Source organism: Hyaena hyaena, unplaced genomic scaffold (assembly GCF_003009895.1).
Source record: "Hyaena hyaena isolate Hyena2069 unplaced genomic scaffold, ASM300989v1 scaffold_216, whole genome shotgun sequence".
NCBI lineage: Eukaryota > Metazoa > Chordata > Mammalia > Carnivora > Hyaenidae > Hyaena > Hyaena hyaena.
Genome location: NW_024080848.1, coordinates 1,816,096 through 1,960,274, shown reverse-complemented (window position 1 = coordinate 1,960,274; position 144,179 = coordinate 1,816,096). Strand labels below are relative to the sequence as shown.

The window sequence follows — 144,179 nt, the reverse complement described above, 5'->3', positions numbered from 1 at the left end:
TACAAGAAAAGTCCCTGAGATGAAATTCTTCTATGTGTCTAAATTTAGAGGGAAGAGGCGGCGGGGGTGGGGGTGGGGGTGGGGAGGTAAATATGACTATCCTTGCAAGGTTATATGGGGTGAGGAACAATGGAAGACCTTTACACTTAAGCCATCTTTGACCCAACCCTGCTTTTAGAATAGAACTGAACGTAACAATCCATCAGCAGCCAAAGGATGACATAAAAGGATGCCCTTGATGTTCAACATTCCTAAATTCCTTCTCGTACTATGAAAGCAAAGAGATCTATAATCGTCTCTTCCTAGTTTGAAGATTTCCAGGGACTACTCATGTTGCAAGCCTGGAATTCCATCCAATCTAAGATGCCTCATTAATCACGAAGAATTTGAAAAGGTCCTGACAAGAGATCTCTTAACTTCAGAATTGTTAAGATCTTTTCAACTGCTGGATGCCAACTCTTGCCCAATTAGTTTCCCTAATAATTTCTGCATCTAGTGCCCTCAGAGTGGGGACACAGTGACATCTCTCACATCTTTAATTCTGGAAATATTCTGCCTTCTTCAAACTACTGACCCAATAAATGGTCTATGAGACATCCGTTGAAGACTCCATGATAGATGGACAATGAATTGAAGAATGTCACAATGAAATGGATTCACAATGAATTGAAGAACACCATTTCTAATACCATTTCAGGCATAATTATTCTGCCAGTAACCATCATTGTACTCTGTTGGAGCTCAGGGCCAAAACAGGCCAGGACAATTTCAGATCTTTTGCAGTGTTCATTAATCTATCAACAATCTGAGAATATTGTCAAGAACTGAGCAGGGACTCAGTTTCATAATCATGATAAAGGTTTTAGGCTTTTTGTATTATCTGAACCAGTCCTATAATCCTTTGCGTAGATCAAGTACAAAGGCATAATAGATGCAGTCCCAATCCTGGATTGCTTTAAACTAAACCAGTGTATGTGGCAGCCACTGTCCAATCCTATATAATACTAAATAAGCCCCTTCAAAAGATCAAATCGTTAGGCCACCTCTTAGGCATATTTAGTAGCTGATTCATCAGGGAGGACTCACTGGGATACTGTTCTACTTACAGTTAGCTATTGCACGGGACCAGGCCAGAGTCTTATTTTATTCAAGGTATTAAATTACTAATATTTCTCCTATTTTGCAAGAGGAGTAATTTTTTCCCCATCTCCCTGGGGGCCGAATTCAGTTATCTCAATCAAGTCACAAAGTGATGGGGAAGATTTCCAGTTCTTTACAAGCATCCCTTTAGCCACTGCTCATCAGGAGAGAGCTTGGGCCCCAGGAGGCAAGGTCCTATCCAGGAAAGGGGGCTGGGAGCCACCTCACATCCAGTAGCATAACCAGCTCTCACTTCAAGCAGCCCAGAATGAACAGAACGTTCAGTCGTTGCTACAATCCAGCAGTAGTCAATGGCTCACTGAAAACCCTTGATGTTTGTGAGCCAGAAAGAGGCCTTGCTAATCCTTCTCTATAGTTCCAACAATGCACTTGTGTCAGGACCAAGAAGAAAACAGAGAGAACATTTAACTTGGTCCTGAGAAGAAACATCAACATTGGGCTGTACCAGAGGTACACATTCATCCTTTCCCCAAGGTCAAGGTTGGGGCATTCCATGTTATCAGTCCTTGTAACAACTGAAAAAGCGTACTATGAGAATGTTGGCCATGGGGTTACCCAGTGTCTGTTTCCTAAGGACCCTGGCAATAAACTCGTCCTGAGTATCCAAATTCAGAGTAAGAAAAATAAGAAAAACACTGTGACATGGGCGTTTTCCCATTTTACCTTATCTGTCATAAAATGTGGTGAAATTCAGTACTTAATCACAGTGATTTTAATGAAATCACTTGTAATGTCTATTCATTTGCCTCCTTCTAAATGATATTTGCTCTATTTTATCCTTTAAGAATGTTGTATCCAATCTCATAAACTGCTTCAAACCATATACCAGAAATAAGACATATAAGGTGTCCCGTCCTTGGGTAAATTGTTGGTCTTTTCTGGGACAGTCTTACCTGCATATGAGTCTATTTTTCACCAAGGCTGTAAAGATCTCCTGAAATAGTTTATGTTGGGGGTGTTTACTGAAGTTTCTCTCATTCTTGTAGTTTATGCTGAAATGAAACAAACAGAAAAACATTTTGTAATAAAAATTATTTGGGCTGTCTCTAAGTTACCAATGCAGGCAAAGATCATCTATATTCATGCAAATATTGAAGGATTCTCAGGATTTAACACATTACTAAAGGCACATGTCCATTGTTAACAAAGGAACTAGAAATTCAGTTATAAAGTTAATAATCAAGATTACAATCAAGCATATATATTTCAGTTTACCATTTAACTAAATCATTCCCTATAAACACTTAATAGCTAAACTTGTTCAGAAGGAGGAAAAGGGTACGTGAAGAGAAAGAGTGGTTGGTGCACATTATCTAGACACTGCATGAAGCAGTAAACAATTCCCTCCCTTCATTTTTCACCCATAATCCCATTGGCTCCTAGAGCTATTAACATCAGTGTTGCTCACCATACATATTTCCAGGTAGGTAATACAGATTTATTAAGCCTAAACCCTTTTAATTGTGAAAGTTTCTGTGGTTTTTGTTTGCATATTGTGTGTGTGTGTGTGTGTGTGTGTGTGTGTGTGTGTTTAACAAAGTCTGGGGATATCTCCTTTTTGGCTTCTTTTTTCTGATATTACAACCCATTAAAAAGGTTATAAGTACCACAAAACATTCCACTTTAAAACTGGGAGAGGATAAGAGATAATGCACAAAATGGCGGCATTGCTACAAAATACATGTTATAATATTTTTGCGCATATTAAAATAGACCAATTTGAAAATCTAGGCCAATAAGCTGGAATGACACGAACACATCACTTCAAAGGCAAGTTCTATACCCTTCTATTGTTATTTGTACTGTTCTGCCTTTCAGTCTTTGATTGGTCATGGGACACCGTGTCCCTACCCTGGCCAGGTGAGGGTCATAATGCATTCTTAGTACATGCATACTGGTAGACTGAATACATAAGAATTTTTAAAGAATTTACTGTTCCTCACTAACTATAAAACACACAATGTCATGTGCCTTTTGTAGGCTATTAAATTCACTGCCGTAAAATGACAGGGAGACAAAATCTAGGTCAAATAAATAAATGATCATTCTAGAATATTCATGTTGATATTTCAGACCATTCATTATTTACACAGCACTTAGTGCCAAATGACCTCAGCGCATTGCACATTGTAAAGCCAAGAGACCCAGTTCCTGGAAGGGGAGTGGCCCACAAGAAAGTGCGACTTCTAGCAGGTCTAAAATGGTGACAGGACACGTGAATGTAGGTTGCCAGTTTCAGTGTTAAAGATGAGGTGTGATCCCTTCCACTGAAAACCTCAGTTGCTTTGACAACCACAGTGATCAGCCACCATAGCTGTTCAGAGCAAGGCTGCTTTTATGCCTCCGTATTGCGGACAAGGTACGGACATACCAAAAGCTGAAGACAAAGCCTGGAATCAGCCAAGCCAGGTCAACAACTTGGATCCATTTCCTCAGGGAACAAATGCCAGAGGCATCTCAGTGAGGTGGCCTGAAACTCCCAGGCCGGTCCCACCTGAAGCCGCTAAGCTGTTACTTACACACTATTTCTGGGAATGGTTTAAGCACTAATATTACTATGATTCCCCATGGTCAATACTGAAATGGTTTCCAATGTTAGCTCCCATGACAAACAAAGTTTGGGGCTAATTAGAATAGGTTGTTGAAGGTGAGGGAGATACTGGATTCTTACCTAAAATTTTCAAGTTCAACAGCTTCCGTGGACTCGTGCCACTGACCTCGGGTTCTATGTCCTCCCACCTTGATGGCAGGCTCAGACTTCGTCATGCTATTTGGGGCACTATCGAAGTTAATGGCTGGAAGCTACAGAAATAGAAGCACAGAGCCCACGAGGGTAACGATTCAGCACAGAATAAGGAAAATAACAAGACGGGGGAAGGGGTGGTGGGACGCTGGATAAAGGGACTGAGTTTTTCCCCAAACCAATAATTAACATGACAGCCAAGTCAAATGTAGGGGTTTTCCAAGATTTAAACATCTTTGACTTAAACATTTATTCTTTCTACCTTATGCTGTTTTATTTTTCTTCATAGCTTGTAACACCACCTGTCGTATCTTACAGTTATTTATCTATTTGCAGTCTCCCTTGATTATAACGGCAGCTCAACATGAGCAAAACTTGCTTGTCTCAGAGCACCTGGCGGTTCAGTCGGTTAAGCGTCCAACTCTTGGTTTAGGCTCAGGTCACGATCTCACAGTCAGGAGATCGAGCCCCGTGTCAGGCTCTGCACAGAGAGAGTGGAACCTGCTTGGGGTTCTTTCTCTCCCTCTCTCTCTCTCTGCCCCTCCCTTGCTTGCTCACATGCTTTCTCTCTCAGAATAAATAAACAACTTAAAAAAAAAAAGCAAGGACAACAACTAGGGGCACCTGGGTGGCTCAGTCAGTTGACTGTCCAACTTTGGCTCAGGTCATGATCTCACGGCTTGTGAGTTCGAGCTCTGAGTCAGGCTCGCTGCTGTCAGCTTAGAGCCTGGAGCCTGCTTTGGATTCTGTGTCTCCCTCTCTCCATGCTTTCTCTCTCAGAATAAATAAACAACTTAAAAAAAAAAAGCAAGGACAACAACTAGGGGCACCTGGGTGGCTCAGTCAGTTGACTGTCCAACTTTGGCTCAGGTCATGATCTCACGGCTTGTGAGTTCGAGCTCTGAGTCAGGCTCGCTGCTGTCAGCTTAGAGCCTGGAGCCTGCTTTGGATTCTGTGTCTCCCTCTCTCTCTCTCTGCCTCTGCCTCTCTCTCTCAGAAATAAACAAACATTAAAAAGAAACTTTTCAACATGTAGGGGGACTAGTTCTGAGGGTACCCCAGACTCCATGCTATGAGGAGGAGCTGCCCCGTGGAGAGGCCTCCCGCCCACAAACAGCACCCGTTGCAGCCATGTCAATGAGCCGCCTTGGAAGGGGACCCTCCAGCCCCAGTTGGTGCTGAGAGAATCACAGCTACTGGGCACCTGGTGGCAACCCCGTCGGAGACCTGAGCCAGAACCACCCAGGCAAACTGCTCCGAATTCATGACCCACAGAATAGGTAAGGGACAGTAAGCGATCGCTGTTGTTCTAAACCACTAAGTTTCGGAAGGATGTGCTATGCAGTCGTTGAGAATAAATCCACCACAGAATGAAATAAGAATCTACACGTCCATATGATGTAAAGAAATAAATGAGCAAAACATGCCAGAGAAATCTCAAACTGTGCCCCAAGTTCTGGCCGCATTAAACTGGTCACTTGCCCTGGAAACTGCCGTAGCGCTTGGCCACTCCAGGCCTGGGCGTGTGCCGCAGACCGAGTCCCGATCACATTTCAGGGCTCCGTTCAGACTGACCCCCGGCGAGCACCCGCCTGAGCCTTCCCGGCAGAGCTGTTCCCGGTCTCCCTGGCGGCGTGACCGCGCGGGCCTCCCTTACAGCACTTAGCACACCTGATACACACCAGCCTCTTGCCCCTGCCTAGGGCCACCGCGAGGGCAGCACCCCATCTCTCTGTTTGTGTTCTGAGCCCCTCTCAAGAGCTGGACACACAGGAGGTGCTCAAATGTGAGGCTGTAGAATGAACGCGCATGTTATCCCCCATCTCTTTGCTAAAGTGATTGATTGCTCACCACCTCTGGACTGAATCCATCCACTCCGCACTTTGGTTGCAGACACATCACTTAGCAGGGGTGTGATGACGCACGGGGCACAGAGGAGGCAGGCCAGGCCCGGCCTCTGCCTTCAAGGAGCTCAGAGGCCCATGGGGTAGGGGGGGTGGGGGGTAAACCAGCATGAGAACAGGCCACAAGATGAGTGAACAAGGGCTCGATGCGGTAGAAAGTGAAGGAGAGACAGTGTGGGCCGTGGAGCAGGATGCCAAGAGGGTTTCAGAGAATCCCAGACAGACGTCTACAGGCTGGAAGACAGAAGACGTCCTGAGCAGCTTGAATAGCATGAGTGGAAAGTAGAAAGACGACAGGATGAGGCAAAGAGCTTTCCAAACAATTTGACTGTGTCACTTCTGCTTGGAAATGGGAACATGCCCTATTGCCTATGGGCTCATACATTTGTAGATGGGCCTTCAGACTCTGCCCAACCTTCTCCAGCATTATGTATCACTGCTTCCAGTAGAAACATCCAGTCGCCATTTTACTTAAATGCGTGTTATTTTCCTTTCGTCAGATACCTTATGATGTTACTCAATTCACCAATACTACCGTTCCACCAATTCCACTGCTCATTTTTCAAGAGCCATCTCTTTCCCCTGTGATCTGAGCTAAAAGTGGCCTCCTTATGCTTGGCAAATTCCATACACCTGATGTCTGCACCGTTCACCCGGGATTCATGGCTTTCTTCGTCACGTCTATAAATGTCTTTCCTACACCTTAGCTCTCAGAACACAAACACAGCACCTTATACCTTTTCTTTCCACAGTATTTACCAAAACCTCTTTTATTTCAGGGCAGTTAACTGGTCTGTAATGAATTTGTTTGTTCTTTCTTCTATCTTTTGTTTTTTACATTTATTTATTTTTGAGAGCTAGAGTGAGAGGGACAGAAAGAGAAGACGTAGAATCTGAAGCAGGCCCCAGGCTCTGAGCAAGTGTTCAGCACAGACCCGACACAGGGCTCGAACCCACAAACTGTGAGATCATGACACTTAACAGACTGAGCCACCTAGGTGCCCCTCTTCTATCTTTTTTACTTACTGCAAACCAACTTCTTAGTGCCCTGTGGCCTCGGATATAGGGGGAAAAATCTGAATTCCAGTTCTTGGAAGATTACTTCGGTATTTGTGAGGTAAATATTTCACCTCTGGTGAAATCTCCAACCAACTCTCATTTCATTTTGCTTCAACAACCCTGGGGCAATTCCTTTCCTTGAATGATTTGTTCTACCAGGTGATGATTATTCTAACCTTGTTATGATGAAGGGGGCCCCTCTGCCTCCTCAGTGTGTTTCTGTCCCCAGTTCTGTCACACTGTGGGACTGTCCCACAAAACAGCAAACTCTAATGTGGTTAAGCAAGACACACAGAGATATACAGAGCCATCAAGACCAAGAACGAAAGTAGAACACTGGAACACAAGGAAACAACAGGCAAGTGGCTTGACTCATTAGAGATTCAGATAAAGGACATTCAGTTCTTTGCAATTCTTGGCCTAAACCGCAAAGTAAATTTCCTCTGCAACGGATTAATTGTCCATTTTGGTCTATTTGCAAATAACAGGCCAGGTCTTGTTAGAACAGAAATTCAGGTGAGCAAGCCTTAATCCCAATTTCCCTTTTCAAATGGACTGCTAAAAACCTCAGAGCCAAATGTGTGGTTCATTTCAATGGCCATTTCTGCCTCACTAACTCTGCTTTGTCCTTTCTTGGTCTTCTTTCTTCTTTGCCCCTGGCTTTCACTTATGATAAACTGCCAGACACTGTGTATATCTGTAAACCTCCTTACTTCTTTCTCTCACAAACAAGATATGAACAAATGCTTGATTCAGTCTCTCCAATCTTTTTCTTCTCCATTTTATTTTACTGAGATGAGGTGTTCACAAAAGCATATATCATTTCTAAATTAAGAACGCATTCAGATTTGATAAATAGAATTAGGAAAGAATTTTGCAAGCCTCAGGACCTCCATATCAGTGAGCACATTTTCATTTTTTCTTAGAACCACCAACTTTCTGAATAATTCAAGCATTACAAATATGCATTTTTGTACATGTGAAACAGTTAACAAAAAGCCAAGCCATGTGAACTTGTCATACAACAGACTGCAAATTCTGAAAGTGGTTAAAGAAGAAGAAACTATGAAATTCATGTTAGTTAAACCCCTCTGGGTGTCAACAAGGAAGTGGTGTTGAAAGGGGTTACAACAGACCCAGTGAGCATGAACTTTAAAGTTGGAAGATTAGAGGCAAAAAATATGTATATATATATATACACCACTGGGGTGTTTCTTTTACCCTGGCCACATGGTTATACATGCTCGTGATATAACTCAATTTCTAGCCACAATTCAGTTTAACAAAACCTGACCAAGAACTCACTGAACGGAGGATACAGTAAACCAAAAGCAAAGGCAAAGTTGCTGGCATTAGGAAATGTATAGTCTGGTCCAGAAATAAGACATGTAGACAAGTATTTCTAAAATGAGGAAGACTCTAAGGATACAACTGTGAAAAAGAAGGCATTTGGGGAAGAGAGAGATCACTTGGAGAAGGCAAGAGAAAAGAGAGCTTGTTTGCAGAAGTAGTGTCATTAGAGTTCGGGCTTAGATAAGATTTTTTAAGAAAGAAACTTGGAGAAGGACACGTTTGGGAGAAGAGACAGCAAAAGCAGTAAGTAGAAGTCTCTGACATCACGGTTACATCTTAGGATGGACAGTGAGAAAGAGTGGAAACTGAGTCACCTTGCTTACCTTCTAAAAAAGAATGGATATGAAATGGGGGCAACATGAAGGCTTGTGAGCAGCAAGCCAGGGAGGTTCTTTTAGCAGAGCAGAGAGAGACAAAGAGCAAGAGCGACTGCTGACACAGCTGGATGGGGAGGAAGGGGCTCCTGGGGGCCACGGCATGAAATAACTGAGAAGAAGGACTGATAGGTGAAAAGGTATTTTACAACCATGTTTACTCCAAATCAAGGATCAGCCAACTATCTTTTGAACTGGAATCTAATGTCCCAAGTCGCTTAAAAGACATCTGGGTGGGGAGAGGCATATATCCTGAAGATGTAGTGTTTGGGTTCAGACCTGTATTCCAGCCACCAGCTGGTTGTACCATCTTGAGAAAGCCACTTAATTCCCTGTGCTTCAGTTTCCTATTCTGTGAAAGCAGAAGTCGTGGTTACTAAACAGGGGGATGCAAATAAAGCACCAGACACATAGTAAACATCCCCTAACTAGGATCTATACTATTTGGCCTTTATACGCCATCAAAGGATTAGAAAGTCATCCTTGACTATAAATAAGTAGATAAAAATGTCATAGTTCTCTGTTAGTTCGATGGATGTAACAAAATCCATCAGGATTCCTACCACACAAGAGTTCTTAAACAAATTTACTTAGACTAGTATAACATAGGAGACTTCGGGGCCAGGTCACTGAGATTCAAGAAGCATCCCTACCATTGACAGTGCTAACTAAATATCTGCCATTATCATTATTATCAGCATTGTGTGCTGTTCTCCAAATCTTCACAGATGGCCTCTAATGTCATGAGTCTCCAAAGTCTTAACAGAAGTAAAACCAAAAAGAAAAGTTTAGAGATAAATTCAAGCAGAGGTACCACTCTTTCTTCATCTAATAAAAACATAAAAAAGCTGGGGCACCTGGGTGGCTCAGTCAGTTAACCGTCCAACTTTAGTTTAGGTCATGATTTCGCGGTTTGTGGGTTCAAGTCCCATGTCGGGCTCTGTGCTGACAGCTCAGAGCCTGGAGCCTGCTTCGGATTCTGTGTCTCCCTCTCTCTCTGCTCCTCCCCCACTCATGCTCTGTCTCTCTCCCTCTCAAAAATAAATAAACATTTAAAAAATTATAAAAGCTCACAGAAAAATAGCCAAATTCACTCTTTTCCCCTCTTTTTGGTGAGATACAATTTGCAGCAAACATCAAGAGTGGTACTATAAGAACTGGGCAACATGAGGTGGGCTAGGGGGGAGAAGAAAGGAAATTCAGTAACCTGTGTTTGGGAAAACATCAAATTCCCCCAAATCCAAAGAATCAAATGGTAGGCATTCAATAGAACAGTGTGCTGTTTCTAAACTGAAGAGCTTTGGTAATTAGGACACATGGCAATAAACAGAAAATAAAGCAGGTCCTAGGCATGAGAGAAGAATGAAAAGGCTGTGGATGCTGAACTCTGGCAGGACTGAACCAGAGAGGAGAGAAACAGCCAGATGAAGAAAAACAAAACATATAAAAGAACAAAGAAAAATAGGTACAATTGTTCATAAAAATGTGAAATCAATCCCTTTGGAAACATGTGAGTTTTCCTTTATCAAGGCATGCACATCCTTTGAACATACTACCTGTTGTTTGCTTGATTGAACGTTCAAAAGGCAACGAAGTCTTTTAAGATCTGAATAGTCCCTAGGAGAAAAAGTAACACAATGTCAACCAACCAAAGATTTCAGGTGAACTAGTCCCACCCACTGATGGTATGGCCCCTCGGAGGCCTGCCTGTATAGACTGAAATGTATCCATTTCCCTTTAGATCCTAAGAAATGGTTACACCTTTCAGTAACCACCATAACCCAGAGTAGCTGTTGTCAAATGTCTCCTCTATTTCCCATTAAAGAGGCATTAAATTTGGCTGCTGGCACTGTCTGAGTTAATAATTAGCAAAGACTCAGTAAGGGTTACCTGATGGTGACTCCTTGTTGCTTTTTATCAGTTGATTTTTCCGTGGTCTTCACCTTTTTGTCTTGATCAGGCATTGTAAAACATCAATGCCCCAGAATCAACATGGCATTCCTTTCAAAATAAACCAGAAAGGGAATACTTTAGTTGGGGTGTGTGCTCCAAAATATTCTCAGGCAAAATTCACTTTATAATACTTATTTAAATAGGTCAACACTAACATTTATTTCTAATACAACAATAAAAATGTTAATATGAATAGCATTCTTTATTTATCTTTCAAAGGTCTTCAGATACTTTTAGGGCATAGTTTATAGGTATCGTAGCCCATGAGCCCTTGTTTTCTGAGTCATTCTTGTTTTCAAATATTCTGACCCATTGTCCCAACACATACACATTTCTGCTTGTCAGGAAAAATGCCCCCATTAGGAGTTTCCAAAATATATATCTATAAGCAAATACCTGAAGCCCAACTAATGCTTTTATGCCATCTTACTTGTCTTTCTCGACAAGTATCCTTAAAAGTATGCTGCATATTCAAGGGGCTCCTCTACATCATGAGTGATCCTCCGAAGAGCCCCAAGAAAGCTCCAGCCATTTGCAAATAAATATTACAGTGTCAAAGGTAAGACACAAAATTTCACTGGATTTCCAGAATTCCTAAAGCTTTCAAACTGCCACCTAAGTCCCCAGGTGAGTCAAGTGCAGTCACGAGAATTCAGTGAGAATGGGGTCAGTCTTGCACAGCCTCTGCACTCACTCAAACATCCTGTCAAAAGCAAGCCAACAGGCCCAAAATGGAGTCACTTATGTGAAGCCCCAGATCACCAAACTTAATTACATTTTCAGCACTCCTAGATATGAAAACTTAAACTAGCCAATCAGGATCAGCGTTAATTAAATAATCTGCCTGATAAACCCATGCTATCCCTTTAAAGAAAAGTAACTTGCAACACCCAATCTACTTTTTGACTAGTGTAACTTCCTCGTTCTTTCTCCCTTCTGCCTATAAAGCTCCTCAGAGCTCCTTTCTATCTGCAAGAATAGATGTTATCCAATCCATGAATCGCTGAATAAAGTTAATAAGATCTTTTTTTCCAGCTGAGAGATGCATTTATTTGTTTGTTCGTTCATTTTTTGTTTGTTTCAGGAGTAGAATTTAGTGACTCATCACTTGCATATAATACCCAGTGCTCATCCCAACAAATGCCCTCCCAATGCCCATCACCCATTTAGCCCGTCCCTCCTGCTACCTCCCCTCTGGCAACTTTCAGTTTGTTCTCTGTCTTTAAGATTTACTCGTTTGAAGTTTGTTTTTAAACATTCCGGACGGTGAGACTGGCCAGCCTGGGAATACAACCCACTAGGCATTTCAATCTTCTGGAGAAGTTTGGTTGTCATCATGTTCACTCTTCCGAGGATAAATTTTAATACTGTTTCCCACTTCCTCTCAAAAGATAAGTAAGAGATAAGGCAGATTATTTAACCAATGAACAGAAGACAACTTATTTGTTTGCCCTTTTTCCTTAACCAATTTCTGATTCAATTGTTTTAATTTCCAGAATAGAAACAAAAAGTTGAAGATACCTGTACTTTCAATTACATAGCGAATACAAAAGTAAATATACTATCTGTTTAATTTGATTAGATGTAAAATTTTCCAACTGTGCTTTAACACCACAACTTGACTTCAGTGGTATTTTCAGGCATGAAAAAGCATGTGTTATTATAATTGCATGCCTCCGTGTATTGTGAAATGGATGGTCAAAATCCAAGTGTTTCAGAGATATTTAAAGGCTAAGTGGGATGTGCCAATGGGTGTTTCACTGCAGCAGAATGAAGCAAAATGTACAAAGACAGTTTGTCTAAGGATTTAAAAATTATTTTTCCAGTATAGTTGTACTATTTATGACAAAGTCAAGCGGGAATTAAGAGCTGGGGACCAAGGCTCTCTTCACAGATGCACACCAACAAAAGCACAATAATAATATTTTAGGATTGTGCTTAGGACATAATACCATGGACTTATACAATCAAGAAATATTTACTGAGGAAACTAATTTGACAATAAACTATTTGTAAAAAAAAAAAAAAAAAGAAATATTTACTGAACATTTTCTATGTCCAATCTCAGACTGAAAACTGCTAAAAGATAAAACAGGTTACCACAGACATACGATTCTACCCTAAGCAAATAAAAACCCACTTAATGACTTCACAATATGTTTTGTGATGTATTCAGATAGAGATCTGACTTCATGTTTCTCTAAATAAAAAGAAAGAAGGAAGGGAAGGAGAGAGGGAGGAGGAGAGACTGGAAGAAAGGAAGAATGGATGACAGATAATCTATAAATAATCTTTAAAAGCCCGAGGTCCAACTGCTTTTTATATAGAGATATTAAAATGCTCCCAACTGTGCTAAAATAAATGGAAATCCAGTCAAAATGAATAGAATCTGATTTTACTTTTCCCTCAAGGACACAGGGCTTGTCCCTGTCCACACTGAGCTGCTGGTTTCCAGTTCCTGTGCAAAACATAGCTATGGGCTATGTTAGAAGCAGGAAATGAAAGCCGCAAAGATTGGCACATGAAAACATGTGGGAAGGCTCTCTGGCTGCTTCTGCCAGAAAGAGAGTGTATCTACCCAGATCATACCCACTAAACACACTGTCGTATTCCCTTGCTTAATCTCCATAATTTGACCCGGTGTGTGAACAGGAAATAATCATCTAATAGCTTTATCAATTGAAGATTAAGGTCTAGTCTGTGAGCTGGAAGAGTGAGAATAGATAAATCTCTGGAAATGTTTCACTTAATTAAACAGTAAACAAATCCACTGGAATCCGTACAAACAGACAATTGCCTTAGGATAAAAAAAAAACCACAAAATCCTTTCCACTTGATGGCTGTTGAAATGGAAACTATTCTGAAGAAAACTTTGAGAAGTTGAGAGTGCTCTGAAATATTTAACCTAATCCCAGTTTAAATGAAGAAAAATGATCATGTTATATCAGTGGTTACAATGCAAATCTGGGGATGGCGGAAGGGCAGCTTAAATCAAGTCACGACAACTTATTGAGGAAGAATCCTCCAGAAGGACCAAACAAGGGTGCTACCCACAGCCAGAGCGCTCCAGGGGGCAGCCCAGTGTCAGTCCCAGGGGGCTCAGGACTAGAGCTCGTAGCTCAGAACTGTCTAAGCCTGAGGGAAGGGAGCAGGCTTTCATGTCCCCGGAGCCTTCCCTCATTAGTTAAGGGACCCTGAAGAAGGTCTTAACTGCCGCCCAGGAAAAGAGACTCCAGGAGCTTGGGGGGCATCCTCCAAAACAGAGAACTGGCTGGAAGAAGCAAAGGAATATTGAAGGCAACACCCAGACACACCAACAGTCTGAAGGGACGTGAGAGGCTCTGGGTGGGAAACTCACATCGTCCCTACGTTCCCACAAGGGAAGAGCTGTGGGTGATGACGGAACAAGAATCTTGCTGTAGATACATACTGAGCACAGCCTCCAATTTCCCTCCTTTGCTTGACTTCTCCATGACTTCCACTCCTCTGAGCCTTCCACCCTCTGCCTCTCATGGCATTTCAGCCCCCGAGTCTTCTCCCTGGCTTGTGAAGGTGGCAACCTCACTCCTGCCTGAAAGCCTTGGCACTTGCCACTTGCTGTTCCTCTCTCATTCTCTGGCTGGCTTCTTTGTGTCATTCGGGTCCCTGCTCAGACATCGCCTCCTTGGTGCGGGCTCCTGTACCACATATTCACCCCCACAGATGCATCCTTACTGCATCACCCTGTTTCATCTGCTTCTGCAGCTCATCAATGTTGGAAATCTTCTTGTCCATTTCCTGGCTTCCTTGCACTAGATTGTAAGCCCCATGCGAGCAGAGATTGTATCTGTCTTATCCACAAGTACATCCCACACACACCAAATAGAAAACGGCGTGATACAAGCACAATACTAAAGCTCAAAAAATTGTGTCACAATCTGCAAGGAGTGGCTAAGGAATCTTTACCAAAGTTCATGAATTATTTGCTTTTTAACAATCATTTTAGGATCTTTGGATTAGAACCTCCTTTAACCCCCCACGCCTGGTGCTCCTCCTCAGTGTCCTAGGGCAGCTTGGACTCCCCACATCACAAATCTGTGCACAAAATACTGCAGTTGCCTGGTTACCCCATAAAACAGGAATTGGATCTCCTTTTTTTTTTTTTTTTTTTACAAATAGTTTATTGTCAAATTAGTTTCCACATAACACCCAGTGCTCATCCCCACAAGTGCCCTCCTCCATGCCCATCCCTCCTCCCCCCCTGGATCTCCCTTTTTAAAAAAAATTTTCTAATGTTTATTCATTTTTGAGAGACAGAGACAGAGCACAAGCCGGGGTGGGGCAGAGAGAGAGAGAGGGAGACACAGAATTTGAAGCAGGTGCCAGGCTCCGAGCTGTCAGCACAGAGCCTGACACAAGGCTCGAACCCATGAACTGTGAGATCATGACCTGAGCAGAAGTGGAACACTTAACTGACTGAGCCACCCAGGCGTCCCTGGACCTCTCTTATTCATGACACACAAGGAAGGCAAACAACAAATATTTACTGTATAAAAAAATTAATGGGTCAATGGAAAATAAAACTATTTAAAAAACAAACCTGTGTCATTATCCTTTAATTCAAAAATCTTTCATCAAGCTTCCTCATAACTCAAATCAACTTAATGCTATATAAATCTTGAACACCCTGAGGAATGATCTCAATTATTCAGTCTTCAGCAGGGAAATTAGGGTTCTATAGAAGATAATATTCATGCTTTTCAAACAACCCATGAAGTGTTTTCAAAGTTATAATCTATCGTGGACCAATACTTTTGGTTCATATGCTGTTCCACAAGATAAGTCCACTGATCGATCATGTGCTTAGATATCTGAGCGATGTTGAATTGCTGCAAATATTTTTTTTTTAATTTTATGTTTTTTATTTATTTCTGAGAGAGAGAGAAAGAGAGACAGCGTGAGCAGGGGAGGGTCGGAGAGAGAGGGAGACACAGAATCTGAAACAGCCTCCAGGCTCTGAGCTAGCTGTCAGCACAGAGCCCAACGCGGGGCTTGAACCCACGAACCGTGAGATCATGACCTGAGCTGAAGGCGGACACTTAACCGACTGAGCCACCCAGGTGCCCCTGCACCTCCCAATTTCTAAACCCTCCCAATTTCATACGTGTCTCCCCATGGACCAGGAACACATCAGCCTGAAGAGCACCCGAACAGCCTAGAAAACGGAAGTCTCCTTTCACAGCAATCCTAGCTGATTGACTGAGAACCACACTGCCTCAAGGGCAGAGGGCCTGAGGGGGCTGAGTAGTTGTGGGTTCCAGAAGGGCCAGGAGAGGGCGAGAGTGAGCCTGGGGTGGGGTGGGGGGGGTGGGGCGCAGGGAAGGAGAAGCAAGGCCAAGAAGTTGCCAAGACCAAGAAGACTGAACATGGGCTCTCCACTTAAACTGGAGCAGTCCCCATCTCTGGGGCTCTCTTGTACAGTTTCATTTAAGAAAAGGGTTCCAACCCCCTCTACCCACCCCCCCAAAAAAAGAAATAAAAAGAAAAAAGAAAGCCACGCATTTTCTAGCATTTATTTTACAGATGAGATGAGGCCAAAGAGATGATAATACTTGCTACATAAACACTTGTGTTCAGGAGGATTTTCCTTTGATTCTCAGTGCGAAAGCTGAAATTTAGTATTTTTTTCTTAAAAAAAAAAAAGGGGGGGAGGCGGCACAGAAGTGAAAGGTTATCTATAAAATCCTAGTGCAGATTACTTTCAGGACAGAAACTTCCAGCGTCTTTCCTTTTGCACATTTCAGTCATGGGGCCCAAATACTATCTCAGAGGGAGGAAAAAAGAACTTTCCATGCCTCCCAGGACGGCCAGATGAGGTTGATGTTTACAGCCCTGGTCAAGTACAGACATAATCACAGTCCTGACTCACTGCTGAATTTTTTAATCCATTTTAAAGAGACTTTCAAAAGTAATTCCTATCTTCTATTGTCGTTTAAAATGTGGGTTAATGCTCAAAGGAGTCCCCAGAGACACACACCTCATTTGCTCGTGATCTCTTGGTAATTGTAGGGTAAACACATGTAACAGAGAATGAAATCCGTGCTAGGGTAAAATTACCCAACTGACTGTAATTAGTCTACACTGTACAGTATAAACCCACTAACTAAATAACATGGTATTTGTAATGTGGTTTTCAGATCCTCTACCCAGAAATTCTTTTTTATTTCACAGTTGCCTTAGCTGTTCGGAAGATCCTTAAATAGCCTCATCTTTACTAAAGATAAAACAGAAGGTCAATTGATTCATTATGGAAAATAGCTCCAAATCTCACTGATACTTTTTTTCTTAGGCTGCTAATCTTTTTAAATACACTTTACTTACTACATTTACTAACGATTAAAATAAAAGCAGCACAGAAAGTAGTAACAGTAAGAGAGTTTAACATGACTTCAATAATTACCACTTTGGCTACATCAGGTTTATAATTTTGAAAAAGCACTAAAATAAGCTGTTATAGTGCTTACCACAAAAGGAACTTACAACTTCCTTGTACCAACACAAGGGAGTCCTTATTTCCTTTGATGAATGACAGTTAACCTCCAGATCAGATTTCAAGTGACGGTTCTGTCTGTGCTCAAGTAGACATTAAAGAAACTAAGAGAACTTTCGGCCCCATAACTAGCCGGCAGTGCAAACGAAACATCATTTCTCTAAGTCTTTTACTGTAGTATTTTTTCCCTCAAGTTCCTTTAACAGTGGCTCTTTGGAAACAAAGTGGTTAAAATAAGATACAATTTATATAAAGACGTATAACCAGAAATAATAAAACTGTGTTAAAATGCATTAGTTAGGTGTTAATTTCTTAATCTTGATCATCAGGCTATGGGGAAACAAGATGCTGACACCAAGGGAAGGGTGTATGGGAACTCTACAAAAAAAAAAAAAAACTAGCTGCACTAGTTTTGCAGCTTTTATGTAAATCTAAAATTATTTCAAAATAAGCAGAATGCATTGGCCACTTGAGCAGTTTATTGAATTAAAGTGCCATGAGAATAGAGAAAGTGTTTTCCTTTTACAAAGAATAATTGCCCTTCATCTCACAGATATATAGTGCTTGGTCTTTTCAAACTGGTTATGTTTTTAAAAAAAAAAAACTATCCTTCACAGAAAGCATCAAGTTAAATTGGTCAAATGTCTGGAAAATAACACACACACACACACACACACACACACACACATACACACACACACACATCCGTTGAAAGTAAAGTGATCCAAAAGTCAAGGAACTCCTACCAGAAAGAAACCTGACTTGCTTATACCTGTTACACTCCCAAGAAAGAGAATCTGCTTCTCTAAACTGTAGGCTCGATTTTATCCCATATATTACGTTGTTATTGTTCTTCAATGGGAAATATGTGTAGAGTTAGCAGAACAGAAACAGTTATGGAAAAACCTTAAAGAACATCTAGTGTGAGGGTTCCTCACACCTTCCAGGCCCCGGAACAGAATGTAAGTGAATGACAGGTATGGAGGGGAATCACAGGGCTTCAGTCAAACCTGAGAAAGCACACACACACACACACACACACACACACACACACACACACACAAAGGAATTCAAACTCACATTAAAAGTGAAGCAAAACAACACTCCTGCACAGCACAAATAAAACAGACAGGTCATTGGCTGCAGATCATGATTCAGCGCACTTCATTTAACACATGAGGAAATTGAGGCCCAGAAAGGAAAAAGGTCTCCAAGGCCACAGAGCACCTTTAAAAGTGGGCGAACAGAGCCCGATTCACCTTCAGGGTCTAACTGCTCATGGCAAGCTCTCGGTAGATGGGAAAGGGAGGACTTGTTGACTTTGGCCCTGAGACGAGGGCAAGGGGTGATCTAATAACAATTGATGTTTGCATAACTTCACCTCCTGGACCCCGCAGTGCTTGCAAACCTCCACTCGTTCCTCCTTGCTCACGCATGTGAAATAGGTAGGCAGTGTATTTTAATATCATCATACGGAGGAAAACAAGGACGCAGTTGCTTCAGGACATCCGTTGGCAGGAGGACGTCGCCAGCTAAGGGCAGGTGCTATTATGGCCTTGCTCCTGAGTCAGCAGACTTGACAGCTTCCTTGTGCACACAGTTTATACTTGAAACAACTTTCTGTTTTGTATTTAAACAAGCACTTGGAGGTACAAAGAATAAGAAAATCCCAGTTGGATTCTAGTCATCTCCCACTCATTCCCACAAATATTTATAGATCATGTGCTATAAGTTAGACCCTTTATGAAGCCTCTGCCTTCATTTTCCTCTGGCCAATAGTGACCTAAGTTGGACTGTGGGTGATGTGCCCAAACCAACTAGAATCTGTGGCTACAGATACTGTTATCATTTTCTTTTTCCAAGTTTTAGTCCCATCCAAACTCACACCTGTCTTCATAAAGGGAAATACCCGCAGATAGCAATATCGCTTCTCTGGGCCCCCCTCCACTGCCACTGCCAGATGTCACCTGTGATGTGTCTGCTCACCCTTGTGTGGCTGTTCACCCAAACCCACTCCACACACAGCTTATCGTGGACCTGAGGCCCATAGGTTAAGTGGGTATATTGAAAAGGCAAAAAAGGTCCAGATGATATGAAGGGAACATTTTTATTAAACAGTCAGTGAAAGTAACTAAAGTAGCACACCAAATTTCTCTTTTCTCACAGATCCCAAACACAGCAAGAGTGCATTCTGTTCTCTGGTTTTGTGTGAGAGGGAAGGGGGACAATGATATTCATTCATTTCTTCAAAGAGTGATTATTGATCCCCTCATCTCTGCCAAGCCCCGAGGACACTGCACTAAATAGGGCATGGTCAAAAACGTCTCACCCCATAAGTCAACCATCACAGTAACAAGTCATGATAATAAATGAGCCAAGGGAGTACTAAGTAAATAGGGATTCAGCCCAACCCCCGAGGACTTGGAGGGGTGAAGAGAACACTGAGTGAACACATCCATGCCCCTAACACCTGACAGCACTGCAAAAAACTGTAAGTATTTTTAAGCCATGAAGTAAAATTACATTTCATCTAGTAACGCTCTATATTTAGTGCATTTTATTATGTATTATGTCTGACTGTGCCTATGACACTACTGGGCACTGCAAAAACAATCTCTCCACATCTACGTGTGTGTGTTGTGTGTGTGTGTGTGTGTGTGTGAAATCATAAATGTGTAGGTTAAGCAATACAAAACTATTGATTTTGTAAAAACAAAACAAAACAAAAAAAAAACATGGTAGTTCTTATGCTACAGGCTAATACAATGGATCAAAGAAGAACACAGGAAATGTCAAAAGCAGAAGAAATTAACTTCCAAAGGCAATTATAAATGGAATGAATTCAGGGGAAAGAATTATGGAAAGGCTCAGGAAGTGGGGACTTGAAGCAGGTCCAGGAAAATGGGTAGGGCTTGTGAAGAACTTTCCAGGAGAGTGAATGAGTAAAGGGACAGAGGCGCAATCCTGGGAGTGGTCTGGGGAGTTGGTGCGCAGAAGTTGAAGGGAAACTGAGGCCTGTGGACTGAGGTGATTGATGGTATGTTGGATGAGTGGGGCCTCTAAGTCTAGAGCCAACTTACAGAACAGAATAGTCACAAAAAAGTCTCCACGCACAAAAATGTCTCAGAAAAATGGCACTCTCCTCGTCCTCACTCCCTCAGTCATTTGGCCACTACATCCTGACTAGTTTTCTGCTATGTCTAATGTGGTCCCGAACTATTCATTTCTTTCCACCCTCAGAGCCAACACCCTCATCTACCTCATCACTCGCCTGAACTACAGCAATCCATTCCTCGATGGTCCCTCCATTTCCATCTACTCTCTCTACCCGACAATACAGAACCTGTTCTCCACACAGCAACCTTCTCCACACTCCACCCTTCACATGCTGCAGCCCTGACCAGTTAAGCCTTTGTGGGCTTCCTGTCTCTCTTGAGGTAACAGCAACAACTAACAAGGTCGGTGAGCTGTTCCAAGAGTTGAGGCCTCTGCCCCCTCGCCGGCTCCACTCATACCTGACCCCTCAATCCCTGCCCCAGACCTAATTCTCCTGGACACCCCAGGGTCCCTACTCCAGGACTCCGGTAACAGATTAGTATGAGAAGACCTGGAAGCCATATCTGTCATGCCTCAAGTCACGTGTCCATTCTATACGGAACATTTCTTTGACCTCCTCGATGGGGCCACGGCCTCACCAGGCACTGCCTTGCAGTTCATAATGAAGGGGTAATCATTTGATAAATACACACATCTGTCTCCTTTAGTCACACTAAACTAGCCAGGGACCGGAATGCGGGTTTGCTCACCCCCAGCATCCAGCACAGTGCTGCTGGCATGTAACAAAAGTACTCAACTGATGGACTGCTGAAGGAATGAATGAAAGAGTGGATGAATAAATGAAAAAGTCCCAAACGAAACATGATTGCGAAGCTCCAAGTATAACTGGACTATGGTTGTTTAAACATAGAGAATAAACATAGAGAATGGGGAAAAAACTATCACCAAATGACAAACTATCACCCCAGCTGACCAGATCCAGTTGTTACAGTGTGGGTTTGACAAGAACCTCATCATAAACACAAGAGAGCCACCAAGTAAATAAGATATTCGTGTTAAATGCGGGGTACCTCAGGTATTCATGAACGGGACAATAAAATCTCCTAAAGAAGAGTATTTACGTTCTTGTCAAGTGTAGCACACACAGGCATATTGTATGAATGTGTGCTCTCCACTGAGGAGGCTTCGCAGGTTTGAGAGTATGAATTCCTCTGCTTACACCACTGAGACGGAGTCAAAGGAGTAGTGGCGCGGACGAGACGCCGTTTCCATGCACCTGCGGCGTGGTCCCGGCAAGTCCCTGGGCCTCTCTCATAGTACGTTTCCTCATTTACCACGAAACAGAAATAACAATATCCCCATTTTAAAGTGGGAGTTGGAACAAAGTAAAATAAAGCAAAACCCTTTAACACTGTCGATAGCTAGAGAAGTAATTGTTATTGTGATAGCCGTTTGTAAATATTATCGTGGGTATATATTACTATTACTTTAATTTGAAGAGCCTGTTATACTGATTTTAAATCATTTGTCTATATTCACTGATTTTGATTCACTGATGACAAATAGTAGAAACAAAATGAGAAAAAAAGGGCTTTATTTTCAAAGTCACAAGTAGCCTTGATTTTAATTTTTTAAACCTAATATTATTCAAGGTTTACTATCATAATAAGTACTTTGATGTACTCAATTCATTTAATCTTCAAAAACATCCTAGGGGCACCTGGGTGGCTCAGTCAGTCAAGCGTCCACCATTGGCTCAGGTCATGATCTCGAGATTCATGAATTTGAATCCCACATCCGGCTCTGCACTGACCATATGGAGCCTGGAGCCTGCTTCGGATTGTGTGTGTGTGTGTGTGTGTGTGTGTGTGTGTGTGTGTGTGTCTCAAAAATAAATAAACATTTAAAAATATACATAATTTAAAAAATGATCCTATGTGGTAGGTAGTATTGAATCTCCAACTTACAGATGGAGAAACTGAGGCACTGAGAAGTGACTTGGCCAAGACCTCATATCCAGTAATTAAACAACAATAAGAACAAATGTTTACATGGTGCCTAGCCCGTGCCGGTGCTATCCTAGGTGCCTTTCATAATGTTAACTAATACAAGTCTCCCGACAAACCTGGAGGGCAGCCACCATTATCGTCCCCTTTCACGGATGAGGGAACTGTGGCCCACAGAGGTTAAGCAACGTGTTCAGGGCACACAGCTGGTAAGTGGCAGAATAGGAATATATAGCCAGGGAGAGCCTTCCGTGTTAATCTAATGCTGTACTAATCTCATTTCTTGGTGGCATTTATCCAGCTTTCTATTTGCCCGAGTGAATTTTCTAGATAAATGTTTACCATTGTAATAATAAAATATGACTTCGTACCCACATTCCTGAAATTAACAATTCTTTGTCTTTCATGAAAAATACACTGAACACTGTGTAACTTTTTCCTGGTAGCCCAGGGTCAATATTATGGCTGCTGTGCTTTATCCACTCTTCCTCTAGTTGTTTTCTTAATTTTCATAGAAGGTTTTTTTTAAATTCTCTTCTATGAGCCAGTAATTGCCATTCTGTCACTTTGACTTTGCTGAGGGCTGTGAAGCTAGAACCCAGGTCAGTTATAATTATCCCCGAAGTAAGATTTAGTAGTTGGGGCGCCTGGGTGGCTCAGTCGGTTGAGCATCCAACTTCGACTCAGGTCATGATCACACGGTTTGTGGGTTTGAGCCCTGTGTCAGGCTCTGTGCTGACAGCTCAGAGCCTGGAGCCTGTTTCAGATTCTGTGTCTCCCTCTCTCTCTGCCCTCCCCCACTCATGCTGTGTTTTTCTGTGTCTCAATAATAATAAACATTAAAAAAAATTTTTTTAAGTAAGATTTAGTAAGTTCTGAGTTGATGCCAAATTGATGGACTTGAGTATATGACCTTTATTATGACTATAGAAATTTCAGCTGAGATCAGAGGAGGCCTTCCCTCTACATCAGTATGAGTAATTATGAGAAACCATCTGCTTTATTCAGTGCTCATTTTCATCGTTTCTTTAATCATCAGACATGTCAGCTGGATCCATGAGTATGTTTAAAGTTCGCTTTCCTATGGGAGACCAAGTTTTTCAAAAACGTAAGACTCCTTTCCAAATCCAAGCCATACACAACCTGTCCTCACACTGACACTTGGCTCTACCTCTTCACCTGTCTGTCTCCCCCAAGCAGAATGAAATACAAATACACATTTACACGGTACTGTCTGTCACAGTTGTAAGACATTTGTCGATACGGATTCATGTAATAAAACAACTCCATTTGACGGGAAACTGAGGTGCGAAGATGAAGTAAGTTGTCAGAGGTCCCATAGTCAGCAGTGGGAGAGCTGGGATTTGAATCCAGGCAATGTGACTGCAGAGTCTGTGTCCTACGGGCCCTGCTCTACTGCCCCCGAGAACATAAATTCTGAAGGAATGGTGTCACTGCTTAATTCCCAGATGCTCGACAAATATTGATTAACTGTTTGAATGACCTTCTGGCTCTTCTCCTTGTCCAAGTGTTCAGCTCAGTTCACTCTGACTTTAGTCTCAAAAATGGACTTGCTCTGAAAGGCAGAGTAACATTCTGGGCCCTTTTTTCACCTACTCAAGACTTGACTGGTTAAAGGGGTGCCTGGGTGGCTCAGTCTGTTAAGCATCCGACTTCAGCTCAGGTCATGATCTCACAGTCCGTGGGTTCGAGCCCCACGTCAGGCTCTGTGCTGACAGCCCAGATCCTGGAGCCTGCTTCGGATTCTGTATCTCCGTCTCTCTCTGCCCCTCCCCCACTAGCTCTGTCTCTCTCAAAATAAAATAAAGACATTAAAAAAAAAAAGACTTGACTGGTTACAGTTTCTTTGGACCCACCTTTACCTGGCATGGCGCCCTAAACACCTCAGATGGTCAATAAGTATTCATTGAATGAAGGAGTGTCTTACCTGTATCAGAGCAGTTGACAATACAAAAAAGTTTGCAATCAAATAGTAGGAGGATGTCCTAGAAATTGCACTTGACTAAATTAAAAGATTGATTTATACCTTCCATGAGCTGATGGTGGAAATGTCACAATTTTCACCTCCAGTGTGTTACTTTTTCTTTTTAGTGAAGACATTTTTAGGGCAGTTTTAGGTTAACAACAAATCTGAGAGCAAGACAGAGCTTTCTCATATACCTCCTGCCCCCACACCTGCATCGTCTCCCCCATTAACAATATCACTCACCAGAATGGTACATTAAAATTTTTTCATGTTTATTTATTTTTGAGACAGAGAGAGACAGAGCATGGGCAGAGGAGAGGCAGAGAGAGAGGGAGACACAGAATCCAAAGCAGGCTCCAAGCTCTGAGCTGTCAGCACAAGAACCTGACAGCTCACAGACCGTGAGATCATGACCTGAGCTGAAGTCAGACGCTTAACTGACTGAGCCACCCAGGTGCCCCCAGTATGGTACCTTTTATACCAAGGATGAATGGGATCCTGAGTGGCTCAGTCGGTTAATCGTCCTACTTCGGCTCAGGTCACGATCTCGCAGTTTGTGAGTTCAAGACCTGTGTTGGGCTCAGAACCTGGAGCCTGTTTTTGGATTCTGTGTCTCCCTCTCTCTCTCTGCCCTCCCCCACTCACATTCTGTCTCTCTCTGTCTTGTAAAAATAAATAAACATTAAAAAAAACTATTTTTATACTAAGGATGAGCTACGTTGGTACATCATGATCACCCAACGTCCAGCTTACCTTAGGGTTCATCTTCGTGTTGTATATTCTATGGGTTTGGACAAATATATAATGACATGTATTAATCACTATAATATATGGCATTTTCACTGCCCTAAGAATCCTCTGTTCTCTGTCTATTCATTTCTTCCCAACTCCCAATCCCTGGAAACTAGTGATCTTTTTACTGTCTCCAAAATCCTGCCTTTTCCAGAATGTCATATTGTGGAAATTGTATAGTATGTAGCCTTTTCGGATTGGCTTCTTTTACTTAGTAATATAATGCATTTAAAGTTCCTCCATGGTTTTTTAAGGCTTGATAGTTAATTTCTGTTTAGTGCTGGGTAATATTCCATTGTTTGCTTGTGTCACAGCTCATCCATTCACCCACTAAAAGACATCTTGGATTTTTGCAAATATGGCAATTGTGAGTAAAACTGCTGCAAACATTCATGTAAATATTTCAATTTTGTAAACATGTGAAAATTTACTAAGTATAAGCCACTGTGCACTTGATGTGAATTATGCACATTTACTCTTAAAGACAATCCTATGAAATATGTGCTGTGATCAGCCCACTGTACAGATAAAGAAGCTTATTGGGGCACCTGAGGGGCTCAGTCAGTTAAGTGTCCAACTTTGGTGCAGGTCATGATCTCACAGTTCGTGAGTTGAAGCCCTGCATCGGGCTCTATGATGGTGCTGACAGCTCAGAGCCTGGAACCTGCTTCAGGTTCTGTGTCTTCCTCTCTCTCTGTTCCTCCCCAACTCATGTGTTCTCTGTGTCTCTGTCTCTGTCTCTGTCTCTCTGTCTCTCTCTCTCAAAAATAAATACGTAAACTTAAAAAAAAAAAAAAAGCTTATAAGAAGTTAAATAATTTGCTGTGGGCCACTGAACTAAAATACTGAAGCCCGGATTCAATTCCATGTATCTCTGACCCCAAAGCTTATCTCTTACAACCTATGCTGTACTCTCTATTGCCCATTTGAAACATAGGCCATATAGTAACAGCTACCATCATAATGATTATGAAAGATAGACTGGGAGTTGAAACAGTGTCCAATTACCAAGGCTCTTGAAATCTAAGTAAAACCCACCAGTTCAACTTTTGTATTTTGTACACACAAGCTTCACTGGCCAGAAATTATTTCTGACTTTTCTGGAACTAATATGGATGTCATGAAGAACAGTGACTTCTCATTTTAGAGACTCATTCACTTAACCAGTATTTGTTAAGCCCTGGCTCTGCGCATGGGACTATGAGAGATACACAAAGGGCTGAATAAGACTAGCAGAGCCTCTGACTTCTCAAAGAGGATCTAGAAGAGGAAGCAGAAAACTAATGAGGCCACACACAGAGAAAGGTTGGGGAGTGAGTGAGAACAGGGTTGGGGAGAGTGCAAAGATTGGAGTCCACTGTGGGCAGTGTGAGCAACAGGTGCAATTACCACACACAGGAGGGAGCGTGGCATGTTCTGGAAATGGACGAAATGGAACGGCTGGTGGAAGGCCTGATGAAGGAGTCTGCAGTAGGGTACTAGAGGAGCTTTGCAGGAAGCGAAGTGCCCTCACGTTGTTTAGAAAGGTCAGTCTAACACTCATGGGGAAAATAGATCTGATGGGGCCAGACTGGCACCGGGAGAGATGGATGGGTGCTGAACTTAACCAAGGGACTGGTGGGAATACCGAGAGAATGGAGATGGTGATGTGGGAATTGGTTTGGCAGCTATTAAGAAGATATAGCCTTGGGGCGCCAGCGTAGCTCAGTCGGTTGAGCCCTGGACTCTAGATCTCGGCTCAGGTCATGATTTTCTGGTTCGTGAGATCGAGCCCCACATCAGACTCTGTGCTGAGCTTGGGGTCTGCTTGAGATTCTCCCTCTCCTCTCTCTTTGCCCGTCCTGCACTCACTAAATAGACAAATAATTTTTAAAAAGGGGGGGGCGGTTTACAGACTTGATAATTGATGGAAATGCATTAGGGGAGGTGATGTCAAAGATACTGGCCAGAATGTGATTTTGGTAACTGAATAGACAGGGCTGCCCAGGATAGGAAAGGAATCCGAGGGTGAGGCAGTCTGGTGGGAGTGGAGGGAGAGAGCTTTTCGGGTTACGCATGTGTGGAGCGAACTGGCAGTTGAACTGGGGGGTCTGGCGCTTAATGGAGCAGCTGGAGGTGAAGGTGGGCGGCCGTGTGAGGCCTGAAGGCATGGAAGCGGACAGGCTCGGCCACGTGGTGCAGAACTGCGCAGGGGCAGTGAAGGCAGCATCACAGAAAGGGAAGGCAGGAAAGCGGCGCCCAGAAAGCCTCTCTTGAATGAGGCTGCGGAGGTATCGAAAAAGATCGGAAGAGACACACTCGGGCTCCACGTAAGCACAATAGTTCCTTCCTGGAACCGAGAGGCCCGTCAAGCATCGTCGATGCACCTGCCCGCCAGCCATCCGCCCAACACCAACCCACCTGCTAGGACACAGGTTCTCGGCGGCTCGCCTGTCCGCAACGGCCCGCACGCCCTGCCCCTACCGCGAGGCGGGTGCAGCTTGACTCCCGGAGGCTTCAGGGCTGCTCCTCCAGGACCTGTGGGCATCTCCTTGGAGACCCTGCCTCACACCGCGCGCCGGCGCAGAGGATCACCCGCTCCGGCCCCACTCACCGCGCCAGAGGGAGGGTCCCTCCTGGAGGCCAATTTCTAAATCACCTTCCTCATCGTCTCCGCTGCTGCCGCTCACGGCTCCGGATCCGGGCGGGGGGGGGGGGGCTGTCTCGCCCACCGCCCAGCCCACTCCCGGTCCCCTCCACCTCGAGGACCGCACTGCCTGCTGCACCGTTGGTACAATCAAATCCTGCTTAAGGCCACCAACCGGCGCCGGCGGAGCCAATGCCAACACCTCTTCTTCCGCTTCTCCGGTGCGCTTCGGCCAATCAGGAGCAGCCGTGCTGCGGCGTGCCGAGCGCCATAGCGACGAGTGACACCTGCCGCAGGGTTACCGTAGCAACCATGGAACGCGCAGGTCCTAGCCCCAAGGCTGTAAGCTGGTGAGCGCGGTGGTACTTAGCAAAGCGCTGCAGCCTGTCACCGGGACCTAGAGCTATTAGCCTGGGGATAGGTTTCCTAAACTGGATTTTCCTGGACTTGGGTACCCAACTTTTTGCATTTGAAATAAAATGGGTGGATGGGTGCAAAAGAGCTGCTTCATCTTAGTTTCAAGAACTGCTATGCACTAAAAATATTTCTCTTCCAAAGCAAAAGTTAGGTTACTTGGAAAGGATCAAAGCTATGTGCCAATAGCTTGCACACAGGGTGAACACATTTTCGGTTACTCAAGTGCACTGCACAGCTCAGGCAATGAGAATAGGGTGTTGTGAAAGTAAAAGCGACCTGGCATTCAAGACATCTGTACCTATCATCTAGTGTAGGCAAGTCTAGCATGGGGGGGGGGGGGGAGGAATGAATTGCATTAGCTTTAAAAAGATGATTCACATTATGGAGCTTTATAAACTGAAAAATATTCAGTGTTCATCTTAGGCCAGACACTATTCCACCACATCGTCTGGTAGTCATTGTTTTCCATTCTAGGTTACAGTTGTAAAATGGAGGTACAAGAAGTTTCCTAAGTTGCTGGCTGGTTACTGGCACAGTTGACTAAGTGACCTGCATGATTCTACCCAGTTCTGTATAGTAGAACCCATACTTTGAATCCAGAGCCCAGTTTTATCCACAATGATGCTCCATATTTCTTCAAGTATAGGACCTACTCAATCTCATCTTAACATTGCTCAGAATGACCAATGTGTCCATGAGGGCAGTGACTACATCTCCCAAAACTTGATTTAAAAAAATTTTTAAAGTTTATTTATCTTGAGAGTGAGAGAGCAGGGGAGAGGCAGAGATAGAGGGAGAGAGAGAATTCCAAGCTGTGCTGACAGCACAGAGCCCAACGCAGGGCTTGAACTCATGAACCGCGAGATTGTGACCTGATGTCAGATAATGACATGAAACAAAACCACGAGTCAGATGCTTAACGGACTTTGCCACCCAGGTGCCCCCAAAACGCTCATGCGCTGAGCATGGAGGATGCTTAAGATGTGTGCACCCTCTCTCTCTCTCCCTCCTTCCCTCTTGCCCTCTCTCTCTGAAATAAATTTTTAAAATATTTTAACAAGTACAAATTTTAAAAACTCATAATAAAATTGGCCATTAAAAACAAACAACCCCCCCCAAGTCTTCAGTCTGTGCAAGTTCAGAATTTACACTCACTGCACATCGTGAAATGTGATGTATTCATTCCACATCACATTGCAAAATTTTATTCTAAACTGATGTGTCTTAAAATGAGAATAATGAATGAGTCTGTTTTTAAAGGGCTTTAATTTCAGTATTTCTTAACTACCAAAAAGTCACTGTGGAACACATAATATTGTTTAATCTTCTTTTCTGTCCCCTTACTGAAATATATGAATATATTAGGAAGCAGGAAAGAGAAATCACCTATTTTTCCTTCACCTCCCATCCCTCCACATGGAGAAGATATGCAGTAATTCTAATAATCAAATTACAAAGTGAAGACAATATCCGACAACTAATTCAGTAGACTTTTATTGCTCTTTCAACTTCAATAACATCTCTAAAAAATAGTTTTCTTCTAACAATTATGAAACAAATTTGAAAGGCAGGATCATTCACATTATAGACTTGGTAGAGACTTGTACTTCATACAAATGAAAAATACCAGTTCTACATTTTAAATGTTTAATTTACCTTGGATTTTATTACAAAAGAAAATATTATCATTGTAATTATAAAAGTCATAAAAATTAGAACTGTACTGTGAAATTATACCAAGCTATCAAATATTATATAAATGAACAATAAAATTCAATTTCTATTTATTTAAACATAGTAAACATTAGAAGGTAACTCCCCTACAAAACAAACAAAAACACCCCAAACTTCTAATATTACAGCAACAAAAGAAAAGCCACAACACAATCAATCAATGCACAAAAATCTGATTTAAAAAACCACTGGGGTTTAACAATTGCTATAAGTCAACTGTAGAAGTCAGTCAGTATGTGCTAATTAAATTAAAGTTTAAAAATGATCTGTAGATGATTCCATTTTCAACTATATGTTTTCCTATTATTGATACTTGTATTACTTTGTGATACGATAGAAAACAACTTTACATAAAAATTGCCAAATTTTGAATTTTGAACACTATTTTAAATTTCCAATGTCCTTACAATCTTTAAGCTTACTTTCTAAAACATAAATAATCCTTGGACTAGACCAAAAGACACTTCACATATTTGTACTGTATGTGATAACGATGTACTCTGCATAAATAAATTTAGGACATTAAGTTATTTAATTTAAACATGTTTGATTCCCAATGTTCTATCAATGGCTTACACATCCAAACTCTGAGCACTTTAAAACAGGATTCACATGTCATGACCACTGAGCACATTTACAGAACTGATGGACGATATGATCCTCGAAAAACAGCAAGCTCTGGTGTAATACCTCAGTTTTAGATACCATTTTATGTTTTACAGGAATTGTGAACCTGTTTTTGTGAAAGGAAACACTTAGAAAGCTTTTATATACATACATAAACTTTAAGTACAAGGACGAAACAAATGCTTTTTGGATGGAGGGAACAAAAGTTAAAAGTTCTCAATGGTAAAGAAATCTGCTTTATAAACACATGCATTAGCACATAAATTTTGTCCTACACGTTTTACAAAGACTTGGCAAATATGAACATTGATACGCCACAGCTTTTTTCAACTGAAGAGATTTAAGATTTTTAACATCATTTTCACGCGTGTGCACGCACACGTGCACACACGCACACACAAACACACACACACACCCATTAGAAGGTTTGTATGCTTCACTTCAGCACACCTAATATTATTAGAGAATATATAGAATCATCTTTTTATCATAAGGAAGTTCACTATTTCCTCAAAAGCTGCTATTTTAGAGTGAAATAGTATTCAAAAGAAAGTAAATTTCAGATGGTCAACATCAGGATTTATTATAGTCTCTGTAAACAGACATCTATAAATAAATAAAATAGGGTGGAGAGAAGGAAATCCTGAGGTGGCTCTGTAGCCAGGGTATTCAGTAGCACTAAGCTCCATCCTGGAAACCGAGGCATCAAAGAAAGTGCAGGGCTGTTTATATTAATTTATTTTGTAAATGGAATATGTACAGGTTTAATTATTTTGCACCTTGAGGTAAATCAGTACATTGCAATTACCACTGCTCATTTACACCTATTTAAGGCAACGCTGAAAAATCAATATATGCAGTAAATTACATTTTTCACTTGTCTTGCAATGAACACTATCCATGATTGGTATTTTTCAAAAATAGTGGAAAAAGATCATGACCACGTAAAACAAGCAGTTAATTACTTAAGAAACATGAGTTACCTTTGCTCTTCAATGGAGTAGTCATGTCAGACCGGTTTGTAAAGTCAAGTAGTTGAAAGAAAGCAGAAACCACTGACAATTAGAAACATGGCAAAAAACTGTTGGAGTGCAATGCATTTCACAAGTCATGGTTTGTCCAGCACTGAACAGTCACCACACATAATTTAATAAAATTACAGAAGCACTATGATCCCAGGTAGTTTTCAGTTTCAAATTTAAAATCCCTTCCTGTGAAGCAAGCACATTTGTAAACCCTCTGGTGTCCAGACACAAAGAAAGGATGGGGGGAAATTCCCCCTGTTCGGGTACATCAGGGAAGTTTACAAAATACACCAGCAAACACCGGGGTCTTTGGAAATGATTATGCCACTATGGATAAATAGGAATCATTTCAATGGAAGCTCATAGAGAGTAACAAGCACCAACCAAGGGTAATACTCGGTTATCAAGTGCCAACAGGGGTCTAAAAGTCTCCCGCAGGCAGTACCAAATGATGCCAGCTAGATTTTCTAAAGGAAAGTAGCTACATCTCCAAATTCCCATTTGGCGCAGAAGTCAAATCCCTTATTTTCATTAGAATCTGACGATATGGCCTCAGATGGGGAGACTACGTCTGAGTTCTTAAGTCGTTTAGAATGGATTCAAAACACTTCAGAATTGCTAAAATATCAGCTTTTGGCATTCCTCATGATCCTCTATAAGATCAACTCTTCATACTCTTGTACTTTAATTACAAATGACTAAAGGGAGCACTGGAATTTCATTAAAATTCTCATGTGAATATTCATGTCACAAGTTTGTGACTGCTTTCTGTGGCTTCTCAATACTCATTTGGTTTTTGTAAATTGTCTTCTTGCCAAATCAGTTTCAAAACCCCATTCATCCAGTCCTACAGGCTTAACAAGAACAACATTTATTTTTTTCATGTAGAGCTAAGGGTATACAAAAGATGACTAAAAAGATGTGCTAGAAGTTAAAAAGGCAGCTCAGAAGAGCAAAATTAACAATACTAACACAAACTAGAGAGAATGCCATCAATCTGAGCTATACATAAAATGTCTAAATTCCTTTTAAAATACAAATATGGCAGTGCTTTATATCAAAGATGTAAAATCTGTCAACTGCTTTCAGATAATAAACCATAAATGCAAGTGAGCACCAACTATTCACATTAACAATTTAAATTACTCTGTATTTGTTATCTTTTCAAATGTTTATATAATATTTAAGTATCATATCAATTAAAATAAATAAAATATTTTAAAATGAAATCACATAACAATCTATTAAATATTATCTATACAACAGAAAGAGTAACAACGTAAACAAGAAAGTGAAAGGTAATTCTTTAGAATAAAGTAATACTGATCACAAACCCAGTAAGAGAATTCTGACTCCTGATTATTTAATCATATTACTTGTAATAGAAAAATAATCAAGGACTTGAACCTGATACAAACTAAACCACATTTTAAGTAAAAAACAGCAAAGGCAGAGAACAGAGTGGGCACTCTGGGCTCTGATAAAGCATTAGGATTCAGAAAATATTTCTACAAAGACAACAAAATTTAACTACTATAAATGTGCATTTCATAGCTTCTAAAATCCATAAAGTTATGACCGGTACAGGGTTAAATGATAAAATCACCTACAATTTTACTTGTGTATCGGAATAGAAACCTAGGATGTGGAGGTTTAAGATTTAAAATAAGTTTTAATAACATAAATGTCAAAACTATAGTTCTTAGCTGGAAAATTTCTATTGTTCTACCTTTATAACCAAGAAATCTCCACTGCTTGTAAAACATACAGATATGTGCATAAATGAAACACACGTGCAGAGAAGCCATAACATGTTACATTTGTCCCACAACACTAGCATAAAGACTCCCTGTTCTTCCCATAAAGAACTAACAGAAGCGAAATAATAAGCACAGACTTTTAGTAACTCAAGTAAAAATTATAAATATATGGACAAAGTATGTCATTTAAGATTGGTATGAATGGCCACTGATGAATGGATTTAAAGGAAAGCAGAATGAATGCATTTCCCCACATGTTTTTACTGCAGAACAGAACATTTTTTTTCCAACAAAATAAATATTTGAAGAGTAAGAACCAGGTACCTCATTTCTAAGAGACTATTTCATTATACACACAGTCTCCATGGTGTTCCTAACAAACTTCAGACACTACTTCAAAAACTCAATAGTCATGCATAAATAGCATGACATACAATATTGTTATATATAGTGACATGAAATACACACATTATATATATATGTATATATATATCTGGATAGCTATATATATAATTCCTCTTGGTTCAATTCTATAACGAAGTTTCAGCATCCATGTATTTCTTTGTTGGTTCATCTTCAAAATTTATTTTCACACTGACAGGTTTTTCAGGGCTATTTAAAACAAAGAATGAGAATAAATGATTTTGAAAAGGACAAATATTACATTCTGAACATGGCCAACACTGAGTATCCATAATTAGCCTTTTGAGAGGACTATAAATACTATAAACATATGACTTCCTAGTTGTTATTATACTGCTTTCTTTTCCTATCAGTAAATTTGATTGGAAAAACAAATATTAAAACTTCTTAGATTTTTTTAATGGATATGCTTGCCACTGAAATTCATGTTTTTCGACTAAAGAGGAGTTTCTTAAAATTAGTCATTATATGACTAAGCTCATTAGTTTTACTTTATAAATAAACAGTTGTAGCATGTGACATTTCACTGACATATCCATTAAAGAAAAGTAATCTTTGCTAATATAGGTAAGCATAAAATAACTTCCTGCAAAATGAAACAGATTTACAAACTTTCTCTCCCCAAATCTGGTTCACAAATACAAACACACCTATTTTATATTTTCAATATCAAATACAATGATTCCACGTATATAGATTTAATTGGCTATTGCATTTAACATATGGATATCTGTGTTTGAAAAACTTTTCAAAAGTACAAAATCACACTGTGATTTGCTGCCTTCTCCAGATAAGACTGAAAGAAGGACCCCCAAATTCTGTTAAATGACATGACCCAAACACGGTCTTTTTTTCCCTTTGATTTTGAATTGAGGGGCAACCTGAAAGAAAGGCAGAAGTATAAAAGATACAATGCTATTATGGTAAGGTCTTTACATTTATCAAAATAACCTGGGCCATGAGTGCTGACAAGGTATGAAAAATTATTAAGAGTAAAAAGAATACCAAGCTAAATTCTAGCTGCATGGAAGAAACAAAATGACAAAGAGTTAAACTTACAAAGTGTTAAGATCAAAGACAGAAGGAAATAGTGCAGCTTAGAGAATCAGAACTGGAAGGAAGGCAGGAAGGCAGGCAGGAGATTAAGTAGGAGTAGAACTCTAAGAAGAGCTAAGGAAAGAATGAACAAAACCTAACCACTGTTTTTTATTATCAAAAAAAACAGTGGCCAGAAAGATAACAGCTAATGAGAAACACCTAGTGACTGTGACCATTGCCTGGAAAAGTTTTGATTGGATCTCCAAGCAGATAATACTGACACAAAACAATGTCTGGCACAAAGTGGCACAGAGTAGTTGTTGAGCATGAGTGACTGAGTATGCTACAGGGTAATACCTCATTTCTCCAGACCCAAGGGATTCAAGTACTCTTGGGTACCTAACAAGAAATCTAAGGAAGGAGGTATGAAATAGTTATGTAGTCCGTGGTCCACTATAAAACTGAATGGCCTCGTATCCATGGATTAAATTTTTTTCAACTATCTTCTAGGACATTTACCTCACCTGAAGAAATGGTAGGCTCAAGCAAAACAAAACAAGACAAAACCAAACAAGGAAAACAATCATGTTTGTCTTTTAGCTTTGACCATCAGAAAGCGTGATTGAGGTAGTGTCCAATTATAGTATTTATGTCACCCCTGATAATTACCTTTCTGTATATGGTTTCTGGTTTTTTATACACTTATTCCATATTACCATATGTGATATTCATTTTTATTCTAAAATGGCTCAAATTCTGTTTGGAAATAGGCAACTACGGATTTAAAAAATAACTTATTTGGCACTAATATCTGATTTCCAGTATTCAGTAAAATGATGGATAGACAGATGAAAGGAAAGAAGAAAAGAAGAGAAGGAGGCTGGTTTTGTTAAGAGAATAAAACTTATGCAAATTCAGCTAAAGGTAATGGTTTTATTAAATAGCTATCTATCCATAAGTCAACTGAAAATTGGCTACAGTTAGAAAATGCGTAAATAGTTACAGCTACCTCGTGTTAGATCTGGTTACTTTGGCATTCTCAGTATTCATGGAAAGTGCCTTCCACTGTGCAGTTTTGGCCATTTCATCTGATATGTTAACAACTGAGGGATCAACACTAAAGAACAAATACACTTTTTGGTTAGTATTCAGTACTTGCAAAAGCATTAATACTGTCACTCTTAACTATATAATATTTGTCTTCACCAACTTAAAATTGAGAAAGCTCTTTGTCTTGCACTTAAACCAAGGTCTAGCAAAATATCAGAACTATGGAGTTCTGCCATAAAGATCTCATGAAGAATTACAACCTTCTGTAGAATCACAGCTAGGAGTAAGACTATAAATTGGCAATTATGCCCAAAGACGATCATCTTGGTTATAAACATATTATTGAAATAGCATAAAAGAATACATTAATGTGCTTGTAAATATAAAAAATACAGCCTCAAGGCAATTAGGGAACTTTTATAACTGGCACAAATTTCAATCTCATTAAATAAATAGCCCCAGTTACATAAAAAAAAATTAAGATTATAATTTTTTTTTAAAGCTAGTTTAGAATAGCTTTTCAAAAATCTTCAAAAAGAATGATGGAAAAGGCAACACTTTAAAAACAGAACTCTGAAAATACTTGAACAGATAACACAAAAATGGGTTTATAAATACCACTTTTAGCAGACATTCACATTTTTAGTGTCAAAGTATTATTCTATCAAATTTATCAAAATCCAAAGAACAAAATACTGTCCTTTCATTGTAAGAGAAAAACGTAACCATTCCAAGTCTTTATAAAATACTACAAAATTCTTTTGAAACAAATCCAATAATGATCATATCCATAAATAATCTGGGGCTTGAGGTTATCAGTCACAAGTAATAGGAAAGTGCTATGAAGTTAATAGAAATATATTTACAAGTCCTTTTTCTTCACCAAACAACATTTCATGCATATAAGTGACAAATACAAATGTCAAATCATACCTTAAATTCACAATGTGATGGCGGCTATGTGACAAATGACTAAACAGCAATCCTTAGAAAGTGCTAGCTGTGTTCACACTTTAAATCCAATGTTGTTTAAAATAATAAGACTGCAGGGGCACCTGGGTGGCTGAGTCGGTTAGGGGTCCAACTCTTGATTTCAGGTCAGGTCATGAGATCAAGCCCTGTGTCAGGCTCCAAGCTGAGCGTGGAGGCTGCTTGGGATTCTCTTTCCCCCTGCCCTTCTCCCCACTCACACTGTGTGTGTGTGTGTGTGTGTGTGTGTGTGTGTGTGTGTGTCTCTCTCAAATAAACATTAAAATAAAAAAACATTAAAATAAATAAATAAATAAATAAATAAATAAATAAATAAAATCTAAGATTGCAGAGAAGTGTGACATGGTCCTTAAACAATCTCTAGGAAAAGGTGCTTTACCAAGTCAATTTTTTTAAGGTGAACAACATTTGAATGCCCAAATTCACAATGGTGAATTTGAAACTACCTACTAACCAACTTGAAACTACCTACTAACCAACTTGAAACTACCTACTGTGAGCAAACATTTCTTTGGTGTGTTCCCAAGTTCAAATAACTGGAGAGAAAGAGACACATTCCTGAAGCACTTTCTAGCTGCAAAATGTCCTCCTCTAAGACCTTTCTCGTTACCAAAAATTAAGACTTTTCTGAAGACGGTACGTGTTTTGTTTTTCCCCAAAATAAAACGAGATACTAATAAAACTAGTCTATATATGCCATCTATAAGAACTATAAAGATTAATTAAAAATGAGGAAAAAATTGAAGTTAATAAATACCAACAAACTTTTTCCATTAAGTGGAACCTATAACCATTCTAAACCTGACTTTACTACTATCAAGAGCTAAACAGAAATAGAATAAACGTGGAACTAGGAATCAGGTATGTGCATAAGTAATATAGGTTTTTTCATCTTTTAAAACTACAAAAATGTACGGAATTTAAAGACAGAATTTACCACTAAATTTGGTTCTTAAATTTACATAGAGATCAACAAAGTCATAAACTATAAACTGTGTATGAAACTCAACTTGTCCAGCATATAAGCCCTGACAATAGTCAAGTCACACCTTTGCAAAGTAGGAGAGTTCCAGGGCCTCTATGAATAGTCAAAATTTAGAAGGTTATAAGAAAACAGATTACCAAGGTTTATCTTCCAGCAAACACTGACGTAGCGCCAGTAAAGGGCAGAAAGGAGAAAGCTATAATACCAAGAGAATGGAAATATTCTGAGACTCATGTACTGATTTTAAACTTCATTAAAACAGAAGGAGCGATGGAAGACAAGTAGCTCTCGTCTGTGCGGCAGGAAAGCTGGGTTAATTAAGGCTCTGGTCTAAGCCCGGCTGCTTCTTCACTCCTGCCTGTCACCTGCAAAGGGAAGGGCCTGGAGACTTCCTTTTGAATTCACGAAGCCCTGCGTTAGTTGATATGCCAGAAGCCAGGTGTGTCATCTTTTTAAAAATAAAGCTCACTACTGTAACAAAGCATTACATGGCTTACTCGTGGACTTGATGTGGGTAGAAAATACATTTTACAAGATGAAGTTTTATCTCACCTGTATTTTAGGGCCTTAACCGGAATCTGTAGGAGACTTCCCCCTTCAAATGGAAGGTGCACAGTGTCGTCACCAGCCTGAAGCATCCGCTCTGCTTCCTTCGGGGCACATACATGAAAACATTACTCTTCCCAGAACATGTCCAGGAGGACCAATTAATATGGAACATCTCCAAGAATTCGAAACCCAAACTGACAATATTATTTAAATATAACATATCCGTCATGACTGTCCTTTTACTATTAGAAACATAACACGTGTGGCTACAGACTAAATTTTAAATGCTTATAACTTTCACTTAAGTTTAACCCTTCACACTATTTTAAAATCGATTTAGCTACATAAATTGTTGTTATCGATTATTAGTACAGAGTAAGAGATAAAATTCTGTGAACTCTCTCGGCTTTCACTACAATACAGTTTAAGCAAAACCTCCTTTGTAAAGGCGGGGCTCCTCGGCCTGGGCCACACGGCCGGGCAGGGCCAACAGTCACCTGCCGGACGCGGCGGTCCTGTGTATGCAGGGTGTTGAGGAGCATCCTCGGCCTCCACTCACTGGATGCCCCGCCAGTTCTGACAACGACAACTTTCTCAAACACTGCACTATGACCCCTATGTCACCGCAGACAGAGAACAACTGCTATTGGAGACATGGCCCCAAGTCATGACATCACAGTCACTGGGGACAGGGCAGGGTGGACCGGGGGGCATTCCCACTCTTCCTTCTTGGCAACAGAAATCCCACTATTTGAAGGTGGCAATATGCCACCAGCTTTTAAAAAGTCGGCATTTGGGGGCACCTGGGTGACTGCCCATCCCCTGCTTGCACACTGTCTCTCTCTCTCTCTCAAAAATAAACAGTTAAAAAATAAATAAAGTCATCATTAAAAAAAAAGGCTAAATTTCCCAGCATCCCTTGCAACTGCATGGGGCCACGAGGTATACACGTAACTTACTGGCTGACGGTTCTGGAGAGACTCTGGAGAGACTCCTTACAACAGGAGACTACGGGGAGAGCAGGTTTCGCCTCCTCACCCTACCCCCGCCCTCCTTCCTGCCGTCAACTCAGCATCCTCAACTCAACATCCACGTGGCCCTAGCAGGGCGTTCTGAGAGACTGTGCCGAGGACGGCAGAGCGCAGGACAGGAGCGCCTAACAACACTGTGACAACACTGCGACAACACTGTGCGGCCGACACACCGGCTCGCTCCCCCTTCTCAAGCCTTCTTCCGCCGGAGACCAGGAGCGCTTGCGCTTATGGCCCCTGTACTTTTGTTTCCTGCTGTACACACTGACCCTCGTTCTGACTTCATGCAGAAAATAATAAGCAGGTAATTTTAACCTAAGTATTTTATAAATAAATTCTATCCTACTTGAAAATTCACCGAAAGCTCATACACATGTACATATAAAATACAGTTTTCAAGGAAACAAAAATCTTTTAAAAATTTTGGAGGCTCAATTCAAAGCAGTATTCCAATGAGTATCCTAAACAAAGAGTCATGATTTTTGTTAGACAGTAAACATAAAGCCAGCAATTCTGCCATAACTCAGCACTGCATAATCAGTAATCCAAACTATGAAAAAAATACCAACAATCGCTAAACACATTTGTCCATGAAATTTAATAAATGCATTTTCATAAATACTATGCAATATAAATAAGGTATATATTATGTTGCTTTCTCTCAAAAATTAGGGGGAAAATGTAATATTGAGTTTAATGGTACTTTTTGTAAAATGATATTTAAAATCCTTTTTGTCATTATATAGATGTCAGATTATTAAAATGCTGTTAAAATTTAAATGTAGGCTAAAATGTGCTTATGAATTTAAGGTTTCCACTACCTATGTTTAACACTGCTAAAGTCTGTCACTGTTAATTAAGTACACATGGGATATGTAATTTTTAAAAGGTGGTTTTGGGGTCGGGGCTTCGAGGGGGCAAGTTGGTAAAATGGGTAAGAGCTTATGTTTGGGACGAGTTATCCACTAACCTTCCTCTGCCTCAATTTCCTTATTTGTAATTTGGGAATGACAGAAGTGCCTACACTTCACAATGATAAGGTTCTTAGGAGGATTAAAGGAATCGATTCCTGTAAAGTGAACGTAAAAGTGCCCGCTACTTGGTATGAAATATTAAACAATGAGTAGGGTACATTTAAACTTCTAGTCTTTTTACCTCTTTCTCTTTTTTCTTTTTGTCATCTTCTTTCTTTTTCTTACTTTCTGGCATGAGATCATCAAGCCAACTAAGTTCTCTCTTTGTGAAGCACAGATCCATGAGCTTGCGTACAAAAACTAATGCAAGGACCTTAAAGAAGTGGAGAAGAGAATATTAAATAACATCTAAATATACATAAATTATATCATTTAAAAAGTATCAAATGATAAATAACAAAAGTGATTCATATATTTTATTTAAAATCTATTTCATATACCATCTTATTTCAAAGGAAGTGAATTACCTATTTATGTTTCAAACTTCCTGCTCAAAGAAAAGACATAAAAAATGCCATTTTTAATATTTTCCTATATAAATACCTTGTATTTGCATAACATTAGAAAGCAGATTAAGCATAGTAACTTCACAGTAAAACTATTAATTTTTATGACTTTAAATTATATACATTATATAGATACAATTTTTAAAAATCTCCTAATCATTCCATTCGAGAATCCATTTCCCAATATTAGGTTCAAACTTTCCCATTATATAACTGCAAAAGATAAACCATCACTTTAATGTGCTTTCCTTTAACTGCTACTAAGGTTGAAGACGTTTGCAAATGTTCACTGACCCTTTGGATTTCTTTCTTCGTACCGTTTTTGCTATTACTTTCTTTTCCCTGTTTTTCAATTGCTTTTTATGACTTTTATTCACAAATTCATAAGACCTCTGTGTAGTTTAGGTAGAAGCATTTTATACACCTTATATGTTGCAAATATGTTCTCCCAGTTAAGAATATGATTTACTACAGTTGCAGAAAACAATTAATTACGTGGTTAAATATATCTATCTATCTTTTACAGTTGGATTTCCCTATCTTCTTTGAGAAGTGATTCTCAATCACTGAACTATACAACATTCTTTAAAATCTTCTACTACTAAAATCTTGAATTCATTGATGGTTTCTTTCTGAGTAAGGTATTGGGTAAGGAAGCAACCTTAGCTCCCCATACACAGTCAAATCACCAAAGATTATATAAATCTTCCTACAGAGATGAGTTATCATCTTTAATGAAATGACTCGCTTATGGCACTCAAGTGGTAAATTCTCACATATATTCTGATAAATTCTATTTTTCTGATTTATGTCTATTCCCATGTCAATTCCACACTATGTTAGCTGCACTCACTGGACAGCAAACTTTAAATATTTAGTTGTCACAACAGTGTGGTAGCAGCAGAGGAACAGTCAAGTCCCTTACCCCAGACCCAGCCAGGAATTCTTAATTATCTTTGTTATTCCTCTGGTATTTATTACAACTTTATTTTTTTATTAATATACAATTTACATATGGTAAAATAGAAAAGCATCATATGTACAGTTTGATGCTTCTGACAAATGTACACATTTGTGGAACCCACACCCAAAGATACAGGACATTTCTACCATCCATGTTGTTATCTGTGACTCTGGTATTCATTTTTCTCTTTAAGTTTTAAAATCATCAGGTTCACACTAACAACAACCTCCACACGTACACACAAACACACGCAAATAAACTCATAAAAGTCATATCTGAAATGACATCTTTACAATACTACATATGCAAAATAAAGAACATGGGATATCTTCCTATTTGTTCAGGTCTTAATTTTATGTACTTCCACATTTTATGGATTGAATTGTGTTCCCCATGAAAGATGTATTGAAATCGTAACCCTCTGTACCTCAGAACATGACTTTATTTGGAAATAGGGCTGTTGCAGATATAATTAAGAGGTCATATGGCGCGGGGGTGGGGGGGTGATGTGCTCCTAATACTGCATGTCCAGTATCCTCATAAACGGTCATATAAAGACACAGTGATACACAGAACACAGGACGACGAAGGTAGTAGCAACACAAAGAAAACCAAAGATTTTTGGCAAACTGCCATAAGCTAGGAAGAGGCAAAAAAGGATTGCCTTACACGGCCCCGTCCACACTTTCATTTCAGAGTTCTAGGATCCATGGCTATCAGAGAATACATTTCTTTTGTTAAGCCGATGAGTTTTCTTGTAACTACCCACCCCAACAAAATTCTTATTAATTCTATTAGGGCTTTTAGTCTTTTTTTATTGGACTCATTTGAGTTCATAGGTATACAAACACATTACTGACAAAATGTTACATCTTTTCTTTATACCACTTATTATTCTTGTATCATAGTTAGAACCTTCAATTCATATCTAATAGCAATAGTAATAGCTAGCTTCCCTATATTAAAGCTCATTTATAAATTTTTATTCATAGTGACTGCATTTTATAAAAAGTCTTTTTATCTTTAATCATGTTGATAATTCTTGCTTACTGCTAAAGTATCACAGTCTATTTACACATGATATACTACTTATAGAAACACTGTAAATTTATTTGTTAATATCTTAAGATTTTTTGCACTTATATTAATAACTGAGAAGTCACCATCGTTCTTTTGTACTTTATTGGGCTTTGGTATTAAGATCTTGCTAGTGTCTCCTGACTAAAAAATGCAGAAGTTTCCATCTTTTCCTCTGGTTTAGAATAAATTTAGAAGTACTGAAATTAACTGTTCTTTAAAACTCGGATGCTAACCCTTCTGGGGCCTGGGATCCAAGAGCAGATCTTTAACCATTTTCCAAGCTTATGTGCAATGGAGTTATACATATCCATAGATTTTATATTTCTCTTTGGGTTAACTTTTAGAAATGTATGTGTGGAATGGAACGAATCCTTTTCCTCTAGATGAGTGGTAGATAAACCCCAGAACTTGGGTAAATCTGGCTCTACCTGTTTTGTACGGCCTAAGAATAGTTTGTAAAGATGAACGTTTGGAATTGATTCGATGACAGGGAACACTCACTTTGAACCTCAATTAAATGAAAGAAAAACTATCCCAAATGAAAAAAAGTTTCATTTTTCTCATTAGCAGTCCATTTTAAAAAACTGGACAATTGGGGCACCTGGGTGGCTTAGTCGGTTAAGGGTCCGACTTTCTCTTAGGTCATGATCTCGCAGTTCGTGGGTTTGAGCCCCGCGTCGGGCTCTGTGCTGACTGCCAGCTCAGAGCCTGGAGCCTGTTTCAGAGTCTGTAACTCCCTCTCTCTCTGACCCTCCCCTGCTCACGCTGTCTCTCTCTCTCTCCTAGAAATAAATAAAAAAAAATTTAAAAAATTTTAAAAAAAAACAACTGGACACTTACTTTTTAGTTTCAACAATAAGAAATTGTGGAAATTTCTCTCCTGTTATAGAAGTGCATATATATCTAATGACCTACAAAGCTGAAGATATTTACTATCTGACCCTTTACAGAAATAGTCTGTCAATCTCTCTTCTATATGTTCAAACTTATTCCTACAGATTCATGTAGTATTTTTTTAAAGCCCCTCATGTCTCCTCCATAGCTGTGGTTATGTATCTCTTCTCTTTCTTAATCTTGTATATTTTGCTCTTTCTTTCTTTCTTTACTCAAGTTTGGAATTTATTCACTACTGATAGTTAGAAATTAAAAAATTGGTTGTATTTAAGTCTTTTTTAATAATATGTATAGTGAAGGGTATACATTTTTCTACTTTAGGTATATATCTTGGGTGTATCTCTCAGACTTTGTTATAAGTTCTCCATTGAAATACCCATAATATTTAACTCAGTGTTCTACCCAGGGGCTATTTCAGCATTTAATTTCTTAATACTTAAGATATTTTTAGTGTCTTTCAATATTCATTTATAATTTAATTTATTTGTGATCAGGAAATATTACCTATATACTTTTTATAGTTTTTTAATTTTTTAAAATTATCATTCTGGCCATGTACATAACCGGTGTTTATGTGGTATTTACAAAAGAATGAACATTCTCTATTTGCAAAATGCAATATTCTATGATATTCTATGAAATATAGTGAACGATACTGTCTTATTGTTATTATGATCTAAAAAAATTTTTTTAACTTCAAGATCTGTTAATTCCTGAGAAAGATGTAGTGAAACATTCTATTAAAGAATTATGGAGAAAAAGAAAAAGAATTATGGGTGCCTCGTGGCTCAGTTGGTTGAGCGTCGGACTCTGGCTAAGGTCATGATCTCACGGTTCATAGGTTCGAGCCCCGCGTCAGGCTCTGTGCTGACAGCTCAGAGCCTGGAGCCTGCTTCAATTTTTATATTTCTCCCTCCTTCTCTCTCTCTCTTTCTCTCTCTCTCTGCCCATCCTCTGCTCACTCTCTGTCTCTCAAAAATAAATAAAAACATAAAAAAAATTTTTTTTCAAAGTCTGGTTGCTTTGCTTTTTATATTTGGCTATCATCTTTGTTCTATAAACTTCCTAGATTCTGAAAGTTACTTAGAAAAACAAAACAGCATTCTATAGACCAAGGACTAAAAAAACAAAACAAGCTTCAGAAAATAACAAGCGAATTCAGTTTCTAAAGCGACTGGTTTAATAGCTAGAAAGGGCCAATTCATATTTTGAAAACACTTATGATGCTTAAAATTGGCTATTCCCTTTCTCACATATAAATATTACTAATACATTACTACATTATATTACCAATATAAATGTTAGTAAAATAATTACTGTTGAAACACACAATGTTATTATTAATTAGTGACAAAGTCTGAAGAAAACAAACACAAACAAAACCACCTTACCATCATGGGGAAAACTACCGCAGCAGCTGAGGCTTTTATCACCCACAAAAGAACCAGACAAGTAAGTTGAATGACTGTGAAGATATGGACCTTCCAGAGGGGCACGTAACGAAGGTATATCAGATCAGGCTGATGCTTAGCAGGCATTCCAAATAATTTTATACGGTCGAAAAACTATGTATTGAACGGAAAACAAAACAAAGCAAGAAAAAGTTTTCAACAAAAACATCATTTCTGTTACTTACAAAAAGAAACTACATTCAACGTTAGAGTTTTGTGATCCAAACAGCAACTTCCTTGATATGCTCTGATAATATAGGACAGTGTTTCACTATAAAACCGTTGGACCCAGTGGAATGGGGAGAGGGAATCGAGGGAATCATTTTGAACTAATATAATTAATTTAATGAGAAAACTCAAACCAAAATGTCTTCATTTGGAGGATTGAAATATTTAGATAAATTTAGCCCCGATAAGCAAACATGCAAGCCATTAATCTCTTTGAACTTGTTTTCTAATATGTACAATAAAGGTAACAATTAAGGCTCTTTCCAACTCTGACATCATCAAGTCTATGACTATAGCCTGAAGTAACAATTGCCCATTTTTTTACCCACTGAAAAGAAAGCTATGAGCAAATTCCTTGGTCTTTTTGAGCTCTAATTTCCTCATTTATAAACTAGGACTAAGATCAGATCTACATGCCTCACAAAATTGTTGTAACGGGGGTGGGAAAAAAAGGCAACTGAGTTAATGAGACCATTTCTTGACCAGTGGAGGGGTATGCAGAAAATAAAGAGGCTGCCTCTGAGAAGTCTTGCTAGCTCTTGCTGGCAATTTCAGACAACATACTTTTCAGGATCGGAGGTGGCCATGTGGTACTAACAGTGCTTTCTCAATGAGCTAAGTGTTTTACACAAAGACTGAATCCATATCTTACTAAGTTTTATCAGGTTGTTATCCAGGAAGTATTATAAACAAGACAGAGTAGGAAAATCACTAGGTTCTAGCCTTCGCTATGTTGCTTACTTAGTTAGGAACCTTCAGGAATTCCCTCCATTTCTGCCTCCTAGTTGACAAAATTAGTATTTCTTCCTGTCCTGCTTCCCGTGTTGTTCTGAGAGTCATAGGTAATAACATACACGAGGCTTTACAAACCGTATCACACTATGCAAGTGCCATTCTCGGTCTCAACCTCCTCCCTCTTACTATCCTAATCTTTATCAATAGTTACAAGGCCTTTCTATGGCTTCAATTAAAAATCAGCAAGGACCATATCAGTTCATGATCTCATTCTTGAAGGAAAAATGTGCAGTAAGCAATAATCACTTTGAAAATGTGAATGTGAAGTCACCAGTTAATTTGCCTCCCCAAAATAGCAGAGCTGAGAATACATCACTACCAACATGAAGACAATCTTTGCAAATTTAAAGGACTTGTAAGCTTTTCAACAAAATCATTAAATACTTCTGACTTGCCTGGATTCCTTTTAATGAGGAAACTCCCATGTAAAGGAAAACACCATAGAGGACGGGCATTGGGATAAACTGCAAGTAAAAGGAGCACAGTTAGAAAGAACTCATGCTACTAAAACAATGTCACAGTAATACATACGTGAAACCATAGTGAGCACCTATGCCGACAGAACTACAAGATCTTTCAGTGATAAGATCTAACTTTTCTAGAAATAAGGAAAACGCTAGTGAACAAACAGTGTCCTTGAAAAACCATTTATCTTCTGCACGTGTCTTCCTGAAACAGGAGAATGTTCAGCTTTTATAATTTAACTTACAAGGGGGAAAAAAAAAGCACGGAAAGTTTATAATCCCAGCAGAGGAGTATATGTCAGTATCCATTATAATAAAGCTAAAAACAAACTCAGCCAAACGCAGGTGACAGTTGGGAGAGTGGGCAGTGGACACTAAAGTGTGCTAAATCCTCACAAAACACCCAATCCTGCACGACAGTCTCCCAAGCTTTCGGTCTCAGGACCCCTTTACGTTCTGAACAGGTACTGAGGACATGCTCCCCGCAAATACTTGTGCTTTTGTGGGCTCCCAGATGTCCCTGGACTAAACTTTGAGATTCAGTCTTATCAGTAAAGAGATGCAGTATAAGAATAATAAAGCAAAAAGTAAAATTATAAAAGTATATAAAACTAGAATGGCTGTAACCACCAAAATAAAAATAAAGAGATTACCTCTGGTGAGCTGCTTTTGGAAAGGGAGGGAAAACAGGAAGACTAACTTTTCATGTTAGGGCTTTCTTCATGTTCTATTTGGACCTTTCTGCCTATATGCAGTCAATACTTAAAAAAATGTAGGGGCACCTGGGTGGCTCAGTCGGTTAAGTGTCCTACTTCGGCTTAGGTCATGATCTCACAGTTAGTGGGTTCAAGCCCCACGTCGGGCTCTGTGCCGAGGAATAGCTCAGAGCCTGGAGCCTGTTTCAGATTCTGTGTCTCCCTCTCTCTCTGACCCTCCCCTGCTCACGCTGTCTCTATCTCTATCTCAAAAATAAATTAAACATTAAAAAAAATGTAAAAGTAACCTTCATTACTAGGGGACAATATCCCCATAAGAGATACTAAATATTTCTTCTCCACTCCCAAGTGCTTCTAACAACACACTTACCACTAGGCAGTAACTGCCCATTTACCTATCTGTTTCACCAACTAGACAGCCAAGTTCTTAAAAACACACAGTAATGGATCCTGTTTATTATTATTTCCCTAGTCCTAATAGCACAATAAGTACTCAACAAATATTTGGTGAATTAGTTAGTTGCTAGAAAGCACATGAAATGAAGGCCAAAGAATTGTAGTTTTTAACTTTTTTTTAGTTAATATAGTACCATACATACACACTCTAAGTTTCTTCCCTAATTTATAAATGTACACAACTCCTACTTAATAATTTTCTTTGCAATGAAAATAATGAAAACACCTAAGGAAAAACATAGAATTGAGCTCTTCCATAATAAACAGAAAATTACACTTAGCTACACTTGCTATTGTTATTATTTTTTAATCACTAGATTCAATAGGATATGTACAGTACAAATCAGATATAAGTAAAAGATATTTAACATGAAGTTTAATTTCTTGCATGCTTCATTTCCATTAGCTGTTTTTGTTTTTCTAATGAGTACTACCACCTCTATTTCATTTATTTTATCAGAAAGAATGCATTTATTTTATATAACAGCACTATTACTTTCACATTTTGGTCAAATAATTATTTCATCCATATTTCAGTATTACTTCTTTTATGATGCCTATAAAATCCTCTGGGTATATTCTTCTTTTAGATCATAAGCCATGGACTAACTCCTTTCAAAACTCTACAGTTCCTAACAGTATCCTTTTACAATATTTCTAAAATGGATACATCTCACACTGAAATGCCCACTGTACTAAATACAATTCACCAAAATATTATTTTCCAAACAAATTCTAGAAAATGAGACTTATTTTAGCCATTTTAATGTTTCAATTTCACACAACCATGTATAAACCTTATAACAAAGAAGATTTTAAAACACTGCAGTGAAGAGATTTTTACCTTTAGCACTGAAGTCATGAACACAGACAGGCCCATGAGAATAAAAATCATTAGCCCTGTAACTCGCTGTTCACGAATTCCCAAAAACTTGGGTTGTTCCCCTGGAGCAGAACATTCAGATTCAACTTTTAAGCTGTTGACGTGACTTATTGATAACACGGTTGCAGCCACAAACCACGGAAGTCCCATGACAGAGCAGACGCCCAACATAATGCCAACCATGAGCAAATCAAGGTGATACCCAGCTCCTTTCTGGAAAGTAAAATGAATAAGAACATCTGTAAGTCTAAACTGGTCTTGTGGGTTAACGTAATACACGACTTCATAAAGAGAGAAAGAATTAATTTCCATCTCACATCTTTTCATTTTCTAGTCATTGCGAAATGACAAGAAACTCAAACACTTGAAATAACAGCACCTGACCCAAAATTGAAAAATTACCTTCAACTTGTGCTCCTTTCTGTTTATGATGACAGCTGTAATTTGTTGATCCATAAAGATGAGAATGGTACAAAGCAGAGCTGGTATGGCAGCTATTAATAAAGTCCACCAAGGATTTTCTCCCAACGGGCTTATGATCCAGCCCCTACTTGGGTCAGTAGGCTGTTAAAACATTACAGATAAAAAGAAAGGAAGAAGTTTCCTCCTACTGCACAAATTTCCACAACATAGGTTGTATCTATTCCAAGAAATGCCAAAGAATCAGAAAGACCTAAATTAAGTCTTAGAACCTATGTTTGGATTATTTGCAAAGACAGACACAAGGATGTTTCCCATCCCTCAATGCAGGTCGCTTGTCCATGTAGTCAATCTTTCCATCAAGAGGTGGGGTCCATTTCCTCCCCTTGGGTCTGGGATGCCTTTACGGTTTACTTTAGGCAACAAAATAAAGCCAAGTGACACTGTGATTTCTGAGTCTTGATCTCAAGGGACCTTGCAGCTTCTTCTCTAACCCTCTTGGAACCCTGAGATTAAGCTGCTGAGTAAGCCTGGATAAGCCTTCTTGAGGATGAGATACAATAAAGTGAGAGAGAGAGATGGGAGCCAACTACCCCAGCTATTTCAGCCATCTGAACTGAGTTCCCAGACATGGGAATGGAGCCATGTTGCCCCATCAAGGCAATGGATGACCGGAGCCACAAACCAAGAGAGATCCAAACCAAAAGAGATCCTACTCTGCCCTACTAAGCGTAAGTACCCAGTGCCACACACTTATGAACAAATGAGGGGTTGGTATTTTAAAGGCTTAATGTTTGGGGAAATTTGTTATAGATAAATAGGTTAAGTGAAGTAGAATGCCATTTCAACAGGCTCCTAACCTACTTCAAATAAAGTGAGGTCCATCTACTGCCTAGATCAACTCCTAAATTAAACTGCTTTGAAGATCCTACAGACTAGTGAACTCAGCAGGCTCAGTACTAAGTCAGAACTAGGGCCTCAGGACATACTTTTCCAAAGTATCTACTGACAAAACCCTGGCACTTTATTAGACACAAATACACTTCAATGCTGTAACGTTAAATCGGTTTCATAACAAAACTTTTAAAAGATCCTAAGAGAATTCAGTTTTCTTGGAGGGCACTAGATATATTGAAATCTAAGAGTGCTTTCGTTACCTACACTTCCCTTTAAGCCTGTTTTTTTTCTTCCTGAAAACATCTGTTGACATACAGAGGAAATTTAATATTTTCAATTTCAGGCATTCCAATTTTCCCACGCTGATACACATTAAACTGCTTAATATTCAATACCATACATGAACAAAAATATTTTACCTACACAATGCACAATTCTTAAGTGTTCCTTGATTGATCTCCCCAATGCATCTGACGCCCCTTGAAATCAGTTTGCTACTAAAAAGCTAGATCAATAAATGAATAACAAAAATATATTTAGGAATGAAAACAAGGAACTGGGCCCAGGATTATAGGAAATTACATCAATATTTCAAACCAATATTAATCTACAGTTTCATTTACTTCTAAGACCTGGTAAAAAATAAAATAAGTTTCATACAGTCATCTCTTAATTAAGGCCCAAAATCTTTAGTGGTTCAATAGCTATGCTTTTTAAAAAAGGTTTCCAAATTTTATTATATACTTTAAACACCAAAATTTTTAAAATTTCAATAAAATTGAGTATATCTAATGGCTCGATATGCATTTATGTATTATGTTACTCATGGTTTTCCATAGTAAAATTCATATAGTGTTATACAGCTAAAATTTTATTTTTAAATAAAAATATAAGGAGATCTTCTATAAAATTTAGTGGATCATTTTCCATTCATGCACCCCTACCTTGGAGACCACTGGTTTTAAAAATAATTCCTTCCCCCAGTGAAAGAAAAAACAGACTAAAATTATATTCATTGCATTTCTTATTTCTAATCCCCTTTAAACCTTCTGTCTTTAAAAGAAGTCATATAATTTGCTGCAAATATAAACATATCTAGTGATACAAATACTCGACTGTAAGAAAATCCCAGAAACCATTCAAAAAGCTACCAACTCCTATCTAGATGGGAAAACATCCCCTGGATGCTAGAATATGCTGTGGTCTGTTATGTACAACATTACTACAGTCTGCTGATGAAAGCAAAGGGTTCCTGGATGGTCAGCTAAGTGTCCTTTTCCTGGTGGAAGAATACAGTTGATTCTCTCCTGACTTTGCTGGAAAATGATACGTGGTGCATTCCATTTCCTTATCAGATACACCACCCTTCTAGAAATTTAACTAGAATCTTGTTGTTACACTTGTAAATTCAAGTTTGAGTCACTTCCTTACAGAGGAATGAAGACTGTCTTTGGCCTGGAAAACACATCATGAACTCAGCTGTGATTGCAGGGTCAAATGTTTTACATGACTCCCAACTACTTACCATTAATATTTTCACTCACATTCCCTGATGGGACTAATGTTGATACCTTCTTGCAAGCATTTCCTAAGTAGGTACACTTGTCTCTTCTCATCTTGTCATTTTTTACATATGAGAGAAAATTGTATGTATATATACATACATATTCCTATAAAGTGTCTCACTTTATGGGGCGCCTGGGTGGCTCAGTCGGTTAAGCATCAGACTTCATCTCAGGTCATGATCTCATGGTTCATGGGCTTGAGCCCGGCGTCGGGCTCTGTGCTGACAGCTCGGAACCTGGAGCCTGCTTTGGATTCTGTGTCTCCCTCTGTCTCTGCCCCTCCCCTGATCACAGCTGGTCCCCTTCTCTCAAAAATCAACATTAAAAAAATTGTTTTAATAGTTTGGTATTCCCATGTAACAAATAACCAAATGTGTTAATCCTTACCTCAAATTTTTCAGGAACATGAAGTTTAGGAGATGGAACTCCTACAAGGTAGTCAATTGCAACCATTATTACTATTGTGAGAAATACAGCAAAGTCACTGATTGTCGATCGCACCTATGTTAAAAGGATCAAGTTAAAATAAACACAGAAAAACTGTGTGTCCTTTCTAAATAATGCGTATCCTCCACATTAAAATATGCCACTAGAAAGTGTGAATAAGGTTTTTAATTAGTGATAACGTGTCAATGAATTACATTTATTTCTAATGTCTTTGAAAAGACAGAAGATAAATTTCACAACTAACCTACCATCTCTCATGGTAAGGCTTTATTTTATTTACTTTATTACATGTTTAGACATGTAATACACATTTTTCACTATGAATAATTTCTTTACAACTATTTGACATCAAGTATTAACCTCAAACAATTTATTATGGTTTTGAAACAAACCAAGGCATTAGAAACCAAAAATATGAATATTACTAGTAGCCCAAAATCACATCCCAATTACCTTGGTAGGAAAATACCGCTTGGTCTTAAATTGCTTGAGGAATGAAGACAGGAAAAATGTTGTGAAAAATAAGATGACACTCCAAAAAAGCACATCTGGAATATAAGGTCCATGAAGACCACACGCTGATCCTACAAACATACCATGAAAGGTTTTACATTCCTGGGTGGGGGAGGGGGGAGAAAAAATAGAAAAAGGAGAGAATAAGATTCTCGGAGATCTAATAAATTACTAATGAACTCTATTGACTCTAAGATGCTGGTGACTGAAGACATTCATTATTTTGTATTTCACTTAGAAAGGAAAAAAGCCTGCCAAGTCAACTTTAACACAACATCGACTATAAGACGTACCCTGAGTTCAGAGATGCTACAGCTTGAAAAATACATGCATCTTAAATCACTGAATGGAAATACAGTGCTTTGCCAAGTTACCTCATACGGTCCTTTCTTTCAACTTCACATACTCTTTAGTGAAAGCTTCAGAGTGAATAGTAATTCCTGAATACTTTGTATGCATTCTTGATGGCCTACAATTTTACTATCCTTACTTCTAAACAAGTTACTTAAACAAAAGTGCTAAGTTCAAATAAGGAATAAAAACTAGTTGGCGTTTCAGACTTCACTCAAGACCATGGGATTAAAGCAGGGGACTGGGAGCAGTAAAGCGACCATTCAAACAGTATTTCCATTTAAAAAAAAAATCAATAACATAATCAATAATACAGCATAATATATGCAATAATAGAAATCTTTTGACGAGATTCTCCTTTGGGGGGGAAAAAATCACTCAAAGACATTCAGAGACTAAAAAACGACACATGCCTCTAATGTCACTTTTCTCTTATATTCTAATGAGACTTGTTTTAACAACACAACTCAGGCTCACCAAGGGAAAAATAGTCACAGGTTCCATTATTCTAAATTTCCATGTGCTGAAATTTGTAAAGCTACAAATTTACAACATGGATCACAAAAATAAAAGCCAAAAGTACAAAAAAAATGGGCCTTTTGAATAGCAAGAAGACACGTTGAAAAGACCTGTGTCTGTACTACCAAGATCTTCTACTCATCATGGAATGAGGTGGAGTTTTGTTTGTTTTTTTAAACAAATCCCTTTCATTTGAACACCTCTATTACCTCTACCTCTTTCATAGCAAAAAATGACTTTTTAAATATAAAAGAGTCAAGCATGACTCTAAGTTGATTCCTGCTAGATATGGCAGTGTATATAATCAGCAGTGTCCTACAGAACTTACTATGATGAAGGAAAGGTCTTAGGTCTCCACTGGCCAATGCAGCAGTCAGGTGACCGAGCACTTGAAATGTGGCAAGTGCAACTCCAAACTGAACCTTTCATTAACTGTATTTAACTTCAATTTAAATAGATACGTGTGACCAATGGCTACTACACTGGACCATAGAGAGGTAAATTTTCAATGAGATAAAATGGCAGATGATACCCTTCCGATGATAACAGTTAAGAAGCTATCTTTGGTGAGGAAAAAAATGACCTGCAATTGCTTATATGATATAAAAGGTGCCAGAGAAGCTCAGGGGATCTTGGTTTTAATTGATATTGCTACAATCATTTTATAACTTAATCTCAAATCCCTAGGAAGAGCCCAAAACAGATACTCCAAAGGTGGGACAACATACCCCAACAGAACACAAGAATACGTAATAGTATTCAGTACACCGTAGGCACTCATTACATGTTTTTTGTTCTCCTTCCTTCCTTAGGTGCTTGAGTTATATTAGTCTCTCCAAGTTAAACAAGGTTCAGTTCGACACTGAGGACATGAGTAAGCACGTGACCTTCTAAGAAAGTGTTCATGGAGCACATGAACTGATACAGAGCAAGCTGGACAAGGTGTGGGCTGTTCGAAACTGTCAACATTCTACTGTGTGCAGCCACAGTCCTAGCGAACACTTCCTGTGAACATATCAATCTACATGGAACTAGAAACCAGAAGTATGTTCACATCTTTTTAATAATTATACCTTGGGAGTCATATTTAATCCATTTTTATCCCCCTTTACCAGGTTCCTTCCTTGCAGCCTATTGTGTGATACATAAAAATGTGGTAACTCCTCTATGGTCGACACAATACTGTGTTCTGAAAACATACCATCACTGCTAATCAAGAAGAAAATGTAGGTCTGCTCAGAAAAAGCTAAAGAACCAGATTAATATTTGCAAAATCCTGTATCTCATAATGTACTCACAGAAACAGTGAGATTTCCCCAGGAAATATCCTGTGCCGTTAAATTCTTTTCCTTCCACACCTTGAGGGTTTCATTGCCAGGGTTGGAAGGTTCAACACATACACATCTGAGAAACGAGAACAGGGTAAAATTTTAAGGATTCCATGACTGTATTAAATCAATCACGCAGTGCAGTAGCTTTTAATTTAACTTGTTTCCCATGTTGCGATGCATGGAGACTACAAAGTGGAAACACATCAGAAACAATGGAGGAACAAGGTTTGGCTTATATACATAATATAACTAATACAAATCTCGATACAAAGATATTTTAAAGAATATCTCAATGAAACTTGTTAGATACATCCCTTGGGGCGGGGCGGGGAGCAGTGCTATTTTCTTTAAAAATCTGACAAGACACTACCATGTTTAGCAGGGTCACTCTCCACTAAATCGTACCTACTTAATTCCCACGGGAGCAGCTCTTCCTCCCCATCCACACATACACGAGCCACGAAGATTCCCAATACAGAGATACTCCTATTAGCACTTTGTACCCTGACAAGCCCTACCTACTCATGCTCACCTTTATGGATCTTATGTTTTACCCTTAAGGAAAGAAATGCAATATAATTTTTCATCAGGATAGGACTAGGAAAGTCATAAGGAGATCAGAGGGTTCAGTTTATATACCCAGAGCTATGTCACCTAAGGAAAAAGCTAGAAACCCCCACACAAGCAAAGAAATGTCTCACTGTGGATTTAAAAAACAAAAAGAAGAAACACACAGGAATATTCCCAATTAGATTATGAGCTGTTTAAGAACAGGCAAGAGGCTGGGCTTTGGATTCATCCCATGCTCCATCATTTACCAGCTGTCTGAGGCCAAGCAGGCTTTAACCTCTGGGAGGCTGTTTCTTCATATAGAAAAGGGGCTGGACAGGAATAATGAAGTCACACATGGTATGAATTATGCAACACTGCTGCAAGGTGCCTGTGAGTGCTCACATAGTGTCAGCTGAGCAAATGATGTTTCTGTCTATTTACTCAGTTAGCCATAAGGAAACACTCACTGCTCAGATTGGCCAGCCGGAGCTATAAAAGCCGTGCTTCATAAAGGTCAAAAAAGGAGGTAAAAGAGAGAAAACCAAAAATAACACTTAAAAAATTAACCAGTTTAAAAGCAGAGAAAATAGCACAAAATAGATCTGGCATCAAAGTGTCACCAGGGGCACCTGGGTGGCTCAGTCAGTGAAGCACCCAACTTTGGCTCAGGTCATCATCTTACAGTCTGTGAGTTTGAGCTCCATGTCGGACTCTGTGCAGATTAGCTCAGAGCCTGGAGCCTGCTTCAGATTCTGTGACTCCCTCCCTTTCTGCCCCTACCTCCCCCCGCCTCTCTCAAAAATAAACATTACCAAAAAAAATTTTTTTTAAGTGTCACACTGATCTCCTCAAATAAGTCAATGTCTCACAGAAATTTTCATATCCCTCCCTATTCTGCCCATCAAAGTTGAGAGTATACAAGGAAGGCAAGGGAAAGAGAAGGAAGAGAGGTTCGGAGGGAAGGGGGAGAGTACAGGGATTTGGGGCTTAAGAAAGTAGAAGGAGGGAACTTGTACCCTTGGTTTTTGGTAACCACTTTCTCCTTATAAGTCAATCAAATGCAGGATCACATTTACACTAAATGCTATATGCTAAAGGCAGCAAATATAGGCACCTACCTAGATATGTTTAATTTTAATAACCTATTAGACTGTTAATTAAACATATTTGTCAGCCCTTTTTTACTACCATAATTACTTTTCAAGTCCTATTTTATTCTAGAGTCTTAAAAAATGTTCAATTCATGCCTTTCTTATCACAAATAGTCCACCAAAGAGCATATTAGAGTGTACTGAAATTATACTTTAAAAATAACTTCAAATAAAATGATCAGACTTCAAAAATGTTAATGAAAATGCAAAACACAAGGTATATAAAAATCTTTGCCTCCTACATTCAGGACTTGGTTAAAGAATACAAGATCTAACATCACTGTTTGATTCAAATATACAGTGGTTAGTTGCCAAACACCTGCATTGAAATTGACTGATCCAACTCAAAGGGAAGACCAAAAATATACACATCTGAGAAAGTTGTTTCAGGAAATAAAAATGACTGAATTTGTTCAACTGTATTTATGTTCCTATTGAGTGTGTTGGTAAAGTCTCCTATGTAACAAACAAGTCAACCACCGCATGGCTAGTTGGGTAGTTAAAGCTAGATATACAGAGAGCATCACATGCGAAAACAAAATTATTATAGGCTCAGACGTTGCTGCAAAAACACATTTTAATATTGGGGAAAAGAGAAACACTTACGAGTAGCTGGTCAGTTCATCTAAGTTGTTGTGCATATTAAATGCATATATTTCTCCTAAATGAAAGAGCTTCTCCAAAGCCTCGTAGATGAATATGATGCAAATAAGAGCTGCAAAAGCCTCCTCTGTAAATCGGGTAATATAGCACACAAGGCTGCTCGCATCTGTTGCAACCAAAACAATGCACAAGAAAGAAGTCCACAGACCAATACTGGTTCTTAAAGACAGATAGGAAAGCTGATAATCTCTGTTTAGGGAAAAAATGTGCACATGATCAACATCCACCCACAGCAGTGCATATCTGTAATTAAGATGTTCATAACAAGCAATAAGAAGAGTCTTCAAACATAAGCTTCCGAAAAAGAGGTATATTACAGAATAACAACATGACTAAAGAAAGCTGTGTACTTCTGCTGCAACTTAAGATAACAGAATTATAACCGTTTACTTACATAAAAGATTTACAGTGAGAATCTGCGAGGCGCTTCATATTACAAAAACAAAGACGTCACCTTAGAAATCAGTTCTGAGGAGTAGAGGACAGATGTGCAGTCTATAGACCATCGCTGAAGGCCAGGAAGCTCTATGTTACCATGGAAGCCACACTTCTGTCCCCTCCATGGCCAGCACTAATATCTCCTCTGCCACCAAGATCACCACAGAAAGTGGTTTTGTTTTTTAAATTCGATTTCAAGTAAGAAATTGCTTTAAGACCACAGAGTTCAGAACACTTCAGCTCACTGCATTCTCTTACTTAGTCTGTGTAGCTAGCTAGCATGCCAGAGTGGAATCGGCATCAGCTTGTTCAGTGAAGGGAGAATCAAAACAAGATGATTTAGATGAACCCAGTATCTTAACAGGATCAAGTTGTTTCAGGCTAAAATATTCAACTGCATTTACCTCACAGAACGAACAGTACTGACCACGTCAAATTCTACCTCTACCGGCTATGGTGCCCTGAACTGCTTCCCACACCATGAACGCTGCCGGTGGAAACTGACATCTTGCTCCGCCAGCTCAAGTTCCTTCTGCTAAATAGGGCTGACTGGCTAGGGCCTCCAAGATTCACCTCATTTTAAAATTCTTTTAAAAGGCCAACATACCAACTAATCAACATTTAGATTAACTCCTTCTTGCTGGATTGATACTTGCTAGCACAAAGTATTTCTATTACACAAGGGATTTGTTGACCAGGACTTAAATCCACTGATTTTATAATCCGCAAGGTGACATGGGTAGGAATGATAATAGGGGCCAGAGTAGGGTCAATCACACAGAACCCCAAAATACTGAAAATACATATACTGTCTTTTTCAGCTGCTAAATATATAATGCACTTTTAACTAAAGTTAATCAACAACACAATTATATGTGAACACATGTGATAAGTAAATAACTATTACGTACCTGCAGAACTTAAATAAAATTTTTTCAAACACTAAAACTGGACCTGTGCTCCCCAATATTGTTAGAGGTTGCCCAGCAAACAACGAATAGGCAATCCCAGTTAATGATGCTCCAAAAAGAGACTCTATTGCACTCTGTTTAAGGAAAAAAGAAATGAATAGAAGTAATACATCATAAATGTATCTCTAATCTACTGAAATACATAACACATCTGGAAAATAAAAACACGAATCAAGTAATTAAACATACAAAGCAGACACAACTTTTGATTCTTAAATTTCTATTTTAAATATGAACAATTACATTTTAAATACATAGGGAAAACTGCTTTGTTTTCATATTAAAAGTGAGCTTTTGCAATCCACCTTTCTTCAGAACTCGTATTGTGGGAGACAGAGAGGAAGGAGTAAAAGGAAGAGAAACCTAGATTTTAACTCTATCTATAGGTATTTTATTTCTTAAGTCTGTGGGGCATACAAATACATTTGTTATTTTGGACATTTTTGTATGTCTGAAATAATTCATTTAAAAAATAGGAAACATTAAATACTCAATATGGTGTGCTTCAAACAGGTAAGTCAGAAATTAACAAGTAATCCTATCATTCTCAAAATGATTTCTAAAGAGCAATTTTCCATGTTTCAAAGAAATTACTCTTACATGATAGGCTTAACCAAAACATTTCAAAAATAAAATGCTTTTAACATAAAATAGATGGAAAATCTCTTTTAAAAACTCAGAGCAACCATTAAATGAAGAACTATCTGACTACTAAAGCTTGGTTAAAAATAAATAAATAAATAAGAAAATCCAAGACTCAAGAAAGTGTAAATCACAGCTAGTACATCACTTCTGAACCTCTACTGATAAGACATTCTAACTCATTAGTTAATTAGATGATAAGGGGTACAGGCTAGGCCACTAGACAGAGGAGGGCATCAGAAAGAAGAGAACAGTTTACCATTCACAAACATCAACATCAACTGAAATGCGCTATCAAGAAAGGGAGAGCCCATCATCACTGGGAAAGGCAGGGAAAAGAAGCGTGTGAGAAGCACCCCTTCTGGACGTGGGAGGCAGCACAGCGGCAGAAGAGTGGCGTTTCAGAACCAGACTGGAGTGGAAGACCTGTTACTACTAGATGCTGAGCCACTGGTGTTATCTCACACTTTTCAAACCCAGCCCTTCTCATTTTTCAACAGGAGTGATGAGAACAGGGAGAACTTAATGAGACCGTGTTTGCAAAAACACCTAGCAAACCTACCAGCTGACATACAGAATGCATTTAATCCATGGCAGTGATTCTCATCATCAGTAATAACAGCATCTTCCAAAATCAAAATCACAAAATAACAGTATGCTGTAAAAGTATTATTCACCTATTAGTATAAAAACAGGACCAAACCCACATACATCTGCCAAAACAAAGGGTCCATATGAACTGCTAAGCCATTATAAAATACTTAGTTCAATTAGAATATGCATGTTTAGGAATGGATTTAAGCGGAGCTCAAGGCAAAGAAAAAAAATGTCTAAATGGTATCAAGAAAGAGCAAAAAAACTGAGAAGCAAGGAGATGGCAAATAAATGCTAACTGGGGGCAAACGGGCACAGAATAACAGTTTCTCTTCCCAACGTGGTGTTGGAAGAGTCCGCACCCGTCCCAGGAAGCCCTTCCTTTTCACCACTCCGTCCACCGCTCGTCTCCCAAGCCCTTTATGGGCAATGTTTCACTAGCTCCTTCACCCAGATCTAGTCTTATCCTAATCTATAAGTGGTTTTTATGTTCACTCCCAAGTGGACAGTCTCTGTCCCTAAAGAAACCACAGCCCGACCACACTGCCCTCCCTCGGCCACGTTCAGAAGTCTCCGTCCTGCCCATCAGCAGCTCTACCAGCGCCCTCCCTGCTCACCTCTCCCTGCACAGCAGTGGCCACTCCGTGCTAACCTTCCGCCTCAGAGCCTCTATTTTGGGTTTTGCAAACTTACACCACCCTGATGCCCCTTCCCAAGTTCTGGTGGTGCCTGTGTCTAATCTGCCGGGCCATTTTCCTCCGCAGCCTCATTCCTCCTCCCGTCCACAAATGTTAACTCCCTACTTTTTCCCCTCTCCCCTCACTGTGAATTATCTCCCCTGTCACCCTCACCTAGACCCAACCTTTATTGCTCTCCTCACCACCGTACAAAGCTCCTGAAAACACAAGCATCGTCTCCGAATCACTCTCCTCTAGAAGACTCTGGATTCCTCGCTGCGGTACTTCCGCCTGCTGCAGCTCCTCCCCGGTCACACTCACATGCGGCACAGCACAGCATCACATATTCCCTATGTACATACATGTGTCATTTGCTCTTAGGTTAGAATCCTTGAGGACAGAAGACACAAGCCCCTCTTACGCTTGTCTATGCCCCCCGATGCCCACAGCACTATCCCGTGCACACGGTATACTAAACAGCAGGAGGAGAGGGGCAGGCAGTGCAGCACAGTCCGAAAGCAAAAGCAGCACTACGTCCATGATGGTAACAGATAAGACAGTTTCAGGGGGACCAGCAGAGTTACGTGTACATTTTGCGACAGCACATAAAAGCGACTTACTAAAAATAGATTTCCTTGGTACAGTGATTGCAGAATAAGGTAAAAGAGTCTAAAGAACCAAAAATGAACGGAGTTCAAAGGAAATTTTAGTTGTCAAGTTTGTCTCACGTTCAGATCATGAAAGAGTTTAACTGAATAAGGATCAGTTAGTTAGCTTCTGGCTATTTTTTTCACCTTTAATCTGTAAAAAATGAATTTCCACCTAAGAGTAAGTAGAATTAAATACACTCAAGAATTATAAATCATCTCATTTAAATGTCATTAAAATTCATATAAACAAACAAAAAAAGTCTTTCAACATTTGACAAAGCACTGTACTCAGTTACCATGCCTCCCACAGCCCTGAAATCAGCATTACCAAGAACAAAACGTCATTAAAGTTTCATTTTAGTCATATTGAAATATGGATGCAGTTTTCAGTTACACGTTGGCGGCTTTTACACAAGTTTAGTAACAGCAAAATAAACAACACTAAAAATCCACCGTTTTCCTACAACTTCCAAAGTCTACTTGTGTAGTGTGGGCCTCCTCACCAGGGCTCTAATCCTATGATGCTTTACAGGACATAAGGCAGCCCCATGGATTAAATCCCCCCACCCATGACCCGCCCAGAATCAGTTCAAATTCAATTTGTCTCCCACCCCCAGCCCTTCCCCACACCCCACCACAAAGACAATACAAGCCTTTTACTCGATTTATAAAACCATTCATCCAGCAAGCCAGGATCAACTTTTTTTTCCATTTTCTTTTTCTTGTTTTCTTTCTTGTTTTCTTTTCTTTTTTTTTTTTTTTTTTACCTCAACTGTGCATCTTCTCCTGCTCAAATGGCTCCCCCGTGTTTTCCATAGCAATTACCTTTAGGGGAAGTCTGCTTTGGGGCAGGTTAATCATGCTGTGGGTGGACTCTTCAAATAAAAGTATGAATAGTGAGACAAATGCACACAGACACTTGCCTCTGAAGAGCTAAGAGCCTGGCCACTACCAATCTTTGTACTCACTATTCTGCCTTCTGTAGCTTCTCCAAGCAGCCCTCCAAAAGTGATTACAGGAGACATACAGGCACAGTATAGGAAAAGAATCGAGGCCAGGCACTGCAGACTTAATGCATCCTTGAAGTCACTCAAGAAAAAAGGTGCTTTCCTTTTGATGTCAAGTATCAAACCACCAAAAAGCCTAAATAGGTGAGATGAAACTCGTCAAACTGTACACTAGAGGATTCTAGCTAGTTCACACTAAATCTATGGGCTACATCAAACTGCTGGTGCCTAGTGTTTTGTCAACAAAAATTAATATCCTATTTAAATCACGATATAAATTATAGAAGATACACTCATTTAATCTCATCCACTGACAGAGGAAAGGCAGATCTCACTACGTTAGAAGGCACATAAACATCTGTATTTTATGGACTATACATACTGAGAAGACTGCAGGCAAATGATTTTATATGAGTAAATGTAATTTCAGACACAAATGTACAATATACAGTAAAAATAAATAAAACCTAACAGTCCATTCATGAAAATACGCATAAGCAAGTCTATCAATTATTATCTACGTTATAAATCTTAAAGGCAAGTGTTAGAAATACCAGGAAGACAATTATAATATAAACTGTAAGTTTTCAAATACGCTTTAATATGTATGTGCTGTGCTTAGACTCACTCAGTAGTGAACTGAATTAACTTTATTGACTTTTAAAACTGTTACTTCAACCACATAAATATTTCTGGTCCAGGAAAAAAGCCTAAAAATTAATTTAATTTACTCGATATGTACTCAAGTTCATGTGCATGTGAATAAAACTAATGTTTAAATTAGTAAATTTAAAATGTATATTTGCACATCAAAGCCTTAGCACTTCAATATGTTTTTTGTTTGTTTGTTTTGTTTTTAATCAAACTTTTGGATACATCTAACTTGAAAGCACTCTACTAAATATAAGCTTAGTGAGGGGCAGGGCCATTTTTTTGTTCACTGCCATTATCACCAGTGTCTAGAACACTGCCCAGGACCTAGTAGGTACTCAGCAAATAGTAACAAATCAGTAATTCCAAAAGGTTTTGTGACTCATGAAACATACGTTGTGCAGATAATACACCAAAAAATTCATCTTATGCTTTAAAATGCTTCCGATGTTTCAAGGTTTACCATTCTACCTTTTTAAAAGTTACTACTGCAATAAATGCTAAACACACTTGACAAGTGACAGAAGTTACTCTATAAATAATCTGCCAGCAAGGGAAATCAACTTTCAGTTAAAAAAAAGGTGTCAATGATCATCTAGAAAATTAAACTATACCATCAAATCAACAAATGATTAACAGTTTATATGAGGTTCTCATGTGGCTGTGAGACTAACACTATCTCAGTCTGAAGTCCAAGGAAGGAACAGTAACTGCTAATATTAGACCACCACCTTTCACAGTCTTTTTCTCCGTGAAAGACTAATTGCAGAGACTAGTATACAAGACAATGAATAAATTGTTTTCTACGTTTTACATTCGGTATGCCAGCTGTTATTTTTCTCCCATATAGTAATTCTTTAGGCATGTCATCAGTACCCCTAATAATGTGGCTGTCTGTATCAAATACCCTGATTTTTTAAACAAATATTTAAGATTCAAAATCTTAGTTTCACAGCGACCGCCAGTGGACAACAGTATCAAGATCCACACGCTGTTCTCTACAGTATGGAAATATCATAACATTTCTCTATTCTACAAAATATTTAAGACAATGTTTGCACCTAGCAATATTTCTATTTTTATTCCCCAAATTAACATCTTCAACAGTTTTTCTAAATAGGTTTCTAGGGATCATTACCATGGTTTAAATATGCTTCCCCTAATTTTATACTATGTCATGATACGATGCTCATTTAAGAGTTTTAAACCTCTGCACACACACACAAAATACTGGTTATAATTCCTCCCTGTTCTTGGAATTCTGTAACTTTATATGGAGAATTTTAATAGCACTCCACACCTTCTTCAAGAACCTTCCATATGGGTAATGAAAATTACCTCATAGTCTATGTAGTAACTGCTCAATATTCTTATCATATGGGCCATAATATTTTCATTTTAAATTAAATCCTGATATAAAGAACCCAAGTATATACTAGTAACATTATTTTTAAATAATTTTCCTTAACAAAATATACTTCTACAATAATGCACTTTTTAAATATGGAAAAAAAAACACTGTACAAGATTAACTTCCATATACTTGCAAAGGAAAAGAATGTTTATGCCTTCATCAGATCAACCCCTAGTCCTCAAAGACACCCACTATCAATCAGTTATTTGTACCCACCGTCCAGTCCTTTGTAGCTCAGGCCCAGCATGGTGGGCGGCCTCGTTTGGTGTCTCACCAGAGCTGGGGGCAGACCCATTGGGAAACACAGGAATCTTTCTCTTTTCCTGAATTTCACAAAAAACACATTTTCAGAATTCTGTTTCCAAAAAGTTAAGAGGGCATCCTTGAATTAGAGGGAACAGGAGATCTTATGTTGATTGTATTATCTAATCAGTGCCCCTGGAAATAATGATTCCTAATATAAACGTCCACAGTTACCTAATATGTCTATTAATATTTTAACTTTATGACTGATGGGCTTTTTATATTTTGTATTCTAAATCACACATACTATATAAAACACAGTCATACACACCATCTCAAATTATTACTCAGCAAGAAGAACATAAATATCCAATAAAGCATCTCTCCAAACAGAATATTTAAAATATTGCTCATGCTAATGAAAAATATACTTTGTTAATAAAAAAGTAAATGCGATTTTTCTTTTACCACAATACTTCTCTGAAGATATAAGTAGTACAAGAGTTGTCTTTTAAAAATACTTTTTCATAAAACTCAATTTCCCATTACATTTTATTACTAATTCAAGATTCTCATGATAAAGGATCCCCCTCCGTTCACCTGAAAATCAAGGAGCTAACTTCTAATTTGTTACCTCCAGAGGTCGGTGGTCAATGGGCCTAAAAACACAGGTGTGTGACACACAGCGACCAAGAGAAAAGGAAACAGAGGTGGCAGAAGGGTGTCCATCCCAGGAGATCCCCTTGGTCAAAAACTATGGGTGAACTACAAGTGTATACCACTTGGTTTATATGTTCAGTATTCATAGAATAGCAAGGCTTCTCTATCATCACAGGATTACCATTTGAAAGTGTCAAAATTAAAACTAAATGACATCTTAGCTCAATGGGGAAAGAGAATACAAAATTACAGAATTCCTAAAAAACAGAAGTAATGGAAACCCATACGTAACACAATCTATGGGACACAGCAGAAGCATCATTCAAGAAAATTGAGTATTTATATTAAGAAAAACAAAAGGATAAAAATACATGAATTAAACATCTGGCTCAGGAAATGTGAAAACAAGATTCTTTCCTGAAGTGAAAGTAATGAAATGAAACTGCTAAAAGCAGAAATGGGGGTCAGAAAACAAAACACTTGTTTAAAAAAGGAGAACTAAAATTAGCTGTAAAAGCTGCTGTATTTGAAAAATAGGATAAACCATTAGCTAATACACAGAAAAAGATATGACAAGGAGGCAGCTGAAGGAAATTTTGTACACATACACACACACACCACCCTATGCAAATAAATTAAAAACATTAAAGAAATGGGTAATACACCAGGAACACAGAATTTCCCAAAACTGACACCCAAAAAACAGGAAATAGGCAATTTTCTAAGAAAATATAATACTGACCCCCAGGAAACAGAGAAAGCTTACAAAAACCAATCACGGCAGAAGAAATAAGCAAGTTGTAAAAGCCCACTAGACAACAAAATACTTGGGCTCAGAAAATTTTCCAAAGGAATTCTTCCCAACTTTTAGAACCAAATTACTCCAAGCCATTTAAACAGTTTAAAAAACTGGGAAGGGAAGGTTTTCAGATATGAAATCAACAGAAGAAAGATATCAAGGCCAGAAGACTGCACAAAAAACTACAGACCAATCTACTTCCAATGATGCAAACAACTTAAAATAGTAGATGTAGATGACCAGCACTCTGAAGTCAAATTTGGGTTCATTCTATCAATGCAAGAGTGTTTTCAAATTAAAGAATCTATGAACATGTTCCACCACAGTAATTGATTAGTAAAATTCATACAACCATCTCCAGAGATGCTACAAAGCCATTTGAAAAAATTTAACATCCACTTACATTAAAATGTTCAATGAAACAGACATTAGGATGTTTTCCAAGCATGATAAAATGTGTACGTTGGCCTCAATGTCAGTGACTTAATGAGAGAAACATCAGGGACACGGACTACAGTTGGGAACAAATTAACAAATGCCCATTAAAGTCAACTGCCACTTAATATTACTAGAGATTTCAGTCAATACGATTAGACAACAGAAAATACACTAGAGCTGTAAGAATGAGAAAAGGAGGGATCAAAGTATCTTACTGCAGATGATATGGCTGAGAAACTATTACATACAGTGAAAGAACTAAGGGAGGAGAATAAAAAAGAAAGTAACAAAGAGCTTTCATATATAATGACACAAATATAATGATACAACAGAACAAAAACCTCACTTAGATAAAATGCTCAGAATACACCCACCAAGTATGTAAAGCATAGATAAAGAGAATTTTATGGCATTCCTTAAGGACGCAAAAACTAACTTGAAATAGGAAAACAAGTGGGGGGAACATACCATATTCTTGAATGACTTGATGTTAAAAGATGTCAACTCTCCCTCAGTTCATTTACAAATTTAACTGCAATCACAGTTTTTTAAAAATCAGGTTTCACTTCTGGAAATTAAGAGCTCAGTTCAGGGGCACCTGGGTGGTTAAGTCGGTTGAGCGTCTGACTTTGGCTCAGGTCCTGATCTCACAGTTCGTGGGTTCGAGCCCCGCGTAGGGCTCTGTGCTGACAACTCAGAGCCTGAAGCCTGTTTCGGATTCTGTGTCTCCCTGTCTCTGCCCCTCACCCACTCATGCTGTTTCTCTCTGTCTCAATAATAATAGACATTAGAAAGTATTTTTTTAAGAAAGCTCAGTTTAAAGTTTACAAAAAAAAATAAACATGCAAAGACAAACCAAGAAAATCCAGGAAAGCATGATTAACAGAGGGGTCAAGAATGAATCTAGACCTACTGGACATTAAAATATGCCAAAAAGCCTCAGAATTGGTCCATCAACAGAGAGACCAATGGAGAAATTCCAGAAGGACTTGAATACAAAGAGAAATTTAGAAAACAATAAGGCAGCAACATCAATCAAGGAGAATAATGCTTAACTTTTTAATGAACTGGGAAAACTGGTAGCAACTTAGATAAAAGATAAAGCTAGATGCATATTCCACATAATACACCACCATAAACTCCAAAGGAGCAACAAATGACTTAAATGTTAAGAAAAGGTGTGGTTTTTGTGTGTGTTGGGGGCAGGGAGGGTTGCAATGAACAAGCCAGGAATATCCAGGAATATTCAATTTCACTAATTACATACATGTAAATAAAAACCACTTTAAAATACCTGACATAGTAGGGTAAAGATACCTATCAGACTGACAAGTATCCAAAAGTTTGACAACACACAGTTAATGAGGCTGTGGGGAAAGAGGCATTCATCCCTGCGGGCATCCAAAACAGCACAACCCAGTACCAAGCGATTCTGGTAATACCTACTAAAATGACACAAAAATGTCCTGTGTGAGCCAACAATCCTGTATCTGGGAATCAACACTAAAGATACACCTGCACAAGACGAAACTGGCACATAAATATTGTGATCTGGCTTAGAAAAGCAAGACTGAAGACAACCTGAGCCCAGGAACAGCATAAATTCTAGTATATCCATAAATAAAATATAACAAAGCTGTGAGAAAGAGAAGAAATATTTCTGTGATGTCTTATGACCCACAGCTCCAGGACTTGCGATTATATTTTTAAAAAGCAAGGTGCAAAACAGGACATGTAGTATATTAGCTGCTGGTAAAGAAAGAGGAGGTAACAAGACTATGTTTACATCTCCTTGCACTGAGTACAAGCTAGAAGAGCAAAGGTGCTCCCCGGGAGGTGGGTACTGGGGTAAGAAGGCACACGGAATATGGCAGGGACACAACTTCTCTGAGTGTACCTGTTTATACAGTTTTGATTTGTGGATCATAAAAATGTACATAACCTTTCCAAACACAGCTTAACTAGGAAAGAGCAACTCACAGGGCTGTGTGGACTCTTACCTGAGAAGGAACACTTTTTGGTGGCTCTATGCGTATAGAAGGGTCCCACTCTCCTGGAGGTAGGACAGTTACTTGATCTAAAAATTCATCAATTCCAGATAAGAGGTCGTTTCTGTCTTTTGCTTTATAGGCTACATCATGAAAAATCTACAGGGGAAAAAAAATTCAGTGAAAGGATTTTCAAGTTGAAAGAAAATGCTACATCTAGTCAACCTATTCTAGATATTACAAATAAGTCTACAGTAAAGGTAATTACCTAAACTCTTTATCCCAGGCAGGTCTCCATTCCACCCCAGGTAACAACCATAACAAGTAACCCACTAACTGCATTACCAGATGAATTAGTAACAATCAACCAGCAAAAGAAAACAGTGATGCATTAACACAGAATAACTTGTTTAAAAAGAGTATTCTGGATGGGAAATGCTTACTAGTCATCACAGAATAAAATAACACTGTGGCAGGTCATTTCAATTTCTAGGACATTTTAATGTCATTTATCCTAAGAGATAAGCATGGATCTGAAGAATATTTTACTTAAGAAATGCAGGCATTGGATGACTTATATTTACTGTCTGCCTATCATTTGCTAGGCACAATTTTAAGCACTGTGGATAGTGCACTGGACATAGATAAGGCAAAGTCCCTACATTCAGGGCCCTTTTTTTCTAGAAGGAAAGACAGTGAAACAAATAATTACATTAAGTATGTAACTGGAAGTACTAATAAATACTCTGATAAAAATAAAGCAGGGTTAAGGAAGGGAAGTTGATTGAGAAGAACACGGCGACCGAGGAAGGTCTACAGGGAGGTAACACCACAGGAGAAATCGGAATGAAATGACACAGAAACCATGCAAAGGGTGGGATGGGGCGGTGAAGGGCACCTGGGCAAAGGGAAGAGCAATTGTATTTGTTCAGAGGCAGAAATGAGCATAAAACATCAGAACTAATAGGAAGCTAATGTGGCCAGAAAAAAATGGGGGAGGAGGGTGAACAGTAGTAGTAGGATAAAAGCTTCAGGAACTATGCAGAGGTTTGATCAGCGAAACCCTATGAAGCCAAATGGTCAAGAGTTTAAATGTGAACATACATATATAGCAAGATACATCTGGATATCAATGATATATTCAAGAGTGCATGTTATTAGCAGCATAGAGGAAAATACTGTCAAAGACCCATAAAGTTCGCTTTAATTGCCAAAGAAAAAAAAGGTGAGAGCGTCCAAGCCAGAGAAATGGCAGTGGAGATGGAAAGGAGATGGCAGATTAAATGCAAAACACACTGAGAGGTAAATCAGAATCTGGTGACTAAGTGGTTGGGACAGGACAGAGAAGGGAAGTCAGGTTCAGATACGTGGAATTTCAGATGCCTTAGGGACACAAGGCAGACACGTCTAACAGTTGATCACAAAGCTCTGCCCCGAAGAAAAACAAAAGTCCTGGTCAATACAGGCCAAGCTCAAAGAAGGGGTTCAAAAATGGCAGAGAGAAATTACGGAGAAAAAGCAGGAGGGGGAGAAAAGACAAAGTCCTGATCAAAACCCAAATAATGACATCCTGATATCCAGGATGGAGACAGTTTCAAGAAGGTGGTGGAGGGGGTGGGGGACAAAAAAGTATCCACTGATCTTGACAGAAAGGTCTTGAAGATCTTACCAAAGGTAAATGGTTGAAGAGTGAATAAGATAAGGGAAGATAGACAGCGAGGACAATTCTTCAAACTTCACTATGAACAAAAAGAGAACTGTAATTGAATATATATTATATGCTTTACATTCAGTGTCCATTTCAAAAGGATTTGAAATTCCACTTCAAACGGATGTTACAGCCTGCATACTCAGTGCCCACCTCATAGGGTATTTTAATTACCTCATCTGTCATGAGAGTGGCTATTGATCTTCCAATTTCATGGTACTGTGGTGCCTTGCCTGCTGGACCCAATAGCAGGAACAGAAACCTAAAGACACAGTAAAATACACAGACTTCAATATAAATAACATACAAAACCAAATCAAGGCAATCATAAAGAAATCATTCCCACGTAAACACAGAAACAACATTCAGACCTGTTTTCCATCCCCCCCCGACACCAATCACCAAGAAAAAAGAAAAAAATGACAACTCTACTCACAGTAAAGCAGACCTCAAAACTAAGCAAAGCACGTGTAATTAACTCTCTACCCCCACTTCCGTTCCCCATCCTCCTGACAGTAAGAGTGATTACAGAATTGAGTGGTTTACATGAAAACATCCCATTTTCTTTACCCTTTTGAATTTGAGTAAATAATTTGATCTAATCTGTATTGGAAAAAAAAAGGTAAATTAGTAAATAAGGGAAGTACCAATCTCAGTAGATACTTACAAATAAGGTTTGCCTACTTAAAAAGTTCAGCGTATACAACCCCTCAAACTATGGTCTGGATAAAGACTCTAATAAGGTAAATAAGGGACTATGGAAGGAAGAATTATGTTACAATCCACAAATGTAACATCAAACCTCACGTTATTTTATTTTTTAATTTATTTACAAGTGACTAAATAAAAAGCATTTAGCTGCCTACTGTATCCTCATGACTACCACAGTAAAATATTAATATTCACACTTGCCCAAGTTGGAAGCATTTCATCTTCTTGCTTTATGAGAATTTAAGTGTGAATCTATGGAATTATTTTCTCTCACTTACCGTAACACTGTACCACTAATGCAACTCAGGAAAGCGTACTAAAAATAGGCACAAGTATTCCAATCAAATTGCGATTAATTCTTCATCTTTCATCTTATAAAAATGATTTTTCAAATATTTTTTAAGTTATTCTAATTTACAATTATGTTTACAAATAAATCAGTTAACTAACAAACTGGTTATCCTCTATAACACAACTTGCTAATTCTTAGGGATGTTACCCAATTTCTTTTTTACTTAGTATATTGAACGGAAAATTTTGGTCAGGTCAGAACAAATGCATTTTGCTTAATTCAGAGGCACATTATTACATTTAATCAACCCTATGAAGTAATCATATCCTCATTCTATAAATGAAGCTTAGAAAACTTAAGTCAGACTTGACCTTCCCAATAAATGTGCACAGCAAGGATTCAACTCTGTTCTGCTCCATAGCACATAATACATCTGTCTGAAATGATGGGCTGGGTCTTTTAAACCAACTCCTAAAACACCAAACTTCTTATAAAGGTATAAATGCTAAGTATTATTTTTTAAATGTTTACTTATTTTGAGAAAGAGAGCAGGCAGGGGCACAGAGAAAGGATCCCAAGCAGGCCCCATACTGTGAGCAGAGAGCCCGACACGGGCCTCGATCTTATGACCTGAGATCATGACCTGAGCTGCCAACTGAGTCACCCAGGCGTCCCTGGCTAAGTATTTTTTAAAGGACGTTTTCCTTCTGTGTGTGTGTCTGTGTGTGTGTGTTTAATTCCAGAAAGAAAGAGAACTCTTTGATGCCCTACTAGTCAAAGCATTCAGTGCAACGAAAACATAAATTAAAATAAGCTTTTATCCCTTTTATCAATAGATAAAAATTTTTAGGTTTTGGACATGCCGAGAGGGTTACCTGGTAGGAACAGGGACCTCAGTCAACCCCGAGAGGAGAACAGCAGGGGCCAGTCTCACAAACGCAATTATAGGTCTTTCCAGAAAGTCTACTTCTCCCACCAGAACATTGGATGCCTCGGCTCCCGAAGGAATTTTTCTCATGAAATTCATATCAACCTATTGACAAATAAATAATACTTAAAAATCAAATCTGCATGGCATTTTTGAAAATCTGCATGGCATGTATGAGTCTATTTAGAGGGAAATGAGAAAGGAAAAACGCTTTTAAGACTACTATTTGCTAATCAAAACTGGTGATCTAATGGATATATAAACACCAAAATCCTCACATATAAAAAGAACGGAGTAGACAGATACAAAAAAGCAGGCAGAACACATCTATCAAACAATGCTCCCAACCATTTTAACTGTCATGATCTTTACTACTTCAGAGATCGAAGTTATCAAACATACAAACTAGAGGCAATTTTCAGTGAGGATAGCATGATTCATTAGAAACTACTAAGGACAAAAATATAGTTCACAAACTAACAATTGTTCATGAAATTATACACAGTGCTAAAAAAAATACTCATTTCACGATCATTTTTATTTAATCTGAGAAAAGAATTAGCCCCTTTGTACTTGATATGTATTTTTTTGTAAGTCCTTTTTACTTTAGAGAGGTCTGTGTACTCCACGGTATTTTCATGAAGTGGAAAAACTTGCTTCTGTTTTTATTTAAAACGAAAATGAATAGCCATTACCGCTAGACACACAGGACCGTGCTAGAAAATCAAATTTAGTAGTCTGTGTATAATTACAAAGAAGAGGTTATAAACAGAGTATCAAAGTACGGGAACTTCATTCGTATGCGGTTTCACACACGGCACTAAACAACCACTTACAGGGCTATCTATTAAAAATAAGAGCAGCACTTACAGCGGGCCTCTTGAGTCCCACACCCAGTGTGCCACAACTACAGTGCCAGGGGGCAGACTCCTGCCCAGCGGGAGACAAGGAGGTGTGCGCGAGGGTAGGCCAAGTGAAAAAAAGCAAAACTGTGACAGAGGAACAAAAAGAAAGGGCATCTGCCATGTCTAGAGGGTATCTATACTGTAAGTTACATTTCATCCATTTAACGGGGGTGACCTGCAGTATGGTTACTGAATACGTCTCACTCGTCTGAAATAACAGAAGCACCAGCCAAAATATAATCAAGTCAGACCAGACGAATTAAAAATGCAACAGCCTTCCTGCATAAGTTAATGCGCCTTATGCAAGGCTTTCTGTAATTTTAGAACAAGTAGCTCAAGCAAAGCTACAGTGCAAACCATCATTCACACTCCTTTTCTGCAGATTTTGCACACAAAAAGCCCAAGAACGTAAAAAGCCTAAGAAAAATGAATCTGACTTGAAATAATCGTACTTAATTAAAAGTCTTAAATTGGACACAACCATGTTAAAACAGAGAGTATCTTATAGCAAACTACCACTATCAAAAAATTCTAACAGCCACACAGAATCAATAATTCACAAGCAGGACTCATATAAAGTATGCTTTATATTCCACTATAATTTGAATGTGGGAGTTGTTTGCCCTGTTCTTTTGAAATTTTGAAGTTTTCTTTTTGTTATTTCATCTGAATACTCATCTACCAAAATAAACAAATCATAGTTCAGGTTGTTTTTAATCCATGCCTTTACCTACCCAGGGGCAAACACCAATTATGTTTCCCAGGGACATTCCAGAAAGTACAGACACTCTACCACAGTAATTCTGGGATCTTATTACAGCCAAGAAAAGGCTGAATCGCCAGTGCTATAACATCATTCCCAGAACTGATCTGGTAGTGGCTCCAGTAATTCAAAAGGTCCTGAAGTTTCATCTGTCTATGGGTAGGTATAGACGGAAATACCATATTACTCACATATTCTTTGGGCAAAATTATAAATAAAGTCATTCAAAAGCTCTTTGGACTGTTACCTTTCTCATAATTTCTGAACCTAAATTACATATCACAAGCATCACGTGCAGTCTTCTAAGCACCAATCTACTAACAAATTATTATAATCAGTGCTAATAAAGCCACATTGCTAGTGATTTTCTCAGTAAGAATGATTATGAAGATTTACAGTGAGTGACAGAATTACCTTGCTGAAGTCAACAGTACTATTTTCTCTGCTTCCTCCACTTCCATTACCTTTAATTTCTCCACTTTTACTATTGTCCAAGTTTCCAGGGGCAGACTGTGGAGAGGCCAAAATACCTGAATTTAAGAACAACAACAACAACAAAATCCAAATCAGTAAGGAGAAAATTCAGTTTGTAAACTGACTCTGCTCATATCCTGAAAGTGATAATTTATTAGAAGCAAATGTGCAAGGTAAAAAAAAAAAAAAAAAAAAAAAAAAAAAAAAAAAAAAAAAAAAAAAAAAAAAAAAAAAAAAAAAAAAAAAAAAAAAAAAAAAAAAAAGTGCCAGTGTTAGTACCATACCAGCAAGACTAGAGTACATTTTAAGCAATAATGAAGCTGTTTAACATTTAAAATAATTGGAATTTACGAAAACGGTGGCCTTTTGCCCCCCCCCCCCAAAAAAAAAAAGGTGAGTGGGTGAGCAACACAGAAGATGGAAGGACAGAGTCAGATTACACCACTACGAATACTTAGGGAATGAACTTTTACTAAATCTAACGTACATGCGAATTGCGGAGCTTAAAGATGCCAAACTACACACGGCATACTTACATCAGTAACCTTATTTACTTCCTGATAAACCCTAGATGCACCTCAGAAAATCCATCATCATAATTTCCTTGAGAATTTCATTTCTCTTGGGTAGTATTTATGTGCTGCCTACTGCCATTATTCCTAAGAAATATAACTTGGAAATACGGTAGCAATGTTTTTACAATATAAATACAAAGACAAAGGGTTTTGTCATCAAACATAGCTGTGTTGAAATAAGCACTCTCTGCCACTCTGTAGCCATGTGATTTTAACTCACTAAAACTAAAAGACTCAGACAAACCTGTAAAATTAGCTGGTCTGGATTAGAAATGGTAGATAAATGTGTAATCATTTAGAATGCTCATTTCAAGTAACATTCGGCAGCAATATTTCACAACAATAAAATAACCTAAACGTAACCTGTAGCCTATACCAAATCATCACCACTAAGAATTTTGCAAAAAGTTCCAATCTCAATATTTATAAAGTATGTAACACAGATTTCTACAACTAAATGTATCTCATTTTTTTCAAAAACACCCAGGATATTCTAGTTCAAGAATATAGAATAATATTGCTCCAAACAGAGCACCCCAGAAGAAAAGGTGCTAGACTGAATTACAACAGACTCGACTTTTAACTCTGCCACTCACAATAATCTAGTGATTCACAGAAATCCAATTAAGCAGTCTGTGCTTAAATCCTATAAACTTTAAAGTTACTATTAGTAAAGTTCCTGAACTGTAAGCACATTGGACACATCTGATGCATCTAAGGGAACTTTTATTTTTCTGGACCATACTGTAACTAATCATTGAAATGAAGCTATCTGGACCTACTGCTTAAACTCAATGACTGAAGACGTCTGTGATACTCATTTCTCTGTTAAGTACCTATAGCAGAATGTCACCACGACCCCAAAACAAAAGTATAAAAAGCATATGCAAACTATCTGAGCACCTAGCTGGCTCAGTAGGTGGAGTGTGTGACACTGGACCTTGGGGCTGTGGGTTCCAGCTCTACGCTGGGTGTAGAGATTATTTAAAAATAAAACCTTAAAAGAAAAAGAAAAAAAAAAGCATATGCAAACTATTTAGCTAGATGCTCTGAAGTGCTGTTAAACAATTCTGAAATAAAAACCATTTCCTAAAACTTAGCTCATTTCTCACCACCTTAGCTTAGCAGAGCAAGGTTATCATGATTCTTCTTCTTTGACCTTTGTCTCTAAACTTCCAGAACAGAGTCTATTCCTTTATTAAATTACATTGCCCAAGTAAGAAAAGGGAAAAAAAAAAAAAAAAAAAAAGGCTAACCAGCATTTTTCAGTCCATACAGGAAATCAAAGATTACCATGAAGGCCTTGGCGGCAGCAGCATGTCAACAGCAGCACATGCACTCCTAACTACAACATGTATTATATCCACAGATGTATCATCAAAGAAAACATGTGCAAGTTCCCAGAATCACCTCAGCCACCAGCTTTCGGAGACAAGAGTGAGATGTAGACTGCGGGGGGAATGTACGCACATGGAAGGAAGGGGAAGAAGAAAGGATGAGGAACTCAAGGCTGAGAAAGCCAGATGGTGATCTGAAGTCTTTTGGGTAACCTGGTCATCATGAACCTATTAAAACGGGCATGCCAAGTACAAGTCAGAGTTTTTCACCATTATCTTCTCTACGTAGTCCTTCACGGTCTCAGTTAAGGCTGTCTCCTCAATCAGTAAGGGAAGTCTCCCCATCTGTGCAATAAATTCTGGGTGCTCAGAATTAAATGAGTAAATTCCCCAAAATTAAAACTCTTACTAGCACAGACAGAAAGTCTCTATTTCTTTGCTTTAAGAAAAAGCTCTGCATGTATATATTAAATCAATACTGAGATTTAAAAATCACATGGGGGGGCACCAAAAAAATCATATTTTGGTAAATCTATTATTTTGCCCTTACCTTTTTTTCTCACAACAGCATATCTAACTAGAGAAAGATAAATCAAAGCTATCAGAGTCTTCTGTCACTGAAAGTTTGAAAATAAAAGTAATGGGGGGGGAGGTGGAGGAGGAGGAGATGCCTGGATGGCTCGGCCAGTTAAGCATCTGACTTTGGCTCAGGTTATGACAGGTCATGATTGCCTGGTTTCTGGGTTTGAGCCCCGTGTTGGGCTGTGTGCTGACAGAGGCCTGCTTTGGATTCTGTGTCTCCCTCTCTCTCTGTCCCTCCCCAACTCATGCTGTTTCTCTCTCAAACTGAGACGACTGTGTCCCCCATGACACATCTGGCAAGATGTAGGGACATTTTTGGTTGTCACAACTGGGGAGTGCTACTGGCGGCTAGTGGACAGAGGCCAAGGATGCCGTGAAGCCTCCTACACGGCACAGGACAGCCCCTTATGACAAAGACATGCCCAGCCCCAAGTGTCAACAGTGCCGAGTCAGAAGACAGTAACAAATACTACAAAGCAGCTTAACTCATTTACATGTAATTATTCTCCAAAATGTAACTGTTAGGAAAATAACTTAGTTCCCTGTCCAAAAAGATGCTGAGGCCACGTCCCTCCTGTAATGTAACATCAGGCTTCAAGGAAATTCCAGCAGAGTTTCTGGGTACTCGAATCACCAAAGGCAATTCAACAAGGGAATAACATACAGCTGTCCCTATTATTTTAATTACATACCTTCTGTAGAAGTCTTCTTAAACAGTAATTAGGAGCTTTTTCTTACCTTTAGAAATTCCCTCTTTTCCCTCCATTCTAACTTATATTCTTTAAATCTCATGGCATACTTTTGGCAAAGGAGGAGAAAAGCTTAATAATGTTCCTCGATTTTCAGTTAATTGCTGCTTTTATCCAGTTAACAACATGGCCTAACGAGCCACTGTGAACTCGTATGCCACCTCCTAGTTACTACAGAGAATTTCTAATTCCTTGCAGAAGCTGGTAAAATAAGAAAAGCTGGGTGCAAGGAATTAACTTCAAAATCACTTTTGTGCAGGGTGCCTGGGTGGCTCAGTTGGTTAAGCGTCTGACTCTTGATTTCAGCTCATGCCATGATCTCAGTTTCTGGTATCGAGCCCCGCGTCGGGCTCTGCACTGGCAGTGCCCATGGAACCTGCCTGGGGTTCTCTCTCCCCTTCTCTTTCTGTTTCTCTCTTTCAATAAATAAGCTTTAAAAAAATAAAATAACTTGTTCAAGGAAGAATAGTAAATCTTGCTGGTTCCTTGTAATTAAGAGTGCTGATAAATGCTAAACACTTTTTATTCTATTATTTTTATTCTTTTTTATTTACTTTTGAGAGAGAGAGAGAGAGAGAGAGAGAGACAGCATAAGCAGGGGAGGGGCAGAGAGAGGGGGAGACAGACTCTGACGCAGACACCAGCATCTGAGCTGTCAGCACAGACCCTGACACAGGGCTCCAGCCCACAAACCATGAGATCATGACCTGAGCCAAAGTCGGAATTTTAACCAAGTGACTCCAAAAAATTAGTTTTTAAAAAGCAGTGCCTGGGTGGCTCAGTTGGTTAAGCATCTGACTTCAGCTCAGGTCATGATCTCACAGTCTGGGAGTCTGAGCCCCATGCTCACAGCTCAGAGCCTGGAGCCTGCTCTGGATTCTACGTCTCTCTCTGCCTATCCTCTGCTCACATTCTGTCTCTCTCTGTCTCTCAAAACTATTTGATAAATGTTAACAAAATTTTTTTAAGAAAAAAAAAAAAGAGTGCTGATTATTTCCAAGTAAATAACTCTGGCATTTCTTTCTTTTTGTTCAGTTATCTCATTATATGTTTTCCATGAAGTACCAAAATCTACAATGAAATAGTATTCTATAGATTTCCCTATAGGTAGATCTAAGTTCAATTCCTCGGTCTGGTCATTTATGGTATGATATTAATACCTTTAAAGTCTTGGTTTTCTTCATTTATAAACTAGGGATAATATGAGCCTCATCAAATTGTTAGGAAAATTATAAATATGATATATTTAATATATCATAATGCCACTGTGTGTGTGTGGAAAAACTATTAAACAATGGTAGCTGTAACTATCATCATAATTAATGTTACAATGATTTATCCACCTTACTTCCATTTTTTACTTCTAAAAGGTATAATATATTGTGGCAACTACAATGAGCCTTGACTACAAACTTGACTACAAACACACACTTGGTGTGTTTGGAGAAATTCAATACAGAAAAGAAGTTTGTCATCTAGTGGCAGGACCACGATGATTTTGTCAGAGCACTTAGGCTTGTCGCTTACTAGCTCTGTGACTCGGGAAGTTATTTAACTTTTCAGAGTCTGAGTTTCTGAAAATGGGTGTATCCACCTAACTTACACAACTCTGCCTACACATTATGTAGGTTAATATAGTAAATGTAAGCTACCAGTGAAGTGTTGGGGGTTACCAGTATTATGGAGAAATGCAGTAATACTTGTGTGATGAAAACGACTAGCTAGAATTCCCATGTCACAGTGACACTTAGCTGTCAGTAAGAAGTAGTCATTAAACAATACTTCTTTATATGAACTGGGTGGGAAGATACAGATGTTTAAACATATGTATCTCAACAGACAACACAGAGCCAAAATTACCATAGTATATAATCTTAGATGAATTATAAACCTTTTAACCACTAGGAAATAATTTTTCTAATTCACAGACAAAAAGAGATCCTAGCTACAACTACAGGATCACTATAGGCACAACAATAGGTCCTGAAAATTTCACGGTGAATTTAAATTTCACGGTGAATCTATTAAAGATAGATGTGGCATTCAAAAGAGGACAATTACAGTCTATTCCAAATATAATACTAGTCTTAAAATAATGATGATTCCAGGTAGTCACTGGAGAACTTCAATCTTCTCAGAGACAAAATGAGGAAAAGAACATTCGATCCTACTTATGTTAGGAAGGTTAAAATATACCGCAATCCTTGGATAAAAGCACCGAATAATAGGTAAGAGACACGTCACCCCATGTAATTTATGTCTGACGTGTATTCATTCTCATCATGAATGAAACGCACAAGAAGAAAAGCCACCATTTTTTAAAAATCGCAGCAAATTAAAAGATCGCTTATAAAAATTTCTATGTTTATCTGAACCATTCAAATGCCTTGACCTGTAAAAAAAAAAATAAAAAAGCCTGAAAATGTCTGAAAGGGCTACATTATGTGTAGTCTCCCTCAGAGTCTTTTTAGAAGTTAAAATGTTTTAAAGAAGTCTGCTCTTTTCTATAGTACACTAGAAGGAAAACAAACCATGCACAAGTCAAAGGAAGTTGTAAGCATGATGTACATAGCCGCTAAAGCTACGTGCTGACAGGCATTCCGCGTGCAAGAGAGGCAGAGGCAGGGGCACCACACACGGAGGATGCGAATAGTTGCCTGAAGTCATGCCAACATTGTCCTCAGCCTTCTGCTCCTGGCCTTTCAGTGCTGCTAAGTCTTCCTCGGGCGGATGAATTACTACTGTGGGGACACCACTGCGGCCGGGTGAGACCAGGAGCTCGGGGGCCCGAGGCTCACTCTGTTGGGAGCTTCTGGAGGTCAGGCGGCTGGCGCCAGGGCTGGAAGGAGGGCTGTTCTGGGGGGTGGGTACTGGGGTTGTACACCTTGAGCCTGCAGGGCTTTCAGCTCTTGAAGAAGGAAGAAGATGACTGAGAAGAAGGGAGAAAGGCGACTCTCCTCTCAGGGAAAGGTTTGAGGCAGACAGGCCTGTTCGCAAAGAGTGCCGGGAGGCTGACAGGCCTTCCCCTGAGACAAAACAAATAAATGAAACATGATGAAGTTCACTGCAGAAGACAAACGGACGGACGGACACACACACACACACACACACACACACACACACACACAAAATCAACTTACGATGTAAACTGCAACGCTATCAGAGTTAGCGGGGCCATCAGATTTCTAAATGTTAGAAAGTCACTGAAAAGTTGCTGAAATTACCATTAGTTCCCTGAAGGTGTATCCAAAAAAACAAAACAAAAAATAAAAAACAATACAAATGACAGATAGGGGCTGGGGACAGGGGGCAGGGGGAGGCAGGGGAGGCGAGGAGGGTGGAAATATTCTGTTAGTAATTAAAATGCCCCATGGTATAACATTTTAAAAGAAAAACAACAATATCAGTGCAAAGTTGATAAACGATAAACAGCAAATGAGAATACAACTCAAGAATGATCTAAGAAATAAACCCTAAACAAAGCTTACAAGTATTGATAGCTTATATTTAGTGTATTTTTCCTAAACTGTACCAAACTGCTACAGATAGTTATCCCTCACAAGAAAAGCCCACATGATCTAATAATTCCTAACTTAAAATTGATACCAAATCTTCATATTATTAGAGCATCACCCACTGGTAGTGCTCCCAGGTAAAAGTCTAAAACATAAGACAAATTATAGGAATTTTTTTTAAAAAAACAGTGTCAATTTGAAAGGATATTCATGAACTCTCTAAAGATATTAACAAATGCCCTAAAATATGCCTCCATTTCTAATACAGCAGATAAAATTAAGTAATACAATTGTTAATCTAGCTAGATAATAAAGTATTTCTCACCGACAATGGCAATAATGAAATAAGTCTAGCATATTTCTAAAGGTCGTATATACTTATATTTCAAACACCTGGTGTTCTATGACATGTACCTTAGTGAAGTAACACTGATTTTAGGGAAAATATGATATGGCAGACAATCCCATATGATCTAAGTTATCAAAGCCACATACTCAAGAGATCTCAAGACGTATGAAAATGATGAATCTTCAATCCATGAACCACCACCATTTAGTTAAAACAAAAGCCACATGCAGAAAAACTGTTAAATTACAACTATAATACAACAAAATAACAGAATGTCCATACTAAAATGGCATTTAAGAGAAAACAGCCATTGTGTTATGATTAAAAGGAACCAGCTGACAATCAGGGAATAATCAGGAACCATCCACATGAGGAGAAAAGATTTAATAAGGTCTCTTTGAGTAAATGAACTCATTTCCCAAAAGCTGAGAATATACACTACATGAATGATGAAAAAGAGGTAAAATGTGACATAGATGGCTTACTTTTAAATTAAGCTTATGTCCCTAAGAGATTTCTTCTATTCTCAGGGTTACTCACGTATACAAAGGCATAATTTTAAACAGATTAAAAAGAGTTCTAATGGTCAATGCTCAGAAGATGGACTTCGGCATGTTACACTGAGCTGCGAAAGATCATTACTGTCAAACTTTAGATATATTCAACCCCATCACCAATGGCTGTTTGTCTATCGAACACTTAAAAGCCATACTATTATTGCAGGGACAGAAAGGAGGAGCAGAAAGACACTGTGGCCCATCTTCCGTTCCTCTTCTAATCCTTTTGAGCCTTGAATAACGGCAGCAGCTAGAAGCAAGAATGACCCTCCTAAGCAACTCCAACCCTTTGTAGGTAGGTTTTGCGGAGTCACTGTCTTCAGAGCTCTCTTCTGAGAGCCAAAGGAGAACCCCAGTGATGTATTCTTCCAGAGGAAAGGCAAAGCATCCAGGTGCTCCAGCCTTAAAACAGTGACAGAGGTACCTGGCTACAAAAATACTGCTGTATCCCCACATGACCCACTACTAGGCCATGAGTGAGAGAGGAGGGCTCGAATACGTGGGTCTGTGTCACTCTCAGAGGTTTGGAGGATGTCAGGGAGGTCATCCCTAGCATAAGAACAAAACATCCATAAAAACCTTTCACAAACTGTATAAATAAAGGGCAGTGAAATCATCAAACCAATGCAAAAACACTTGCTTATGTGCAGCAAATAAAGTCAGGAAACAAATAGAAAAATCACTATGAAAAACTCTAACATAGATAATAAAAGTTCAAACCCAAGACATAGAATTTCAAAAAGATTAAACTTACAGATCATAATTTATGCCTCCTTCATCTATTATACAAGAATTCTTGACAAAAACAAAAAAGCAAATAAAATAGCAAGAAGTTATTCAGGACTAGCTCAAGTGACAGTGTTCTATATGCCACCAATACTTAAAAGTGCCATTTAATTAGAGTGAATCCTCAATTTTTTTCATCTAAATGATTTCTACAGATTAATGGTCATGTTTTATAAAATGATATTTTAGAAATGATATTTTTTAAATACAAAGATAATATTGTTTTTTAAAAAGAATAAAAGGGATAATAAAATGCCCTATAAGAATTATCTGCAAGAAATATCTTTCTTCTCCCAAATGCTAACTGTACTAGACTGAAATGCTGTTAGAGCAGAAGGGTTAGCAAAAATTGGGTGCCACAACTTATCTCACCATTCCTTTCAAGCAAGTGAGGGTCAGAATGTTTCTTGCCTATATCTGCAAAAGATCGCACAAGGGGAATCCGACTGGTGAATCTTTTCTCATTCTGATGATGATGTCTCTTCAAAAGAGCTTCTCTGACATTTTCTCTTATGGACTCATCCAGTTGGCCAGAGGCTATCATGTTGTCCAATACCATATCTATTGAAAGAAAAATAAATAAATAGCAGCCATTTTTATTAAAGAAACTAACACTTGGATGACTAATACATAGAGTAAGCAATAAACTCTTAGTGGAGCCTTACTAAAAAATAAGCTCTTTAAATAGTTCTAGGAAGTATTATTCTCTTCTGATATTGAATAATGCATGCATAAGATAAATATAAACATTACCTAAAAACTAAACAAGTTACAAGGAGATCCTTATTTGAATAAGTCCTATTTATAAAGAGGCCACTGTTATACACTATTAGCTTCCCTGTAGTTCAAAGTGCTTTCTTGACATGGACGCAACAAATTCTATTATAGTGAATATTCGAGAATACTGGCTTCCTAAAATGTGAAGATATTTTATTCCTTCACTTCATATATTTCATCAAAACTGTAAATAGATATAATATGGATTCCTTCATCCAGTAATTAACTATTTACCTATGATGTGTTGGGAATAGAGCATTTAACTAAGTATATCAAGTTTTCGCTCTTACTCTTCCAGAGGTAGAAAAACCAATGAGCAAATGAAAAGAAAATATCATGAAGTAATAAATTCTAGGAAGATGATGAGTACATCAGGTTGTGAAGGGGGTGTGGGGAATTGATGTAATGCCATATGATATATTATTGTAGTGACTGGATGATTTTTAACCCATATTTATAACTACTTTTAACACATATATATTTAAAACACTGCCACTAATTTGAAATAAAAGAGTAAAGTTTTCAAACCTGTAACATTCCTCTAACAGAAAACTGGAATCAACCTAGCAGGTAAACTGTAACATTAACACAGGGACCACAGACTACCATACAAGTGGACCCTGGATTATAAAACATTACGTTGTAAATAATGAAAATATTACATTGTGTCACATGATCACTGCAAAGCCAAAGTAAACTGTCTCCTAGTCAAGAAATCTGTATATTCACAGGGAACTGACTTTCGTATGAAATTCATACCTCTCTCTACTTTTCTAGAGCTTTCTTCGCTTTCTTCCTCCTCTTTACAACACCTTCTTTTTTCTTGTACCACCCGCTCCTTGTTCCCATATATTCGAAGTCTATAAATAATACATTTAATGTGCTTGTGGGTCTTCCCCAGATCCCTTGGTCCAAAAATTGAAGAAACAAAAAGCTCTTTCTCTACATTTCCCAAAGCAGACCACATGCCTTGCTTATAGCACTAGTCACTTTCTTGTTGGGACTGTAGCCGGGACTGTCTCACTTAATCTTCTATAGTCTATTAAAGATAAAAAGTGTTATTTGTGTGTATACTCCTCACGTGGTCCTGCACATGGAAACTCAACACCGAGCCGTTAAACCAATGGTCTAAAATTCCAGCACACGTCCCTTACTTAAATACCCCTCACTGCGGTACAAATTAAGTATTAAAAAGGCCAAACTGCTATCACCTGCAATTTCATCTAGAGTGCTTGCTCTCATATCCAGCATGACTGTTCCATTTAAGATGCAACTTCTTAATTCAAAAAGACTATGCAGAGAGAGAGTTGCCACATAAGGTTTACTCCATCGGTCGCCGCCATCTTCAACATCCTCTTCAAATTTCAGCCACCTGACAGTGTAATGCATAAAAAATATTTTATAAATAATGAGGATCATAAATAATGAAATCCTTATTATTTGCTTATTTTAATATAAAAAACATAAACCTGTGCTTTTAAAGAGAAACAAAGATCACTACCACCAACACAAAATTTGTCTACAGGCACATCTTTACAAATCACACTAATGGTCCACAGTATCTATCCTCACTGACAGCTCCTCCTCTATTCTAACTAACACCACGGCGACACGGTGTGGAATTTCAGAGATTCCACTTCTAATCCTCATTTAACCTGAAAATATGCAGCAGGACCATGATTTTTCAAATGTATTTCTCTAACTAAAGACACTGAAGCACAATTAATATAATCCCTTCTGTGCTATATTAAATTGTTATGGGATTCCTGAAGAAAATGAATTTTGAGAATTAAGAGAGACACTAAAGATGAAACTTCCAGACAGGAGGAAATACTCTGCCCATTATTTTAAAGCACCAGATCGCTCATAAATTCATTATATTAACATTACAAGAAGGAATCAAGGAAAGTCAACGAAATACAGAGACTCGGAATTATTACCTGGCGGTTTCTTTCCACTCGTACTCTTCTCCATCTCTGTAACAGAGCTCGTCCATCTCCGTGAAGAGATCGTGCGGAATGTGTTCCTCATCGTCGTCCTCAGTACCGAGGATGAACTGAACTCTTTGGGATGGTGTGTCTTAACAAAAGAATTTAAATATACTCAGAAACTGCCACAAGTCATTCAAAGATAAACTCAGTTTGAGAGTGAGATGCTTTTGTCATAAATCAAAATATATCCATCGAAACTCTTTTATTAAAACACTATAAATCTGGAAGGACACAAGAACCAACAGTCCAGACACACAGAATATCACGGAGAGGTCACCGCCACAGACAAAAAAAGCAAAGTTCTATGTTAAAAATAAACACGTGAGGGAGGCCTGGCTGGCCCAGCTGGTAGAGCATTTGACCCTTGAATCTCCGGGTTGTAAGTTCGGGCCCCATGCTGTGTGTAGAGGTTACCTAAAAATAAAATCTTTAAAAAAAAATAAACAAGTGAAACTAATCTTTTAACTGATGTAAAAACAAATAAAAATGAGCAACATCCAAAACCATGGAACACTATGCTCAAAGAGAGAACTCTCTTCTCACTCAAAATATAGGAACGTGTTAGACGAAAAGAAGTTTTTAAAATATGTAATAGGTAGCTAAGTTCGAGAGTGAAAAAGGAAAATCCCAAGGTCCAAAACATGATGAGAGAAAGCAAACCTAGGGGCTACAGGAACTGGCCTCTCCTACTATCACAGAGAAGTAAAACTCTATCAGCTGAGGTTAGGGAGGCAGGACACTCACTGTTAAGAAACAGATACCGTACTTGTGGCATCTGAACTTCAACTACCTACACAGTACAGGCTCTCTAGAGAAAGTAGTATAAATCCTAGTTCAGGACAGTTAAAAGCCCTGCGGCCACCAAACAACCAAAAGCATCCATGGCAAACAAAATCAAAACCTGCTGAACATGAGATATGGAATCACACTCAAAACTTACACCAAAGTAAACACCCCCTCCAGGCACTTCACGTGCAACGAACAGGTTAAAGAGTGGAAGGAATTCACGTAGGAAAAGACAGATCTGAAGAAACTGGACAGAATGCATCAATGACAAATAAAAAGATGGGAAACACAAAAGGTTCAGAGATGTAGAGAACAGAGTAAGAAAATCGAACAGGGGGTGCCTGGGTAGCTCAGCCAGTTAGGTTCCTGGCTTCAGCTCAGGTTCATGGGTCCGAGCCCCATGTCACGTTCTGTGCTGGAGCCAGGGCCTGCATGGGATTCTCTCTCCCTCTCTCTCTCTCTGTCCTTCCCTGCTCACACACTGTCTCTCAAAATAAATAAAATAAACTTTAAAAAAAGAAAAGAAAATCAAACAGGAATATGCAGGACACATTGAAACATACGGTGACTGAACTTACTGATGTTTTGAAACTTTCAACATCTAGGTTTTACAACTCCTTCATCAGATTTATCTTCAAGCAGTACTTTTGGTGCCACTATAAGTGGTATATTTTTAATTTCAATTTCTGATTGTTTGCTGCTACTAGAGAAATACATAGAAATGTAACTGCGTATACTGCAACCTTGCTAAACCCACTTAGTTCTGCAGTTTCATAGATTTGCTTAGGATTTACTAGATACATGATCCTGTATGTGTGAATAAAGATAGTTTTACTTCTTCCTTTGCAAGCCATAGGCCTTTAAATTTCTTTCTTGCCTTATACACAGACTAGGCCGTCTGGTACTATGTTCTATAGAAGCGGCAGAGAACAACCTGGCCTTTCTCCAAATCAGAAGGAGAAAGCGTTCCATCTCTTCAGCACTGAAAGCGTTCCATCTCTTCAGCACTAAGCGTGACGCTATCGAAGCTTTTTTTTAATAGATGCTCTGTATCTGGTTGAGGAAGTTTTCTCTTATTCCTTGTTTGCCGAGAGTTTTATCATGAATGAGGGTGGAATTTTGTCAAAAGGCTTTTTCTGTACCGATTGAGATAAATACATGGCTTTTCTCCTTTATAGCATAAATATAGATACTTATATTGATACTTAAATTTTACACCAACCATGCTTTTCCACATGGTTATCACATTAATTTCCTATTGCTGCTGTAACGGATTACTGCAAGCTTGGTGGTGTAAACACAAATTTATTCTCTTATGTAGTTCTGGGGACCAGACATCAAAAATGAGTCTTACAGTGCTAACATCATGGGGTCGGTCCTTGTGCAGGCTCTCGGGGAAAATCCATTTCCTTACCTTTTCTAGCTTCTAGAAGCTGCCTACATTCTTTGGGTCTGAACCCCGCCCCTTACTACAACCCCTTGCTTCTGCTGTCACATCTACTGCTTCGTTGATCTTTGGACTGCCTCTTACATAAGGACCCCTGTGATTACAACTGGCCCACCTATATCATCCACTATAATCTTCCCACCTCAAAATCTTTAACTTAATCATAATCTGTAAACTCAAAATTTGCTCTAAGATCAACATTCACAGGTTCCAGATATTAGAAATAGGTACATATCTTGAGAGAACTTACTTCCCCTCAGCCCCCAAACACAGTCATATTACAGTATCCTCTTATACTGCTGTATAAAGTATCTTTTTAGTTTGTTAGAATTTCTGAAACTACATTCATGGGAAATATTTAGTGTGTAGTTTTATTTTCTTGTAACATCTGTATCTAGTGTTTGTATCAAGGTAATGCTGGATTCATAAAAATGAGTTAGGAACTGTCCCTTCATCTTCAATTTTCTGGCAGTCTGTATAATTTCTTCCTTACATGCTTGATTGGATTCATCCATGAATGCTTTGGGAGTACATTTTCACTGTTGAACTGTTTTAAACTACAAATTTCTTCATACACATAGGGTAATTTAGGTTATCAATTTTTAGTAGCTATTATTCTTAAGGAATCTCCTCATTTCATCTAAATTATCAATTTTGTTGGCATAAAATCATTCATAATATTCCTTCATTAGTCTTTTGATATCTGTAGTATATGTACAAAAATATTCAGTTACTGGTAATTTATTTCTGTTTTTTTCCCTCCTAATCACTCTAGCTACAAGTTTATCAATTTTACTGTTTTTTTTTTCAAAGAATCAGATTTCAGGTTAATTGATTTCTGCTATTATTTTTCTGATTTTTATTTTATTCATTTCTGCTTTAGTTTAATTTTTCTTTTGTTTTCCTTACTTTAGTTTAATATGTTCTATGTTTTCTCTTAGTTTCTTAAGTTAGAAACGTAAGTCACTGATTTCAGATCTTTCTTTTCAAATATAAGCATTAAGGGCTATAAATATTCCTCTATGCACTGCTTTGGTTGCATCTAACAATTCTCAATATATATGGGCAGTCCTAACTTTGCAAAGTACCATGCTAAATGAAACTGCACACCAGAAGTATGTCCTCACTTTGCAAGATTTTATTTCAATTCTTGCCAGTACTGTGTTTTTATTTTTATGAGTTCAGAATATTTTCTAATTTCTGTTGTGACTGCTTTTAACCCACGGGTTTTTGAAAAGCATCTTGTTTAATTTCCAAATATCTGGGGATTTTTCTTAATTTTTTTGTAATTTAACTCCACTGTGGTCGGAGAATACACTTTCAATCTTTTAAATGTATTAAGACTTGTTTATGGACTAGAATATAATCTACCTTGGGAAACATTTCATTTGTACTTGTTAAAAATGTTTATTCTGCTTTTGTTGCATGGAGGCCTCAATGAATATGAATATCAATCCATTGAGAGTATTATTTGGATCTTCTATATACTTATTGATTTTCTTAACTTGTTGTAGTCACTACTGAGAAAAGAGTTAAAATCTAAAACCTTATAAATGTATCCAACAACTATAAATTGATCTCTCTTCAATTTTATCAGTTTGCTTCATGTATTTTGAAGCTTTTACTACATGCATATTCATTTAGGATTGATACACCCCAGTTCCAGCAATTTAATTTTTATGTGCCTTTGTGTGGTTCTCTTCATATTTCTTCTTGAGCTTTGTTGAGCTCCTTGAACCTGTGTGTTCAGAGTTTTCATTAAACTTAGAAAATTTTCAACTCTTATTTCTTCAAATTTTTTTTTCTGCCACCCTCCTTTCTGGCACTCCAATTATACATATGTTAGACTAACTGATATTGTTCTACAAATTACTGATACTCTATTTATTTACTTCAGGCTTTTCTGTTTAACTTCGGGTAGTTTCTATCAGTATTGTCTTCAAAATCACTGATCCTTTTTTTCTATTGAGTCAAATCTTCTGTTACTCTTACCTAGGGTATTTTTCATTTAAGATACCATATTTTTCATCTCTAGAAGTTCTATTTGGGCCTTCTTACATTTTCAAACTCCCTATTCATCACAGTTACATTTTCCTCTATCTTCTTAAACATTCAAAACAAATATAGTTGCTTTAATATACTGTTTTTTAATTCCATCCATTCTCTCATTTCTAGATCTGTTTCTATTGATTTATTTCTCTTGGTTATGGCTCATATCTTCCTACTTTTCATATTTCAAGTAATTTGGAGATTTCAGATATTGTGAATTTTACATGTTTAAGTGCTAGATTTTATAGTATTTCTTTTAGTAGTGTTATATTTTACCCTAGCAAAGACCTTTAATTTAATTTAATTCTTTCAAGACCTGCTTTAAAAAATTTTGGAGCAGATCTACTGCAGCTTTTAGTGCAAAACTAATTAAGACCCACTATTATGGCAGTAACCTTCTGAGAACTCTACACAATGCCCTGCGGGTCAAGGTCTTTCCACTCTGACTGATGGGAACACACCCTATTCCCAGTCTTAGGTGAAATCCAAGAACAATTTAGTCTACTGCTTTCCGATGGCTATTTCTCAGGCCTCCTTTGGCCTAGACTAGTACTCAACCAAAATTCAAAAGGACCCTTCTTCGACCTTTGGAACCCTCTCTGTGTGTAGCGCTCTACTCTCTGGCATTCCACACCTGACTAGCTTCTTTGGCCTTCCCAAATTCCAATCTCTGTCTTAATTTTGAGAGCCTGCAAGGAAGGTTCTGTTCCAAATTCCCCTTCCTGTGCTGTGGCCTAGAAACTGTCTGTTGTCCAATGCCTAAAAATTACTGTTTAATATATTTTGCCTATTTTTCTAATATTTAAAATGAGAGGGGAAATCGAATTCATACTATTCCATCATGTCCAGAAGCAAAGTTCTATGTAATCTACATTTAGAAGACTGGGGGCAAGAAAGAAGAGATATCATCCAAAGCAATTTCTTAGATACATATTAGCAGTTAAAACCAAAATAAACCTACTCCAGTGGCATAAAACTTTTCTAAGGATAAGAAAGTTTCATTAAGTCACAAACATTTCCTCCACCAAATTCTTCAAACCACTAAATTTAGACTTCAAATGTCGTAACTTAGCTTGAAACATCAAACCACCTACCAAATTATACTTATAAATTAGTAGGCAGAATCCTATAAAAATATTGTGTACGTTTTTATTCACATGAATTAGAGAAGCATATTGATCTACTCAGAATAGCATAAGATATACTAAACTCGATGGATGCATCCTATAGAACAGAAAAATACTTCTAAATTACTTAGTAGCATCAAAGTTCACTAGTGATCCTTTCTGAAATTAGTATCAGTTTTTCCTTTGCTACCTATAGGACTTTTGTTAACTCTGTGACCACTTAATATTATACTAGGCCATCGTGTACTAGGCCATGTATGATCTTTTAGTACAGCTTTTTAAGAGATTCCCATCACATTTAGTCTCTCTAAGCTGAAATGTCTCCACCTACAATGAAAACAGTATCTGTCTTTTAAAAAGTGCAGAGAGGAATAAAAAAGATGTAGTATATATATAGTATATATATACACACAGACAATGGAACATTATTGGGCCATAAAAAAGAATAAAATCTTGCCATTTGCAATGACATGCATAGTGCCTGAGTATAATGCTAAGTGAAGTAAGTCAGAGAAAGACACATACCATAATGATTTCACTCATAGGTGGATATTAAGAAATATAACAAAAGAGCAAAGGAAAAAAAAAGAGAGAGAGATAAACCAAGAAACTGACTCTTAATTACAGAGAACAAACTGATGGTCACCAGAGGGGAAGGGATTAGAGGGATGAGTGAAATAGGTGACGGGGATTAAGGAATGTACTGATCATGATGAACACTGGGTAATGTATGGAATTGCTGAATCACTATACCACACACCTGGAACTAGAGTAACACTGTACTAACTGGAATTAAAATAAAAACTAAAAATAAATTAAATGAGATTAAAAGTGCAGACAGATTTAAATCAAAGAGCATTATGTCGAGAGTTTGGTGGAATGCTTAGCACAGAATTGGCAAAGCATCATATTTACGCTGTAGAGGAATTACACATAGGAATTCCCTCTTCTTCACAAAAATGTTGCTTTAGCATTGCACACAAGTGCTGACAGGGTACTGCTCACCTAACTTTCTTAATACACACTCTAGGACCCATGTAGAGATGGCTGTGTAGGGCCACTACTTCCTAAAAAAATATTGATGCCTTCTATGTCCACTATCTGCAATGCCTTAAAGGTCCTCCTCAGACTGCACTGTTTCTTCTGGCTCTCACCGTTCACAGTTCTCAGGGCCACTTAAATCAGTACTATCAATATTTATTATAACATTCTCTTTCCTCTACACTATACCTTTTTTTTCTGATTTCCTGTCTATTGGCACTTCTATATTTTTCTACATTCAAACAAAAATCTTGTCCTTTCATAGACAATACTATCAAATCAGAGCACTCTTTTCTGCACAGATAACCAAGTAGTTCAACTTAGGGGATAAAAATTTCTAGCCAAGAAATGTGTTTAAAAATAAAAAAAAAAAAATCTCATCCAGGAGCCTGAAGATTCCAGATATTTGTTCCCTGCATATATAAACAATGAGATCGATAATAGAAAAAGGAAATAAAACCACACCAAATTAAAGCATACATGTCAAGACTCAAATTTTATGATCCTGAAGCTGGAATAAATACGATGAACAAAACAAAGTCCCTACCTTTTTTCACTTCTCCCAAGTAGATCTTAGCCTATAAAGTAAGTATCTTTCTTACAGAAAAAATACTACTTCAATTAGTATTCTTCAAGCTTTATAAAATTATGTCAAAATTACCACAAATATAAAATTTAAGAAAGAAAATCTTCCACTTTTTTTTTTTTTTTTAAACAAAGCTTTCCAGGAAAGAATTTTAATGTGTTTACAGAGAACTACTGTCTTCTCTTACCATAAGAAGGAGACTCCCGTCCATCTTCTTTATCTGATTCTTTATCTTTTCTCCTCCGGTGGTGATGTTTGTGTCCACGGTGCCTATGACGCCGACGACTCTCTTTACTAAACGGGACGTGAACACCAATATAAACAGCTCGATGACCTAACCAAAAGTAGAGAAACGTTACTAGTTTTCGAAAAGGGAAAAAAGTAATTACATAAAAATATACCAAAATTTACTTTGATAAAAAAGAATTATATGTAAGTTCATGCAATAAACAGTGTTATTTCCTGTTCCTTTATCTTACGGAGCACTAAATAGAAGGTTACATCATGGGTTAATACCACTGACTGAGAAACATACTAGATAAACAGGTTACTTTTGTAAGCATTAGTATGCACAACTACAAACATATTTCTAGAAAGAAGAGCTTGGCCTATCTGAAATCATACTATGCAAACATAAATTTATTCCATCTACATTTAATGTCAACCCTAGTTGACAGAGATCCTTAAGAGATATATCTTAATGATAATATATAATCAATATTCACAATGGACATTTATAAATATTTGTTAATTGCAAAGTTTTAAAAATCCCTAATCAGTAAGGTCCAAATTCCTGAAAGTTACACTAAATGTAAATGGTCCAAATAATTGAATTAAAAGGCATAAATTGTTACACTGAAAGGGAAAGCAATGCAATATGGTTATCATATGCTTCTGGGATATAAAAAGCTACTGCTGATGATGCATTATTCTGAGTTTGTACTGTAACCAACAAAACAGTTATGAAAGGCAGTCTATGCTTTCACCCGCTAAGTAAAACTTAATTGGGGAACTAGACAGCTAGCAGCACTATGTCAAATACTGAGGCATGAACTTGATTTCTTAAATGGTTTAAGTAAAGTTTCTATATAAGCTGTATGAAGTGAAAGGGGTGGTGGGATACAAATTTAACTAACTTGCAATCATGCAAAAGCCTTCTGGCACAGAGCTGCTTTTTGCCATTATGCGCATTTAAAAAGTAACATGCTAAAATATGAATAGTTAAGGACACTCTTTTCCTAACAAGTTCCATTAAGATGGTCAGAAAATAAATACCTCAAGAAACTCAAGATCTTCATCTTTACATGACATTTGAAAGTACAGCGAATCCTCATTATTTGTGAATTCTTTATTTTCCAATTTGCCAACTCGCTAAAATTTATTTATAACCCCAAAATCAATACTGCTAGCAATTCTGCAGTCATTTACAAATAACCAGAGCAGCAAAAAATTTGAATTGCTCAAGACACACATACCCAGCTAAGTTTGAAAAAGGTGACACTCTTGATTTCTTGTTTTCAGTTGCCAATATATTAATATCAGAAAACTAAATAATCACATTTAAAGGAAAAGAGAACTAGACCAATAGAAATACAATGGATTAAAACTAGCTGCTTAAACGTCTTCCAGTACCCAACACTCTGACTAATTCATGGTAGGCCCTAGATTTTTTTTTAAATTGTAGAAATCAACTATCAATTTTTTAAAATTTTACCAGAAAATCACAAAATTCAAAATCATTTCTGTAGCACTGGGGTAGGGGGAGCAATGATGAAAATGTTCTGGAATCAGAGGGATGATGGCCGCCCAGCACAGTGAAGATACTTTAAAGAATTAATTACACACTTTATTTTTTTTTAATGTTTTTTTCTTTATTTTGAGAGAGAAGAGAAGAGAGAGGAAGTGAGCACAAGCAGGGTAAGGGCAGAGACAGATGCAGAGAGAGAATCCCAAGAAGGCTCCATGCTCAGCCCAGACCCCAACACAGGGCTCAATCTCACAGCCGTGAGATCATGACCTGAGCTGAAATCAAGAGTTGGACCTTCACTACTTGAACCACCCAGGCACCACTAATTATACACTGAAATATTAAATTTATGTAAAACAAACTGTATTTCAATAAGAAAAGTAAAAAAAAATTAGAACAAAACTCATGATTTCTGTTTAATTTTAGTGCAACTATTTTCTTCTGAACACTACAGAAGAATGGAAACTAAAGAGTCAAATTCTCATCACTGTGCCCTGGGAATTACAAAGTTGTATTCCAATTAGTACTAATGGGTTCTGGCACACAGCCCCAATACACCAAAATAAAAATAAATTATAGCAGTTTCTAATTTAGAAAGAATAAGTAAACAGGAATATGCCAGAATCCAGAGACTGGGAGATCAAGCCTTATTGTTTATTGGGCTTTTATTATCACCGTTGGTGTCCTCTGTTATAATTTTTTCTTTCCTTTTTCTCTAACATTTAACTTTGTTCTGTCAAAGACCTATTCAGTCAAACTCTGAGATAAACTTAATCTCTTCCTCAGACTTGATACTAAAATTTAGATACATACAGTACACCTAAAGGCTCTGGGGTAACCAAGGGAAGCAAAAAAACGTGTAACTAAGTCATTCTTCACGTTCCGGGTTGCACATATTTGAGGGGTGACATTAAATGCTAAATGATGGATTCACTGTACATTTTAATTGACAAAATTATTGCTGCCCTAGTCCCTGGAATTCACAGGATCTAACCATAAGCTTCTAAATAACTGAGGTTCCTTCTAGAAGCCCTTAGTAAGCCTAGACTTTTAAAGTCAATTTTAGGGGCACCTGGGTGGCTCAGCTGATTGAGCATCCAACTGCAGCTCAGGTCATAATCTCACAGCTCATGGGTTTGAGCCCTGCATTGGACTCTATGCAGACAGCTCAGAGACTGCTTCAGATCTGTGTCTCTTTTTTTGCCCCTCCCCTGTTCCTGCACTCTTGCTCTCACGCACTCTCTCTCTCAAAAATTAATAAACACTAAAAAATTTAAAAAGTAAAAAACCAAGTGAATTTTTAAAAATAGGGCTTTCTTTCTTCTCATAAAGTAAATATGGAGAACACTTACTTGCCTCTTTTCATCTCCTTTTTAAAAGCAGCAGATTAATGCCCCCATATGGTACCAGCTTTCACAAGAAGCTATAACTTAAAAATGTAGTTTCCAAAAGACCCCAAAATAAGTCTATCAAGACATTTGCCACAAACACCACCCTAACCAAGTATTTGAGGTTAACATCACCAAGTCACATTGATATCACCTGTCCCCCGACATGACACACTGAAAAAAGCATGTTGCTTCTGTGGTTTGCTCCCCATCTCAGTCTGTTCATATGATGACATTAGACAAACCCAAACATAGAGACTTTCTACAAAGTATCTAACCACTACCCTTCAAATACGTCGAGGTCATGAAAAACAAGGAGGACCGAAAAACTGTCACAGAGGAGGCCAAGGAGATGGCACAATTAACTACATGTACTATCCGATCCTGAGCTGTTCAACTGGATCCTGGAACAGAAAATGCACATCAGGAGAAAAACTGGTGAACTCTGAATAAAATCTGTAGTCTAGTTAATAGAAATATACCAATATCAATGTCTTCATTTTCATTAACTTACGATGGCCACATAAAATGTTAAAATTTTTAAAAGCTGGGTGAAGGGTATACAGGAACCCTCTGTACTATCTTTGCAACTCTCCTGTAAATTTAAAATTATTTCAGAAGGAAAAAAAAGAAGAAACCGTTCACCAGGACTTGTTCCTGGAAGACAGACTAGCAATTAATTCATTTGCTCCATAATTCTGTGCTGAGGTTACTACAGTACTTCAAAAGGCTGATGTAACAGACCTAGAATATCAACATCTAGATGACAACTGATGATAACCAGGGCTTATTAGCCTGGCGCTCTAGTTTGCTAAAAACACGTATCACCTAGCCTGCTAGAAACGGGGGGAAAAAAAGAATCAACTGATTTTGTAACTGTGGTATTTTAATTTCCCAAGGTAAGTAATGGTAACCACCAATGAAATCTGAAAATCATACTCTGAAATCTACATTATGCCAATACTTTCAACAGAGATAATCAAGGAATGTTCTATGGACAGATATGATTATGGTTACCTGGGTGTTTGCTGTATTACCCCTCAAGCTATATTTAGTAAAGTGTTAAAACATTCTCCCCAATGTAGGCTCTACCTCACAACAATAACAAAGTTTCCTCAAATAGCAGGTGAAATTTAAAGAAAAGCAACAAACTTTCATTAGTAATTTATGTGCTAAGCATAGGTTATTTCAAACAAACTTACTTTCTAGTTCTTCTTTTTCAAACTTGGTGTTCACCGTTGAGCTGGTCTTGCCAAGATCCACAACAGCTTCCTCATCAGGACCCTAAAATGAAATTATTCTCATTTACTCATCATGACATCAATATCCCAAGGACCTTCTATGAACAGGGGCATTATTTGAAATAGTTAAAAAAAATAGGTAACGGATTACCTTCCTCTCAAAGAACTGAATTCCTATTATAGCTAACTGCATTCTTTTTAAACTATGCTTATATGCTTTTTTTTTTTCCCAAAGAGGGCTATTCAAAAACTTTCCTGGTAAGAATTGAGGTGATAATTTTTAATTGGTTTTCTATGGCAAAGTACTAAGTAACTGGTACATATATTCGCTTCAACAGAAAGACCATCCAGATCAGAAATGCGAGAAAACTGGGGATGAGGGGGATACCAATATGGAATGTCTTCTTTATTGCTCTTTGCTCTTGGGGCCTCTAATTAAAAGTAAACACTTAATCCAGCTATATTGGATTGTATTATGGTTCCACATAAAATGGTCGAAAATGAGTCTATAGACTAAATATGTAGCACCATTTCCAATTGCAAATTAATCAAGAGCCGATCAAAGTTACAAGACCTTTTTATTTATTACTCTGCAAAGAAAAAGCCATGACACAATTTAACCATTAAGGAGATCCTAACTTGGACTTGTCTAAGTCTACCTTCAAATTTGTTCCCTTCCTCAGCTCAACAAAAATAAAATTCTATATTGTGAAATATCGCAGAGACTGTTTTTAAAAGAATAAAATTTTAGCTTTAACTTCCCTTCTCAGCTTCTTACTTAACTTTGAAAGACACATTTTTAAATAGTTTATTGTCTAGTTGGTTTCCATATAATACCCAGTGCTCATCCCCACAAGTGTCCTCCTCTATGCCCATCACCCCCCCCTTCCCCCACCCCTATCAGTCTTGTTTGTTCTCAGCACTCAAGATTCTTATGGTTTGCCTCCCTCCCTCTCCCCCACTATTTTCCCCCCTTCTCCCCCACAGTCCTCCATTAAGTTCCTCCTACACGTGCAAACATATGGTATCTGTCCTTCTCTGCCTGACTTATTTCACTCTAACACATCATTATGCTCAAGATTCTGTGCCACAGATAGAAACAGATGAGCAAATTCCCTTCCATCAAAAAGTCTTCAATTTGAGCTGTAGCCCACTCTGGACCCAGGCCCAGCATGAGTCAACTGCAGCAGTGCAAGGGCACATTTGGCCTGGCCAACCTTTACCAGTGCTAGGAGGCCTTGCACCTTGCCTAACACGATGACCACCACGTCTCAACAGGTGCACCCAGACTGGATGGACAAGTTAGCACTTCAGTTCCTCAGAAAAGTCTATTCCATTTTGATACTAGAAAACAGTGTACAATGAGGCAACAGTGGAGAAGGGAACTGAGGAACTGAGGAACCCAAGATATGAAATCTCATTCAGCAAACCAATCACACCAGAGGGGCCCCATCCTATAATGCTTCTGCCAAAGAATCCAAGCAAAAGATGAGTGCCAGGAAAGGTATGGTCCAGGAAGAGGCTAAAGACCCAGAAATGACCTAAGAAGGGGCTAGGGGCTTGATGAAGAAGAAAGAGGTGGATAACCTGAATCCAATTGTTCAAAGCAGACAAAGAATGGGCAACAGGAAATGGACAGTATTCTGGGCTCAGGTGGAATCCAAGTAGTACAAACCTTCAAAAAGTGGGACAGTAAAGAGCTTCCAAGAAAGAAAATGAATCTAATGCATTCTCTTTGAAGGTCCTTATGCTATAAGTGGTACTTCTGCAGGCAACAGAGACCACTGGAGATAAGAGAATTAAACAATACAATAATAACAACATTTGTTACAACATTATTAATGGTCCACTGAATATTACTTTTCTAGAAGTCACTTTTTTATCCACCCAATTATAGCACTTTTCAAGTTTTACAAGACACATTTTCAGCCATTCCCATTTTATGGTTGATCTTACAGTCCAGGATCTCCTCTAACACTTAGAATAAACCAGAAAGAACCGTAACACCGTTAGCTTCTAATCACTTCCAATGTCCAAGCATAAAATGAAAGACTAGTTTATGAAAGAATCAAATAGGAAGTTGGTTAAAATATCTTTTGAAGTCTCCTCCAACTTCTGATCTACGATCTCACACTTTTGTGTATACCTTTTTTCAATGTATACAGTAGATTAATACACAAGTGTTCCTTATTATCTAAACTCTGTGTCTAGGTTCTCTTATCTGTAAGTACAGAAACTGAACCAATTTGATTCATTTTTTTAAACAAACCCCCTGCTACCCAAACTCTATTATGTGCTTCCCAAAACTCAGACCCAGAGACAATACATCAAGACAATGCAGATCTCGATACCCAAACTCACTTTCTGAAGGTTAGATATCCAAATCTATAATCAGATGGATTTGGCTATCAAGAGGCTGTTGTATATGACTTGAAGGACTGGTGTTCAATTTAATATAGAAAACTCAGAGAAGCTAACGGACTTACTAAGGATCCATATCCAAAGGGGTGAGAAGCAAGCTGTGTAGACTGCAAGATATTTTCATATAATGGACTAACAAAGAAGACCAAAAGCAAACACTATTTATGGCTCTTCAAATGGCTGCACAACAATCATACAACCTTAGTAATGAGGAAAGGCTAGAGTAGGAAATATAGAAATACACACAAACAAATAAGAAAGAGTAATTTTATCACCACCCCTTAACCATGTCACATGCTGAAATGTGTAGCTCTCCTCCAGTGATTTCATGCCCAGGTACAAAAGACAAGCATTCTTCTAAAAGACAATTATCCAAGAGGTAGCATACTGTGTATTCTTACAGGGATTAACTGCTCCCATTCTTAACTTACCTTAGCAGGAACAATTGCCAAGATAAGAAGCTAGGAAGCAAACCATTTCTCTCTTACTCCTAACCAAAAAAACTTCTTTTCTTTCCTACAGAGAAATTCTTACATGTTATATGTATTACCAACACTATCAGCTAATACTCAAAAATAGCTTAAGTCAGGCATCTAAACATCTATCATACAAAAATCCTCCCAACATGTCCAAAAAGTGGCTTGCTGAAAAAAAGGGTGTCCATCAGCACATCCCCCTCATGACCCACCCAGCTTGCCCCCATTCCACAGTGTCTGTGAAGCCTTAACTAAAGCCAAGTAAGATTTTATTGTGACTAACTAGGTTTTCAACAAGAATGTTTTCATGTGTCACTTGTAGAAGAAACTAAAGTTCAAATTTTAAAAGTCTAAAAATCTACAATACTAGCTCTGTAAAGAAAGGGCGGGGGTGGGGGCGAGGGGTCATCTGCATTTTTCCCTTCTCTTAAAAATTTTTTGGAGCTTTTCAACAGCTGTGCAACATGGATCAAAAAGGCAAACTGCTATAAATGCGTTTGCATTAAGGAGGCCACACAAATTGGTCATCTTGACAGATTACAAGTAATTCAACAAAAGTATTGAGGCTGCATATGGATAAATATTGAAAATCGCTAGAACAAAGCCATCAATGCTTCAAGGGGGCAATACATTTCTGAATTAAATATATTGCATTTTAAATCCTATCATTTGAGGATAATGCTTCATATAACATAAAGTATGTTAATATACTATAGAAACTATATTTGCGTTTATATATACAAAAAATATATGTACATAATAATTCTTTGGAAGGCTAACTTTGAAACTGCTAACACCACCTCATACTGTTGATTAGGAAAGCAATTACAGAGACATGTAGTCTGTAGTTTGGTCTTTTTTTTGCAACAAATGTTTAATTTTAGTAATTTAAAAAGAATGAATTCAAATTTCTATCTGTTAAAATATCACTTAGTTTTACATTAGCATCTAGAAAAAAACTCTTCCTCATTTTTTAACTCCAAGAATATAGTGGAAAACTAAAAATAGTAACAGCAAAGAGCAACCCCTGACACCAAAATGTTCTTAACATCAGATAAGTGACGTAAGCCATGCCTATGAAGCCTTCCTAAAATGAAATAATGCTAAGGCACTGAGAAAATTAAAATATGGGGAACAATTAAAAAAGCACCCAAAGAATGTCAATGTAAGACTGGCTCACTCTAATCTTAAGAAAAGTATTTTGCCTTAATTTCAGATTTCTATTCCATTTCTGTTTGTAAAATAAGGTAACTCTTCAGAGTACAAGTGTTCCATAACAAAGAAGACAACAGATTTAAGAGTTAGCCTTAAAAAACCATAAAGAAAGTTCAAATTCTCTGTGTATGAAATGACACATGGGCAAGGTTATTTACTTATTGCAGCTTCTAACGGGAAAAGACTGGACACAATCCAAGAGTCCTTTAATGGATGTATGGCTATGCACCAATGGAATACCAAGCTACTGGGGGGGGAGGGGGAAGGAAATGAGGACACTCTATATACTGGCATGAAAAATATCTAAGATCTAATATAAAATGAAATACACCAAGGTAGAGAACCATATATATGGTCCGCTACTCTCTGTGTAAAAAAATCCTCAGAATAGGAACATCTGATTTTGCTTAACTAAACACCAGGACATATAAGAAAGCAGTAAAACTTGTTACCCGTGGCAGTAGAGGTAGACTTATGAATTTATTATTGTTTACATTGCTTTGACATTTTAACCATGTGAATACAATGTTGTGAAAGTCATTTACCTATCTTTCTTGGTGCATGGTGAAGGAGATACTCCATGAAAACGCCAAGCACCAGTGTATAACCCACCAAAAATGCTCCCATTTTTACCGAAGTAAATGAGGACACTATTCTGTTTCTACAAAAAAATGCTTTCTACTAGATTAATTAGATAAGCCTTAGGAGCACAGAAACAAATATTTATTAGTTTCCTAATTAAAACTGAAGTGAAGACTTAAGTGTATCCTAAACAGTATTATGGTTGTATAGAAGAATCATTCACAGGAAATGCCTACATAAGTATCTAGGAGAAAATGCCAAGATACTGCAACTTTCATTGAGATATAAAGCTATTACTTTAAGGGATTTGGTGGGGCTGGGGGGAGGCACCTGGGTGGCTCAGTCGCCCAACTTCAGCTCAGGTCATAATCTCACGGTGTGAGTTCCAGCCCCACATCAGGGTCTGTGCTGACAGGTCAGAGTCTGGAGCCTGCCTCAGATTCCATGTCTCCCTCTCTCTCTCTCTCTGCTTCTCCCCCACTCATTCTCTCTCTCCCTCAAAAATAAATAAACATTAAAAAAAATTTTTAAGAGATTTTTTTAATGTATTATAAATCCAGACACAAAGAACTTGTTAAAATTCACCTCCCCTCGCTCTACGTTAGACATGCTGACTCAGTAGGCAGAGATAAAGAACAAGTATCTCTATGTTCAATGACCTCCTTGTGTGGTTCTGGCACACAACAAAGTTTGGATACCATGTCCCTGGATCATGATTCGGGCTGAAATCTACTACACTGCTCCACACTAAAGACTGCTGCATGCCCTTCATCATTTTAGTAGGCCTGCCTGGGGCCTCTGTCAACTTCATTCACGTGGTTTTGATCCTTCAGAAAATGAAAAGTACATTCCAGGGGCACCTGGGTGACTCAGTCGGTTAAGCGTCCGACTTTGGCTCAGGTCCTGATCTTGGTTCGAGCTCATGGGTTCGAGCCCCGCATCTGAGTGCTGACAGCTTAGCTCAGACCCTGGAGCCTGTCTTTGGATTCTGTGACTCCCTCTCTCTCTAACCCTCCCCTGCTCATGCTGTCTCTCTCTGTCAAAAATAAACAAAACATTAAAAAAAATTTTTTTTAAAGTACACTCCAATTCATAATACTGTAAAATTACTATACACTTTCACTGTAATACAAAGAACCCCAAATCTATAGATAGGAGTTCTAAAAGTTGATTTGTATGTCAGAATATTAACCCCCAAAATGTGCAGGGTAATTTACCAAAGTATATATAAATAACAATGTTGTCCCCCCCAAAATACAAGTTTCCTCCAAACAATTCCAATTCCCAACCATAACCCCACCTACCACCAAGAGTTGAACTTAATTAGAAAACTAAATTTATGGGCAAAAAGCTTAAGAATTATTAAGATTTTTAAGGCAAGTAAACCTTGCCAGTTTTTCTAACCCAGTTTATGGGAGATCAATAATCAATGACCATCATTTCATAAAATAAAAAGCCAATGAATGATATTCATAGTTTCTAAAGAACTCACTTGGTACTTCTGACTCATTCATTACTCTTAAAAAAAGCAGAAAAGACATAAAAGGTATACAGGAAATTACTACAAATTTAAACTGCAAATGTTATTTTATTTCTTTTAATGTATAATAATTTGAGAGAGAGAGCAAGTGTGCACATGCAAGCAGGGGAGGGGCAGAGAGAGGGAGACAGAGAATCCCAAGCAGGCTCCACACGGTCAGAGCAGAGCCCCAAGCAGGCATCCATCTCATGAACCATGAGATCATGACCTGAGCCAACATCAAGAGTCGGATGCTTAACTGACTGAGCCACTAAAAATTTTAAACTCAGGCAAGCATGCAATTCCTGGAGGAAAAAAAAAAAATTGTAAAGCCTTGAGAAAAATGCTTTGTCCTCCGACAGAGGAGGAACCAGAGAGACTGAAACACCGGAACAAAAAGCCTTCAGAAATTTATTTCAAATATCACTCTTAAAACTAAAGACTATGAGTTTTAAGAAAAAAATTTCAAAAGAAAAAAGTGAGGACATGAAAGAATGTAAGAGTAAGAAAGCTAAAAGAGGTATGAAGCAATAAAAACCGGCAAATAATGGCCTCCAGCAATAAAGAGGATTGTTGGTGACACGCCTTATTGTCACACGTTCATTACAAGTCGCAAAAGTCATGGGCAAATGAAAAGCCTCATCGGGATTCTGCTTGAAATTACAAATCACAGATATTTGTTACTTTATTTCTATGAGATGTATTCACTCCAAGTTCTAGTCGAGTACATACACACACAAAAATAACATATAGAAATCGTTTATTTTAGGGTTATCAAGTATGTAAATAGTTATTGACAGAACTAAGCATAATAATAAAATCCATTTCCAAAACAGGATTTTTAAAAATGATGTAGACGTCATTGGTAATGAAAATGCATAGAAAAGCACAGGCATTCTGCACAACAGGGAAGAAACACACACACACAAAGATCCAATAGACGTTTTTCAGCAAAAGAAGGTCCAGGAGGTTGTTCTGTCATGATTTGCATCTTCAGTCAGCACCAGGTTATCACTGCCTGGGTATTTTTATAGTTCCATTGCATTTTTCTAGTGAAAACCTACAGGAGACTGCCAGAAAATCCCTCAGCAATATGGTCTGTTTGCCTCTTCGCCTGGATAATACTCCTGGATCCCATTAAATCCCACAGATAATGAAAGAAGTCTCATTCCCTTAAAGACTAGCAATTATGGAATTCATCCTTTCATTCAACAAATATTTAGTGAGTGCACACTTGTGTGCCAGCCATTATTCCAGGTACCAGGGATATATCAGTGAATGAAAACTGTCATACAGTCAAATGTCCAGCTCAACAGTTACTTTACAGCTACCTGGCTTCCCGTGAAGAGAAATCCAGAGGTAAATGAATTGGCTTTTCCATTCCTAATGAATAAATGAGACCTCAAGGCTACCGACATGTTTTACTTTTTCAGTTCAACTTTCTGATTTTATATGTACATTTTACACACACACACACACACACACACACACACACACACAAAGCTTAAGTGACTTAAGATCACACTGAGCTGGTGAAAGAACTAAAATTAAAAGCCAGGTCTCTAGTCCCAGGTACATGGGTTCTTTATCCACTAGTTCTTTATCCAAGGTCACTAAAATATATGCTGAGGACACTTAGTACTTTTTCTTTACATCATTTCTTAAATCTTGTAATTCCATATTTATGTAACTACTTTTATTTTTAGCTTTCTTTACATGTTTATGCACCTACTTATTTACCTTCTTTCTACTATCTTCCAGTAGAATAATAAGCTCCAAGATGAGGGAAATTGCGTCTGTTTTGCTCCCCACTATATCCTAACATCAAGGAGGGCTCTTAGTAAGCTCTTTAATAAGTACTTGAAAGTTGAGAAGATTTCAACGGACAAGGCACTCAACTAAAAATTTATACTGGATTCACTCAAAAACTCCTTACAGACGCAAACCTCAAACATAAAAAGGTACTCAAGGTTTTTAAATTTAATAAATCAGTTTATATACAAAAAAAGCCCATGACGAACACATGATAAAACCTAAATTCAATCCACAAGCAGGAATTCCCAGCAAAATCAAACCAATTAGGTTTTATCTGAAACAGATTTTATAACTACATAACACATTTCACTAATCCTTCACATAAGTCAGTTTTCCTACCTGCAATAGCAAAATCTGTGATGTGTATTTTCTTGGCCAAATGATCCAAAAAAAAAAAAAATCAAACCTTAACATGTCAAAGGTATTATATTAAGGACAAAAAAAAGTTAAAAGATTATTTAACAATATATTCATAAATCTGGTCTTACATACTTTTTTTGACACTTGAGATTTACAAAACCTGTTATTAAAACAGAATCAGAAGATGCCTACCACAAATTAATTTCTCTCCTAATATCCTGGCCAAAAAGAATTTTTAAAAGCCTCATTCAAGTAATAGTAACTGATCGAAAACCTAATTTTATAGAATAATAAAGATGCTACAAACATTGCTAACTTCACACAAGGATTTACTCTTTTCAGCATATGACTTCCACAGCCAAGGACACAGAGGATGATACTATTCTAAGCTAGTGCTAATAAGCCTGACATTTCTTCAAGCTCCACTATTAAAGTGAAAAAGCCAAATGTGTTTGTAAAGAAAACACAAGGTCATAACTAAGTACATACAGGTAACTTCTTCTCCAGGCGAAATCTTTCCATGGCAATGTATAAATGTCTTGTCTTTGACAACGTAATGCAGTTGAGTCCCTTGAAGACTCCAGGGACAGGGGGAGTACATAGCTGATTTAGGTCACTGTGCTTTGCACAGATGAACTCTTCTAAGTTGCTTTTATGGTACAGCCAATCACGGTCCTCTACGTTACCTAATCTTCCAAGCTAATAACTTATACGGGGTCACAAAAGAGACTCCAAGCATGACACACACATCTACTTATAACTGAAAACACCAAAAGAGAAATGTAGCAACCAGTTTTCGGCTGAAACCTTTCTGTAACGTTAGTTCAAAAGACAGCATACTCCAAAGGTAAATAGGGATGGCTACAGTGAGGGACAGGGAGGGAGGAAGGGCTTGCCAACAGCACAGCTGGTTAAATCTAGCCCTTTCTCTTAATTTCAGGTAAGACGCAAAGATGTTCTCATCTCAAAAAGTTCTGTCTTATCATTACTACCTTTATGCCAACTTATCATAACCATATTAATAACAAGATGGGGAAATCATATTATGGTTTATAATTATCCTAACCAAAATTAAGTATTTATACGGATAAGAGCTAAGCGAGAAAAAAGGAACCGAGAAGCACCGCCGCAGCTTTCAGACTCAAGATCTCTTGACACTGTTTAAAACTGACAGAACAATAACCTCAAAGGGCTTTTGTTTACACAAGTTTAACAACTGTATTGATCATAGGGGAAGTAAAGCTGAGACACTTTAAAATATTTAAATTCAGTTTAAAGCAACAAAACCATTACATGTTAACATAAACATTATGGAACAATAATCACTTTCAAAAATAAAAAATTTAGTGAGAAAGGTGGCTTTTAACATTTTTGGTCATCTCTAATATCCGACTTATTGGAAGGTAACTGGATTTTCACATTTACTTCTCTAATTGAGGATATGATTTATTTGGTTAAATTGTATTTTTAAAATTCCAGGTTGAGGAGCCTGTGTGGCTCAGTCGCTTAAGCGTCCAACTCTTCATTTCTGATCAAGTCATGATTTCGCGATTGGTGAGATCGAGCCCTGCATGCAGAGTCAGCCTGGGATTTTCTCTCTCTTTCTCTCTCTCTGCCCCACCTCTACTCGCTCGCGCGCGCGCGCGCGCGTGTGTGTGTGTGTGTGTGTGTATGCACTCACTCTCAAAATAAATAAACTTAAAAAAAATTCCAGGTTCACATAATACTGTTGGAAAAGGGAGGAGGAGTGTTTTAATATTCTTTTCAGGTAAAGTGGATATTCCTCTTTGATATATATTACCAGTCTTTTTCCTTCTTATCTACTTTTTTTTTTTTTTAAGTAAGCTTTATATCCAAGGTAGAGATCAGGACCTTGAAATTAAGAGTCATATGCTCTAAGACTGAGCCAGGCAGGCACCTCAAAAAGTAGCCATTTCTTAAAGGTCAGTTTGCAAGGTAAAATCTAAAACAATTTCTAATGATGGGGCGCCTGCGTGGCTCAGCTGGTTAAGCGACCAACTTCGGCTCGGGTCATAATCTCACAGTTTGTGAGTTGGAGCCCAGTGTCGGGCTCTGTGCAGACAGCTCAGAGCCTGGAGCCTGCTTCAGATTCTGGGTCTCCCTTTCCCTACCCCTCCCCCACTTGTGCTCTGTCTCTCTCAAAAATAAACAACAAAAAACCTAAAAAAAAAATTAAAACCAATGAATGCTTTTATATGTTGTATACTGAAATCTACTGGTCTACCATGAACTTTAAATGGCTCTCTCACCCATTTGTAAAATATGTTTTCACTGGGTACTAGAAATTTTCCAAACTTCACATTTCATTATACAATTTGTTAAAAATTCTATTTGTTAATACCAACAATCTTATCAGACATTCAACTACTAAGAAACTGACAAGGTCAGGCTGGCAGACACGTTTTCCAACTTTCCTCTTTCATCATGAAAGCTAGATTTATTATCATTTATCATCACTGGTAACAAATACTACCAGTTGTTTTCTTTGAAGCAGCAGGTTCATGCATTTCAGAGCTTTTTAAAGAAATATTTGCCAAATGTGAAGTCTGAATAAACGGCAGTTTAGCCTGCAGTTTTTATTTCAAGTGAAAAGGCAGCTAGTCCAAGCTCACATTTCAAGCAGTCACACCAGGGCCTCTTACCCCAGACAATTAGTAGTGCTGCAGCAGAAACTGTTTTCACGCACCCTTCCTATTCTCTCATGCAGAATATTAAAGCAACGTGCATCCAAAGGTTCAGATTTACTAAAATAGCTTTTACTGCTTCATCGGGACATTCATGAGTGAAAAATTCATTTCCCTTTTTAAACAGAGAACGCCTCCCGGTGCTGTTTGGTACCTCTGCCTTGTGCTGGGCAAAGAGACAAGCAGTTTCAATCACCATTGTTTCTGCACCATCAATACAAATTCCCCAAGTGGAAAAGGTAAATAATGTCTTAGCACTACTACAGAAATAGTTTTGACCTTACAGATCCCCTGATCTCAGGGACGGGTGGGGGTCCATGGACAGCACTTCTCAAAGCACTGTAAAAGGCTGTATGTTTAAAATACAGAATCAAAGACTGGTGAGCGAGCGCACTTGGCTGGCTCAGTCAGTGGATCATGTGACTCTTGGTCCTGGGGTCATGAGTTCGAGCCCCACACTGAACCTAGTGTTTGCTTAAAAACAGGTAAGTAAATAAATTAATAAAGAAATAATAAAGAGTTGTGAGTGGATTATATTTTTTTTAGTCTCTCTATGATGCTGTTTGTTCAACATTTTATTTATTAAGAATTTTAAAAAAGTTTAATATTTATTTTTGAGAGAGAGAGAGAGAAGAGGAGCCAGAGAGGGCCAGAAAGAGAACAAAAGATCTGAAGCAGGCTGTGTACTGACAGCAGACACCCTAATGTAGGGCTCAAACTCACCAACTGTGAGATCATGACCTGAGCTGAAGTCAGACACTTAACCAGTTGAGCCACCCAGGTGCCCCCAACAAACATTTTAAAGAACGAAGACTAAAAAGTGTATCATTCTGTTATTCTGGGTTTCTAGAAAATAATAAAAATACTTATTGAGCACCTATTATGTGCCAAAACTATGCTAAACACGATTGTAAATGTTCTATTTTTATGTAGCACATTTAACTTTCAGAGATTTCATTTAATCCTCTCAACTCTAACTAAAGCTCAGAGAGGTTAAACTACTTCTCCCAAGTCTCAGATCTAGTAAGAAGTAGGTTTAGGATTCAAAACTAGTCTTTCTCAGTCCATGCTTTTCCTCTACTCCAACTATGCATAAAGTAATTTAAGGAAAAAAATTTCCAACTATAGATGATTAAAACAAAATTCTAACTGAATATGAATGAAAAAAAATGTCTCCCAAATTCATATAAAATGTAATCTAAATTAAATTAAACACATTCTCTTTGGATCGACATATTTGCTCCCTGGTACCATCTAGGTCTTTAACAAAGCAAATAAACGGCATTTTCTATAGAAATATCTATTTCCCCAAAATGAAATCTTACTACCAGCTAATCCTGTAAAATTCTCTGAAGACATATACCAGATTAAGAATTAGAAACTCCAATGCCATCAATAGTTACACTAAAGCAAATAATATTTTTAAAATATTCTACCTTTCTATGATTTATACTTGGCAAATAAACATATATTTTAAAAAAGCAAATAGAAAAAATATGTTAGTCACTGACTTCAAAAAATCCTTAATACATAATACCCAGAATGAAAAGCATCTGCAAACAGTCAGGTTCAATATCACTTCCTACAATAACCTCTTGAAATTTACCTCCTACAGAATATCTTGTCCCTCCCCACAATTATTTAAGAGCTTAACATCCTGGTCAGGCATAGGTCTCCCCCAAGTGGATTATAAAAAACCTGAGCTTAGAGATTTAAGTAGAAGAAGGGGGAAAGGGGAAAAGGGGGAAAGAGGAAGAGAAAAGGAAGGTTAAGAGCTCCCAACGGGAAAAGAAGAAATTAGATACATACAGATTTTTAATTTCCCAAATTGCCCAAACAAAATTAACTCTTCATCAAAATACAAAAGATCCATTTCTCCAACCAATATTCAAATTAAAAGTTAAAAATCAAGTTTACAGATTAAATAAAAAGGTAATGTTTTATTCTACTACTCCCAATAAAAAGCTATGAACTCAATATACAAGCTCAGGAATTTTAACCTGGTTATTTCTTTAAAGATTTTTCACTTTTATTTAATAGCAATCCTTATTTTTTAAGGCAATCTACTGAGCTTTGGTCGACTCGTAGACATCTGTACATATGAAATACATGTAACTTGATGAGTTTGGAGATAAATAAACCCATAAACCCATAAAACAATTACCACCATCAAGGCCACAGATTTACCTGTCATCTCCCAAATTTATTACTATCATTATTATTATTGTGTGTGTTTATGTGTGGTAAAAACACGTAACTTAGTCTTTAAAAAACCGTAAGTATCTCATACAGTATTGTTAGCTGTATACTGTGTAATAGTGTGCTGTTACTGTACACTGTAGAACACATCTCCAGAACTTACTCATCTTGGGTAATTGAAACTTTGTACCCTTTGACCATCAACCCCCTCATTTCATCCTACCTGCAAGCCCCTGGCAACCATGTGTTCTACTCTCTGCTTCTTTAAGTCTGAAATAAGTGAGATCCTGCTGTATTTGTTATTCTGTATCTGGCTTATTTCATTTAGCCGCACATTTATGTGAATCAAAACAGTCTCCTTTATTCCCTTGTCCTCTCTGCCCCATTTTCAACCTTGTCTCCATCTCTGTAATGCAAACAGAAGTATATATATTGTTACAAAAAAGGCAGCCACATTACCGGTCACTGTTATGTATATAACAATTTAAAAATACATCCTAAAGATTTTTGGTATCAGTACACCGCAACTACATTTTGAAGTAAATTTTTAAGTTAACCTGTAAGTAGTAGAAGAAATCAAGTCTTTACACAAGTCTTCCCAGATAAGTACTCCTCCCATACCATGTCCACTCAGCAGACAGAACTACTTTCTGTTTCCATCTTATAACTGTTCTTTCATAACTAGAGTCGCCATCACAATTTTAAATAATATCTCAATTACCACCTCACACCAGTCAGAGTGGCTAAAATGAGCCAATCAGAGAACTCTAGATGCTGGTGAGGATGTGGAGAAACGGACACCCTCCTACACTGTTGGTGGGAATGCAAACTGGTGTAGCCCCTCTGGAAAACAGTGTGGAGGTTCCTCAGGAAACTAACAATAGAACTCCCCTAGGACCCAGCAATAGCACTGCTAGGAATTTACCCAACGGATACAGAAATGCTGATCCATAGGAGCACATGCACCCCAATGTTCATAGCAGCACTCTCAACAATAGCCAAAACATGGAAAGAGCCTAAGTGTCCATCAACGGACGAATGGATCAAGAAGATGTGGTTTACCTATACCATGGAATACTACATGGCAATGAGAAACAATGAAATCTGGCCATGTGTAGCAACATGGATGGACCTTGAGAGTGTTATGCTGAGAGAAATAAGTAAGGCAGAGAAGGACAAATATCATATGTTTGCATGTATAGGAGGATTAGGAGGAACTTAATGGAGGACCATGGGGGAGAAGAAGGGGGGAAATGGTGGGGGAGAGGGAGAGAGGCAAACCATGAAAGACTCTTGAATGCTGAGAAACAAACTGAGGACTGATGGGTGCGGGGGGGAGGGGGGGAGATGGGCATGGAGGAGGGCACTTGTGGGGGTGAGCACTGGGTGTTATATGGAAACCAACTTGACAATAAACTATTTGTAAGAAAAAAAATTTAAAAAAAAATAAAGAGCTTTATTGAGACATAAAAATAAATAAATAAATAAAATCTCATTTTAGGCAGCATCTGTGTATTTTAGAAAAAGAAATACAAGGATTTTTCACATACCACTCACACCACACACACACACACACACACACACACACCCCTCTCTTTTTCACCTACCATCTCCCCTTCACCATCTCAGTTTTGAATTAGATTTTTGTTTTTGTATCAAGATTGGTAACATTTACATTCTGTTCCATATTTATAATAAGCCTTCTAGCTGTGTCCTCTGGTGAATTCTAAAATTCTGAAATCCATGTTTAAAAGTATTTAAAGCACAAGGATTACTTAAACATTACTATTTAGTTCCAGAACCAAGATTTATGATTGGACCATTAGAAAATGTCACTAAACCTCTTTTGCTCAAGAAACTTTCAAATATTAAAGTCAAGTACATCTCTTTCAATATGACTTTAATGAGAATAAAAATAACCTGCCTAAAAATGATAAAAATTATTGACTAGATACCAAAAGCAAACATTAAAATGCAAATATTAAGGTTTCAGTCTTCATACAAGTAATAAGATTCAACTATCTCTATGATAACCTATTCCCAATAAAATCACAAAAAAAAAGCTGGGGGAGGGGAGCACTTTGTCTGACATTCCAGTATACTATAAACCATGATAATCAAGAGTATGGTACCAACACAGAAATAATACATATATTAAATATTTTCTAAGACAAAATAGAGTCAAGAAACAGAAAGGAACGCATTTATTAAAAGAAAAGACTTCTCTGGTTTTCCAATTTGATGAAATACAGTTGTCTACTCATCAAACCAGAAGTAAAAATAAATTCTAGATGGATTAAAGCTAACTAGAAGGGTAGTATCTAAAATTTAAAATAATATTTTATATTATTTGAGTGGGGAAATAGTCTTAGGCAAGATAAGAAATCTAGAAGCCATAAGAAAAGGACTGATAATGGATTTATTTCACTCTATTAAAAAAAAAAAATCAGGGCCACCTGGGTGCCTCAGTCAGTTAAGCGTCTGACTTCAGCTCTTGTGGTCTGTGAGTGTGAGCCCCACGTCGGACTCTGTGCTGACAGCTCAGAGCCTGGAGCCTCATTCTGATTCTGTGTCTCTCCGTCTCTCTCTGCCCCTCCCCTGCTCATGCTCACACTCTTACTCTCTCTCTCTCTCAGAAAAACAAATAAACATTAAAAAAAACTTTTCAATCAAACATTTCTCTAAGAGAAAGAACATCATAAAGAGACAAGGTAGAACACAAGGAAATATATGCAGAAATGACAGACATGGCATTAAATATCTCTAATACCAGAAACTTCTTGATTTAAAAAAAGAAGTAAAAAGAGTACAAAAATGGACAAAGACTATGAACCAATTCCCTTCAGAAGAAATACACATGACCAATAGCCATGAGAAAATGGACACTCTCACTAGAGGTCAGGCAAATTTTACTCATCAGATCAGCAAAAAAAAAAAAAAAAAAAAATCATTGTAATTAGCATCGAAAGCTGATAAAGGTAATGAGACACACTCTCACAATTCTCAGTGGGAATATGTGTTTTTGGAGAGTAAGCTAGCGAAAACCCGCGTTTCCAGTGCAGCAGCCCCCTGATCCATGAGGGATTAGTTCCAACACCCCCAGCGGATGGTACCGGACCCTCGACGCGTTTTTCCTCTGCATATACAGCTACACAGAATTTACATACACAGGACGTTAACAACAATAATGAAACAGAACCATTATAACTACCTGCTATAATAAGTTACATGAATGGAGTCTGTCTCCCTTAAAATATCTTACTGTTCTCACCCTTCTTGGGCTGATGCGAGATAACGGAATGCCTCCCTGAGGGGATGAAGGGGGAGCGCGACAGAGGCATGAGGACTAGTGTCAGGCTGCCACTGACCTTGTGACAGCAGTCAGAGGGAGGGCCATCTGCTCCTAGACCTCCACCGTAGCAGGTGCAGCAGGTGAAGCCACGGGCAGAAGGGCTAGTGTGGAGAAGCTAACGATGTAAAGGCTGCTGCTGACATAAAGCAAAGGACCCAGTGAAGTTTCCTTATTTGACCAGAAAAAGCTGGCAGAGAGGGGAGGGGAGGCATTTTTTTCCTAATTAAGAGAAAAACATGTTTTAAATTCTTTAAATTGCTACATTCTTGTATTTTCCTAAATTCTTAAAAAATATAGATGTGGGAAGAACAATCTCTTTTAACAACAATGGACAGGAATTTAGTTGTATTTCTTCCTGACTACACAGAGACCCACACTGTGGTCATCACTAGTTTGTATGGTATCAGATGATAAAGGTAATCAATATCATTTATTAAAACTTTCTATATGCTTTACATGCATTCTTTCATTTATTGCCCTCAACATTTCTAGGAGCAGGTATTATTATCCCAAATATATAAAAGAAGAAACTTAGGCTCTAAAAAGTAACTTTCCCAAGGTACTGCAGTATACACTTGGGAGAAGCTAAAATTTTAAATCACATCCATTTGCCTCCAGGGAGCATGTACTTTTCAGAGGGCCACTTGCAATCCTTATTTTTTAATTCTCACAAGAAGAATTTAAAAAGGTAAGGTAACATAGCTGATCATTTTCCAATCCAGGGCCATCTGACTTCAAAGTCTATGCTCTTTCCATCAGGCCACATACCTTCCCCCACGTTAAACTACATATAGTTTTATTTGTTCTACATATAATTTTAGTTTGCATATATGCCTAATTGAGAGGACTGTAAGTAAAATATAAAGTACAAAAAACAGTCACCTAATTATTTTTGAAATACTACTTTAAACCTATTAGAAATTTGGTAACAGCCATAAAATAACTACACTCAAAAGCAAAAACCTTAACACAATCAATTAGCATCAATTTTATAATAAATTTATGGGGATATTATTTTACTTTGGTTTCCATAGATAAATTTGTTTTTTTTTTTTTTAAATGTTTTATTTATTTCTAGGAGAGAGAATCAGCGTGAGCAGGGGAGGGTCAGAGAGAGAGGGAGTCACAGACTGAAACAGGCTCCAGGCTCTGAGCTGGCAGTCAGCACAGAGCCCGACGCGGGGCTCGAACCCACGAACTGCGAGATCATGACCTAAGCGAAAGTCGGAAAGTCGGACGCTTAACCTACTAAGCCACCCAGGCGCCCCTCCATAGATAAATTTGAACCGAAGAGCCAAGAAAAGAAGAAAAACCCTTTTAAAACAAATGAACAGTTGCCCCATTTTAAAGCAGGTTTCAGAGGGAAACACAACAAGTCCATGCCTTTCACTATTGCTAAATATCACTGCTGAATTCACATGGCTTAATTTCGGCAACCAATGCAGTTTTCACCAAGGACCAGTCTTCATCAGTGTATAAGATCGCCATCCGGTGGCGATCATTTGACATGCAGGATGTCCAATGATAAAGGAGAGTTCATGTTTCAGGCAGGAAATTCTGGGTTTGAAAAATCTTCCCTGGGAGCTGCTTTAAGAAATCTGAACATTAACGTCACTCAGATCAGAAGGTAAGAACTACTGACTAAATTATTCTATTTATATATTAGAATATGTAGAAAAAGACAGCTATATTTTTTATACGGGCATTTTACATGTACCGCTGAATCATCAATGTGTTATAGTGAAGTAGACTTACAATCTTTTTTTTTTTTTAATGTTTATTTCTTTAGTTTGAGAGAGAGTGCACATGAGTGGGGGAGAGACAGAGAGAGATAGGGAGAGAGAAAATCCCAACCAGGCTTCACACTGTCACTGCACAGCTCGACACAGGGCTTGATCTCATGAACTATGAGATCATGACCTGAGCCGAAATCAAGAGTTGGATGCTTAGCGACTAAGTCACCCAGGTGCCCCTACAGTTATTTTGTTTTTAATGTTTATTTAGTTTTGAGAGAAAGAGACACAGAGTGTGAGCTGGGAAGGGGCAGAAAGAGAGGGAGACACAGAATCTGAAGCGGGCTCCAGCTCTGAGTTGTCCGCAAAGAGCCCAACCTGGGGCTCAAACTCATGAACCATGAGATCATGACCTGAGCTGAAGTCAGATGCTTAACCAACTGAGCCACCCAGGCAACCTCCCTATAGTCATTTTTTTTAAAAAGTATTTCAAATACCTATAACCTTTCAAGAATTTTCTTTTTAAAAATATTTTGGGATACATCTATAATTTCATGAGAATTAAAGAACTGAAGAATCTAGTTCACAAATACAGTTCACTACAAAGTAAAAAATGTTTTATCAAAAACTTTCCGGGGCACCTGGCTGGTTCAGTCAGTGGAACATGGGACTCCTGATCTCGGGGTCATAAGTTCAAGTCCCATGTTGGGTGCTGAGGTTACTTAATAAATAAATCTTAAAAAAAAAAAAAAACTTTCCAGGTGCACCTGGGTGGCTTAGTCAGTTAAGCCACCTAAGCATCCGACTTTCGCTTAGGTCATGATCTCTCAGTTCGTGGGTTCGAGCCCCGCGTCAGGCTCTGTGCTGACTGCCAGCTCAGAGCCTGGAGCCTATTTCAGTCTGTGACTCCCTCTCTCCCTGACCCTCCCCTGCTCACACTGTCTCTCTCTCTCTCTCTCTCTCTCCCTCTTTCCTAGAAATAAATAAAAAACATTAAAAAAAAAAAAAAGCTGTGCCACTTTAAAAAAAAGCTTCCCAGAAAAAAATTGCATCATTATAAAAAGTAGCAACTGTTCTTGGGAAAGCATCTTTTCCTTAAGATTAATACTTCACATTTAAGTGCCAGGGACAAAAAAGATGAAGTTCAGTATTTGCACAAAGAAACTATATATAATTTATAGTACTCCTAAATGTTAACTACAAGGAATTTTTCATTCTTGTATGTCTCATCTTGGACTACCATTAGGAAAATGTACCTAAGAAATTAAAAAATATGACTGGTAAGAATTAAAATGTAATTAAAACTGGTTTAAATATAGTCAATTAAAAGTCAAAATACAGTTTAATGCAGTGAACTCAGATATATTTAAACACAGGCTTTTGGTAGAAATGATCGCCTCTCTGACTTCCTTGAAGGCATTCAAAACCAGTACTTAACTCCAAAATCTTCTCTTTTTTGAACCTTGTAACCTTTTTTTGCTCTACAATTTTTTACTCTATGCCACAGAGCTTCTCAACTAGGGCACCGCTGACATTTGGGGCTGGACACTTGTTTGTTGTGTGTGTGGGGGGGGGTCCCATACACTGCAGGACATTCAGTAGCGTATCTGCCTTTCATCCACTGGATGCCAGAAGCGCAAAAAACCCCCTTCCCCAGCTGTGGTAAACACAAGTGTCTCCAGGAATACCAAAGGTCCTAAGGGAGGGACAAAACACACCGCAACACACAAACCCACTGAGGAACCGCAGCTTTCGAAATACCTGGGAGCTACTACTCATTCCCAGCACTTGAAGATCCTATAAAACAAACAAAATCTACCAGCTTCTTCCTCAAAAGTCAGCATGGACAACCACCAAGGCGAACATAAATGGAGCCCTCATCCTTTTATAAAACCTGCAGTTAGCAATGAACTCTACAGGCAGAAATGCATCTTGAACTGGAAGAGATTTGCTGAAAGGTACCTATTCTCAGTGTATAGGAATCCCAAGGATGTCATGTGGATTTTACTGTATAAAATATTCCTACTGTAGTTTTAATACTTTTAGATACAAAAAGGCACAATGCACACCTTTAAGACACTGTAAAACAGGTCCTCAGGCCTTACTTATTCACCTATAAACCTTCACCTTTCAAAGTGGTTTCTGACATACAGAGCATCTCTACATGAACTCCTCTGGATCAACTGAATGAACACCTGAGAAAATCATCATAATTTGTCCCTGAATGTATTTCGCCACAAGGCAGTTATCTGGTTAATCTGATAAATTACAATTCGTAGACTCAATCTTGCTTAAAAGGATCCAGACTAGAGACTGTCAGCTTGACAGCACAAAACTGAGGAAACTGAAGCAAATGCAGACAAAAGACATGAGTGACTTCAAGTGGCACTTCATAAAGAAGCCACGTGTCAGAGATGAGGAAGAGGAAGATGAGAGAGGCAGCTGTGCCCTGAGGCCGTCTTTCCTCTTTCTGAGGCTTGTTTTCAGATTTTCCTGGAACCCAGCAAAAACTCTATCTACTTACAATAAAGATCTCTCTAACTGAAGCAAGTTTAAATAGACTTCTGATCCCACTCACCGGAAAGAATCCTGCCTGGAACACTCAGAACAATTCTATCTGTTTTTAATTACCAAGGTAAAAGTTGTCCATTATAAAACAGTAATAGTTTGAAATTTTAAGACTAAAATGTTGCCAACTGTAATTGTTGTTCAGATAAACTAGCAGATCTTTGCAATCACCACAAATGGTTGCTGCTATTTCCTCTGATACTAGTTCTTTTACAGATTCAAGATAATATTTATCTTTCAAATGGCCCAAATTTGAATAAAATTAATTCATCAGGCAATTATCCTCAAGTTGAAAAGCACATCATCTAACTTTAAGTCGTTTCAACAACTAATTCAACTGAATTCAAACAATGGTCATTTTATTTCATATTCTCCCAATATTTTCCATATTTGTTTTCTAAGAGAAGACACATTTTTATGTGGAAAAAAGAATAAAGGTTCCTTCCCATAGTAACGCACTTAATGCTTACAAAAGACAAGTAAAGAAAAATGACTTGGGCCATCAAGGAGCAAGACAGATAAAGACTGGGCTTGGGTTTACTTCTCTGTCCCAAAATTCACTAACTCGATAGTAATTTTTAATTTTTTTATGTTTATTTATTTTTTGAGACAGCAAATTCAAGCCAGGGAAGGGCAGAGAGAGAGGGAGAGAATCCCAAGCAGCCTCTGCACTGTCAGTGCAGAGCACAAACTGTGAGATCCCGACCTGAGCCAAAACCAAAAGCTGGAAGCTTAATTGACTGAGCCACCGGGGCACCCCGATACTAATTTTTTAAAGGATAAACTGACAAGTATAAAGAGAAAGAAGAAACTACAACAAACGAGAAATATAGCATCTTTGGAAGATGAACAGTGCATGACGCAGTGGTTAGCGCATCGGGAAAATAAACAGCGACATTAAAACAGGTGGCTAAGGAAGAAACAGAGTAGGACTCAGAAAACAAAATCATGTTTAAATAATGAAACACTGCAGAAAATTTCATTAATTAAAATGATTTACATATATTTGAGAAACAGCTTCTAATTAATGACCTAATCCAGCAAATTATCTCCATAAATTACATGTAAAATTAACACTAAATACTATGGAAAACAGTGCCTATAGATACATAATGCAATCTGTCAACAAGTCTACTTTGGCTAAAGATGAAACATTACTTTAAGGAATATAGATTCTAGAGTCAGATTACCTACCTCAATTTAAATCCCACTTCTACCACTCACTAGGCAAAACTGGAAAAATTACTTAATCTCACGGAATCTCAGTGTCCTCCATCTGTAAAATGTATCACAACTGATGAATTATAAAAATGTAACAAGATAATAAAGGGCAAAGAGCTCAGAAAGGTTCCTGGCACAAAACAATTCAATATTAGGGATTAGGACCATCCTACCACATGATTGTCTTTACTGGTGATCCTATGTTAATTTTACGTTTTATATTTAAGTGAATTTTAATTTTTATTTACATATTCATCACTATTTCCCACCTAATTCCAAGCTCCTTGAAGACATCATTTTCTTCTTACAGAATTGTATTAGCTTTGTATGTATACAACAGATCCTTAGTGATAAAAACGCAATACTCCTTGCTAGATAGATAGGTTTGATTCAAGTCACATATGGCTTTTTTTTCCCTTTGCTTTCATTTAAAAACATGAACCTTTTGAAAGGTTTAAAAAAAAACCAAAAAACTGGTTCCAGCACAGGTAAGGCACATACTGTCACTCGTCTTTCTGGCTGTGCTGATGGTTTCATACTCACTTAAGTGGTGACTTAAGTCATGAATTCTAGAAGAGTAAGCAATCAATGATGTAGCCAGCAGATAGTATTCAACCCGAAATCTAAGGAAAGGGAGTGCCATCCTTTATATCCAAGGCTTCCTCAATGCATACGACGTTCCACTCATTTTATACAAATTTGCATCTTACTGAAATCACTATCACAACTGTCCAAATTGCCTTTACACCTTATTAAGAAATTTTCCATTTGGATATAAGATGTTAAGTGTATCTCTTTACTACCTCAATCATTTGGATATCTACATATATTTTAGAAATTTTATATCTATCCTTATAGTACAAGATATTTTCATTTATTCCTATTCACTTAATCATCTAACAGATATTTATCAAGTGCCTACTATGTGACGGGCATTGTGCTAGGGATATAATATGCCCACACCCAGGGATGAGAAAGTCTAGTGTGTTCAAATTACTAAAAGATTTTGACAATGGTTGAAACATAAAAAAGAGGAAAGATCAGATAAGACAGAAAAGAGGTGGAGACAGGGAAACAGGCCAGACCTTGCAGGGCACTGGTAAGTTTTAGATTCATCCTTAGAGCAAGAGGCTTTAAAAGGAGACTCTAATCACTGGTTCCAAGATCCCCTAGCAAGGCAACAATGTGGAGACAGGTGATGAAGACTCTCTCCTTTGACCAAACTCCAATCAGGCTTCTCTGAGCAGACCTTGGGTTTCCCTCTCTGTCCTTGTAGAATCCAGTCTGAGTGAGAATCCTGATAAATCAGCTTAATGAAAATCCCTCATCCTTGGTGTCTGACCACCTTGGATACCTGACCACCCTGTCTTCCCTTCCAGATTCTGCTGAGTCAGCCTACTAAGGATTCCCCTTACCTCTGCTGTCTCCTCTCAGTAATTTTCCACCCACTGATCCCCATCCCTGCTCCTCGGATTTAAATGCCTCTTGTCCTCATTAGAGTCGGGGTGGGGTCCAATCCCTCTCCTCCACTGTGGTGGTCCCTACAGCCATATCAGGATGGGCTTCCTTAAATAAAGTCTGCTTTACCTTCTTTAGCAAGTGTCACTGAATAACTCTTTCTTTAACAGAATAGTATTTTTTCTTTAAAGCTGGAAGCCAATTGGAGAAATACTGCATTATTACAGGCAACAGAAGAGAGAGGCCGAACTACAATGATCAAAGGAAGTCTGGAAGGAGGAGACTGGCTAGAGACTGTCAGGACGCTGAATCCATGGAATGTGGGGTTTGGGCAGAGGGAGAGAAAAGTCATGACAACGCTCACATTTCCCAGCTTGAACCAAATCTGCCATTCACTGATAAGAAATGCAGGAAGAAAAGGCTTGCTAAGTCCTATGGAAGACACCACAAGGTCCAGCGAGCGGTCCAAGAAGAAATAGCCATGGATGAAGCTCCTTCTGGTTTCCTCTACTGCCTCTGTGAAGAAAGCAGCCCTATTTACTAAGATTGACAGCCAAGAGGATACATTCTGAAGAGCAAGACTATCTGATGAGTCCACTGTACAGAACAGGAGATACTTAGACACAGGAGGATCTTGTATGTTTCATGAGGAACCAGAGGGAAAGAAGCAAGAATGTATAGAGGTACCAATCTATAAAGCGGTGTTAACTTAATTTTTCCAGCTGTTCTGAGTATCTCCAGCAGTTAAATTGATTGAGGATGATGAGGAATTTACCAAAATATTTAAAGCCAAGAGACATGATGATAAATGTCCTCAAACAACAAAACAGAAGCTGAAGATATGGGCCATGGATTCTAAACTGGATAGGACAGTGCAGGCAACAGATAAAAACAAAAAAACAAAACTAAACAAAACTGAAAGGCAGATTAAGTGACTAGAGAGCCTTAAGGTTCACAGAATAACAATTATGAGGATGTAGAGATGCCTGGGTGGCTCAGTTGGTTAAGCATCCGACTTTGGTTCAGGTCATGATCTCATGGTTTGTGGGTTCAAGCCTTGTGTTAGGCTCTGTGCTGAAGCCAGCTCAGAGTCTGGAGCCTGTTTTGGATTCTACATCTCCCTCTCTCTCTGTCCCTCCCCTGCTCACACTGTCTCTCTCTCTCTCTCAGAAATAAATAAAAAACATTAAAAATTTTTAAAAAAAGAAGAAGAAGAATTATGGGGATGTAGTCTACAGCCATACCACCCTGAACCCATCCGATCTCATCCGATCTCAGAAGCTCAGCAGGGTCAGACCTGGTTAGTACCTGGATGGGAGAATTATGGGGATGTATCACATTAACGATGCTGCAAATAGAAACTAACAAATTCCTACGTTGGGTCCACTGAAGACTTATCTAACAGTCATCCAAAGCTCAAACAGTGGTAAGGCTTGAAAACCTTGTAAAGGAACTCAGTCCCAGAATGGCTTGAGAGGACCTCTCATAAATGATAGCCATGCCTAAACACACTTAACCTCATAAAGAGCCTACACTTCCATTATATGAAAATAATTTTCACTATTGCCACCTTTCCAGTTAAAACTTAACACACAGTGTGGGCCTACATGGCTCAGTTGGTTAACTGTCCGGCTCTTGATTTCAAGTCATGAACTTCCGTGAACTCACAGTTTGTGAGTTCAAGCCTTGAACTGGGCTTGCTGACAGCACGGAGCCTGCTTAGAACTCTCCCTTTCCCGCTGCCCCTCACCTGTGCACACTCGTGTTCTCTCTGTCTCTCAAAATAAATAAACTTAAAAAAAAACCTCAACACATAGGCCAACAGATATCATATCTTTATGATAGGGGTGCCTGGCTGTACATGCAACTCTTGATCTCAGTCAGGGTTGAGTTTAAGACCCATGTTGGGCATAGAGATTTCTTTACAAAAGAAATCTTATCAAATAGAATCAGGCTCATGCCTCCCTACATCAATAAATTTGGTTCCTACTGAACCAAATGGAATCTCCTTCAGATCTCTCTCCAAAACTCCCTAAGTCTCTAAGGATTATCCTATACACAAATAATACCTGTCCTCTTTCAAGGCTTCTCTAGTATGTATATTTATTATACACATAAAATGTGTGTATAATATAATAATATAAAATAATATAAATATAAAATAATATAAAACAGTTAATGCACAGCACTAGGGAACGGATTCAATTGCTAAGGTATTAAAGGTAAGATTTTCTCCATGTACATGCATACATATATGTATACATACATGTATACGTACACACACACACACATTCCCCCCATGATCCTAAATGCTTAAAGAGTTGATGAGAGTTTAAAGTTGAACACGGGAAAGTCTGTTGGCAGTTCTTCTTCCTCATTATGCCTCATTTATTATACATGGAACCAGAAGTTAAATTCTCCAATAGAAAACTTTTTGATGTAGCTTTAACTTAGAAATCAAATAACAGTGTTTAATCCAGACATTTATTTGGACTTGTTAAAATTTTAAATGAAAAAACAATACATATGTACGCACATATGTACATATAAATCTCAAAAGAATGTCATGAAATGTTAATCTTATAGAAACGGATTTCCAATTGCTTTTTAACAGTAACCCCTGGAAATGCAGTATTCAAGTTATCTGTTTACATCCATATATGTATATGTAACAAAAGTTTCACAAAGTAATTATTTTTCCAAGTGTGTTGTTTGGCATTTCCTACTTTTACTTTCCTTTTTTAATGCTTGTGATAATGTAATAACTTATTTTTGCAAACCAGTAATAAATCATAGCAGTTTGGAAAACAGTGAGAAGACGTCGAGAATGAATATTCCTACAATAAATACCCTTCCTAAATTTTACCTACTTTAAAAGCTGGACAAGCAGAGGCTCCTCAGGGTTTTAGCTTCATAACTATTTTGAAAAACGGAGGACAAAGTGAAAAAGGGTAAAAATTAACATTTTAATTCACAATCAACACCATGAGTAAAAAGTTCTGATTAAAGGCCCTAGACCTATGCTCTAAAATACAAAGGTCAGGCTCATTTATTTCCGACCACAAACTAAAGCAAAAGCTGCTTACTCCAGAATGATTCAAGGCACTAAATAACCACTAGCCCACAGCCCACCGAAATTAGCCTATCCATGTTCATTTATTATATGTATGTGCCATTCTCATGAGGCAGTTTGAAAAATAAAGCTGTAACAGTATCATTTTGTCTCTCTACAAAAATTTTTCTCAACGAACATGATTTACTTCTCCAATCAGATACGTCTACCTATTGTAGAGGCAAGAAAATGCAGCAACCCCCAGTGAAATGAGCTTCAGTGCCACCAAGTTAGAGTCTCAAACCGCCCCTATTTGAAGTTCACAACCATCAGAGTCCTATGTGCGCTGTAAGTATAAAACAATCCCCCATGGCTAATCGACTCAATATTCACCACTTAACCTTTTAAACCCATTTATTGCTAAATTAACGCAATTAGGACATGATAGCAAAATTAATTAACATATAAAAATTGAGTATTAAATGCCATTATGTAAAACATACAATTTGTAGTTTTCAACTGTGATCTGAAATGATGAAATTTAATGTTTTTTAATGTTTTTTATTTATATCTGAGAGACAGAAAGAGACACAGCATGAGCAGGGGAGGGTCAGAGAGAGAGGGAGATACAAAATCCGAAGCAGGCTCCAGACTCTGAGCTAGCTGTCAGCACAGAGCCCGATGTGGGGCTCGAAACCACGAACCATGAGGTCATGACCTGAGCCAAAGTCGGACACTTAACCGATGGAGCTACCCAGAGAACCCTGTGAAATTTAATTTGAAAATTCTTTTCTTCACTCCCTTTATGACCTTATTGCCCACCTCTCCCTCACACACTTCCAATAGGATTCTAATTCTGGGTGAGCTCATACTTTGCTGTAATAGTTATGCTATTACATTAAAATACCATTTTGATTTCTAATCAACAAAATTACTTTTATTTATTTATATCTTACCTCTATCAAAACTGTTTTTTTCTTGAAAGAAAACAAGCACATGAGCTGGGGAGGAGCAGAGAGACAGAGAGAATCCCAAGCAGGCTCCATGCACCCCACACGGGGTTCGATCTCATGACTATGAGATCATGACCTGAGCCAAAATCAAGAGTTGGACACCTAACCAACTAAGCCACCAAGGCACCCCAAAACTGTTTTTTAAAAAAGATCTGAAGTAGCCTGAAAAATGGAGGTAAGAAAACATCAATCTCAAAAAAATGCAACTGAAAATGGTCTTTATATAACCTCCTTTTTAAAAAATATTTATTTATTTTTGAGAGAGAGAAAGAGACAGAGAAAGAGCACCAGCAGGGGAGGGGCAGAGAAAAGAGACACAGAACCCAAAGCAGGCTCCAGGCTCCAAGGTGTCAGCACAGAGCCCGACCCCATGAACTGCAAGATCATGACCCAAGCTGAAGTAGGATGCTTAAACAACTGAGCCACCCAGAGGTCCCCTTATATGACCTCCTTAAAACAAACTGCATTACCTTAAAATTGCTACAATAAGGACCTTTTGAGAAATCACAATTTTGTAGTAGAATAGTAGCTTGACTGATATAACCCACTAAAATTCAACACTACAGGTAATCTGAAAATTCCTAAATATCTCTAAATTGTTTAGTAATCCAATGGTTCAAATTAATATATACTCATGTATATGGGTGTATGCATACCTATATATGTACATGTGTGTATATATATGCAAAATTCAGAACCCTCACTTTATGCAATTAAATATACTTGTATAAATAATTCTTGTTATTTGAGATTACAGAAAAAATAATATGACAATTAAATTTAAGATGAAACTATAAACTCATATAATTTGTCACTGAGCCTTAGAAGAGTAACAGTTAGGAACTATCTTATACCCACTCTGCCAATAAGATACAGCAAGATCTCATGAAAACAGAATGAAGCAACCTAGTAACCTCAACTATCCGTAACAAGTCAAGAATCAGAAGACCATCTGAGGGGGTAAGATTTGTGTCACAGAGTGACATCACAGACACCCCTACTCCTCCCCATCCACAGTTAAAATGACTCTGTGATTTTATTTATTATCTATAAAACACGTAAGAAATCCAATGACAAAAGAAAATAATTAAAATAAGATTTTAAATGCTGAGCGAAATAAGTCAGGCAGAGAAGGACAAATATCATATGTTTGCACGTATAGGAGGATTAGGAGGAACTTGACTGAGGAACAAGGGGGAGAAGAAGGGCGGAAATGGTAGGGGAAAGGGAGAGAGGCAAACCATGAGAGACTCTTGAATGCTGACAAAAACTGAGGACTGATGGATGGGGGGGGGAGGGGGGGATGGGCATAGAGGAGGACACTTATGGGGATGAGCACTGAGTGTTATGTGGAAACTAACTTGACAATAAACTATTTGTAAAAAAAATAATAATAATAAAAATAAAAAATAAATAAATAAATGAATAAAATAAGATTTTAAAAGACCACAACAGCCCAATACTAGTGATCAGCACTCTTATTTTTAAGAGGAGACACGTATATCACATTTCAAATGTTCTGTCAAATGGTTAAAATTATTTAAATCCAAAAATCACATTATGCTTTAAACATCTAAACGTTGTCAAAATAGATTTTTTTTAAGTTTGGTACTTAAGGCAATAAACCACTACCTAACCTGTGAGGTAGTAGAAAAAAAAAATATGTACTAGTCCCTGTCCCTGGGTCCAGGCACAGAGCTCCTACATCCCTCGTAATTTTGTAAGCGACAAGGGCACCAGAGGCAACTTTTGTTCTAACATGTGGTCTCTGTCCCTGGTTCCTGACACAGATCTCTTAAATCCCTTGGAATTTCCTGGATGACAGTAGGGTCTTTTGTTCTAATGAGGGGACTCTTGGTGGCTCCTGGATTGGGGGGGGGGGGTACCAGAAAGCCCAAGCCATGATTAGAAGCTTGGAATTCAATCCCAACCCCACTCTCCGGAGAGGGGAGCGGAGCTGGAAGTGAAGCTAATGACTGCCATGCCAAGCCGATGAAGCCTCCATAAAACTCCCCAAATCCAAGGTCTGGAGAGCTTCTGGGGGGCCCAACACGTGGGTAGAGGTGCCGGCAGAGTGGCACTCTATTAGAGACGGCTGGAAGCTCCACATTCCTTGCCCTAGGCATCTCGTCCATCGCGATGGTCATCTGTCAGAGTATCCTGTCAGAGTAAACTGGCGAACAGTGAACAAGCTTTTCCCGAGTTCTGTGCGCTGCTCTAGCGAGTCAATGGAATCCAAGGGGGGAGGGGGTTGTGGGAACCTCCACTGTAGAGCTGATCAGTCAGGAGGACAGGTGACAACCTGGACTGAAAACTGACACAGGAAGGGGCAGCTGTGAGTCAGAGCGCTTAACCTGTGGGATCTGATGCTATCTCCCAGTAGATGGTGCCAGAATGGAGTTAAACTGTAACACCCAGCTCGGGCCACAGAATTGACTAGGAGGAGGAACCCCCCCCCCCCCCAACACACACACCTCTCGTCAGAAGTGTTGTGTGTCATGTGAGAGAAAAGGAAAAATACAGGAAGAGGGCTGAGTTTTTTCCTAACACAAAACTCCTTCCCACAGAGCTATCTAGAATACCTCAGTGCCAGAAGCTGAGGATACTTAAGACCTTCGATTCTATTTCTTCAATCAATATGTAGACTGATTCTTTTAGAATTCTGTTACGTGAGACATTTCATAACAACACAGGCTGGTTATTAACGACAAGTTTCCACAGGCACACTCAGCATTTTATGCACACTATATTCTTTTCCCTGATCCTGAAGAAGCCCTGTTAAGTATTATAATTTCAATTTTGTAGATGAGAAAAATGAGATTCAAAGATGTTAGTCGCCACCTGGTGGCAGATTACATATGAGAAACCGAGGTGTGTCTGAAACCCAAGCATGTACTTGTCGCACCAGGGGCTAAGGTTAGGCTACATCAAATTTTACCCTGTCCTGAAAATAATGTTTGGGGCCGGTGGTTATTTGGCAAATTTCCTATTACTGAATAAAAACGGTCCAATAAACTAAAATGTAAGACCACATGAAGGCCAATTTCAGTCTGAATGAGTCCCTTATTCCTGACAAAAGGGGGGCTAACTTGCCCAGATTTAAACAGGCTCACAGCAGAACCTTACCCCCAGGATACTGCTAATGGTGCGTGCACAAATGGATAAGGAAGTTCCTCCTCCATGTGTTAGAAGGTCATCTGGGAACAATTATAAGCAAAACAAACTAATACAGAATATTACTGAAAGGACTCTACTAAGCCAGGCACTGGCCAGTGACCGCACCTGTGCAAACACGGATGCGCGGACTGGGAAGCCAGGAGGCCGGAGTCCAGGAAGGAAGGAGAGGACTGGGAAGCCAGGAAGCCGGAGTCCAGGAAGGAGGAAGGCCCACAAACCGCAAAATCATAAAATTCAAAGCAAATGAACAAAAAAAATTCTTTTACATAAGTAATAATTCTAAAGAATTAAGAGAAATAGCACAATTTTAAGCCAATATATATAGCAGCTGACATTGTATCTGGGCTTTGAGATCCCTTTTCTTGCCACTGGTCCTTTTAGAATTGTATACATTAAAAGTCACAGCTTTTCATAAAGCAAGCATTACACAAGTATTGCTATGTAAGTAAAATACCGACCCACTCTTTTCCAACATCCATATAAATGTATTTAGAACTTATGAAAATATACTGAGCCATGAAACTTTCATTTTAATGTGCTTAACACTCACCTGCCTGAAATCGTATCTCCAGGTAAAAAAACATTAAGTACTCACTCCAAACTATATTTATTCAATAGCCTCCCCCCACCCCCCACAACGGAACAAAGGCAAAAAACATTCTCTTCTACTGACAAAGTAGGAGTCTTTTCCTTGATGGTAACACCACAGACAAAAGCTATATAATTTCTTAACTGACTGATTAAACAATTCACTAGGCACATATTCAACTTCAAATCTTAGGAGTTCACAACATTATCCCTATATTCATTCACTGACTAGTCATTGAATGTTTTCTATGCATTAAACCACAGAAAAGACCTGAGGAAAGAGACCTAATTGAGGATTCAACAACAATCCAGAAAAATCCAGACTTCCTGAATCTGGAAGCAAAGAGGCAAATTCCTTTGAAATATTTAATTTCTATAATATTAGCAACAAATTCACAAAAGTTACAGTAATAAAAGCTTTTAACTATAAGACTCAGCTCAATTATCTAAGGCTTTTCAAAGTGTCACACATGTACAAAGATCTAATATGGTTAATGTTAAATGGTACTGACAAACGGACTGCGGATTACTCTGAACTCATGAGAAAACGGCACACAAGTGTTCCGGCTTTGACCGTGAGTTCAAATCTCAGCTTAGCCTCCTACCAATTGTATGGACTGGGAAGTTTCAGAAAATCTCTCTGCCTAGGAGTTCCCATCTGTAACAGGGTTAATAAGTGAGAAAAGATGTCTAATAAGATACACGGCTCAAAGCAAGCTTTCTCTAAAGAGTCAGTTACCTGCTCTTCCCTTGCTCCAGAGCAAAGGACAGAACCTTAAGTCCTGGATTAGCAGCTCCTGACATGAGAATCACATCACTCCTCCTCCTCCTTGCCTAGCGCTCCCACTGGAAAAAGTTTCTTTATTCCATCTCACGTGCTGGGAAGTCTGGGAATACCACTGAGGTTTATGCTCAAATATAGATATAAAAATACTTTCAAGAGAAGAAAAAAAGATTCTCTTTTCCATATTATTGGCTTCTAAAAAACCTGGTTCGATAGAAGGGCCCCCAGGGTGGCTCAGTTGGTTAAGCATCTGACTCCTGTTTTCGGCTCAGGTCTTGATTTCAGTCAGGGTCCCTGGGATCGAACCTGGCGTTGAGCTCTGTGCTGACAGTGCTGACCCTGCTTGAATTCAGTCTCTCTCTCCTCTTTGCCCCTCCCCTGCTCATCCTCTCTCTCCCTCTCCCTCTCTCAAAATAAATAAACTTAAGAAAAGCAGTTTAAGGGGCGCCTAGGTGGCTCAGGCAGTTGAGCCTCCGACTTCAGCTCAGGTCATGATCTCACGGTTCGTGGGCTCGAGCCCGGCATCGGGTTCTGTGCTGACAGCACAGAGACTGGAGCCTATTTCAGATTCTGTCCTCCTCGCTCTCTCTCACCTCCCCTGCTAGCATTCTGTCTGTCTCTCTCTCTCAAAATAAATAAACATATTTAAAAAACCAGCTTAAAAAATGAAAATAAAAACGGGCTAAACAAACTCTTAGTCTTGTTTTCTAATTAGTGTTTTCAACTAATTGAAATTAGTTAATTAATCAATCAATCCAGCATAAGGATCGACACTTCCCATGGAGTACTCATCCTGTGAGGAATACACAGAGTGATGCTTTCCCCCACACCCCAGATCGCACAGCTCTGTGGGGAAGCGGCCACACAGCACTCAAGGTAAATGGTAACCTGCTGGAGCAAAACCGGGAAAACAGCGTGACTAGCGCCCCCTGCTGCTGCACCGCTGTAATCTCAACAATTCACTGTAATTAGTCTGGCTGATTTTTTTTTTTTTAGAATTTATGATCCTCGATTGAAGGTAAGTATAAAAACTGCAAAGGAAAATTCTAAGCTTAAAAATACATATATGCTTAAAAATATATATATAATCAGGGGCGCCTGGGTGGCTCAGTCGGTTAAGCGTCTGACTGCAGCTCAGGTAATGATCTCACAGTCTGTGGGTTCGAGCTCCGGATCAGACTCTGTGCTGACAGCTCAGAGCCTGGAGCCTGTTTCGGATTCTGTGTGTCCCTCTCTGACCCTCCCCTGCTCACGCTGTCTGTCTGTCTGTCTCTCCCTCTCTCTCTCTCAGAAATAAGTAAAACATTAAAAAATATATATATAATCAAATAGTTCTTTTCCTACACCTAAGGCATTTCATGTGTAACAGCATCCTCAGCGTCTTCTCACATCCCGCCTTCTACTGGCTCTTCGACAATCTAAGTCCCTGGACAGAAAGGAGGTGAAAGGGAGAGTAGAATCAGGACATCAGCAACATGCAAACCCAATGGTGCCAAAGGACTTGGACACTCAGTATCAGCACTAGGCAGGTAGCATGTGATTTTTACCGACAGTCATGTATTCATAGGAGTAACTTCTTTAACATAAAAAAAATAAGCAGTTCATAACATATTAGACTGTATCAAGTCATTCATATGGAACCTTTTCAACATGAAAAATTAAGCAGTTCAAAACATATTAGACTATATCAAGTCATATATATATATCATAAATCAAGTCTCTCATGAAATATGTTAATCCATGACATAAAATAAGAAACCATCCCTTCTTTTACTGAATAGATACTACGTTTGCAAGGTTCAAAATCCAAAATTACATGGAAAGTTACCCACTGAAGTTTTCTTCCTACCCCGTCTCAACTCCTGTTCCCTCATCCTCTCTATGGCAACCATTTTTTGTTAGTTTTTTTGTTTACCTTTCCAGTGTTATTCATAAAAATACTAATAAATACAACTACACGTTCTTATTACCCTTAAAGAAATGGCACTGTATAGTACCCTTTGTCCCTCACTTTGCGTCTTTCAATCGATTTATCCTACAGATATACCACATTAGTCAGTATGAAGACATCTTCCTCATTTTAGAGATGTAGTACCCCACTCTGTGGATATACCATGACTTACTCAGCCAGGCCCTATCAGATTGCTTCCAAATCATCTTCTTAAGTGTACATTTTTTCCAAGTCTCTCCTGCTACTGTAACAGAGTGAATTATCACAACCACAGGATTTGCTTTCTTAGACCTATAATACAACAGATTAGTGACCTATGGTTCATATTTTGTAATAACCATCAGAAATTTCCACTTTACATGGCTGTATTCTCTCCCCATCAACGTTTAAAGTATTTATTATAGGATTTCGCAGAGTCTTTAATACACCATTATGTATTATGAAGCTCCAAAGGGTATACTGTGTGACATTTCCCAAACTTATCTGGCTATAGTTTTTTGGCAAAACCTGCTATAGATGAAGTATTCCGCAAAATAAACTTCAGCAAATACTGGCATATAGAAGAATTATTGTCATCTATTTATGCAAAACATAAGACTTCTGTGAACTTGAAAGAAAACAGCTAAGCCAATTTTTAGACTACGCATTCCTTAGCTATTTTTTGGATTGTAAACCCCTTTGAGATCTGGATGTAAAGCTTTTTGATCCTCTCCTAGAAAGAATGCATACAAGCATAAAATTTTTCAGCTTCTGGGGATTCATGCACCACAGTCCCCATGGTCTTATCTATTTTAAAAGCAAGTTTGGATAGAAGTGCTATATTATCTGTGGCACCAATGATATTCCAAATGCTAGGACAGAACCCAGAGCTAATGAAGAAACAGCACAAAATTCACCACAAAGTGTACCCTGATGCAAAGTGAACAAAGCACCCTCAAAAGGGATCATGTTTAACAATTAATGATATCACACAAAGTAAATCCTATTCAATAACTGGAAATTGTTATGAGGGGCTGTAGTCTGATTTTTACACAGGTGTCTCTCATTTTAAACAAATAAATTAGATCCTTACAGGCTTAGGAAAGCTGGTCTTTGATTCATTTTGTACAATATGACCTTAAAATCAAGAATTTTCAGAATGCAATACATTTCACATTAGACAGCAGTATCTACCAGAAATATAATTCTGCAGCAGCAGATCTGAATGTGATAATGTGAATGCCCAGGGGAGGAAAAAATTCCGGGAGTTTTAAACGTAGAACAAAAAAAATTCCCAAGCATGATTATAGTCTAGCAGGCGAAATGACTAGGGTAGAAGTATCAAATTGAATGACTGACAAATGCAGGGCTGCCGCATCTGATCTGGGATGAGCTCCCTGCAGAGGGGCAGGAGGGGGCCTGAGGGGGCTGAAGCCCAAGCCAGGCTCCTCTCATGAAGACTTGTGCTCAAGTGTGAATCTGCCTACAAAGGGGCATCTGCTGTAATTCAAACAAACACAGTCCAGGAACACCCTTCTCCCCTCCCTTCCCGGACACTTCCTTCTCCCCAAAACCCCACCCACCCATGGCAAATATTAAAAAGTCCTACAATGTTAAAAAAGGAAAGATGTTTTCTAGATCATGACGGCATCCCAGCAGCCAAACTATAATAGAATGGAAATTTCTAATTTAAATTCTTATCCAAAAAAATTTTTTTTTAATTTTACAAAGTGGGGGCAGCACATGTGAGCAGGGGAGAGGGGCAGAGGGAGAAAAAGAGAAAGAAACTCAAGCAGACTCCATGCTCAGAGTAGCCCTCAACACAGAGCTCAATCCCACCACCCTGGGACAATGGCCTGGGCAGAAATCAAGAGTTGGATGGTCAACTGACTGAGCCACTCAGGTGACGCCCCCCCACACCAATTTTGCTTCTTAACAAAACTTTTTAAATGAAAACATCTCCAATACTACCATGGAACTCGACGGGAATACAGTCTACTATATATGAATTTGCTTTATTCCTATCTTTGTTGAGTACATCAGTTCCTGAGGTAAGAGTCTGTCTGTGTGAATATCTTCAGTATTTTTCCAGAAAAAGAATGGTATCAAGCTGAAAACAATCTGTACATAAAAGAACATGCACCAAGCATTCAAGCACCGAGGGTTAGTTATATGCTATGGCAAATTATAAGAAAGAGATTATACATATCATGTTTTCCCTTCTTATGCTCTTCTGAGAAATCATTCCGCACTCCCTTCTATAATATTAAATAAAGTATAGCCACCTTGCACACGTGAATCCATTTTCAAAGGTACATCCAATTCCCAAGTTCCTAGTCAGAGATGATATATAACTTGACAGCTTCTTCAAATCATGTAATCTGACAAAAAAGCAGCAGTATAATCCAGGAATATAGAAAGTGAGGACAATTCTATACGGACATGTAAACAAAATGAAAACCAAGTGACACTAATATACACATTCTCTACAAAAAAAGAAATATTAAAATATTAAATATTAAAGTTTTTTAAAGTAAAATATTAAATATTGTGGTATTTTTCCTACTTCATTATGAAAGGTGGATTATGCTTTACCCTTCACATGGATAAGATTCAAAAAAAAACAAAAAAACCCCAAAAAATCCAACCTGCTTAAACTTATTAAAATCCAAACTGTGGCTTAATAAAACTAAAATATTTAAAAATATCCTCTTTGGAGTAAATATGAAAATCTGCTTGTAACAGCCCAACTAGGCCCTTTCTGCACTGGTCAATCAGCTCCAGGTCAATAAGTGCATTAACATCATAATCACATTATCTTCCTAAACCAAGCACTGAAAAAAAGTTTTGGCCACTCTCACCCTCCATCAGTCATTTAAAAATGTCTAGCCCAGGGAGGCAAAGAGTCACTAATTTAGAAACCTAGCACGACTCCAGGCTGCTCAGTCCTCTGCCCCTCAGGAACACTGTTGCAGCAACACTACCAAATACTATCCTAAAACCATGCCAACCACACACCCCTCCGTGATTTACCATCATGATTACAAATAATCCTAAACGTCTCCCCAAGTTATGTAATTCGGTGAGTATCACTCAACAAAATACATGAAATTGCTTGCTAAACAAAAACAGAGGCAAACTTCACTGTAAGCTAGAATACTAGAATAGCTACCTGCTTTGTACAGGAACCAAAAGTTCTCTGGCTTCAAAAGGAGGCTTAAAAAGGGGGGTGGGGGGGGGTGCTGCAACCTTATGCATATAAACAAAGATCTTTATTACTGATACATGCTTACTGCAAAGTTGGAAATACTGTATCCATAAAAAGTGATTAACTATAGAAGAATCTGTAGTCAATAAGAGCAAGCTGTAATATGAAACAAAAGCCACTCTGACTAATCTATAACACTAACCCTTTAAATCACCTGTATGTTCCGTTATGTAAATGGCCCATTTTCTGAACTGTAGATTCTGTCCACTTCAAGACCGTATTTGTGATAAAATACAGTAAGAAAGAAGGGGAAGGAAAGAGGAAGAAAAACAGCCCATTACAGGATGTTGACATGTTAACTACTAAGGCTTCAGAATATATTGGTTAGCATACCACATACCACTAAAATAAACCAGGTTCCTCTAACAACAGGTTACTTTGGCTTTCGATTTTAACCTACTCAAGTAACTGGAGTCTACTGTAACAAAATATTCTAATTTTCATACCCTAAGCTCCCTTAGAAGAAAACCTGTGTACTTCTCGGTCTCAATTACCAAATAAAGCAATTCTTTAATCCAACTCAACTGCCCTACAGCTTCATTTGAATGGATGAGATTTCCTTTCTCTTCCTTTATTACAACCCCATAGATTCTGGTGCAGAGAAACCAACTACAGGCAAAAAGGCAACTAAAATTCTGATAATACCCATGGGGTACATCTTATCTCTAGAGCTATCAATACCGAACCACAGATCCCAAAAGGCAGGCTTACTTACACCCCCACCAAAAAAACCTCCTCCTTGCCAATCACCACTGAATTCATACTGGCTTGTTACTATCTCTTAATGTATTCTACCCGACTACTTTTTTTCAAACTACCTCTAATGGATTCAGGAAAATGTTTTAACTGACACTCACAAATGGAATTAGCAGCAATGCAAATGGCTATCACTGTGTTCACTACGCATGCCAAAATAAACTCAAGGAGGTTAGGGCTCTGTCTACCTCGTGCGCCCATACCCCAGTACCTGGCACCTAGGAGATAACTTAATGCCCATAAAATGAATGAAACTGTGTAACAACAAAATTCACAGAACGGCCTGAAAATTTCAGTGGTAAAAGAACTGTGTTAAATAATGTACTGCCTGAAAGAATGAACAATTATCAAAACTTGGGAACCATCTAAACAGTGCTATCTGTTGTAACTATATAGAATAGTTAACTTATACCAGAAAATAAGACTGATGGTTCAAGTCAATTCTAAAGAGAAGCCTGCAGTAAGTTTTTGTAATAAAGCAGACAAAAGTTGCATTTTTAGAACATAAATGACTTTCCTCCAATCCCAGAACCATGATCAATAAAAATTACAGAATTTTAGAAGCAGAAGAAACTTGAGAGCCTAAATTATGGAACAGATGGACTTGGTTCAGTCATATAAACTGCCACCAATTTATTCAAAAATTTTGCATAATCACATACCCAAGATAGCATTTTATGAATATTAATTTTATCCTACTCTTTTGGCTATGCTAAGTAGTTGCCAGTTGGAGAAGTAAGGACTGATGAATATCATACTCTTCCATTCTTATGACTTTATTTACCAGGGGAAAACCGATGAGAAAATATAACTTTGTCGATACAAATAGTTCCTTTCTTCTCGGTTTTTAAGTTACAGTGTTCTGTACTCCATGAAGAAGGAGTTCTACTGTTCTCTAATTCTATTTTTAGACTGTGTGATAGTTTATTACATTTATTTCTATTACTGATTTGTATATGTTTCCTGTAGCCAAGTCCTATCTTCCCAAAGATTTAGAAAGTATACCCTTACCAAGTGCTCCCCACCAGGCCATTAAGTGCTTGACAATTTCCTTGTAATTCATCTGAATGTAAGTTTCATTAGACCAGAGCTGGTCCTGTCTTGTAGGACACTACACAATTGGTTCTAAGTGTTACTACAATGATGAATGAATGAATGAATGAATGATGACTTAGAAGGCAATGGCATCATCATGCTTTTCTTTAAACTTTTGAATGTTTATTGATTTTGAGAGAGAGTGACAGAGTGCGAGCTGGGGAGAGACTGAGAGAGAGGGAGACACAGAATCTGAAGCAGGCTCCAGGCTCCGAGCTGTCAGCACAGAGCCTGATGCGGGGCTTGAACCCACAAACCGTGAGATCATGACCTGAGCCAAAGTCCATGCTTAACCAACTGAGCCACCCACGCGCCCCTATCATGCTTCTTTTGATAGGTAAGCAGACAATATAGGAAAAAGCATTACAGTTTCTATCCAGCTTTAGGAAAACTACAATGTCCTTTAACTGCTCTACGTTGAAAATTTGCAAACAATAAATCTAAGAACAGACACACTGTATTTGATACACATTAGTAGACAAAGTGCTTAAAAAAGAAAACCCTCCCAAACAGTTTATTCAAATGTCACCCAAAGAATTACTGAAGATTCCTTAGAACGAGGTTCCAGTATTCCATTACCACCACTGTGACTTGATCTTCCCCAAAACCACTGCTAAATGACTTCACTGTCTGGAGAGTCCGTTTTCCTCCATGTCTTGAGAATTTGTAAGTGAACATACTTAAGTAATAATGAACAACTACTCTCCAGGGCCTTACAATAATCTTTAAAAAGATTGGGGGGGGGGGGGCGAAGCGGCTGGTTAAAGAAAACTCTTATAAAAACACACAAAAAGCAATTTTCCTGTTAGTTGTGAAAGACTGAAAAATTTTCACTGCGTCCTTTCCCTCCTTTGCTGGTCACGGAGTAAGAATTGGAAGTCGGAAAATTTACAACACTTCCATGCCGTTTGAATCAGGAACTACCAAGAGAGAAGAGAGAATCACAACTGTGGGGACACATGTATTCTACAGAGAGCAGGAAGTCAGTTTCTGGAGCTGGGCCGCCCGGCCAGCATCCTAAACGGGGACGCTGGCCTTCTGAAAGCCCACCCCCACTCCCCTCTAACTCAAGCCAAAGCCACCGGGACACGGGCTTTTGCCAGGCTGATTGAAAAAGGAGCAGCTCGGAGAGCGCAGGACACTTCCCTCTTTCCACTTGGCCTGCGGCAGGAGGATACTCCCCTGGTTCTCGCCAAAAGAGGAGGCGGACCGGGCAGAGTCAGCAGCGAAACGCAGCCTCGGCCGGGAAGGCAGCTCGTCCACGCGGCCGGAGAACTCCCCGAACAAAGCACACCGCGCGGACCGGGTGGGGAGACGCGAAAGAAGGGAAAAGATTCACCCCACCTCTCCACCCCTGCCTGGGGCTAGAAACAGGTGGAGCTGCGTTTAGAGGAAGAAGAATGATGGGTTTTCGAGGGGCTAATCTCATCTCCAGCGCCCAGGGAACCGGAACCGAGACCCCCGGCGGCGGAGAACGCCCGGGAATGAGGGAGGCGAGCGCGGCGGAGGGAAAGCAAGGCACGGTCGGGGTCAAGGGCTGACGGATGGCCCCCGAGGGGTGCCGAGGATGCGGCTGGCGAGGATGCCCGCGGCGCGCCGCCGGCTGCCCCCACTCGGGCCTCCCAGGCGCCGCCGCCGCCGCCCCCTCGCCCCCGCGCCCCGGGCGGCCACACAAAGGGGATGGCGAGGCGCGCCGGCTGCGGGGCGGCGGAGGGGCGCCGGGCCCGGGACGAGGGGGCCGGACCGCGACGTCCGCCGCGCCCCCGCCTTTGTCTGCCTCGCTCCGCGCTTCCCCCACCCCCGCAGAGGAGCTCTGCCGCCCGCGGCGCCCTCACCCCGCTCATTACCCGGGTGAGTAGCGGTCTCATCTGCTCGCCGGCCCCATCCGCCTCCATGGCCAGCCGGCCAGCCCGCAGCGGCCGCTACGGAGCTGCCCCGCGCTGTCCGCCCGCCGCCGCCGCCGCCGCCGCCGCCGCCGCCGCCGCCGCCGCCGAGAGCCCGGCGCGCGAAGGGAAACGAACGTGCGCCCGTGACCGAGAGGCGCGCGTGGGGAGAGCCGTGCGCGGGAGACGCGGGGCGGCGGGTGAGCGCGGCGGCCGCAGGGCTGCCTCTCGCCTGGCGAGCGAGGCCGCGGCGTGGAACGTGGAGCGAGAACTGAGCGAGCGGGAGGACGAGGCGGGGGAGGAGGAGTGAGCCGCGTAGGGCCCGGGGGGCGGGGCCGCAGGCCGTGACGCGCGCGGCGCCCGGGGCCCGCCCCGCCCCGCCCCCCCGTCACGCCCCCTGCCAGTTTGGCACGGCCAGCCCGCTCTGCGCGCCTGCGGGCCCCGCCGCGAGGCCACCCGGAGACGGGGCGGGAAGGAAGCGGGACGGGCATTTGTCCCAGCCAATCGGCGGCTCGCAGAGGCCAGCGTGCACCACCACCCCCCCTCCGCCTCCTCAGGAGGCTCCGCCCCTCTGTGTAAAATCTTAACTGACCCAAACAGATTGATTGTCTAACTCGTTTTTCAGGTGCGAGGTTCGCCTGAGGTTTCTAAGTGCTGTGGAGGGTTACCACCTCCCCGACCTCCTAACCGGGGTCTTTATAGAGTAGCAGGAGGATCGGACGACGGCACCCTTTTCAAGGACGCTCACGGAAACCCCAAAGGAACTAACCGGTCTTCGTGACTCCTCCAAGTTTTTATCTGTCACCTCCGGAGGTGCGAACCCCAACTCTGAAAGCAGTATCCCCGCGTGCTTGCCCCCTTGACCTGGCACCACGGCGGCTCCCACACCCTTGAGTGCACCCTCAGTTACCCACACCTCGAGGTCAGCTCTCAAATATCTACACTCTAACCGGGGATGATGATGGGGTCTGCCACACAGGGTCACGGGAGGGTTCAGTGTATTTCTATCCGCAATCGTGCCTGACACATTGCATGCTTATTATGGGCATTATTGGTAACAAGCTTATTGGGAATGCTTTTAAAAGATAACAAAATGTTAGCTGACAGGAGCTACATCAGTGCTCTGGAGGGAGACTTCACGTTACAGCAGGTCTGGAGCACATGTCCTACCTGCCTGTCTTCCATAGCAAAGCCCTTAGTTAAGCCCTTTGTCAGAAAGTTAAGGATGCTGCATGGCTCGTCGCTAGTTTGGGTCCTAGTCCCCTCCTGGTCTCAATTTCCCAGAGTTACTTCGAGGCTAGCACACATTATTCACTTACTTGTATAAGAGCATATGTGTTTCTATTAATAATAGCTACCATTTAAAGAGGCCTGCCATTAGAGACTGTGAAGTTTTGTAAACATGCTTCATCTCTAATCCTGACAACGCTACAAAATATGTTTTATTGTCCCCGTTTAACAGATGAGGAAGCAGGGGCTCATAGAGATAACTAGCTTTAGGTCCTCATTAGTAGATCTGCTCTTTCAGTTGCACCATTCCAATGCCTCATTAAAGAGAGTTGAACAAAAATAAGAACAGGGGAAGAAAAGATGAAACAAGAATGAGACAAAGAGTATGGAGAAAGAGGGAGAAAGAAATTTTAAAATGCGCCTCCAAAAGTTGTCGAAGGCATCGATCACTTGTACCCATCACTCTTCTAAGGTCAATGGGTTCATGCTGAAGAATTAGTTCTGGACTCTCTTCCAATGCAGCCATAAAACTGTAATGAGTGTATACAGAACACCCTCCACCCGCCTTCTCTGCCTTATTTTTTCTGTACAGCACTTACCCTCTTATAACACTTTGTATATTTTATGTTTTATTATGCTTATCGTCTGTACACACATTAGCATAGAAACATGTGTTCCGTGCATGCTCCACGCAAGCAATGAAAGCAGTGATTGTCTTTCGTCTGTTTGCTGTTAAATTCCTAATGTGACTAGAAGAGTGCTTGGCCTTTGTAAACTCTCCATTAATTGCATGAAGGGGGGGCGGGAAGAGGGGCATCCTTTAAGAGCATCTTGGGTGACAACTGAGGATATGGTCAAAGAAGTAACAAGAACAAAGTAGGAGCTAAGCCTCTTGGTGCCAGAGTTGAAAGAGCTAAGTTGTCAACTTCTAGAAGATGTGAAAATATATACTCAGGAGACCATGCTGTAAAACTGAGTTTCTCATCACCCATCTTGTAAAAGAAAAAAAAAAAGCCCTGGTTTATTTAATCCACAATTATTTTTTTGAGTGACTTCTGTGTTCCCATGTACGTTTTCCATTTCTCAGTTGATCCCAGCTGCTAAAAGAATAATGTAGTGAAACATCTGAATTATAGAATTTATTACTCTCACTTGTGCACTTAATTCTGGCTTGGCCGGGGTTCATCCTGAGGTGATGGTTGTAGTGAGTAGGGAAGGTAATGTGTTAAAATTGTGTTCATCCAATGTAAATGACTATGAAATGCTCCAAGGTGCTGAAAGGCAAATTATTATCTAAAGTGTTTTAAATATTCATCCAAAATGTAGCACAGGGACACAACTGCTAAACAAAAGTGAATGTGAACCTAAATTCATCACTAACAATGAACTCGTAGCCCCTAAAATTAATGACATTTAGCTGTAGCCCAGGACACTTCCTGGCTTTCTGGAGCAGGGACATGGATACAAACTCTTGGCAAGATCTTCACCTTGAGGAGCGAATCATTTTCTCCCAACGGTTCTCTAAGAGCCAGGGCGTATTTTGTAAAGACAAATAGCAGCTTCTTTGTCATTTTGAAAAGCCTTAACCTTTAGCAGATGATCCTTTGACAATTAAGTATCATTTCATTGCCTCTTCTTGGTCATAGCTCAAATTTAAATGTTCCCAATCAGCTGCTCTTATAAGGAAAACTAAATTCCTTGGAATAGTGTTTACAAAATCACCAGGACAGTTGCAATGGGAGAAAGACAAAAGGAAGATGATTGAAAACAATTGTGGCTCTTTCGACAAATTTAAAAGACAAAACAAAGGGGCACCTGGGTGTCTCAGTCAGTTGAATGCCTGACTCTTGACTGCAGCTCAGGTCATGATCTCAGGGTCATGAGATCAAGCCCCTTGTCAAGCTCTACACTGAGCATGGAGCCTGCTTAAGATTCTCTCTCCTTCTCTCCTCTCTTCTCTCTCCTCCACTCTCTCTCTCTAAACAACAGCAACTAAAGGACAGAACTGATCCCTGATTTCATGGAGTTCAAGATGGAAAATGTCAATAGTTAGACAGATGCCAGCAATGCAGCTCTAATACAGTCATGGGAATCTCAATGTGAAAGAATGCGATGACTTTTTTAAGTTCATTTATTTTGAGAGAGAGAGAGAATGTCCACAAGTGGGAGAGGGGCAGAGAGAGATGGAGAGACAGAATCCCAAGCAGGCTCCTCACTGCCAGCACAGAGCCCAATGCATGGCTCAAACCCTCAAACCTGGAGATGATGACCTGAGGAGAAATCAAGAGTCAAAAGGCTCAACCTGCTGAGCCACCCAGGCACCCCCAGAATGGGATGCCTTTTGAAGCAGGAAAGGAATGGGGACTGCCAGTTGTGGGAAAAGGATAAATGTGAAGGTGTTTGGAAAAGTTAATGATAGTAGATCTAAACTGACTTATGAATGATAATAGTATAACCTGATCAAACTGGGGAGAGGGGAGAGGAAAGAGTGCATTAGAAGCAGAGGTAACAGCAAGATCAAGGGCACTGGAAAAAAACATCAGAAACAGACTCATAAGTACAGAGAACCAGCCGGTGGTTGCCAGAGGGGATGGGAGACATAGGTAAAGGGGATCAAGAGGTATAAACTTCCAGTTATAAAATAAGTTAAGTTGTAGGGGATGAAACTTAGAGCATAGTCAATAATACTGTAATAACATTGTATGAGCTGTTAAGAAGAAACAAAATTCATCTGAGTAAATTTGAAGATCTAAATGGCCTTATTAAAGGATTCATGAATCTGGCAGCATCCCATCTAGCAAGTGGAAGGAAGTTCTGAGGAGTCAGACAAAATGAAAGATTTTAATATGAGGCAGTGTGGAGCAAGAAAGTTCTAGCCAAAAGAAAAGAATGGATTGTTTTAGGCACAATCACCTTCCCTTATGGGGAAGGGCAAGGGAGGTCTTATAAGGATTACTTCATCTTCCTATAGGAGATGGAGACGGTCCAAGTGACAGATTACCTCACCGACACTGATTAGAAAATTCCTGACTGACTGGTTAAAACTACATTTCTGGGGGATACTGAAACTGCGATTGGACTAGGTATTAAGCCTCTGTTTGGTGACTTGGTCTGGCCCAAGTGACACCAGGTTGGGCCTCTGGTTTTCTTTTTAGCAGGTGGCAGATGGTAGCTACCCTTAATCCTGGTGAGCATTGTGAGCATGTAATTGTCAACTCACTATGTTGTACACTTGAAACTAAGGTAACATTGTATGTCAACTATACTTCAATAATAAAAAATTTTAGAAAAGGTCAAGGTGATTGATCTGAAGAAGCAGGGTAGCTGAGTGGTGAAGCATCCCTCCTTATCCAGGCAGACTCCCTGGGCAGGTTCCTTTGTTCTTGCTCTTATGTGTTTAGCCAAGTTACTTCATATGGCCAGCTTCCTTTTTGAGACTGTTAATTGGAGATAATCGTGGTACTATCCCCATGGGTTTGCAATGACAAAAATGAAATGAGGCCATCTAGCACAACACCGAATATATAGGACAATGAACATACCATTTGATACCATAATGATGGATACATGTCATTATACACTTGTCTAAACCCAAAGAATGAACACCACCAAGAGTGAACTGTAACACAATCTATGAACTTTGGGGGATTATGATGTGACAATGTAGGTTCAGCAGTTGTAACAAACGTATCACTCTGATGGACAGTGCTCATAATAGAAGAGGCTATGCCTGTACCTGGGCAGAGATATAAGGAAATCTCTGTCTCTTCCCTCACTTTTGCTGTGAACCTAAAACTGCTATAAAAGAAATAGTCATCTTAAAAAAATCCTGGTGCACCTGGGTGGCTCAGTTGGTTACGTGTCCAACATCATGGATGTCCATCAAGTCATGATCTCATGGTATGTGGGTTCGAGTCCCGCATCAGGTTCTGTGCTGAAAGCTTAGAGCCTTGAGCCCACTTCATATTCTGTGTCTCCGTCTCCCTCTCCGCCCCTCCCCTGCTCACACTCTGTCCCTCTCTTTCTCAAAAATAAACATTTAAAAAATCCTAAGGAACAAAGCTTACCACAGGGGTACCACAGGGGGAAAAAAAGTATTTTAATCTGCTTTCACTAATAAAAATAGTAGTTAAAGTATATGTTCAGGTATGTTCATTGATACATTTTTTTTATTTAAAAAAACTGGCAATAATGTCAACAAGAAGGATTGGCTAAATATATTTTGGTACTCCAAATGATGAAATACTATTTAGCACCAAAATAATGAGTTATATAAGTGTACAAATAAGGAAAGGGCTTCAAGATATATTATTAATATTAAGTTACAAAAAACAAAGTAAGTGGGTACACTATGATGCTTTACGTAAGAAAAAAAACCCAATTACATATTTACATCAATATATCTATTTCCTTCTGGAAATATATACCAAACTATTTGTATGCCCACTTCTGATTATTTTATGCACGTGTATATTCAGAAGGAACTACGATTATTGTACAAGTACAATTAAGTTGAAGACTGTAAGCACTATCATGATCAAATAACACAGCGAGTTAGGAACTGAATTCTAAACTGACTAACACTCAGCTCATTGTGTCTTTAACAATATTGATATTTTCCAAGTCAGATCAAAGTCATTGGTCACCATCTAGTTTGCTCAGGCATTAGGTGAAATACCATAATCTATCATTGAGTAGCAGGTGGCAAGTAAGTACAGAACAGTGTACATTGGCATTTTGAGATGTGCCAGCAACCTTCTTTTAAAGTCTGTTACACACTCTGATTTAGTCAGTGTTCTTTAAAACTCAGAGTCCATTTTGATAACACCTAGGTACACTTGGGTGCAGCTTATGTTTTGGTTGCTTTCCAAGGACCATTCCTCTTAGTACTTCGGCTAAGGAAGCAAAGGAAGATTCTTGCTCATTTTTGTTCTTCTTCACATCACTCTTTATATATATTTAAGTTTCCATAAACACACACCCCTTTTATGAAAATGATCCCTTCAACCAGGCCCGTGACTGAGACTACAATGAATTTTGGAGAAGAACTCACCTGAGCCTAAGGAGAAATCTAAAAGCTCAAGGTCCCAGGGTACCTGGGTGGCTCAGTTGGTCAGCATTCAACTCTTGATTTTGACTCAGGTCATGATCCCAGGGTCATGGGATCAATCCCTGTGTTGGCCTCTGCGCTGAGTCTCTCCCT

At 38.8% G+C, this 144,179-nt stretch overlaps 2 protein-coding genes across 4 annotated transcripts in view; both read right to left on the bottom strand.

Moving 5' to 3' along the window:
* NEK10 (NIMA related kinase 10) overlaps positions 1-10,558 on the bottom strand; it is a 209,022-nt gene extending 198,464 nt beyond the window's left edge. The window contains exons 1-4 of the mRNA XM_039242719.1: positions 10,485-10,558; positions 10,151-10,211; positions 3,833-3,963; positions 2,055-2,153 (exon numbers count right to left, since the gene is read on the bottom strand). Of these exons, the coding sequence (XP_039098650.1) occupies positions 2,055-2,153; positions 3,833-3,963; positions 10,151-10,211; positions 10,485-10,558 (365 nt within the window). The remainder of the gene's footprint in view (positions 1-2,054; positions 2,154-3,832; positions 3,964-10,150; positions 10,212-10,484) is intronic.
* Positions 10,559-32,599: 22,041 nt separating this feature from the next.
* SLC4A7 (solute carrier family 4 member 7) lies at positions 32,600-137,804 on the bottom strand. Of its 3 annotated transcripts, XM_039242714.1 has the most exons (26): positions 137,711-137,804; positions 96,538-96,619; positions 92,388-92,534; positions 85,114-85,252; positions 84,385-84,545; positions 82,769-82,957; positions 79,847-80,215; positions 73,887-74,002; positions 71,752-71,909; positions 70,048-70,135; positions 68,178-68,324; positions 64,254-64,360; positions 61,934-62,108; positions 58,343-58,476; positions 56,937-57,182; positions 54,595-54,700; positions 52,367-52,528; positions 51,854-51,967; positions 48,987-49,148; positions 48,546-48,797; positions 46,461-46,529; positions 44,983-45,156; positions 40,329-40,460; positions 38,146-38,243; positions 35,578-35,685; positions 32,600-33,719 (listed from the first exon to the last, which is right to left on the bottom strand). In XM_039242714.1, exons 1-26 carry the CDS (start codon positions 137,756-137,758, stop codon positions 33,638-33,640), a joined length of 3,765 nt encoding a protein of 1,254 aa, XP_039098645.1. In that variant the 5' UTR covers positions 137,759-137,804; the 3' UTR covers positions 32,600-33,637. The 3 variants fall into 3 exon arrangements, with proteins under 3 accessions (XP_039098645.1, XP_039098644.1, XP_039098643.1); XM_039242712.1 differs by lacking the exon at positions 79,847-80,215 and having other exon boundaries at positions 32,601-33,719; XM_039242713.1 differs by lacking the exons at positions 35,578-35,685; positions 79,847-80,215.
* Positions 137,805-144,179: the final 6,375 nt, after the last annotated feature.

Bases quoted from the DNA above. Each gene is read 5' to 3' on its own strand.
- SLC4A7 (XM_039242714.1), bottom strand. From the start codon at position 137,758: ATGGAGGCGGATGGGGCCGGCGAGCAGATGAGACCGCTACTCACCCGG. The intron at 92,535-96,537 runs GTAAGTTTGTTT...ACTTTTGGTTAG, and splicing joins TGAAAAAGAAGAACTAGAAA to GTCATCGAGCTGTTTATATT. The intron at 35,686-38,145 runs GTGAGATAAAAC...TTTGTTCTTTAG, and splicing joins GTTAAGGCCCTAAAATACAG to TGTTGATCCCTCAGTTGTTA.